Genomic DNA, 144,179 nt, shown 5'->3' on the forward strand with positions numbered 1-144,179 from the left:
CAGACTATGGCAGTAGCGGACCAACGCGAATGTCTTTGCTTACAGGCACCGTCTGCACCGCCTCTCCTGGGCACGTGACCATATCATTTCGACGCTAGACTACTGAGAAACAGTGACTGGTCACATTAATCAGACTTTTAGTAGATAAGAGCTACATCTACACCCACATGATTACTCTGCTTGTCACAATAAAGTGCCTGGCAGAGGGTTCAATGAACCGCTTTCAAGCTGTCTCTCTACCGTTCGTCTCTCGAATAGCGCGCGGGAAAAACAAGCACTTAATTTTTTCTGTGCGAACGTGATTTCTCTTACTTTACCGTAATGATCATTTCTCCCTATGTAGCGGTGTGCCAACAAATGGTTTTTGCAATCGTAAGAGAAAACTGGAGTTTGAAATTTCATGAGAAGACCCTGTCACAACGAAAAATGCCTTAGTTTTAATGATTGCCACTCCACTTGACGTATCATGTCCGTGGCAGTATCTCTCCTACTTTGCTATAATACAAAACGAACTGCCCTTCTTTCTACTTTTTCGATGTTATCCGTCAGTACTATCGGATGCGGATCCTACACCGCACAGCAATACTCCAGAATAGGGCGGACAAGCTTGGTGTAAGCTGTCTCTTTAGTAGACCTGTTGCACCTTCTAAGTGTCTGTCAATGAATCGCAGTCTTTAGTTTGCTCCACCCATAACATTATTTATATGATCGTTGCATTTTAAGTTATTTCTAATTGTAGTTCTTAAGTATTTAGTTGAATTTGCGGCATTCAGATTTGTGTGCTTCATCGCGTAATCGTAATTTTGCGGATTTCTATTAGTAGTCATGTGAATAACTTCACACTTTTCTTTATTCAGGGTCAACTGCCTCTTTTCGCACCATAGATATATCTTATCTAAATCATACTGCGATTCGTTTTGGTCATCTGATGATTTTACAAGACGGTAAATGACAGCACCCTATGCAAACAATCTAAGAGGGCTACTCAGATTGTCTCCTGTGTCGTTAATACAGATCAGGAACAATAGAGGGCCTATAACACTTCCTTGGGGTATGCTGGATTTTACTTCTAATTTACTCGATGACTTTCCGTCTATTACTACGTACTGTGACCATTCTGACACGAAATCATGAATAAAGTCGCACAACTGAGGCGATATTACATAGGCACGCAGTTTGGTTAGAAGACGCTTGTGAAAAACGGTGTGCGAAGCCTTCTGGAAATCTAAAAATATGGAATCAATTTGACATCCCCTGTAGATAGCACTTCATGAGTATAAAGAGCTAGTTGTGTTCCACAAGAACGATATTTTCTGAAACCGTGCTAACTATATGTCAATAAATCGTTTCCTTCGAGGTGATTCATAATGTTGGAACACAACATATGTTCCAAAACCCAGCTGCAAATCGACGTTAGTGATATGGGCCTGTAAATTATCGGACTACTATTATTTCCGTTTTTTGGTATTGATGTGTCCCGAGCAATTTTCCAGTCTTTAGGTACGGATCTTTCTTTGAGCGAACGGTTGTATATAATTGATAAATATGGAGCTATTGTATCAGCGTACTCTGATAGCTGCTGCTAGGTTTCGAGTGTGGCGCTGCCGTCATGAACCATGGTCCCAAGGTGCCAACAAGTCACTGTTCAAGCGGTGGTGACTCCATAATGTTAATGTTTGACCACTTTAATGATCGTATGCAACAGCATTTTAACTGTTGAACAATCGTATTAATAACTATATGGTCGTTCAGTTGCACTTGTAGGCTTGCTTTTAAAATTTTATCGTAGATATCAACTACTTTCCTGATAAACGGTGCGATGTAGCTCAATGTGGCGCGCAGGATGTAGCACATTTCACGACCGTGCGCCTAGTACTCGTATAACAGATGTGGTGGCGCTGGACATACGGTGCTATAAACAGTTTTACTTACGATTGAAACAGGCTTACGTCTGTTGAAGTTATTTTACTTTATTGCTCTTGGCGAAGCCGCTGGTCAAAGACATTTTTCATTTATAAAAGCTCATGTAAGTAATTTGTTATGCCATACGAAATTTTAGGAGTTTATGTATAGATTGTATTAGTGGTCTAGATGTTATTCTGATCTCCTTAGGACTTCTGGAGAAGGTTATATTATTATAGCAGAAACCATGGTCAAGGTTTAGGATGAACATAATTAGTGAAACTGTGGGCTGTTTTTCATTCGAGACGACTCCATAATGCTGTAGGCTGCTTTCATATCTAATGGACTGGGACCTCTGGTCCAACTGAACTGATCATTGGCTGGAAATGACTATGTTCGGACACCTGGAGACCATTTTCACCAATTCATGGGTTTCATGTTCACAAACAACGATAGAATTGTCGTCGTGTCACATTTGTTCACAATTAGTATGAAGAACATTCTGGACACTTCGCAGTTCTGGACAGCTATAGCGGCACTGAAGGTTGAATATTTCTGCAAGGGACTTCCGAGGACTTGTTGAGGACATGCCAGATCGATTTTCTGCACCATGCCGGGCACAAGTAATTGCCACACGATATTAAAAGGGCATGGCATATTTCACCTAATGGTATTTGTAAACTGCTGGCGACTATGATTTGTGTGTTGAATCGAGAACAGGATAAACAGGCAATGTTCCCGCAGAGACGTTGCGTGCTGGCCGGTATATACAGTGTTCCAGTGAAATACCACCCCTCCTCCATTTTGAGACGGTGGGGCAACGGGATTCTACGGGTTCTCATCCAAATGATTAGGTGATGCGATCCGACACCGGCACTGCGTTACCTGTCTTATCTGTACCTGATGTTGCTGGAAGTCGTTCTGAGTTGTGTTCTCCGATTTCCGATGAGTGCAGTGTAGAAGGCTCCTCTCTTAAATCGGAGCTTGACATGCCCCCAACCCTTCCACATCAAGAGTGTGTGTTTTCACGGAGTGGTGTGAAACAGCGTTTTTAACGGACACGTGCAGCGGCGCGTCATAGAAAGAAAAACGAGGATTCGTCGACTCCCGGTTGGGAAGATTAGAATTATATGTTCTTTCCACCGCCTCCTGACGTTGAGGAGAGAAGGGCGTGATGAGTGCATTTTCCTTAGTGTCGTTTCATTGACCTTACATGTGATAACGGATGCAGGCATATACATTTTTCACCTTCAGTATTAATAGGATATGTTCCCAATTAAGGCTTGCTGCATTACCCCGGTTTATTTACGACTCCCAAGCAAATATCGTGTGTTTGCAAGATGTATTATTTGATGTGTTTTGTCTTCCTGGATACTCTATGTTTTTCAGTGTCTCGACTGAAAATTCTACCGCTATGGCTTTGCTTTATCGAGATGGAATCCCGCTGACGGACTTCGAAATGCTAGGTGATGGTCGCGGTACCGGCTGCAGTTTTTCTTTTCTTTACGCTCCGTCTGGATCCGTTCGTTCATCCGACCGCGCGATGTTTTATAAGGAAGAAGTTGTTTATTTACTTCGACGGAACCCACGAAAGGTTTTGTTTGGGCGGAAGGGGGGGGGGGCATTTTAACTGCGTCTTACGTCGTGTAGATCAGACCCCCAATCATACACATTGTCGTGAACTTAATGATACGGTGACGTCTTTGCATCTCCAAGATGCTTGGGCATGCAGATATCCTACATTGGTGCTGTTTACGTTTTTTACAGCTACTTCACGTAGCCGATTGGACCGCTTTTATTTATCTGTCGCCATCTGTAGTCAGGTTCTATCTATTGATGTAATTCCTGCCAGTTTCACTGATCACTGTGCTGTTTCAATTACTTTTAACCACGTCCCGCAGTGGGTCCAACTTTTGCTCCCTTTATGGAAACTAAACACCCTAACATCTTACGGACCCCTCTCTGGAAGGTATCATTGCAAACGTACAGCGGCGGACAATCCAGACCCAGGCGCGTTATCCCTCAAATCTAGAATGGTGGGTTAGCTTTGTTAAACATCGGATTCGAAATACACTCAAACGTTTTAGCGCTGAAAAAGCGGCTGGAATAGGGTTCAAAAGGTTCAAATGGCTCTGAGCACTATGGGACTTAACATCTGAGGTCATCAGTCCCCTAGAACTTAGAACTACTTAAACCTAACTAACCTAAGGACATCACACACTTCCATGCCCGAGGCAGGATTAGAACCTGCGACCGTAGCGTTCGCGCGGTTCCAGACTGAAGCGGAAATAAGGCGAACCAGGGAATTTTATTATGCTGTCCTTCGGGATCTTTACAATAATCCGTGTGATGCCCCCTTGAGAGTCGTAGACGTCCACTGTGTGAAGGCAAAACTTCTACAACTCAAACTTAGACAAATGGATGGTTTCCCCTTGCGTTCACAGCCTCATTCAATCGTACAGGATTAGTTAGCCTCTCTCTATCATTTTCTTCGGCTCCACAAACGATCTCAAAGGACGTGTCTTACTACCATTCGTTCTCTACATGGGCGTGAGTGGTCCTCCCAATCTGCTATCATGCGTGAACTTTACCATTACTTTTCTGACCTTTACAGTGAAGTGGATTCAGACAGTCTACCGTCTGTTGGTTGTGCCTCGTTCTCCCTCCCACAAATCGCCTGACTTCGATGGCCTTCCCTGAGAAATTTATATTCGATTTTGGACCCTGATGGGACATACGATAACTTCTATGGTGAATGAAGCATTCCACGGAGGCCTTATACCGCCCAGCTTTAAGGTTGCTAAAATTGTCCTAATCCCCAAGAAGTCGGAACGTTTGCGTATGGACCAGGTCCGCCCGTTAAGCCGCTTCAACTATTATTATAAGCTTAACGCTATTTTGTCGAAAGTCGACATGTTGAGAAACGTGGCTGTTGTACTTAAGGTTTATAATTTATATTAAAAACAGCTACCAGCCACATGTATAGTTTAAATTAGGTTTATTATCTTCAGACCATGACCGGTTTCGGATTTTTCTTTACAAATCCATGTTCAGATGGCAGATTACAAGCATTCTTAGTTGGACCTAGTTTTGTTTGTGTTATTCGTTTGCTGCACTGGGAAAGAAAAGAAATATTTTTGTTGTCATATCGGTAATGGTATTTATACGAAAGATTTACTTCTTTTACAAAATCTAATTGCTCATGAGATGGTTTTTATAAACATTAGTAAACTTGCAGGTTAGTGTACTTACGAGCTGTGTAGTTCTGCCTGACGAAATATTCGTGCGTTTAGGTTTTCGAACGCAAGCTTAATACACTTTTCAATATGCACTATGTGAGTGCTATTGCAGTCAATGGACGTCACTTCCAACCTCATCATCTTAATTACACACGCAGCACACACGAATAACGTTTACAAAACATGGCCCAGCTTCACATTACAAATGAGAACAATATTTGCAAAGAGAACAGCCGACCAGTTGCAAAGGATAAAGTAATCTTTACCTAGGTTTCAATAGATATAAATCTATCTTCTTCAGAAGACGGCAGTATTATAACAACATGAAGTGATATGTCCTTATCGTTTAGGCAAACATCTGCATAGTTACATTACTCATAAAATATAGCCCTGAAAACAGGGTTTGTCAGACAAATAAAATAGGTACATAGAAGTTGCAGAGCGCCTAAGCTTAGGCGCTCTGCAACTTCTATGTACCTATTTTATTTGTCTGACAAACCCTGTTTTCAGGGCTATATTTTATGAGTAATGTAACTATGCAGATGTTTGCCTAAACGATAAGGACATATCACTTCATGTTGTTATAATACTGCCGTCTTCTGAAGAAGATAGATTTATATCTATTGAAACCTAGGTAAAGATTACTTTATCCTTTGCAACTGGTCGGCTGCTCTTAGTCTGATTTACGTGGAACCGTTGCTGTAGCGCAGCTATGTTTAAAGTACTGATTTGCAAAGAGCTTACAGTCATAACGATGTTAACTTACAGATGCTGTATAGTCGATATGGGTACAGTAAAATATCTCTTTGCTGTTGTATGAAATTAATCTAAAACGGAATAAATAAAATTACATACAAATAAGATTAAACATGATATGTAGTACAGAGTTTCTGTGTGTTACTAATTAGTTGTTGCAATAGAAGGAGATAAATTCTAATATATGACATAATATGCAATGCACATGTTTTCATTATGCAAATTTTCATTGACATACACGCAGTTTTTGGGGCCTGTATACTGAATGTTTAAAAAAAATGGTTCAAATGGCTCTGAGCACCATGCGACTTTACTTCTGAGGTCGTCAGTCACCTAGAACTTAGAACTAATTAAACCTAACTAACCTAAGGACATCACACACATCCATACCCGAGGCAGGATTCGAACCTGCGACCGTAGCAGTCCCGCAGTTCCGGACTGAGCGCCTAGAACCGCTAGACCACCACGGCCGGCTCTGAATGTTTATGATGGAATATTAGGCTTAAGTTATTTTAAAAAAGTGAAAGCTTCTCCAAAGTTATTTAGGAAGGGGGTGTTAACTGACTCTGTCTGTTCATTCAAAATGAGATCAGGGAACCTGTTTTTATGTGTATGAATCTCAATCTCCTCTAGGAGATTCAATGTGAAACCTTTGTCTTGGAGGTGTAATATCTGCAGGTTGTTTTCTATATTCTCAGCTGTATGATTGTTTTCTGCAAGATGGGTGGCAAAAGCAAATTTGCTTGGGTTTTTCAGACGTAGGGCATCAAGGTGTTCTTTGAATCTTGTTTCAAGAGCTCTACGTGTTTCGTCAATGTAGAATTTAGGACAGTTGTTACACTTGAGTTTATATATGCCATATCTTTTATGGGGTATGCTATTGTGTGGGAGTGAGTGTATGACTCTTTGTTGGAGTTGGTTATTGGTAGAGAAACTGATTTTGACATTCTTCTTCTTGAATAAGTTGGAAATTTTATATGAAAGTGGGCCTATATATGGTAGGGCTACATATTTTACTGATTTTTTGCCTTTCATAGTTATTGTGGCTGTTGCTTGTTGCAAAGACTTATTGTTAGCAATTTTTACTTTTGTTTTTTGAGAGAGTGTGTCTATGATTGAAGCATCATAGCCATTATTTTGGGCAATTGATTTCATTATGCTGGTTTCTTTGTGCTGTTCAGTAGGGGTGAGGGAGACTTTATGCATATGATGTAGCATTGACAGGAAATTAGCCATCTTATGTTGGTTCGGGTGGCAGGATGTCTTACTGATGGTAACATCTGTGGTTGTTGGTTGTCGAAAGATACCAAAATGGTGTTTGTTATTTATGTTTGATATTTTGAGATCCAGAAAATTGATGCTATTATTTATTTCATGCTCCACTGTGAATTTGATGTTGTTGTGTAATTTGCTCAGATTTTCAGCTGAGGCATCAATTTCGCTGCTGTTACCATCAAAAAGTAATAGCGTGTCATCTACGTATCTCTTGTTGTAAATTATTTTACTGTTCATTTGGTTATTGGATGAGAAGAACTTTTGCTCAAGATGGTTAATGTAACTGTCGGCTAATAATCAAGAAAGACTTATTTTTATGTAATTTTATTTATTCCGTTTTATATTAATTTCATACAACAGCAAAGAGATATGTTACTGTATCCATATCGACTATACAGCATCTGTAAGTTAACATCGTTATGACTGGAAGCTCTTTGCAAATATTGTTCTCGTTTGTAATGTGAAGCTGGGCCACGTTTTGTAAACGTTATTCGTGTGTGCTGCGTGTGTAATTAAGATGATGAGGTTGGAAGTGACGTCCATTGACTGCAATAGCACTCACATAGTGCATATTGAAAAGTGTATTAAGCTTGCGTTCGAAAACATAAACGCACGAATATTTCGTCAGGCAGAACTACACAGCTCGTAAGTACACTAACCTGCAAGTTTACTAATGTTTATAAAAACCATCTCATGAGCAATTAGATTTTGTAAAAGAAGTAAATCTTTCGTATAAATACCATTACCGATATGACAACAAAAATATTTCTTTTCTTTCCCAGTGCAGCAAACGAATAACACGAACAAAATTAGGTCCAACTAAGAATGCTTGTAATCTGCCATCTGAAGATGGATTTGTAAAGAAAAATCCGAAACCGGTCATGGTCTGAAGATAATAAACCTTTTTTAAACCATACATGTGGCTGGTAGCTGTTTTTTATATAAATTATAAACCTTATTATTATAAGATAGTGGCGCGAGAAGTAAATTGCAGACTGTCGGTGTTGCTGGCTACCATCATCGCGAGCCATATAAGATGTCTTCCGGGTCGTACCCTCCTGAATCCCGTTGCTGAATGTCGTGATCTAATTTCGATTGCTTTCACCATTCCAGTGCCAAGCGCTTTGCTTTTCATTGATTTTCACCATGCGTTCGACCGCGTTTATCATGGATTTCTCAAGCGAGTATTGTCGACCGTTGGTTTTAACGATGCTACGCGACGGTTGTTTAGCTCTCTAATTACTGGTGTTCGGGCGTCCATTGATGTAAATGGCCGTCTTACTTCCCCCATCGCGGTGTGTCGGGGCGTTCTTCAGGGAAGTCCATTATCAATGTCGCTCTACGTTGTGTTTCTGGAATCTTTATGCGATCTATAGCTGCTCATTTGGGTGGCTGGTCGCTGTTGGGAGAAAGGTTGGTTCGTGATTTGTTGGTTGTGGGAAGAGACCAAACAGCGAAGTTATCGGTCTCATAGGATTAGGTAAGGATGGGGAAGGAAGTCGGCCGTGCCCTATCAAAGGAACCATCCCGGCATTTGCCTGGAGCGATATAGGGAAATCACGGGAAACCTAAATCAGGATGGCCGGACGCGGGATTGAACCGTCGTCCTTCCGAATGCGAGTCCAGTGTGCTAACCACTGCGCCACCTTGCTCGGTTGGGAGAAAGGTTTACCGTTCGTGCATATGCTGATGACGTTATGGTTCTTCTCCGTACCCCTGATGATATATCATATATCACTGCTGAAGGAAGTTTTGGATGCTTTTTGTCGTCTTACTGGAGCGCAGGTTAATGACCAGAAATGCCGCTTACTCACTTTTCGAGCATTTGACGCTGTTTAAGTTCCATCGGCTTTGAAGATGACCCGCTGTCCATCGTTAGGTGTTATAATTGACAGTTGTCCGCTAAAGATGGCTACGAAAACTGGAAGTCTGTCACGGATAAGATTCAGGGAGCAATCATTGAACACGAGCGTCACTCTCTCTCACTTCTTCATAAGGTCCGGGCCATGGAAACGTATGTGTTAGGTAAGGCTTATTTTATTGCACAAATCTTTCCACTTCCTGCGATGATGAACCGCAAGTTGCAAAGTTTAACTGGCAGGTTTATCTGGCGCAACTCCATATTTCGCGTACGTTACGGGGTCATGGCACGCCCCCGTATGCTGGGAGGAGTTAAAGCTTCTGCCTTATACACCCGTCGCACCGTTTTAACATGTCTTCGCTCTCCCCAGTCACTTACAGATCGCTTTCATGACTGCATCCGACCGGCGAGTTTAACAGTAGATACTGGTAGGATTAGTTATAAACTAAGGCACGTTAAGGAATTTTTTCTTGAAGTCAGTTTTTAGGAGTAAATATCCTTTCCCAAGCGAATCTCTCCCTAAAACTGCTGTTATGCCGCTCGCCAATTCCTCATAGCATTCCCTCTGTGGAAGTCCTGTCGCCAGAAACGAATTGGAAAATTGTTTGGTCTAACGGTAGCCTCCGGATTTTCCCGATGGAAGTGTCGTCCTTGTGGTACCAAGTTGTTCATGATATTGTACCTACCAACGTGCGACTTTTTCGTATTGGCCTCAGTGTGACGGATCGCAGCACTCGTTGCCATGACACTGATACATGATATCATCGGTTGATCTCCTCCGGCATTGCCGACAGCTGGATTTTCCCCTCAGGTCGTCGGAGGTGGCTATCTCGGGGGAGATCCTCGTGTGTCCCGATTCAACATTCATTCCCCGGTCGAATAACAATGACATCATGTGGCTTGTCGGACATTATGTTCTCTACGTGATGGTGAGTGGATATCACGCAGGTCCGATTGCCTTTTAGCAATATATGGCCACAGCCCATTCGACGGGGCTCAGGATACCACGTTATCGAGAGCTTTTTTTCTGATAATCTTTATCTTGTTTTTCATCGACAAGGAGTTGGAACAGTTGAACCCCCCCCCCCCGTTTTTGTGGACACTCTAGTCACGATGTAGAAGCGACGGAGGAAAAAGGTGAGGGCACGTTAAAATTAACGCCATATTCCTTCATATATGTTTTTTGTGATTGAACACATTTGTTTTTGTTCAAATAACTTGTATTGTTTTATTTTCAATTGATTGCCTTAAATAAGTGATTTGGAGGGAGAAAAAATTGGTCGCGTCTTGTACTACGGATCGAAAATCTCTAGGTGCCATGTTAGACCCCAGCTAAGGCATACATTTTATGTAAAGATCATCAGCACTGACACCGAGTACTTTTCAACAGAATTGTCAATTATACTGGGGGTGTGGACAGAGGTATTGTGCAACCCCTGAATCTTGGTGTGGGAACTATCCGTAATGAGGAATAATCACTAGTGGTCAACGGTATGAATGTGCAAAATGCGTTGCAAAACATAGTATTAACAACACATAACGTGTGTACACATGACACGTGGCCTCTAACTGAGAAAGTGTCTTGATTGTCTCTCCATTGGCAAAAGAGTCATATCTAGCCTATCATTTGTATATCCAGGAAAGGAACTTTCCAAGATTAGGAGGCCATGATAAAAGGATTGAACTTACCATAATACCGTTATATTCTACGACTTCGGATGTGAAACTAAAATAACTGTAAAAGGTCACTCTAAAGGCTCAGTGTAGATATGGTTGTGTAGATGAAGTGAAATCGAAAGAACAACTGGATTTCTGGTCCGAATAATGAAGAATAATATCAACAGGACCAGAAAATAATGTAACAAGGGTGGAACTCATTTCGAGTAGGAGAGTAGGACACAAAGTTCAGTTACTACGAACTGTTCAGTGACATGGATAATCTCAACAGAATCGACAGGAAACTATCACTAACGAATGTAGCTCAGGTTTAGATGTTGAGTGACCAGCAGAAGTTGAAGAGAAGGATACAATGTATGACGACATTCAAAGCAGGATCTAAAGCTAATAACCGTGTGGGATTGGAACATTGTGGTGGAGAAAGGAACAACAGAGTTGTGGGAGAATACGGTGTCGGTATTAGGAATCGAGAGGATAAAGACACCATCAGTTGTGAAATAAATTTCTGTTGGTAAATGCTATGCACAGTTAGAGAATCACAACAGAAAGTGATCTGCTTGGAACAGGCTCGAATGTATGAGAAGATAGCACCTAGACTAAAACTTCCTGACACAGATATATCGAAGTCAGATACTGGAGTATAAGACATACACAAAAGCATTTAGAATCAGATCACAATTTAGCAACGATGAAGAGTAAGCAAAAGTTTAAAGCGAGATACTCGAACTCTGAGGTAGGGGAAGATGTTAGCTGAGGCCGTAGATGCTACGACAGTGAATACCGCAGTAGCCTGTTTGGTTTGGGGAAGCTAGACACAAAAAACATAAATGGTAGCGAGGTATGTTGAAAGCACCAATGGTTGACGTAAGAGATATTTAAGTTCAGGAACAAAAGAAAGAGGAAATTATTAACGACCATCGTAGCATGTCAGTTTATCATGTGAATTTCCTTCATTCCAACATGTATATATTACACATTACCTACCAGTTTCAGCTCTTTGTCATTATCCAAGATAAATCTTACTGGTGATGTGTGTATCACGTTTAAAAATTTCAGCAGTGGTGTGTCCTTTCTCACTCTACTGAATGCTAAACAGTGGCGACTAGCATAGACAACCACTGATCAGTGGCTGGAGGCAACGTGTGGTGTTTGCTAGCATCATTCTGAGGAATTGAACGTTAACATTGAGAGCGATTCTGGAACTTATACAAGTATTTTCAGTTGAAGACTACCTTAATTATCAACAAACTTTTGTGTCATTGCCTGATTATGCTGCTAGTTATTATTTTAGACTCTGAGGGCTGAGATATGAAACTGTGTGATAATAGAGGCAGCAGGAATATAATGGAGCTCCGTGGGAAGTTCACAACATAGAGCTTCGAATCTTGACAGTTCGAGAGTAGTATGTCAGTTAATGGGACATTACTGTAAAGTGTATAAAATTAAATCTGTAAAATTTCCATTGCTTAACTATGATGTAAAATAATTACAAACACGTAATGTCATTTACATCGGTGCTAAGTTGTAGGACACGATTCGTAGCGTGCACTAGTTAGTTACAACACATCGGAATTATGAGCAACCATTACACACATGTAGGTCAGAAAGAGGCAAAACCTCCACTTTGCATAAGATAAACGGAATCTCGATGAAAATCATCTTCAGTCTATGCGAGCGCCTGTGTCGTAAAATTTATAAACTTACAGTTCTGCATGTGCGGTGAAGTGTATTTGATCGACATTCCAATATAAATTATTTTACTATATTTCGCAGACTGAATATTTCACTCCGTAGCGGAATGTGTGCAAGAGCGTGAGAGTGGACTCTCCCTCCCAACCTCACCTACCACATTTTGAAATGTGTGAAATGCGACACACACACACACACACACACACACACACACACACACACACAACGAACGCTACACATTTGAAACGGCCAAGTCCTGAAACTGTCTAGTAATGTGAAACATATACGTGGTGCATTAAACGCACTTTGCATAATAAAACTGTCATCCTACGGTGATTTAAAAATATTTCGTCATTTAGAAGCTACTTTGAAGCTGTGAACCCAACATGAAGCAACTGAAAGGTACAAAAATCTTCAGAAAAGACAGAACCATAGCTATGTAATTGACTTATGAATGAAATGAATAGGAATTCAAGTAATCTAAAGCGATCAGGTGCGAGAACAATGCGAAGGTATCGGAAAGGAAATTGTCTTCGGAATGGCGGGTTCAGCTTGTACATAATTCCGAGGCTACAGAAATGGCCTCAACATTTAGAGCACATACGGAATTCCACCACTGAACCCAGGAGAGAGCTCCACGAGTGGAAAGCGTTTGTTGAATGTGTCCAAATGGGAAGGAGCTGTTTATAGAAGTGATATAAGAAGAAATGGGAGTCAATTTGGGAGACGCAGAGGGTTGATTAACAGTAACTAAAGATTGCACAAGGAATAGATAATATTCATTCAGTACTTCTAGAATCCTCATGTAGGATCTACTCTACTCCTATTTGAACGATGTGTTGTAGTTAGTACTAACTTAAATTTTTAACTAAATTCTTCAAGCCTATCATGCTAATTCTATGAGTGTTCGACAGTTGTATGGAATCATTTCAGAAATAGAGAAACAGGGTATCAGTCAATACTGCGCTATCTGTACTCTTGGGAATTACGTGAACTAACGAGGTATCCCGGTTTTCATTTTCAATGAAACATATAAGTATGATATTATTCAGTACCTCAGTCTTTATTTCGTTAGCTTCTGATCACTCGTTGTCCTCGTCAAAAACAAATCATCAGAAATTCGAGGAAAAGCGCAAATGCAGCTCATAATACGCCCGAGCTGTTTTATACGCCGTCAACATTTGCAGATCATGGTTGGAGACTGATTCACGACTTTTGGAACATAAACTATTCGATCACGGCAGACATTCACCCAGAACGCATTCGGGCACGGTGGACACGCCCTGTGCCTCGTTATGAATATGCGGCCACTAAGTCTTCGATCGTTTCCTTTGAACACTTCACTACGGTCACTGATGTGCCCGTTTCAGTTTCACACGTAACTGGCGGCTGTCACCTTTCAATTATGGGACAATCATGACGCAAACACTTCGTCTCAAGCAAACCCCACGTGACGGAGTGTTCAACATGGTTGAGTGGAGGTAATGGGCACCATTTACTGTAGAAATATTATAGCGTATAGTACTTGACACGGGTCTTCTCTGACGCAGATGTTACGCCGTTTGTGCCCTTGCATCCGCCGGCGTGCCGCTGACCGCGAGGAGCGGAAGAAGCTGAAGAAGAACAAGAAGGCGCAGGTGAGTAGTGGCTCTCTACGTCACACCAATAGCATACAAAACTTACTCTCGGCAGGATATCTCTCCCTGAGTCATACTTAGTTGCTTGATCCAAAAACTTGATATACATCTTTAAATGACGATTTGCGTGTGGCCATCGATGTGGCTATTGCCAATATCAACTTTCGCTTTGCACCCTCGGACAGGCAACGCACTAATTGTGTTTGCAAGATTGACTACCCAGTACATGAGAATTTTTGATGCTGTAGGTGAAGGTAGGTCGGCAATATGGTGGGGCTGCCTTTCATTTGTGGTACACTAAGCGAAACTCGATGTGTAAAAGTGCATTTCGAGATATTTTACCCTTTCACTGCAATGACCTGATTACGGAGTACATCTACGGACGCTGCACACTATTATTCTCTATTACTATACGAAACTATCTCCGATTATTGGAACTAAGTGTCTTCGATAGTTATCTAGTAGGTACGCGAATAAATATCATGCGAACGGCAGAAGAAAAGCATCAGCCTTATTATGTTTGATGAAGACCTAGGGTTTTCAGTCGCCGGCTTGGACTTGCACCCATCTCAGACAAACTACGGGAAAGCAGGTTAAAACGATACGGACACGTCATGCGAATTAAAGCAGACTCGGAGGCAAGAATAGCTATGCACCTGGGCACAAATGGCCGACGACCTCGTGGCAGATCCAAGACACGATGGCTGGACCGTACCAATAAAGATTCGGAATTCATCAATTCCACCTACACAGAAGCACCTGACAGACCCGAATGGACTCAGTTGTACCAACAAGACGACGCTGCTAAGCAATGAAACAAGCCTTCGATTTTTCAAAGGAGTCACCTCACTCACACCACTCATACTACGCTTACACTGCAGTGTTGGCAGTAAATAATTAATACGAACTTCCACTTTGGTTTCCGACAGTTGATTCTCCTTCATAGAAGAGTCAGTGACTTTCTCAAATGCCTACGTGTTCTGCCTGGCGTCAGCATATGCCGAATACGACTGCTTAAAGGATAAATGAACGACTGACATAACCAACAGAAGTAATGGGACCTGTCCTGGTACAGATGTAGAAAGGACAATGCGCCAGTTATAGACGGTGCAGACCAGCTACTGCTAGGATCTCGCTTACTGGACGCTGAGCATTTGCTCGATTTTCGTGACTAGCTGCTACCGTACCCACATTTAGTGCTTGATAACTACAGTTGGTCTCACACTCATTACCGTCGGTCACTCTGTCGTTGACGACGTAAACAGGCACTACACCCTATAGGACCTCGCGAGACGGATCTACAATCTACAGTCGCAGTTACAGCAACGTGCATACATGTTGAAGGAAATGAGTATGAATAAAATAAACTTTCCCCATTTAGGATGGTGATCCTTTACAACACAAACTAATCGTAGTGACACACTTTATTAAAATCTTTCATACCGCAAAAAAAGCTGTCGCTGCATTCGGCAAATCGCCTTACTGTACCGGCACAGATGGCACAATTTTAACAAAGTCAACTCATATCATAGTAAAATGTTCATATTAGGCATGCACGATGATGGCAATGCTTCGATGTTAATTTCTTTTTCAACGCTCACATCTGCGCATCGATGGCAGACAATAACCGACGATAAATATTGAATTTGGAGAATGATGTTAATAGCTGACATTTACTTGTAGAACTCAATGATTCTGTTTTCACTCTCATTCCTAACACTAAGCCCATACACTCCAGTAACCCTTCTACTCGCTCCCCTACAACCGCATTCAAGTCCTCCATTACCAACAGTGTTTCATCCCCTATTACTTACTGAAATATACGTTAACTACATTCATATACTTCATCTCTTCATTGTCAGCTTTCGACGTCGGCATGCGTTCATCTACTATTATTTTCGGTATTTATTGGTGTCTATTCTGATGAGAACAACCCTATCACTGAACTGTTCACGGCAATATACTCTCTGTCCAACGTTCCTATTCACAACGAATCCTACTGCCGTCATACCAATCACTGCTGCTGTTGATATTATCCTATATTCAACTGACTATAAACTGTTGTCTTTCTTCCATTTACGTCATTGACCCCCACTATATCAAGATTAAGCATTTCCATTTCCAGTTTCAGAATTTATAGCTTCTCTACCATGTTCAGACTTCTGACATAATCACATCCGGCTCTCAGAACATTATCCTTTCGTCCGTGTCTTAATCTTTTTCTCACGGTCACCTCCATCTTCGCAGTCTCCGGGGTCTTTTGCCAGTGGGGAGAGCATCATGACACTTTTTAAATTCACAGTCCACAGATCCTGTGGATTCACATAATGCGTCTCTAATGCAGCGGTTTTCATTGCCTTCTGGACCTCAAGCCGTTGATCATTGCTTTTGTTCCACCTTTATGGGCAGCTTTCCGCCCCAAGGGCAAGAGTGTGCCCTGAACGTCAGTCCGCTCCTCCGCCCTCTCTGACAAAGTCGTTTTCAGAATAAGGTTTAGTTCTTTTGCCGGAAGTCTTCTGCCGTAAGAGCTACAAAGGAGGTGCCACAACTGACTATGACAAACTATATGTAGCAACTCAAATCATCCAGCTATCCTATGCAACCCTAAAACGTTACTGATTCATCTTCTGGAGTGGCGTAAAAAGTTGCAACCATGTTAATCGACAGAAAAGACTAGCGGCCCTCATTGGCCGCAGTATTTTGCTGTGTAATATTTCGACTGTGGTTACCTCGCTTTGAAGTAACCCATTTTAACTACACAAATTCAGATGTATAATTTCACCTACACCTTAAAATAGTAAATTGGTGAGCACCCCATACGACCTGATTAACGTAGCATCACCCGCATACACATAAAAAAACCTACAGCCCTAACGAGGAGTTAGATGACATAAACGGTAGTTGGTAGCCGTCTTTCTACATCCGAAACAAGACGACTATTTAAATTTCGCACCTGTCGCCTGAGAGTGGCGTTAGTAGCACCACTACGACTTTTCAATCACGTTTCCTTGAAATACAGTCTGTAACGGTAGTAAATGTTAATTATTTTTGAGACGAGACATGGTTAGTAGACGATAGTAAAGTACGTCGTTATCAACACTTCACTTAGTTAGAATAGTACCATGTGATAGAGCTACGACAAGCTGGATGTTCCTTCTGCAATATTGCAGAGATATTTGGAAAGAATGTAGCTACTGTACTTGATTGCTGGCAGAGATGGTCACGAAACCGTACGGTTCCAAGAAGACTTGGCACCGAATGGGCAAGTGACACGACTGAGTGGGAAGACCATCGTGTACGGCGTATGTCTCTCACATGTAGTACTGACTCAGCAGCACCAATATGAGCAACAATATCGTTTACGTCAAGGATATCACCGAGCCAGACTACCTGTAACGTGCATTCCACTGACCCTTAAACACAGTTATATACCACTTCAGTGGATTTAGGGGAAAGCTCATCGTATGGCACGGTGGAATACTGTAGTGTTTCATGACGAAAGCTGATTCTACCTCCATACTAGTGTTGGTCGTGAGTTGGTTAGAAGGAAGAGCCAGTTGAGGCCCTGCAAGCAGTCTTTATGTGTGCTTGATCCATTAGAGCAACACCTAGAGCTACCGTCTGAGGGGCAATTTCATTTCACAGTTCGAGCACTGTCTTGGTTATCCCCCTCACCCTGACCGTAAATATGTACATCAGTCTGTTGATCTGACGTTTTGTGCTGAATTCATGTACATTATTCAAGGCTTTGTTTCATAAATGATTCATTCTCGCCCACATACCGCTGTTGTAACCCAAAATGATGTTCATACCGCTGTTGTAACCCAAAATGATGTTCAGGGTGTCGACATAATATCTTGGCCTGCTGAAACACCAGATCTGTCTCCAATCGATCATATGGGGCACTATCCATCGACTACTCCAGTGTGATCTACAGCTATCTGTAACGGTCCCCGTATTGACTGACCAGGTGACACAGGTATCGATCTCCATTCCACAAACAGATATGTGGCATCTGTACAACACAATGCACACACCTTTGCATGTATCATTAAAATTTAAGGTGGCCTGTTCACGCTTCCATTAACCTGTGATCTTGTAATATCTGTCAGATAATATTTTACTTAGACAAATGTACTTTGGTATTTTCATTAATCAGCAATAATTATATATTCGTATTTCACTCTGTCTCTTGTCAGTGAATATACAGAAATAGTTATTACAAGTACGTAGTCTGAACCAGTACTACATACAAGAAAGTCAATCCTGATGCAGAATATCCTTCTGCTTCCAGGCTTATGATGTCTCTGACACCACGTGCAGTGGCTACACTGCCCCTGTCGAGCAGCAGCCGCTGCCACCGACGCTGCCACGGCCGCCTTCACCGCCGTCGCCGCCGCCGCCCAGCACCTCAGGCGGCGAGACCACAACTACTGATGAGCTGCTGCCCACCACCAACTTGGGCAGTGGCGATGTCAATGTTGCTGATGACTCTCTGGCCCCCACCAGCTCGCCTAGTGGAGATAATAATGCTGCTGAGTTGCAGCCCCCCAATTCCTTTTGCAGTGGAGACAACACTGCCGACGGTGAACCGTCTCATCCCACTGACTTCGAAGACAGTGACACCAAGTCCACTAATGAACAGCTGACCCCCACTGTCTTGCACAGTGACGATATTATTACTGCTGAATTGCAGCCGCCCACGACACTGGACAGTGGCAACAAGGCTGCCAACAATGAACCACCGCATCCCACCATCTTGGATGTTTGCGATGCCACATCCACTAGTGAGCCGCTGCCTCCCAGCAACGCTGGCAGTGGCGACACTAATAGTTCTGTTTTGCTCAGTAACGATATTACTACTGCTGAACTGCAGCCCCCCACGACAATGGGCAGTGGCAACAAGGCTGCCAACGATGAACAACCGCATCCCACTATCTTGGATGTTCACGATGCCACATCCACTAGTGAGCCGCTGCCTCCCAGAAACCCAGGCAGTTGCGACTCTAATACCGCTGAGTCGCTGCCCCCCACCACCTTGGGCTGCGGCGAACAGTCTGCCGATGTTAAGCCACCATGTCCCCCCATCTTGGATGGTGGCTACTGCACATCCACTAATGATCTCATGCTACCCACCGCCTTGGGCACTGGCAATTCTATTCCTGCTGAGTCACTGCCCCCCACCACCTCGGGCTACTTCAACACATGTGGCAGTGATGAAGTACTGAATCCCACCATCTTCCAAGATGGTGTCACCACCACTGAATTATCTTTATTGCCTCATGTAGCTGATATTGCACCATCAGCCCTCCAAGGTGCACTTCTCACTGGCCCTCCCCCAAAGGAGGCTTTCCCTAAGATTTCCAAAAAAAGAAGTCCATCTGATCAGCTGGTATATCTTCAAGGCCCTCCACCGTTTCCCGCTTTTGGAAATAAAATGTAATGCTATCAGTTTGTCTTGGAACTCAAAATTAATAAAGTTTATGAAAGCATCTTTGTTATTAATGTTGAATTTTATGGCTTGTATTGCAAAATGTTTTGCTGAATCTTTGATGTCAGATATAATCTCATGTATCATCCCATGTACACAATGTGGGATAGTACTGCGCCAGCCTTCAGAAACGACCAAACTCCGAAATGACACGATTAGACACTACAGGAACACAGTGACACAATAAAGTGGAGCAACATCGCACTGCAGAAATCAGTACCTTAGTTTCACTCAGTTGTACTCAAGAAGCGCATGACAAGAATTGCTACGTCGTTTCTATCGTGGAAGTACGTTACTCGACCGTACATGTAAAACTACACCTAAGATAACCAGCTGGTTTAAACTTATGTATTGGGAATATCGTCTGTACAGTTCACAAACGAGACACTCCTCCTGGAAAGTTGACATTCTCTCATTATATCCCACACTACGTACCAGTATACAGACGTTGTGCACTGTAAAATTGCCACAGATACTATTATTCGTTTTAGGGGCTAGTGGTAGCAACCGAAATATGATAATTGCACTACTGGCCATTAAAATTGCTACACCACGAAGATGACGTGCTACAGACGCGAAATTTAACCGACAGGAAGAAGAAGCTGTGATATGCAAATGATTAGCTTTTCAGAGCATTCACACAAGGTTGGCGCCGGTGGCGACACCTACAACGTGCTGACATGAGGAAAGTTCCCAACCGATTTCTCATACAGAATCAGTAGTTCATCGGCGTTGAATGGTGAATCGTTGTTGTGATGCCTCTAAGGACGAGAAATGCGTACCGTCACATTTCCGACTTTGATAAAGGATGGATTGTAGCCTATCGCAATTGCGGTTTATCGTATCGCGATATTGCTGCTCGCGTTGGTCGAGATCCAATGACTGAAAGCAGAATATGGAATCGGTGGGTTCAGAAGGGTAATACGGAACTCCGTGCTGGATCCCAACGGCATCGTATCACTATCAGTCGAAATGACAGGCAACTTATCTGCATGGCTGTAACGGATCGTGCAGCCACGTCTCGATCCCTGAGTCAACAGATGGGGACCTTTGCAAGACATCAACCATCAGCACGAACAGATCGACGACGTTTGCAGCAGCATTGACTATCAGCGCGGAGACCATGGCTGCGGTTACCCTTGACGGTGAATCACAGACAGGAGCGCCTGCGATGATGTACTCAACGACGAACCTGGGTGCACGAATGGCAAAACGTCATTTTTTCGGATAAATACAGGTTCTGTTTACAGCATCATGGTGGTCGCATCCGTGTTTGGCGACATCGTGGTGAACGTACATTGGAAGCGTATTTTCGTCATCGCCTTACTTGCGTATCACCCGGCGTGATGGTATGGCGTGCCATTGGTTACACGTCTCGGTCACCTCTCTTGTCCGCATTGACGGCACTTTGAACAGTGGACGTTACATTTCAGATGTGTTGCGACCCGTGGCTCTACCCTTCACTCGATCCCTGTGAAACCCTACACTTCAGTAGGATAATGGTCGATTGAATGATGCAGGTCCTGTATGGGCGTTTCTGGATATAGAAAATGATCGACTACTGCCCTGGCCAGCACAATCTCCAGATCTCTCACCAATTGCAAATGTCTGATCAATGGTGGCCGAGCAACTGGCTCGTCACAATACGCCAGTCAATACTCTTGGTGAACTGTGGTGTCGTGTTGAAGCTGCATGGGCAGCTGTACTTCTACATCCCATCCAAGCTGAGTTTGGCTCAATACCCAGACTTATCAAGGCCGTTATTATGGCAAGAGGTGGTTGTTCTAGGTATTGATTTCTCAGGATCTATGCACCCAAATTGCGTGAAAATGTAATCACATGACAGTTCTAGTATAATATATTTGTCCAATGAATACCCGTTTATCATCTGCATTTCTTCTTGGTGTAGCAATTTTAATGACCAGTAGTGTATGATATTAATAATGTATCTGACTATCACAACATCTGCAAGGTTTGTACGAATAACTGCCAGCATAGATGACCTCAGCTGCAATGGAAAACGCTATGCACTATAGTATACGTTGGATCGAAAATCAGATACTCGAATTCCCAACTCACAGCGACAAAATATACTATTCCATTGTACTACTCTGCTACATGACAATGCACTCGCTAATCAACGGTGAAACGCAAATGTTCAAGTCTTTTGTTAAAAAAAAAGAAAAGAAAAGGATGAGACGTCGTACTTGATAGTAACGTATAAATATCTTTCCACTCCCAAATCACAACCACGTTGTGTATAACCTGCTAAACGCAGCGTGCTAGACAGCACTTTTAAGTAATATTTATTTTGTGTCACACTTTCAGAGATATGATTCACTCTCTTTCTTTAATTGACGTTATGAACCACACATATCCTCTCTACGTAGCAATCTTGAGGACAAAAAAGAAGGGAGGAGGCACCGCAGATTTATGTTGTACGTTGAATTGAAGCCAGAGATGGTGGGCCTTTCCACTACTTTAAGTAGCCCCAAACATTAGCAGACCACTGTTTACGACTGCTTCATGCTCAGTATTTACGTCGCGAGGCAATTTCGAACTTTTACTGTTCTGGAATACGCATTTGCTCAGGAAAAACAACACATTTGGCCTCGTTAACCTAACTTGCTAATTTTTGTGTGATATATTTCCAATAACAAGAAGAGGAGAATGTAATGTGAAAGGGATGCTTTCGCAATGCATTTTATTCCAGAGGTTTTTATATTAGTATTGATAGTAAATGAAGATGGACCACCAAAACCAATGCTTGTTTGCTACAGGAATTGCTTTATGTTCGTCATATTTTCAGCTTTCAACTCGTATGTAGAACGTTTCTAATGTTCAAGATTGCAAAAAACTTTCATATGCCTCCTTTATTAGCCCATAGCCGTGTGCAGCGAGGAAAGAAGGAATGCATCCCATCGTAACTTGTGCGTGTCAATGAAGCTAACGATTGCCGAAAGGTCAAAGAAACTGAACTGCATAAGGGTATACATCCACGCAGAATTCTGGTTTTATTAGGTAGTCTGATTATTATTAGTAACTACCCTCCAGTCCATAAACCTAATTACAGAAATGCGATCCGACGTATTCCACTCCGTGCCAGCCACGTCTTTGAGATGCCAGCTATGGTCACTTCCCAGCCCTCTGTAGGAACACATCGGTTCGACTTCTTCCTGCTGGTACTGTAAATGAGATTTGGGAACAAGGCAAGGTACGTTGGGCAACTCTGTGATCGACGAATTACTTCCTGGTGTGTACAGAATTAAGCCTCAAAGTTCACTTGATTTTTCCTGTCATTTCCATTGAATAATCTGAGTTATTATCGCTTGAGGTGTAACAAAATTTAGTACATTTACGGTTTTCAGCCCAGGAAAGTCATTGCACGTGGAAATCGCCACTAATCTTGACCTTTAAATAGCGATTTACGACTTCTAGTCACTATTGGCCTTGTAATAGGAACCCCAAACATTTATCTCTTCGCTAGCTCTGTGGTAACATGGTACTCTCTAAAAAAGCGTCAGTCCTGGGTCACGGTGCCAGTCTCGCTGACTGTGACGTTTTTATCCCTTCTGTGAAAGAGCTACAAGCTGTCAGACTAAACATCGATAAGGAAAACGCAAGAAAATACTTCCTGCTCACAGTGCAATGGTGAAAAATTTACAATGCTGCACAACAGGGAATGCCTCTTTCCGTTGCTGACAATCAAATTTTGGGTTTCTAGGAATACATAACTTTCTTTTTCAAATGCTACATTTGCATACCTGTTGAGTATGACACAGCATATCAGTTAAACACAGACCCTATCGAAGTCAAAGTGAGTAGTATTTTACTAGTTCGGTTCGATAGAGGTACGCTTGTGTACAGATACTCAGCTTTATTTAAACAGACTTTCGTCGTAAGGTTATTGTGGAAAGTTTTATTTCATTTCTTATAATACAGTGCACAATTTTCGTAGGATTTCTTTTAGTGTTGTTTAAACAATAGTGAACATGAGGGAGAAATTAATCATCAACGATATATGCGAATTCTATGACGTTATGTCATGCAGTGTGACAATGCATATGCAGTTTATTGATTACATGCATGTAGAAAACTCGTTCTGAGTTAAAGCTGTCCAACAAGGTTTGAAGAAGAATAAAATGCCACTACCACACGACAGCTAATGTAGAAAATAACTTTATGACGTATTTTGGCACGATGCGCTCTCCCCATACATAATACAAAAGTTTCGAGATGCATCTGCTGCCGGAACTACTATTAAACCTGAAAAGAACAAAATGTCGCAATAGTTGGCCCTTTTTCCACATTCGACTATTTTGAGGTGAGGAGTGAAGGGAATTATGTTCAAAGTTCCATTAGACTGATAACTTCAGCAGACCAGCAGACAGCAGAATTGCGGTTTTAATAATGTAGCAGTGAATGTATTTGAACTCCGACGTTTTGTCTACAGTGCACTACACTTACCGTTACATTAGTAGCTGAACCGTAGCTGCACCTGCTCTAGAAGTTAACAACAAATCCTCAAGAACTTCCGCATTCCACAGTGTTGTGAGATAATGGATATAGGCGGATGTAGACTTGTGAGAGATAGACAGTTACATCTTTTCTTTTGCACTGCACGACGTTTTCAACAAACAGAAAGCACAATAGAGTAGCTCAAGTGGAAAGCAACACTTCCTATTTAAATTTCTGCAGCCTGCACTGTTGGCATTTCTGTGTAGGTGGCAGTTACGTGATTTTATTTCGATGATTAAAAAATAGAGTCGAATGCATGCACTGGGTAGCCGAGAGAGCTAGATCATGGCGATTCGATCAACCAAGTTATTGAATGTACTGAACATGCTACAAACCACTACAGGGAGCTTCTGGGTCAGAATTCTCATCCAGTGTGTCGCGAATTACCCTCTCTGTTTATTGACTGGATAGCCACTGAATTGCTATTTATTTATTTAATGGGATAACAATAATTATTAAAAGGTGGCAATTTTATTTAAGCACTGTTTTTACTCTTTCGATTGTTGCCAGTCAGCGATAGTGCAATGCTGCTCGCTTTGGAGAATACACATTTTATAAGAATTATTTGGTCCAGGAAACACTTTTGCGATTACGGTTGCAATTTAGACGGTATTCGCGTAATCGTACTGATTAAAAGTTACCGATACCGAAAGACGCAGGTTCAATTAAAGCTGTGTGCACTTTTGCGCGTATAATGAAAATATTCATAACACGTTGCATAACAAAAAGAAACATGCGAATCACAACCGTGATCAAACGAAGAAAATATATGATAACATAAATGTTCTTCGCTGTTATTCAGGGCAGGCTCAGATTAGACCTTGCAATTTTTAGTTTCAGGAAATCACAAGACGTTACACTTTAGAGATATTTGTTTTGAATAACTAGTATTTACCTTCTCTCTCTCTCCTTTTTACAGCCTTTATACCTTCACATCGACTGAGTAACTTTTCCTTCTCTACCGACCAGTACGAGAACAAAATTCAGACTCAACAAAATGTCTTACATCGAATTATTACATGCTTATCCCTTAGCAATCATTTATAGTTTCGTAGTACGAACAATGCTAATTTATTCCGTGCACTAGAAAGTCTTTAATACACTGAGCGCAAAAATGAAAATAGTAAAATTATAATTACGTTTTTAATATCATGAATACTTCTTTAAATAATGAAAATAAGGTTTGACATCGTCGTAATATTAATTTTCATCGTTGTAGCACTACAGGCGCAACGGCGTTATAATAGGAAAATGAGCTACAGAGAAGCGTATCTGGTGGTCTGATGGACAGCTGAGAGGTTCATATACTCATGGTCTGGGTTCGATTCCAACTTCTGCCGATGATTTTTGATACGGAGAGACAGATTCTACTCTCTCCTGGCTACGCCAAGTGAAGAAGGTATAATGGCATAGTGGTCTGAAATTCACATTAAACATGATATTCCTTCTCTACCAAGTAGACATTAGGTTGAACTACAATAAAGTCAGGAGTGATGACATGTAGAAACTATATCACCAGTAACCTTTCTTATACTAGTTATCTATTTCTAGTCACGAAACAAACGCTTTGTAGGGCCACAGGAAACTTATTCCATCTTTTATTTGAGCTTCTGTATGTCGATAAAATTTGTTCTGAACTGGGAATGCAACTCAGACCGCCCTTAACTCGGAATTTGATCTCTTCGTGCAAATACAGCTCAACTACACTTTGTTGCTTGATCAAAACTGCAGATTCCTCAACATATTGTGCCTGAATGGGTTCGTATCCTGGCCTGGCACTGAAGTTTCCATTATGTATTGTCAAGCTCTAGCATGAGAACACCTATCTGAGGGTGAATAACAATTTTGATTTTTAATGTATTTTCATTCCTTGTCAACACTAACGGTATCTTACATTTTTGACTCCCAGTGAGACACATAACTATTTGCGAGATCACTGTAAGTTCAAGGATTTTATTCTGGCCTGCTGGTGGAGAAAAATTCGGTAGCTGACGTCTCTTTGTGTGTAGTCAATAACGATATGTGTGGGGTTCGATTACGAGTCAGCACTGAACTCTTCGTCATATTATTTCTAGTTCAAACATGTTTACATGTTGCTGCTGGTGTAACAAACCCATATTTAACGTTCACTTTCTCTATAATATAACAGCGATAGATGCCGTGTTGGAATCCCGGGGAAAAAAAAATTAATGTTTTGTCTCGTCATTTCAGTTAAAACATCTTGCTATTGCCGAGAAAATCCGATATGTCATAGTTGATTGTGCTTCGATAACAAACCGATTATGTTCTGGGTTCGAATCCCTATCCAACACAAAGCTTTACCTCACGGCATTTCATGTAAGTTACTAGTGAAGAAGCAATATTTAACATCTCTCGTAGTTCGTTAACAGGGACAATTGATGCTGGGTAAGAATTCGCGTCCGTTAAATGTGTTTACGTTATGTAATTTAAAGTTGATATTGCCTAACTAATACTGTTTAAAATTGAGATATATCACTCTCTGTATGCCTAGTCAGGAATGACTATTTGTTTCCATCAGTCACGAAATCTTTGCTTAGTCAGCATGACCTGGGTTTGAGTCCATATGCAGAACTAGACGGTTCGTCTTGTCATTTGAAGTTCATACATATTCTCAACTAGCAGCTCGTGAAAAACTTAAATTTTTGATGTCATTTTGTGTTAAATAATAATTATAGTATGTTACTTTGGAAATGAAATCATGAATATGACGAACGTATTACGTGCATTATCTATCTGATGTAATAATGAGAATGGTAACATTTCAGGTACGTCATTTATTGTAATAAATGTGAGCTTAACAACCTTGAGGACAGTCTTATCTGTGATAAGGTGTTCCATAATATTTCTAGTATCGTATTTCTACTTTACATCTTGAGTTATTGGTATACAGAGCAGTGTTTTCCAGTGGTGATTTGTTGGAACCATTTTCAATAGTCAAACGACTGTACCGAGGAGCGATTAGTGAACCTGCTAGACAGCTGCGTTATGAGGGTTGTATGCGAATCAGGTGAAATGCAATTCAGGTCGTTCGGATACTTTTCAGCACTACTGTAGATGTACGGTTTCAGCGTCGTCCGCCAACAGATAGCGTGGTGGCATAGCTAGCTGACGACCAGTGTGGTGCACACGTATGAAGCAAGCGGGCAACCATGCCACAGAAGCACTCATGCCTGCTCCCAGTTTGAAAGGGGTCAAATTGTGGCCTTCAGATTGTCTGAAAGGTCCTTTCGGAGAATTGCTACACAAGTTGGACGTCATGCCTCAGTTGCGTGACGATGCTGGTATCAGAGGTAAAGTGAACATTCTCACACCTGTAGACGAGATTCCTGACGTCCACGGAGCGCACACACTTACCCTGATCGTTGTATTGTGAGGACAGCGTAGCAGATCATACAGATACCGCATCACCGATAAGAGGACGTGTGATCCAAGACTTGTCAACATGAACTGTTACTCAGCGGTTATTAGCAATAGGGTTACGAGCATACTCACCAATAGCCCATCTTCCACTCATGCCACAGCGTAGAGCTACACAGCTGGACTGCTGACGTCAGAGAATCATTTGGATGATGGAATGGTCTGCTGTGGTCTCAGGAATGGAAGCCAACTCTACCGTCACGCAAGTAATAGTCTTTGTGCTTACGACGTGGACCTGGTTAGAGATGTCACATAGAGTGTACTCGTCCAAGACACACTTGCCCGACCCAAGCCTAAAGGTCTGTGATGCAGTAAGCAACAGTTCTCTTACAATGCTGGTGTTTCTGGTGGGGAAGCCAACCAGCGCTCGGCACGAAAAGAATGTTGTTTGACAAATTGTTTTGTCGTTCTTGCAACAGGAAGGTGATATATACTAGGCGATAGGTATTAACATTATAATGTTCGCCCATACACTGCCCACGAAACTGCTCTGCAACACATGCAGCAACTTCCCTGACCAGCACGTTCAAATTTTTCTCGAATCGATATCACGTACTGGTGTGGGTGTTCCTAAATTTGTCGATACCTGATACCTCAGAACTGTCTGAACTATTGATCTGTAAATGTAACCGTTTCATGTACTTCATATCCACAGTTGCAACAATAAATCTTTAGCGAACTAGAGACTTCTAAAAGTATGCATTAATTCTTTTCTGCTGTATACATTCATGCATACGTAATTTCATTTCTGTAATATGTATTGATACTGCTTACTTTTACGCAACATAAATTTATTTGCCGAGATCTCTACCTTTTATTACTGAATTAGTGAACATTTTTATCGTAATTTCTCCATTCATGAAATCGTTAGTAATAACAGCACTTCTCATGTTAACTAATTAACTTCATACTATCTGATCAGAAGTATCCGACACCTATTAGTGGACATTTATATGGATAGTTTCTACTCTTCTCCTCTATGACGGCATGAACTCTACTTGCCAGACTTTCTGATTGTCTGTGGAGGTATGGCAGCTCGTACTGTCTCTAGAGCAGGAATCGGGAAAGGTAGTGATGTTCGATCTGGAACGAAGTCTACATTCTAACTCATTTCAAAGGGTTCCATTGGGTTGAGGTCGTGACTGTGGGCAAGCCAATTCATTTCAGGAATGTGTTGACAGCTGCTGGCGTATGAAAGGGTACATTATCATGGCGATGTAAACAAGCATCGTCTTGGAACACTTGTTCTCCTACACACGGCTCACAATTCTGTAAAAATATGTGTTCATATCCTTCCTAATTTAATTTTTCCTTAAGCGCGTTTAGGGGGCCATATCCTAACCACGAGAAACACCCTGATACTACGTCACCACCACCTTAGCAGTTCACGTCTGGCAGTGCATATGAGGGCAGGGAATGTTCACGAGACATTCATCAGGCCCTAAACCTTCCATCAGTACTACAAGTTATTGCGTGGTTCATCTTCGAAACACATGTTTTAGGTCATCTAATATTGAATGGTGTGGCTCTGTGCACCATCTCAGGTGCCGCTTAGCAATGACTACATACATCTGTTGCTTATGAAGAGCTGCTGGACCATTTTACCCCGATTGATTTAACTCCCTAAGCCCCATCATCATTCTAGCAGGACTACTGGTAGCTCTTTCTTTGTAGTCGTTTTGGAACTCACGAGTGATTCCTTCCCGTGATTTCGTGCAATTTTCCACAACCAGTCTCAACAATGTTTGTCATTGTAGGAGGTCTGTCTGGTTTTGGTTTAGCTGCGGCTGTTCCTTCGCGATTCCATTATGCAGTAACATTGCCAACAGTCATCAAATATAGCTTTAGTAGGGTTTAAATGTCCCTCATCGATCTATTGCTCAGGTGATGTCCAGAAGTTAGTGCCAGTTCGAAGTCACTGACCTCTCCTAACCGATCTACTCTGCTGTCGCTGCTCCTCTGCTGAGAATACAATATTCCAAACTTCCTTTTCTAGGGACGGAGATGCCTCTCGTGACATCTATATCAAATTCCATGTTACATGGGGGCATCAGAATATCCTTCATGAGTTAATGTACTTAACAAGCACTGCATATAAAAGAGTCTGATTCATTTGCAATTTCTTTAAGTAACTGAAAAACCACACTCCATTATCTTTGCAGAGCATAAGTAACGAGGATAATCGCAAATATAGAAACATATGTATTCCACATTTGCGTTAGCTGCCGTGAGGATTTAGCCGTATTTCTAAAATAGGCCTTCATTTGTGTTCTTTTTATCTTCTATCTTTACTAAAGTAATCATTCATTGCGATGCATGTAACCTGACGAGCGAATTTCCTTTATTCTGTTTTGTGTACAGACGTACGCAATTATGATATTCACCGTGTCCCTTACCCTTGGACTAACTTACATTGGTTTTCAACAGTCGAATCAAAGGTCTGCAAAGTGGGTAGATAACGTAGTAACGTGTCTCATTGTTATAATTCTGCACGATCGACCCCATCTAGTACCGTGGGCGGCTGTAGGTAGAGCTCATACACACATCAAAAAACTCCTGAATATAACGTTGTCTGTGGATATTGTATCGCAGACAAAGATATAAACAACCTATTACACGGAAGGGGTCCGACAGCCGATCAGTTCCAGTCATTCCACCAGGTAGGAGGTACACGGCGCGTGTAGACGGTCAATACCAGGATTCGATCGCGTCAGTATTGTTACTTTGTGCCAGGAGGGGCTCTCAACAAGTGAAGTGTCCAGGCGTCTCGGAGTGAACCACAGCGATGTTGTTCGGACATGGAGGAGATACAGAGAGACAGGAACTGTCGATGACGTGCCTCGCTCAGGCAGCCCAGTAGTGGATGACAGCTACCAACGGATTGTGGCGCGGAGGAACCCTGACAGCAACGCCACCATGTTGAACAATGCTTTTCGTGCAGCAACAGGACTCCGTCTTACGACTCAAACTATGCGTCATAGGCTGTACGATGCACAACTTCACTCCCGACGTCCCTGGAGAGGTCCGTCATTGCAGCCACGACACCATCCAGCGCGGTGCAAATGGGCCCAACAAGAAGCCGAATGGGCCACTTACGATTGGTATCACATTCTATTCACCCATGAGCGACGCATATGCCTTCAACCATAAAATCGTCGGAGAGACACACTTTCCAGCGAGTGCAGCAAGGTGGAGGTTCCCTGATGTTTTGGGGTGGCATTATGTGGGCTGACGTACGCTGCTGTTGGTCATGGTAGGTGCCGTAAAGGTTGTACGATACGTGAATGCCATCCTCCGACCGATAGTGCAACCATATCGGCAGTATATTGGTGAGGCATTCGTCTTCGCGGACGACAACTCACACCCCCATCGTTCACATCTTGTGAATGAGTTCCTTCAGGACAACGACATCGCTCGACTAGAGTCACCTGCATGTTCTCCAGACATGAATCCTATGGAACATTTCTGGGTGGATTGAAAAAGGCTGTTTATGGACGAGTTACCCAGTAACCACTCTGAGGGATCTACGCCGAATCGCCGTTGAGGATTGGGACAATCTGGACCAACAGTGCCAAGATGACAGAAGTGACGAATACGGGCATGCATCACTGCAAGAAGACGTGCTACTGGGTATTAGATGTACCGGTGTGTATAGCAATCTGGACCTTGAACTCTGAAGGTCTCGCTGTATGGCGGTACAGCCTGCAGTGTGTGCTTATCATGGGCAATGAAAAGGTAGCAAATGATGAATCTTCCTGGCAGATTAAAACTGTGTGCCCGACCGAGACTCGAACTCGGGACCTTTGCCTATCGCGTGCAAGTGCTCTACCGACTGAGCTACCGAAGCACAACTCACGGCCGCTACTCACAGCTTTACTTCTGCCAGTACCACGTCCCCTACCTTCCAAACTTTACAGAAGCTCTCCTGCGAACCTTGCAGAACTAGCACTCCTGAAAGAAAGGATATTGCGGAGACATGGCTTAGCCACAGCCTGGGGGATGATTCCAGAATCTCATTCTGGGTCGCAAATGATGTTTATGTTGATCTCTATTTAAATTTCCTGCACACGCTTCGGAACCCTCGGAACCGATGAGAGGCAAAACTTTTTTTGGTGAGTGTATGTTGAAAGTTGCGTATCGAACGAAGAACGCAACTGGAGCAATATACGTAATTAAGCGGATGCATCCTGTAACCAATAATGTTGGACAGGGATATTTTGTAACTGGAGCTAGAAACCTTCTCTGAAGATAGGTCGTCTCCTTTAGGTTTCCGAGTATCCTGGCGTGCTATTCATGGTAATAAAATCGATTATGGGCAGAAGAAAAAGAAATTCTACAGAACCAGAGGAAGACTGTTATAATGCTTTCGCAGTTTGCGTTCTAAATTCCTGTAAAAGCTTTCTGCTTCCCCTTAATGAAGACTTTCTTTAAATATCTGTGACTCCCAACATCTAGCAAGCTACAGAAGACATCAATGAGAAGGCAAAGGGAAACTGGTCTTTAACGTCCTATGGAGTACGTGAAGCTAAGACAGAACACGAACACTGTTGGATGAGGATGTGGGAGAAAACCGGCCGCAACAGTTCCAAATGAATTATCACGGTATTTGCTTTATGCAGTTTAGGGGATTCATGGGAAACCTAAAACGCCGAATGATAGCTGTAATTTACTAATGCACTAACTCACTATGTTCCAAGAACTTTAAATATGCTCACTATTTTACATACTTGAATTTAGCATATTTCGTGACAGTACTCACGTTTCCATGGATGTTTATAAGATTATATTTGACTTTTTTGTGTTGGCTTCAGTCGTCTAGTGAAAGTATGATTCCATAATGCTGTTTCGTCGGTTGCGGAAATGTCCTGGTTCAATGCGTTTGCTTCATTTTTGGTGCCTCAAATACCATGTTTCCGAATGTGCTTTCTTCTTGATGTTGATATAAAAAAAGTAGTACAATATCCCATTTTTGCTGGTCACTTGCTAATTATTATAGCGGGGACGTGTACATTGTTCCACCGTCACACACCGAGTGCTCACTGCCGACTGACTATGGTCAAAGACGACTCCAGCGTCGAAGACATTTCACACAACACACAAGCTTCCACCTGTAACCAGTCTCTTTGATATTGTTCGTCACATCTACTAATATTAATCAATATGCTGTCACTCTCAAACATATAAGCAAATTAGCATAAAATAAGGCAAATTAAAATTGGCATAAAATATTCTGATAAAAATATAAGAAAACCTCATTAGATTTGGTATCGACAAATAAGGCAGAAAATAACACATCTCCCGGATCCATTACAAACTGAAATAAATCAATAATTATCTAAATGCCCGACAGTAACGGCCGTACATGCGCGATCTAATTTGCCTCTGTAAAGTTATAACGTTAGCTCGATGCAGGATAGATGCCTGTTAAGTGATGGTGGTATTGTATTGCACTGTTTGGAACTGGGGACCTAGAAACGACGTAAAGGCTTCGTCCCCGCCATAGCCCTCAGTGGTTCACAACTCCGCAGTAGGCTACAGAAGTCCACTCACCCCACCCCCGTCCCACACCGAACCCTGGGCTATGAGTGATCGTGGTAGAAGTTCATTGTATTTATTTGGAAAATTGTTCCATTTGGAGTACGAGTCGCAACGCAGTATTTCAATTTGCCAGGGGTTGCAGTAGCTGGTCGGAGAAGGAAGTTTGTGACGGCAATACAGTAATGGCTCGTGTAGCAAAGAAATTGCAGAAGGGTCCACGAGAAGTGTCTAGTAAATAATACGCTAACGCAAGTCGGTTTATATTCATGCCTGAATGGAGTAATACTTTTAGTTGCGCCACGCCTGAAAAATTATTTAATTTGATGTTAACTCGATCCTAGTTGAAAATAAAATAGCTAGATACTACGAGGTGCACTAATTGGAAATGAATCGGTAACTTTAGGAAGGTCATATGTCCACTTTATGCAAAAATGAGCTAGATTAAGTTCATATAAACGTAAGGTAGTGGCATCTTGTCAGCATAGAAACAAATTTTGTCCTTTTTAGAAAACTATTCTCCTTTATTGATTTTATTTTTGAAATATCATATTTGTTAGACATATATGTTCTATAATTATCATAAGCGCGGCCTAGTTGGAGAATCATGAACTACTCGTTTTAAATCAGCAACAGCTGTTCTTCGCCTCGCTAGCATGGCGTCAGCTGCAAGCGGTCATCTCACATCCGACTAACCGCACCGTGCTACTGTTCTGACGTCGTCTTATCAAAAACGTCGTCCGTTAACATTAGCAGACATAGTGTCTTCACAGTCTACTGACAGTCAATCTCCAGCTTTAAGCGATGTTGGGGCGACATTACCCCCTACTCCTCGGGAATTTCCACCATTACCGGTGCGTCCCGGTACGGCCTCTGTCCTTGAGGGGACGACGACTCCAGCAGTGCAAGTCAAACTCCGGGAACAGAGGACGGTAGACATTTAGAGAGCGTCCCTCTCCAGTCGCGCTCTTGTGATACGGCGTTGACAGAGGGTGCACCTTCTGGCGGCACTGAGTTGTCTACTGAAGTTAATTGTGATTCCAGTATTACCAGAGATGATGTAGCTGCTTCTTTTGATGCTGAAATCTGTGTTGTATCTGCGTCCCTCACTTCACGTGAGACGCGACGGTTCCCGTGAGTTCGGATGTTCCCGCAGCGACGTTGCCTGCTGGCCAGTCTTTACATTGTTCCAGTGAAATAGCACCCCTCTTCCACGCTGAGACGGTGGGGCAACGGGATTCTACGGGTTCTCATCCTGATGATCAGGTTATTCAATCCGACACCGGCACTGCGTTACCCGCCTTATCTGTACCTGATGTTGCTGTAAGTCGTTCTGAGTTGTGCTCCCCGACTTCCGATGAGTGCAGTGGAGATGGCTCCTCTATCAAATCGGAGTTTTGCATGCCCCCAACCCTTCCACACCAAGACTGTGTGTTTTCACTGAGTGGTGTGAAACAGCGTTTTCAACCTGCACGTGCAGCGGCGCGTCGTAAAATGAGAAACGAGGATTCCTCGGATTCCGACGGGGAGGATTAGAATTATACCTTCTTTCCACCGCCTACGGACGTTGAGGAGAGAAGGGCGTGATGACTGCATTTTCGTGAGAGTTGTTTCATTGACCTCACATCTGCTGACGGATGCAAGCATATACATTTCTAACGCTCAATGTTAATACGATACGTTCCCAATTACGGTTTTCTACTTTACGGGAGTTTACTTACGATTCCCAAGCTGATATCGTGTGTTTACAAGAGGTGTTATTTGATGTGTTTTGTCTTCCTGGATACACTACGTTTTTCAATGTCGCGGCCGAAAATTGTACCGGTATGGCTTTGCTTTATCGAGATGGAATCCCACTGACGGACTTCAAACAGCTAAATGATGGTCGCGGTATAGGCTGTAGTTTTTATGACCTCACCTTAATTTTTCTTTACTCTCCGTCTGGATCCGGTCGTTCATTCGACCGAGCGCTGTTTTATAAGAAAGAAGTTGTTTAATTACTCCGTCGGAACTGGCGCCAGGTATTGTTAGGGGGCCATTTTAACTTCGTCTTACGTCGTGTCGTAAACTTAATGATATGGTGACTTTCTTTGCATCACCAAGATGCTTGGGTTTGCAGATATCCTACATGGGTGCGGTTTACGTTATTTACAGCTACTTCAAATAGCCTATTGGACCGCTTTTATTTATCTCCCCCATCTGTAGTAAAATCCTATAAATCTATCGATTGATGTAATTCCTGCCAGTTTCACTGATCAATGTGCTGTTTCAATTACTTTTACCCACGGCCCGCAGCGGACTCATCTTTCGTGCCCTTTGTTGAAGCTAAACACTACATCTGACGGACCTCTGTCTGGAAGACATCATCGCAGACGTACGGCGGCGAACAATCCAGTCCCAGGCACGTTCGTTATCCCTCAATTCTAGAATGGTGGGTTACCTTTGCGAAACCTCGGATTCGAAATACACTCAAGCGTTTTAGCGCTGAAAAAGCGGCTGATATTAGGCGAACTAGGAAATTTTATTATGCTGTCCTTCAAGATCTTCACGATAAATCTCGTGATGCCCCCTTGAGAGTCGTAGACGTTTACCGTGTGAAGGAAAAACTTCTACAACTCAAACGTAGGCAAATGGATGGTTTCCCATTGCGTTCACAGCCTCGTTCAATCGTACAGGATTAGTTAGCCTCTCTCTATCATCTTCTTCGGCTGCACCAACGATCTCAAAAGACGTGTCTTACTACCATTTGTTCTCTAGATGGATGTGAGTGGTCCTCCCAATCTGATATCATGTATGAACTTTACCATTACTTTTCTGACCTTTACACTGAAGTGGATTCAGACAGTCTGCCGTCTGTTGACTTTACCTCCCTCCTTGGTAGTGTTGTTACACCAGCTCTCCTGGAAGAGTTTTTCTCTGTATTCCATCGCCATGATATACTTGATATCGTAGCTCGTTCTCCCTCCAACAAATCACCTGGCCCCGATGGCCTTCCAAAAGAATTTTATATTCGATTTTTGCCCTTAATTGGTGATACGCTAACTTCCATGGTGAATGAAATATTCCACGGAGGCCTTCTCCCGCCTAGCTTTAAGGTTGCTGAAATTGTCCTCATCTCCAAGACGTCGGGACGTTTGCTTGTGGACCAGGTTCGCATATAACCCTCTTCAACTATATTTATAATATAGTGGCGCGATCGGTAAATAGCAGACTATCGGTGTTGCTGGCTACCATCATCACAAGCCATCAAAGCTGTCTTCCGGATCGTACTCTCCTGACTCCCGTTGCTGAATGTCCTGATCTAATTTAGATTGCTTCCACCATTCCCATGCCAAGCGCTTTCCTTTTCATTGATTTTCACCATGCGTTCGACCGCATTTATCCTGGATTTGTCACGCGAATATTGACGACTGTTGATTTTAACCATGCTGCACGACTATTGTTCAGCTGTCTAATAACTGGTATTCGGGCGTCCATTGACGTAAATGGCCGACTTACTTCCCCCATCGCTGTGTGTCAGGGCGTCCTTCAAAGGTGTCCATTATCTATGTCGCTCTACATTCTGTTTCTGGAATCCTTATGTGATCTATTAACTGCTCGTTTGGGTGGCTGGTCGCTGTTGGGAGAAAGGTTTATCGTTCGTGGATATGATGCTGACGTTATGGTTTTTCTCCGTACCTCTGATGATATACCACTGCTGAAGGAAGTTTTGGATGCTTTTTGACGTCTTACGGGAGCGCGGGTTAATGACCGGAAATGTCGATTACTCAGTTACCTAGTATTTGACGCTCTTGAAATTCCATAGGCTTTGAAGGTCACCCGCTATCGATCGTTAGGGTTGTAATTGACAGTTGTCCGCTAAAGATGGCTACAATAAACTGGAAGTCTGTCACGTTAAGATTCAGGGAGCAATCATTGAACACGAACGTCGCTCCTACTCACTTCTTCATAAGGTCCGGGCCATGGAAACGTATGTGTTAAGTAAGGCTTATTTTATTGCACAAATCTTCCTGTGATGATGTACCGCAAATTGCAAAGTTTAACTGCCAGGTTTATCTGGCACAACTCTATATTTCGCGTGCGTTATGGGGTAATGGCGCGACCTCGTCTGCTGCGAGGTTTTGGTCTCCCTGACATTCGAATTAAGGCTTCTGCCATATTCATCCGTCGCACCGTTTTCAAATGTCTACGCACTCCCCAGTCACTAATAGCCTGCCTTCATGACTGTATCCGACCGGCGAATTCAACACCTCCAGTAGAAATTGGCAGGATTTGTTATAAACGAAGGCAAGTTAAGGAATTTTTTATTGAAGTCAGTTATTTAGGAGTAAATATCCTTTTTCCAACCGAATCTCTCCCTAAAAATGTTGTTATGCCGCTGGCCAATTTCTCATAGTATTCCCTCTGTGAAAGTCCTATCGCCAGAAACGAACTGAAAGATTGATTGGTCTAACGTTAGCCTCCCGATTTTCCTGATGGAAGTGGCGTCCTCGTGGTACCAAGTTGTTCATGACATTTTACGTACCAACATGCGACTTTTTCGTATTATCCTCAGTGTGACGGATCGCTGTACTCGTTGCCATGAAACTGATACATTATATCAACGGTCGATCTCCTGCGGCTTCGCCCACAACTGGCTTTTCTCCTCAGGACGTCGGAGGCGGCTATCTCGGGGAAGATTCTCGTGCGTACCGAATCTACCTGCATTCCTCAGTCGAAGAACAATGCCATCATGTTGCTTGTTGGACATTATGTCCATTGCGTGATGGCGAGTGGATATGACACAGATCCGAATATATGGCCACAGCCCATTGGATGTGGTTCAGGATGCCACGTTATCGAGAGCGTTTTTCTAATCTGCTGTATCTTGTTTTTCATCGACTAGGAGTTGGATGAGCTGAAATCCCCCCGCCCCATTTTTGTTGACACCCTTGTTTGTATTTAAATTTTACACGCTGGAGAAGTGACGGAGGGAAGACGCTGTGGGCACGTTAAAATGAACGCCATGTTCCTACATTTACGATTTTCTGATTTATCCCTTTTGTTTTTGTCGAGATGACTTCTTTTGTTTTATTTTTAATTGATTCTCTTAAATAAGTGATTTGGAGGAAGAAAAAAAGCGGTAGCGTCTTGTAATATGGATCGAAAAGCTCTAGGTGCCGGCTTAGACCTCAGCTAAGTCATACACTTTATGTAAAGATCATCAGCAATGGCACCGAGGACTTTTCAACAGGATTGCCAATTATACTTGAGATGTGGACAGGGGTTTTGTCCAGCCTCTGGATCTTGGTGTGTGAAACTATCCGTAATGACGAATAATCATTAGTGGTCAACGGTACGAATGAGCAAAACGCAGTGCAAAACATAGTATTATAAACACGTAACATGAGTACACATGACTTGTGTCCTCTAACTGAGAAAGTGTCATGATTGTCCCTCCATTGGCCTAAGTGTCAGGTCTAGCCCATCATTTGTATATCCAGGAAGGGACCTTCCCAAGAGTAAGTGACCATGAGAAAATGATTGAACTTACCACAATACCGATATAGTCTACAACTTCGGATGTGAAGCTAAAAGATATGAAAAAGATAACTGTAAAGGCTTAATATAGATGAAGTTGTGTCGATGAGGTGAAATCGAAAGATCTCCAGGATTTCTGGTCTGACTAATGAAGGATAATATCAACAGGACCAGAAAATAATGTAACGAGTGTGGAACTCATTTCGAGTAGGAGAGTAGGACACAAAGTTCAATTACTACGAACTGTTCAGTGACATGGATAATATCAACAGAATCGACAGGAAATGTATGTAGCTCAGGTATAGATGTTGAGTGACCAGCAGAAGTTGAAGAGATGGATACAGTGTATGACGACTTTTAAAGCAGGATCTAAAGCTAATAACCGTGGGGGATTGGAACACTGTGGTGGAGAAAGGAACAACAGAGTTAGGGAAGAATACGGTGTCGGTATTAGGAATAGAAAGGATAAAGACATCATGAGATGTGAAATAAATTTCTGTTGGTAAATGCTGCGCACAATTACAGAATGACAACAGAAAGAGATCTACTTGGAACAGGCTCGAATGTATGAGAAGATATCACTTGGATTACAACTAATTGACATAGATATTTCGATGTCAGATACTGGAATGTAAGACATACACAAAAGCATTTACAATCAGATCAAAATTTAGCCAAGATGAAGACAAAGTGGGATACTTGAATTCTGAGGTAGGGAAAGATGTTATCTGCGGCTGTAGATGCCACGATAGTGAATACTGCAGTAGCCTGTTCTCTTTAGAGGAATGGACATCTCTTAAAATGACGATAAACGAAGCTATACAGAAAAAACATAAATGGAAGCGAGGTATGTGGGAGGGAACAATGGTTAACGTAAGAGATAATTGATTTCTAGAACAAAAGAAGTAGGACATTATTTACAACCATCGCACGTGTAAGTTTTATCACGCGAATTTCCTTTATTCCAACATGTATATTTTGCACATTACCTACCAGTTTCAGCTCTTTGTCATTATCCAACATAAATCTCATTGGTGATGTGTGTACCACGTTTAAAAATTTCATCATTGGTGTGTCCTTTCTCACACTACTGAATGCTAAACAGTGGCGACTAGCGAATACAACCACTGATCAGTGGCTGGAGGCAACGTGTGCTGTTTGGTAGCATCATTGTGAGGGATTAAACGTTAACGTTGAGAGATATTCTGGAACTTATATAAATTTTTTCGGTTGAAGACTACCTTAATTATCGACTAACTTTTGTGTCATTGCCTGATTATGCTGCTAGTTATTATTTTAGACTCTGAGGGCTGAGATATGAAACTGTGTGATAATAGAGGCAGCAGGCTCATTATGAGAGCTACGTCGGAAGTTCACAACATAGAGCTTCGAATTTTGACAGTTCGAGAATAGTATGTCAGTTAATGGGACATTACTGTAAAGTGTATAAAATTAAATCTGTAACATTTCCGTCACTTAACTATGATGTAAAGTAATAACACACACGTAATTTCATTTACATCGATGCTAAGATGTAGGACACGATTCGTAGCGTGCACCAGGCACGTTAGTTACAACACATCGGAATTATCAGCAAGCATGGTACTCATGTAGACCAGAAAGAGGCGAAACTGCTACTTTGCATAAGATAAACGGAATCTCGATGAAAATCATCTTCACTCTATGCGAGCGCCTGTGTCGTAAAATTTATAAACTTCCATTTCTACATCTGCGGCGAAGAGTATTTCATCGACACTGCAATATAAATTATTTTACTACATTCCTCAGACTGAATATTTCACTCTGTAGTGGAATGTGAGCCAGAGTGTGAGAGTGGACTCTCCCTCCCACCCTCACCAACCTCATTTTGAAATGCGACACCCACACCCACATAACGAACGCTACACATTTGAAAACGGCCAAGGGATGAAACTGGCTAGTAATGTGAAACAGATTCGTGGTTCATTAAACGCACTTTGCACAATAAAACTAACAGCCTACCGTGGTTTAAAAAGGTTTCTTCATTTAGAAGCTACTTTGAAGCTGTGAATCTAAACATGAAGTAACTGAAAGAGGTACAAAAATCTTCAGAAAAAACCATAGCTATGTAATTGACTTATGAATGAAATGAATAGGAATTCAAGTAATCTGAAGCGTTCAGGTGCGGGAACAATGCGAAGATATCGGAAAGGAAATGGCCTTCAGAAGGTCGGGTTCAGCGTGTACATAATTGAGAGGCAAGAGAAATGGTCTCAACATTTAGAGCACATACGAAATTCCACCGTTGAACCTAGGAGAGAGCTCGATAAGTGGAAAGCGTTTGTTGAATCTGTCCAACTGGGAAGGAGCTGTTTACAGAAGTGATATAAGAAAAAATGGATATCGATTTGGAAGACACAGAGGGTTGATTAACAGTGTCAGAGGGTAACAAAGCTACTGAAAAATCGTCGTCAAGAATAAATCATCAGAAATTCAAGGAAAAGTGCAAATGCAGCTCATAAGGCGCCTGAGCTATCGTATACGCCGTCGACATTTGCAGACCATGGTTCGAGAGTTGATTTACGACTTTGAAATATAAGCCATTCGGTCACGCCAGATATTCACCCAGAACGCATTCGGGCACGGTGGACACGCCCTGTGCCTCGTCATGAATATGCGGCCACTAAGTCTTCGATCGTGTCTTTTGAACACTTCACTACGGTCACTGATGTGCCCATTTCAGTTTCACACCTAACTGGCTGCTGTTACCTTTCACTTACGGGACAATCATGACGCAAACACTTCGTCTCTAGTAACCCTCACGTGACGGAGCGTTCTATATGGTTGAGTGGAGGTAATGGACACGATTTACTGTAGAAATGTTATGGCGTATAGTACTTGACACGGGTCTTCTCTGACGCAGATGTTACGCCGTTTGTGCCCTTGCATCCGCCGGCGTGCCGCTGACCGTGACGAACGGAAGAAGCTGAAGAAGAACAAGAAGGCGCAGGTGAGTAGTGGCTCTCTACGTCACACCAATAGCATACAAAACTTACTCTCGGCAGGATATCTCTCCCTGAGTCATACTTAGTTGCTTGATCCAAAAACTTGATATACATCTTTAAATGACGATTTGCGTGTGGCCATCGATGTGGCTATTGCCAATATCGACTTTCGCTTTGCACCCTCGGACAGGCAACACACCAAATGTGTTTGCAAGATTGACTACCCAATAGATGAGAATTTTAGTTGCTAGAGGTGAAGGTAGGTCGGCAATATGGTAGGGCTGCCTTTCATTTGTGGTAAAAAATGTTCAGATGTGTGTGAAAACTTATGGGACTTAACTGCGAGTGTCATCAGTTCCTAAGCTTACCCACTACTTAACCTAAATTATCCTAAGAACAAACACACACGCCCATGCCCGAGGGAGGACTCGAACCTCCGCCAGGACCAGCCGCACATTAGTCGTACACTAGGCGAAACTCGATGTATAAAAGTGCATTTCGAGACATTTTACCCTTTCACTGCAATGGCCTGATTACGGAGTAAATCTAATGATGCTACACACTTTTATTCTCTATTATTATACGACATTATCTCAGGTTGTTGGAGCTAAATGCCTTTGATAATTATTTAGCAGGTATGCCAATAAATATCATGCGAATAGCAGAAGAAAAACAGCAGCCTTATTATGTCGATGAAGACCTAGCGTTTCCAGTCGACGGTTTAGACTTGCACCCATCTCAGACAAACTACGGGAAAGCAGGTTAAGATGATACGGACACATCTTGCGAATTAAAGCAGACTCGGAGGCAAGAATAGCTACGCACCTGGGTACAAATGGCCGACGACCTCGTGGCAGATCCAAGACACGATGGCTGGACCGTATCAATAAAGATACGGAATTTATCAATTCCACCTACACAGAAGCACCTGACAGACCCGAATGGAGTCAGATATACCAACAAGACGACGCTGCTAGCGCGGGATAAACGCTAGAAAGCAGTAAAACAAGCCGTCGATTTTTCAAAGGAGTCACCTCACTCACACCATTGATACTACGCTTACACTACAGCATATTGGCAGAACATAATTAATACGACCTTCCACTTTGGTTTCTGACAGTTGATTCTCCTTCATAAAAGAGTTAGTGACTTTCTCAAATGCCTACGTGTTCTGCCTGGCGTCAGCACAAGCCGAATACGACAGCTTAAAGGATAAATGAACGACTGACATAACCAACAGAAGTAATGGGACCTGTCCTGGTACAGATGTAGAAAGGACAATGCGCCAGCTATAGACGGTGCAGACCAGCTACTGCTAGGATCTCGCGTACTGGACGCTGGGCATTTGCTCACTTTTCGTGACTTGCTGCTTCCATGCCGACATTTAGGGCTGATAACTACAGTTGGTTTCACACTCATTACCGTCGGTCACTCTGTCGTTGACGACGTAAACAGGCACTACTCCCTATAGGACCTCGCGAGACGAATCTACAATCTACAGTCGCAGTTACAACAACGCGCACACATCGCGAAGGAAAAGTGTGTGAATAAAAACTTTGTAAGTAGGCTGCTTAGGTTTTTTTATTGGTAACGCCACCTCTGTATGAAAATCACTGGCTGTGCTGTGTGCAGTCTGCGGCTGCTTTGCATTGTTGTAATACTCGCCATTGTAGTGTTATGCAGCTGGATGTGAACAGCGCGTAGCGTTGCGCAGTTGGAGGTGAGCCGCCAGCAGTGGTGGATGTGGGGAGAGAGATAGCGGAGTTTTGAAATTTGTCATGAACTGCTATATCTATATATGATGATATCAAGGTAAATACATTGTTTGATCTCTATTAATATCTTTCATTTGCTAACTATCCCTATCAGTAGTTAGTGCCTTCCATAGTTTGAATCTTTTATTTAGCTCACAGTAGTGGCGCTCGCTGTATTGCAGTAGCTTGAGTAGCGAAGATTTTTGTGAGGTAAGTGATTTGTGAAAGGTATAGTTTACTGTTAGTCAGGGCCCATTCTTTTGTAGGGATTATTGAAAGTCAGATTGCGTTGCGCTAACAAAATATTGTGTGTCAGTTTAAGCACAGTCATGTATAATCGTTCAAAGGGGACGTTTCATATGTCGACCCTTGGCCTAGGATACCTCACTGGAATCTTCTGATTTTTTTTCTTGTAGTTTGTGTAATTAGTGTAGCCTTTGTTTATTGCTAGCGCGCAATTGTAGAGAAAATCTCCTTTGTAGTTGCAGTCTTTCATTGTTGTACAGTAAAACAGTTGTGGCATGCATGTAGATTTGCACCAAGTATTTCGCAGCTGCAATTAACTAGATATTATTTTCAGTGCTATGTTAATGTGTTCTCCTATTTTTTCTCTTCAAATTGTGCTTTTATGTGTTATTGTGTGAAATATTGTGACAATTATGGCGTGTGAAAAACGTAATACTAGGCTCCAAAGTAAACTGAGAAATGACAGTGAAGACGAAAGCAGTGTGTTAGCGCCACCGAGTAATGAATTAACTGATGTTCAAAGTAGTAATTTGGGAACTGTGCATAGGGAAATGGAGCGGGCTGCAAACAATGGTGTACACAGTGAAAGAATTACTGAACAGGGAAGCATTATCGATCGATCGGTCAGCAACAGCTCGCCTCAGGAATCCGAAATGACAGGACACAATTTCGCAAATACTGTAGATTCAGGTTTTAGGTCATGACCGTTTTCTCAAATAAATCAAGACACATTTTCTGCTTGTCAAAATGTGAATGTTGCCGGTGAGAATGCACTGCCGAAAAGCGTAGAGAAACAGATTCCAGACACTAATACATTGTTATTACAATTAATGCAACAAATGGAACAAAATCAGAGACAAATGGGACTAAATCTTAAAACGTTAGACACAGTGGAACAAAATCTTAAAAAGTTAGACACAATGGAACAACATCAGAGACAAACACAGCAACAGTTAGACACAATGGATCAAAATCAGAGACAAACACAGCAAAAGCTTCAAAAGTTAGACACAATGGAACAAAATCAGAGACAAACACAGCAAAAGCTTCAAAAGTTAGACACAGTGGAACAAAATCTTAAAAAGTTAGACTCATTGGAACAAACACGTGAAGATTTAACTACTGAGTTACATAACATTGTATCGAAATGTCAAAAAGTCTGTAATGACGTAAAAACACAAATTTGTGAGCATTTTCAACCTATTTTTTCACGGCATGAAAATACATTACAGAATCACGAAGCAGCCATAAAAGAACTGCAAACCATTGTTCATGAAAATCATGAGACCTTGTGGTCTAAAATTGACTCAGTTGCATCTACCGATTCGGTTACGCAACTTGCAAAAACTCAGGAAAACTTAAAGGACACAGTAGATTCGATTTCAACACAAATGGACACTCTGAAACTTGGTTCAGAAAAACACACTGAGGAAATGTGTTCACCATCGGAGAAAGTAGCCGAACTTTCGGATCAGGTCACTAACTTATCTACAAAGGTAGATGATGATCTGAATGACACAAGACCTGTAGCCTTCACTGACACAGAAGAGTATGAACAAATTAGAAAATTCAAACACAATCAAAATCAAATCAATACACAGTACAAAAGAGAAATCTGGGAAGTACAAGATCAGCTGACACAGGTAATACAAGAATTACGTATTTCAGAGGATACTCGCGCCCCAATACGGGAAGAGGGACACAGAAATACGGAACAGCCACAAGATAATAACATAGGGCATTTCGGAAGTTATGAAAGAAATTGGCAATGTGCACCGAATTTTGAGATGGAACGGCCGACACTACCTAACAATGACCGATATGCGACTCGGCGACATGATGATTTTGACTATAAGCTGTTCATTACTACACGTAAATTCAAAACATTTAAGAATTCTGGCTACGACATTCATCCACAAGCATGGCTCCATCAATTCTCGCATTGTTTTCCTCCCAACTGGTCGTTAGAACACAGATTAGAATTTATGTGTGGCTACTTGGAGAATGAACCGGCTGTAAGAATGCGATCGGTAATTCACGATTGCCACAGTGAAGGAGAGTTTTACCATGCCTTCTTCTCAGCATATTGGTCTCAAGCCACACAAGACCGAGTAAAACATAGCATCATAATGATGAAACGTTTCGAACAATCTGAATTTTCCAGTCTTATGAAATATTTTGAAGACATGTTGCATAAGAATCAGTATCTTTCAAACCCATACAGCCCCTCAGAAGTCATCCGCATTTGCTTAATCAAACTGCCTGAACATTTACGACATATTATTTTGGCAGGACGTTGCAAAGATGACATTGAAGCATTTCAAGGACTCTTACAAGAATTAGAAATTGACACTGACAATCGCGGAGCGCGAAACCAGGAACACAACAATTGCAGGTCACATCCGTCGCAATTCCGCAATGAAAGAAATAATAACTGGACACGACAAGGCTATTCTCACAACACATATCGTGACCAAAACAGACACCACCCGTATGACAACCGTTGGCAGAGTAGTAATAATTACAGAGAAAGATCGCATTTCCGCGGTAATGACTATCACAGAGACAATCAGAGAAACAGACAATATGGGAACCAAAACAATTATTACCAGGGGAGACAGAATAATTGCAGGCGCAACAGTTCAGCGCGGAGTTACGATTCAGGGTGAAATTCTCCACCACGTGACTGACAAGGAAGGAACTATGGAATCTACCGACATGACGACAGACGATATAATCATAACGACAGACGTCAATTTCATCAGAACTGGCGGGATTCTAACACGGCTGGGCCCTCTCGGCAAGGCGAATTTGTAGAAGTTAGGTCTCCTAATCCCAATAATGACGCGCGCCAACAAAGAGACAGACAATGACTCGCACAGCAGGCAGCCGCGTGCGCCCGCTGGCTCCGAGAAAAATAATATAAGACGCTAGCCTTGAGAAGAATTTTAGCATTCTTTACCGATGTATACCACATTATAATTGCTTTGAAGTTGAAACTCTGTGCACTAGGAAGAGTAAAGGTTTACACCACATTTCATATGTAAAACCGTTTATTGAAAGATAATCTGCTTTTTAACTTTGTCATTGCCATAAAACTTTTCACTTTACATTACTAGTATGCTTGTCAGACTTAGAATCGGTTAACATGCAACAATGTTTGAAGTTAAATATCCAGTCAAGAACCAAGAGAACTTATTGAAACAGAAATTACGAATGCATTGTTATTGTGAACAGATGACACAGTGTTATTGTGTGTGTACATTCTTGCTTGTTAGTTGCACGATTACATAACGACTATAAGGCTCACATACTTAGAACATTTACCAGAAGTGCTAATGAGATTTTAATGCAACATTTTGGTTTACTTGAAAATACATTCTGGGTTTAATGTACTTTCTGTGAGATACCAGACGACACAGTGGTTAGTTTAAGTGACAACTACACGGTTTTATCATGACGCTACTAATGAGTGACAATATACAATGTTGCTTTTGCAGTGTTTCTGTTTTATTTCTACACAGTTTTTCTGTATTATTCTGGAAAGTAAAACATGTTTTAGTAGTAACTTTTGTGGTATAGCTACAAGGAGACAGCCTTTTCCATAGCACAACAATACGTTACAGCACAGTACTTTCATCATCACAATAATAAGTGTAATAACTAAGATATCTCTACGCAAAGCATTTCATTTTTGTTTATCATAAGGTAAGTACATTGGCTTCTGCAGAACTTAGCTTTCGGAGGAAAATAAGTACGACACTTCCACAGAGATGATCTTACAACAAGATGCACATTTATCTCTACAGGACACGCATTTCAGTGATTGATTTTGTACTTCAAACATTTATTTTTAAAGATTTTTGAATTACAAATAAAGTTTTCCGTGATACATTTCATTCCATTGGACCTCTAGCTAATATGGTATTTGCTTATACAACTTTACACATCGGTACCATATTTCTCGAACACATAATTACACAGCTATCTGATCATTTAACTGAGACAGACAAACGTTTTTACTACATCAGTGACAGATGTTTACGTAATTACACAGTTGGATAACTTCACACTTACGAAATTGTATTTTGTCTGTACTTTGAGAAATGCTCACATTTTTCGGAACCATTGTGATACTATGAGAGCTTTCAATGATGTATTTGGTATGAGATCATGATTTTTAATGTACATTTGAGGCATATGACACTATTGAAATGAGCAGAGAATATTTTTTATGGTTTGAAATTATTGCAGAAAGCTACGACCTTTTTGAGATTTGACTGAAGTGTTATGATGTTATTTTTACGACGACGATGTGTATTATGCTGTTGAGGTATGTTTATGTCAATAAGATGATGCTACCATATATGAGGAATGTGATTACGTGTTTATATGTATATGAATAATGAATAGAAGTTAGGGACTCTTGACTTGTGAAACAGGATGTTGGAAACCAAGAATCGTACTTTAAGAGTTATGAAATGTGTGTAAATGCGTGAATGTATCACAATGCCGGCGAAAATTTTTTTTGGACACTGTTATATTCATAGGATTTTGTTTCTACACATTTGCAACTTAAATTCTCGACCTGTGAAATTTTTATGAGACTGTCACTGTAACGGAAACTGCTGTCGTAAATATTTCCGTAAGAAAGTTAAGTGACCACCTGCATGTGCGTCGTTGGCACACCGCTGTGTCAGACACCTGGAGAACAAGCCATTAGGGTGTGCCTTTCCGGAAGCACAGGTAGAAAAAAAAAAAAAAAGGGGAGGCCATCATCTTCGCTATTGACATTTCCTTGTTGAAAGCATACTGTGGAGCTCGTGATTTATGATATTTACTGAAATGCCTAATGAAATGACGAGAAATATTTTTACATCTGCACACCTGATTACGACAAGCGTCTTTCTACGAGAGTTGAGAGAATTTCTACTAACTTATGAAATGTCACATGACTATTGAATGATATTTTTATGCTTTGGTTTGCGTAATTGCTTATTTCATTTGATACCTGTTTTCCAGCTGTGTTACAGTATTAGTTTTATAAAATAAACTTAGATGCATTTGCTAATGTGAACACTTGCTGTCAACAGATCTATTAAATGACAATTTTGTAATCCACATTCTTTAAAAAAAGGAGCACTTGGAAAGGAACGAACAATAAGAAGGGACTAGTAACAGTAACTGGACACATAATATACTTTTCAAGTACTTGGTAATTTCTTTTGTAGAATAATTTGTGGTGCACCATTTTAATTACTTAGACATTAAGATGTGATTATACATTTCCCTTATCTGCATTGTTATCTTTAGTGTACTATTTTTTCTGCATGAGCTATGTCATGTTTAGATATAAGCTGCTGCTTGCCAGGCATAGTTTTACTGAATTTGACTTTGTGTTACTCTGCTAAGCCAGTTTTACTACTCATTTATTTTTCTTGTTGCTGCGCATTGCCTCATATTAGTTGTTATGTTGAATTGCTTGGTAATTTAGATTTACTACAGCTTGCTTTGCAAATTTCCATTTTTTATTGCTGTTTGTATTAATTGTTTTGTGCTGCTGCATTGCCTTGTCCCTTAGTTTAGCATCTGAGCTCAGTAGATTTAAGTTAGCTTAATAGGGGGTAGACTATATAAGAAACTGACTATGGAGAATAGGTAAAGAATGCATTGCGAAGTTATATGAAAAAGATTTGGGCCCAAATGAGTATTGTACAATGAGAAATAATTATTTTGAAAGAAATACGAACAGAATACAGAAAGCAGGCTTATATAGGACTTTTTGGGAATAATGATAAACAAAGGGAGATCTCCATGCAAAATACTGCAGTAAAACAAACCCTGTCCTTTCCCTTTTGTGTTATTCCGCTATATGTTTGTGTACCCTTGGGTATTTATGTTTCTTCTGTATTTATATGTTTATCTGATAAGAGTTATGTTGTAGAATTTTTCTAGTACTAAGCTATATTCACTATGAGGAGGAATACTGTTATCCTCAAATATAAGTTGCATTAATCATATGTTATTTTCTTTGTAAAGTTGTTTACAATTCTATTCTGTTTCAATGTTCATGTGTGAAATTAATGTTTCTAAAACTATTCTTATTATTTTATATATTTACTTATGTCACAATTCCTGTAACTCTGATGGATATGTTATTTCGATTCTTTTGTAAAGCATGTACTACAAATGTTATCTGTATTGTTATGTTCTTTAATGATGTATTTTGTACCTTTGTAATTTTATTTTCATGTTGTAAATTTATAATTGTATAGACACCAGTTCTTCAAATTAAGTTACATTTCACTGCACACGTTTCTGTTGGTCATAGTATATGGACAATGTGTGAGAAGTAGGGACTGTTAGTGTTTGCACGTGTGTTGATAATTCAGCAAGGGACTGGATAACAGCATTGCTCGTTCTAAGGACAATTCCAAAAAACTTTGTGAGTGCACAAGTGGTGGTTATGGACTTGCTATATTAACTGCAAGACTCTTCACTGGTGATTGTGCACCTGCACTATCACAACAGATGGCTGCTGGTCATCTCTACCAGGACTACAGTGGACCTGTCCACACTTTCTACAAGGACTGCAGTGGGTCTGCACCTCTGGTGGCCCACCAATACCATACTCTCTACCAGGACTACAGTGGGTATGCTCTGTGATGACCTACCTACCAATATTCCTCCAAACTACGACTGACTCTGCTGTGGGTTTGCTCTGTTGTGGCCCATTACCTGTCTGCATGTCAAGAGTCAGCACTGTCTTTCCGTTGGAAGGACAACACTACTTCTTCAAGATTGCATAGAAATCCACTACTTCTGTGTGCAATTTCTTTACTAATGAGACTTTGGAAAAAAAACTGTAATTACTATTATGACGAATGATCAGGACTATCTTTATGGACTGTGAGAAAATTTTAGCTTTTGACCAACATTGTATCAATAAGTGTGTACATTTGATTTCTTTGTTATTGTAATTATGAAAAATTTTTTTCAAATCTGTATTGGCCACTGCCCAATCCAATTTGTAAAATTTTTTGTGGGGAGCTTGGGGGCTATGTAAGTAGGCTGTTTCGGTTTTTTTATTGGTAACGCCACCTCTGTATGAAAATCACTGGCTGTGCTGTGTGCAGTCTGCGGCTGCTTTGCATTGTTGTAATACTCGCCATTGTAGTGTTACGCAGCTGGCTGTGAACAGCGCGTAGCGTTGCGCAGTTGGAGGTGAGCCGCCAGCAGTGGTGGATGTGGGGAGAGAGATGGCGGAGTTTTGAAATTTGTCATGAACTGCTATATCTATATATGATGATATCAAGGTAAATACATTGTTTGTTCTCTATTAATATCTTTCATTTGCTAACTATCCCTATCAGTAGTTAGTGCCTTCCATAGTTTGAATCTTTTATTTAGCTCACAGTAGTGGCGCTCGCTGTATTGCAGTAGCTTGAGTAGCGAAGATTTTTGTGAGGTAAGTGATTTGTGAAAGGTATAGTTTACTGTTAGTCAGGGCCCATTCTTTTGTAGGGATTATTGAAAGTCAGATTGCGTTGCGCTAACAAAATATTGTGTGTCAGTTTAAGCACAGTCATGTATAATCGTTCAAAGCGGACGTTTCAACTTTCCCCATTTAGGATGGTGATCCTTTACAACACAGACTAATCGCAGTGACACACAATATTAAAATCTTTCATGCCGCAAAGAAAGCTGTCCTGCATTCAGCGAATCGCCTTACTGTATGGGCACAGATGGCTCAATTCTTCACAAAGTCAACTCATATTATAAGAGAATGTTCAGATTAGGGATGCACGATGATGGCAAAACTTCGATGGTAATTTCGATTTCAACGCTCACGTCTTCGCATCGATGGCAGACAATAACCGACGTTAAATATTGAATTTGGAGAATGATGTTAGTATCTGAATTTACTTGTGGAACTCACTTAGTCTGCCTTCTCTCTCATTCCTAACACCAAGCCCCTATTCTCCAGTAACCCTTTCTTTTACTCGCACCCCTACAACCGCATTCCAGTCATCCATTACTAACAGTGTTTTATCCCCTAATACGTATTGAAGTACCCGTTCCCTATATTCATATAATACATCTCTTCATTGTCAGCTTTCGACATCGGCATGTGTACATCTACTATTATTTTCGGCATTTATTTGCTGCCTATTCTGATGAGAACAACCCTATCAGTGAACTGTTCACGGCAATAAACTCTCTGTCCAACATTCCTATTCACAACGAATCCTACTGCCATCATACCATTCACTGCTGCTGTTGATATTATCCTATATTCAACTGACTATAAATATTTGCCTTCCTTCCATTTACTTCATTGACCCCCACTATACCTAGATTATGCCTTTGCATTTCCAGTTTCAGACTTCTGACATAATCACATCCGGCTCTCAGAACATTATCCTTTCGTCCGTGACTTAATCTTTTTCTCACGGTCACCTCCATGTTCGCAGTCTCCGGTGTCTTTTGCCAGTGGGGAGAGCATCATGACACTTTTTCAATTCACAGTACACAGATCCTGTGGATTCACATAATGCCTCTATAATGCAGCGGTTCCCATTGCCTTCTGCACCCTCAAGCCGTTGATCATTGCTTATGTTCCACTTGTATGGGCAGCTTTTCCGCCCCAAGGGCAAGAGTGTGCCCTGAATGTCAGTCCGCTCCTCCACCCTCTTTGACAAAGTCGTTTTCAGAATAAGGTTTAGTTCTTTTGCCGGAAGTCTTCTGCCGTAAGAGATACAAAAGAGGTCCCACAACTGACTATGATAAACTATATGTAGCAACTCAAATTATCCAGTTATCCTATGCAACCCTAAAACGTTACTGATTCATCTTCTGGAGTGGCGCAACAATTTGCAACCATGTTAATCGACAGAAAAGACTAGCGGCCCTCATTGGCTGCAGTATTTTGCTGTGAAATATTTCGACTGTGGTTACCTCGTTTTGAAGTAACCCAGTTTAACTACACAAATTCAGATGTATAATTTCACGTACACCTTAAAATAGTAAATTGGTGAGCATCCCATACGACCTGATTAACGTAGCATCACAAGAATACACATGAAAAGACCTGCAGCACTAACGAGGCGTTAGTTGACATAAACGGAAGTTGGTAGCCGTCTTTCTACATCTGAAACAAGACGACTATTTAAATTTCGCACCCGTCGCCTGAGAGTGGCGTTAGTAACACCACCATGACTTTTCAATCACGTTTCCTTGAAATACAGGCTGTAACGGCCGTAAATGTTAATTATTTTTGAGACGAGACATGGTTAGTAGACGACAGTAAATTACGTCGTTATCAACAATTCTCTCAGTTAGAATAGGACCATGTGATAGAGCTACGAGAAGCTGAATGTTCCTTCTGCAATATTGCAGAGATATTTGGAAGGAATGTAGCTACTGTACTTGATTGCTGGCAGAGATGGTCACGAAACCGTACGGTCGCAAGACGACCAGGCCCTGAATGGGCAAGTGACACGACTGAGTGGGAAGACCATCCTGTGCGGCGTATGGCTCTCACATGTAGTACTGACTCAGCAGCACAAATATGAGCAACAATATCGTTTACTTCAAGGATATCGCCGAGCCAGACAACCTGTAGCGTGCATTGCACTGAACCCTAAATACAGTTAATTACGACTTCAGTGGTGTTAGGCGAAAGCTCATCGTATGGCACGGTGGAATACTGTAGTGTTTCATGACTAAAGCTGGCTCTACCTCCGTACTAGTGTTGGTCGTGAGTCGGTTAGAAGGAAAAGCCAGTTGAAGTCCTGCAAGCAGACTGTCAGTGTGCTTGATCCATTAGAGCAACACCTAGAGCTACCGTTCGAGGTGCTATTTCATATGACAGTTGGAGCACTGTCATGGTTATCACACACACCCTGACCGCAAAATTTGTACAGCAGACTGTTGATATGACATTTTGTGCTGCCATTCATGTACAGCATTCAAGGCTTTGTTTCATAAATGGTCAATTCTCGCCCACATACCGCTGTTGTAACCCAAAAAATTATATTCAAGGTTTCGACATAATATCTTGGCCTGATCAAACACCAGATCTGTCTGCAATCGATCACATCGACAACTCCAGTGTGATCTACAGCTATCTGTAACGGTCCCTGTATTGACTGACCAGGTGACACAGACATCGATCTCCATTCCACAAACTGATATGTGGCATCTGTATAACACAATGCACACACCTTTGCATGAATCATTAAAATATCTGGTGGCCTGTTCACGCTTCCATTAACCTGTGATCTTGTAATATCTATCAGATAATATTTTACTTAGACAAATGTATTATCGCACTTTCATTAATCAGGAATAATTATATTTTCTTGTTTCACTTTCACTCTTTTCAGTGAAAATACAAAAACAGATATTACAAGCACGTAATCTGAAGCAGTACTACATACAAAAAGTCAATCCTAATACAGAATATAATTCTGCTTCCAGGCTTGTGATGTCTCTGACACCATGTGCAGTGGCTACACTGCCCCTGCCGAGCAGCAGCCGCTGCCACCGACCTGCCACGCCCGCCTTCGCTGACGTCGCCGCCGCATCCCAGCACCTCAGGCGGCGAGACCACAACTACTGATGAGCTACTGCCCACCACCAACCTGGGCAGTGGCGATGTCAATGTTGGTGATGACTCTCTGGCCCCCACCACCTCGCCTAGTGGAGATAGTAATGCTGCTGAGTTGCAGCCCCCCACCTCCTTTTGCAATTGAGACTACACGGCCGACGGTGAACCGCCTCACCCCACTGTCTTCGAAGGCAGTGACACCACATCCACAAATGAACTGCTGACTCCCACTGTCCTGCACAGTGAAGATATTATTACTGCTGAACTGCAGCCCCCCACGACACTGGGCAGTGGCAACAAGACTGACAACGATGAATCACCGCATCCCACCATCTTGGATGCTCTCGATGCCACAGCCACTCATGACCTGATTCTGCTCACCGCCTTGGGCACTGGCAGTACTATCCCTGCTGAGTCACTGCCACCCACCACAACAAGTTCAACAACGCTGCCAATGATGAAGTATTGAATCTCACCATCTTCCAGGATGGTGTCACCACCGCTGAATTATCTTCATTGCTCCATGCAGCTGATGATGCACCATCAGCCCTACAGGGTGCGCTTCTCACTGGCCCTCCCCCAAAGCAGGCATTCCCTAAGATTTCCAAATAGAAAAGTCCATCTGATCAGCTGGTGTATCTTCAAGACCCTCCACCTTTTCCCGCTTTTGCAAATAAAATATGATGTTGTGAGTTTGTCGGTGGAACTCAAAATTAATAAAGTTTATGAAAGCATCTTTGTTATTAATCCTGAATTTTATGGCTTTTATTGCAAAATGTGTTGCTGAATCTTTGATGTCAGTTATAATATGATCTGTCATCCCATGTACACATGTGGGATAGTACTGCGCCAGCCTTCAGAAACGACGAAACTCCGAAATGAAACAATTAGACACTACAGAAGCACGGTGACACAAATAAAGTGAGAGCAACGATGCACTACAGAAATCAATACCTTAGTTTCGCTCAGTTAACTCAAGAAGAGCATGAAAAGAATGTGCTACGTCATTTCTATCGCGGAAGTACGTTACTCGATAGTACATGTAAAATTACGCCTAAGATAACCAGCCGGTTTAAACTTATGTATTGGGAATATCGTCTGTACAGTTCACAAACGAGACACTCTTACTGGGAAGTTGACATTCTCTCATTATATCCCACACTACGTACCAGTATAACGATGTTGTGCGTTGTAAAATTACCACAGATACTATTATTGGTTTCAGGGGCTAGTGGTAGCTACCGGAATATGATAATTACACTACAATCTACATTGTTGTTCTTCCGCTACTTGCCATTAAAATTGGTACACCAAGAAGATCACGTGCTACATACGCGAAATTTAACCGACAGGAAGAGGATTCTGTGATATTCAAATGATTAGCTTTTCAGATCATTCACACAAGGTTGGCGCCGGTGGCGTCACCTACAACGTGCTGACATGAGGAAACTTTTCAACCGATTTCTCATACACAGACCACGGTTGTCCAGCGTTGCCTGGTGAAACGCTGTTGTGATGTCTCGTGTAGGGAGAAGAAATGCGTCCCTTCACGTTTCCGACTTTGATAAAGGACGGATTGTAGCGTATCGCAGATTGCGGTTTATCGTATCGCGACATTGCTGCTCACGTTGGTCGAGATCCAATTACTGTTAGCAGAATATGGAATCGTTGGGTTCAGGAGGGTAAAACGGAACGCCGTGCTGGATCCCTACGGCCTCGTATCACTAGCAGTCGAGACGACAGGGATCTTATCCGCATGGCTGTAACGGATCGTGCAGCCACGTCTCGATCCCTGAGTTAACAGATGGGGACGTTTGCAAGACAACAACCATCTGCACAAATAGTTCGACGACGTTTGCAGCAGCATGGGCTATCAGGTCGCAGACCATGGCTGCGGTTACCCTTGTCGCTGCATCACAGACAGGAGCGCCTGCGATGGTGTACTCAACGACGAACCTGAGTGCACGAATGGCAAAACGTCATTTCTTCCCATGAATCCAGGTTCTGTTTACAGCATCATGATGGTCGCATCCGTGTTTGGCGACAGCGTGGTGAACGCACATTGGAAGCGTGTATTCGTCATCGCCATACTTGCGTATTACCCGGCGTGATGGTATGGGGTGCCATTGGTTACAGGTCTCGGTCGCTTTGAACAGTGGACAAAACTTTTCAGACGTGTTACCATCCGTGGCTCTACCCTTCATTCGATCCCTGCGAAACACTACATTTCAGCAGGATAATGCTCGACCGCATGTTGCAGGTTGTGTACGGGCCTTTCTGGTTACAGAAAATGTTCGACTGCTGTCCTGGCCAGCACAGTCTCCAGATTCTCACCAATTGCAAACGTCTGATCAATGGTGGCCGTGCAACTGGCTCTTCACAATGTCACTACAACTTGATGAACTGTGGTATCGTGTTGAAGCGGCATGGGCAGCTGCACTTCTACACGCCATCCAAGGTCTGTTTGACTCAATGCCCAGACGTATCAAGGCCGTTATTACGGCGAGAGGTGGTGGTTCTCGGTACTCACCCAAACTGAGTGAAAATGTAATCACATGACAATTCTAGTATAATATATTTGTCCAATGAATACCCGTTTACCATCTGCATCTTCTTGGTGTAGTAATTTTAATGGCCAGTAGCGTATGATATTAATAATGCATCTATCACAATATCTGCAAGGTATGTACGAATAACTGCCAGCATAGACGATCTCAGCTTCAATAGAAAATGCTATGCACTATAGTATACGTTGTATAAAAAATCAGATACTCGAACTCACAACTCACAGCAAGAAAATATAGCCTTCCATTGTGCAACTCTGCTACACGACAATGCACTCGCTAATCAACGGTGAAACGGAAATGTTCTAGCCTTTTTTTTTTTAAAAAAAAAAAAGGTGTGAGACATATAACGTATAAATATCTCTCCAGTCAAAAATCACAATCACGTTGTGTATATCCTGCTAAACGCAGAGTGCTAGACAACACTTTTAAGTAACATCTATTTTGTGTCGCACTTTCAGAGATATGATTCACTCTCTTTCTCTAATTGACGTTATGAACCACACATATCCTCTCTACGTAGCAATCATGAGGACTTTTAAGAAGGGAGGAGGCACCGCAGAAGTACGTTGTATTGAAGCCAGAGAGGGTGGGCCCTTCCACTATTTTAAGTAGCCCCAAACATTAGCAGACCACTGTTTACGACTGCTTCATGCCCCGTTTTTACGTCGCAAGCGGCAAGGAAGGCAATTTCGAACTTTTACTGTTCTGGAATACGCATTTGCTAAGGAAAAACAACACGCTTGGCCTCGTTAAAATAACTTGCTACTTTTTATGGGATATATTTCGAATAACAAGAAGAGGAGAATGCAATGCGAAAGGGATGCTTTCGCAATGCATTTTATTCAAGGGGTTTTTACATTTGTATTGATAGTAAATGAAGATGGACCACCGAAACCAGTACTTGTTTGCTACTGGAATTGCTTTTTGTACGTCATATTTTCAGCTTACAACTCATATGTACAACGTTTTTAATGTTAAAGATTGCAAAAAACTTCCATATGTGTCCTTTATTAGCCCATAGCCGTGTGCAGAGGGGGAAGAAGGAATGCATCCCATCGTAACTTGTGCATGTCAATGAAGCTAACGATTGCCGAAAGGTTACAGAAACTGATCTGCATAGCGGTATACCCCCACGTAGAATTCTGGTTTTATTAGGTAGTCACTCCATTAGTGTCACCTTAGGTTGCATCTTCTCACTTGGAAATCTTACCATTGATGCGTCGCTTAATGTGTGTTCGATAGTAGCAATTTACGCGGTCGATAAGAATCATCCATCCTTGCGGAATGCTATAAATATAATTGAGGGAATGGTCCCAAACGCTTACGATCCCGGAAAATGTATGTTTTGCTTTAACATATATGTAAGTTTTTCGTAACGGTAGCCCCTTTCCACGGAATATTTCTTTCCAGTAGCTCACCAAATTTTTACGTTATAACCGTACATGGCACAAATGAAATATGGGTTTACTTTTATTATATGCTTCATTCTACTTTTCATCTATTCAACCTGTATTATTCTATACCATGATTAGTGATGTACCAGTAGTTAGTTACTGTGTTGCCTGTTCCATGTATCTGGCAGAGGTTAATAATTCCTACCCATCGCCGTTTACACATCATGGTTGAAATGGCTCTGAGCACTATGGGACTCAACATCTGAGGTAATTAGTCCCCTACAACTTAGAACTAGTTAAACCTAATTCCGTGTGGATGTTATCCGATTATTTGAAAAATATTTACGCCGGTCTTTGATAAATTCGACGTCACTTCGTGGGACGAAAACTGTCAAGTGGTTTATTTGTTAGGGAGCTTATTATGTCGTGTGAGATAGCAGTAGTGGTTAAGGTATATTGTAGATTGGGATTAGTTTCTCGTGGCTGTTGGTTGTATGCCAAATAAGTTACTGAAGGATATATATGTTAAAAGCCACTCGTTTGTAGACGATGCGTACATCGGTTGGATTGGGGATTTTCCATTTTGTTGTGGCATTTAAGTGGCGTTGTCACATGAAGTCTTTATTTGAATTTAAAGGTAGGGAAAGCATGCACTACGGAAACATTTCATTGTTGTATTAGTCGACTTGAAACTCAAAGCAAACGCTTAGGAAATTGTGTCATTGCGATATTTTGTTAGAGCGTACTTTGGGACTTCAGCGTGTGCGTCGATTTATCTTAGTTAATCTTTGGGAATCTCAGAATAGTTACAAGGACTGTGTTATGTTTGTAATTCTGAGAATGGGCAGTCTACAGTTGTAGTTTATGTAGTGAGATGACTCTAGAGTTAGTAGAAAATTTGCATGTGTGGTCTTACATGTAATAGCTTTTCCTATAAAACCTTATACGAAAAAGCAAGAACCATTATTACTGAGGACATGCTAAGTACCTCTCCCACAGTGCGAGTGCTGTGTTAAATGATTTCAATAGTAATGCGTCCGCAGAAAGTAAGCACCTGAAGTGGAATTCATTTTGTGCCTATTTTTAAGTCCAAGCAGTTCAAAAGTGGAGATGGAAGCCAAGTATTTTATTTAATGTTTTTTTTTCAGGGTGGAGGACTTCTTTCAGATAGTCCAGCACTCGTAAAATCAAAATTGCCTTGTGTCTTCACGTGAAAGTAAACGGGTAATAAAGCTGAACAGTTCATGTTTTAAAAAAATAAAAATAGTGATCCTAGTCTCCTTTGCCAAATATTTCATATTCAATGATATTTTAAAAGTAAATTCCAGTTTTATATCAAACGAATACTAATTTGCAAATATGGCAAAATGGTAAAAGTAAATCAAAGATTTGATAAAGAAATTTCTGGAACATGATTAAAAGAAAAAGAAAATCCTGCAACGTTATGAAAAGTAGAGATATTGATAGCCAAGGAAAGACGACTATCATTTCAGGATGTTAAGTTAAATACCTGTCGGCCATTTAGTTTCCAAATCAATTTTATTTGGCTGTGAGTTTCAGCTTTTTACTACGCCATCTTCAGGCACCTGACCGACCTGTATCGAACAGCCAAGTCCTGCAACCACCTCTAAAGATATGGACATACAAAGAATATTATTTCAAGTTAGTTAATTTCCAAAGAGGGAAATCCCTTCATATTTCTTAAATTGAAAAGGTGAGATATTATCTCAAAGATTTTATTTGAAGGCAAAGATATTATATTTCTTGAAAGAAATATAATTTACTTACTTCTGAGAATGTGAGAACTGTAAAACGAATTAATACATTGGAATACAAGGTATACACTGATGCTGTTGTAGCATGGTTGCTACATGGAAGTAACAAAAGAAGGAAGTGGCACTCCAGACTTAAACGGTACGTGTTTTGCTGCCAGAAAGGGCGCCATTTTAAATACCCCAAAACATTAGCAGACTGCTGTTTATGAGTGCTTCTTGTTCGTTATATCTGTCGTGTGTGTGCAATAACAGTTTCACATACTACAAATCTGCGTGCTTGACGCACCGGGCTTACACCTTGAGCTGTTATCTAGGGTGCGATTTAACAGCAGAAGCACTCTCTTAGCCATCCCGTGCACACTATTGCAAAATTGTACGTCAATACGGTGATTAGACCTGTCTTACTACCATTGATGAACTGGATCACACTCGCGCCGGCCGCTGTGGCCGAGAGGTTCTAGGCGCTTCAGTCTGGAACCTCGCTGCTGCTACGGTCGCAGGTTAGAATCCTGCCTCGCTCATCGTTGTGTATGATGTCGTTAGGTTAATTAGGTTTAAGTAGTTCTAAGTCTAGGGACTGATTACCTAAGATGTTAAGTCCCATAGTGCTCAGAGCCATTTGAACCATTTGACAATGCTCGCCCATATACTGCTGTTGGAACACAACAAACTCTACATGGTGTCAACGTGTTTCCTTTGGCTGTCCGATCACCAGAACTGTCTCTAACCAAGCACATAAGGGACGTCGTCAGATGACAACTCCAGCGTCTTACACAACGTCCTGTGTTGCCCGACCAAGTGCAACAGGCGTGGAAGCCAACCCACATACTGAGTCACGGTACTTGTACAAAACAATTCATACATGTTTGAATTTTGCATTCAACATTGTGATGATTAGAAACGTTATTAATGTACAAGCATTTCACATTTTCAATGGCTTATCTCAAGCTTACAATAACATTCAGTAAACAATGTTAATCACTTAAATACGTTATGTACACAAACGAATTCCCGAAATTTCATTACACTTCATCATTTATTTTTTGTACCAAAATTTTTTTTGGTCAATGTATTTCCTCCACATAGCCCCTAGTGGCTACAAAATAATCTGAGAATTTCGCTGTTATCATTGGTGTATTGTGCCGTTGCGAGGTGCCGGGGCAAGCAGTGTATTTAATACTAAATTCTAGAATCTACATATGTAAATGATGCTCTCAGCCCCCGCCCCCCCTATTCTAACTGCGACTTTTGCTGTTGCACAAGGATTAAAAAATATACGCGAACTGACTGTAATCAACCCTGCAAGTGGAGTAGAAAAGAATTCGGCACCTGCAATAATTTAATTTGATAAATAAGTTAAATAAAGGCAGGTTTCATTAACGTAATGAGAAATGATGGGTTGCTCTACCGATTAACAGAATTAAAGTTCTGTCCAAAATAACAATATGATTTATTAAGACTAAACACAAAATAATAAACAAAAACACATGAAACATTTATAATACATCAAATTGGCTCAAATTGGATACTCAAACAAATGCTGTGAAGGTGAAGTTGTCCCTAAACTAGATTGTGAGGTTTATGATGAAGTAGAGGCATCAAGGGATCACCAATTTAGTATTGGAGGGCAGCGTGGAGGGTAAAAATCGTAGAGGGAGACCAAGAGATGAATACACTAAGCAGATTCAGAAGGATGTAGGTTGCAGTACGTACTGGGAGATGAAAAAGCTTGCACAGGATAGAGTAGCATGGAGAGCTGCATCAAACCAGTCTCAGGACTGAAGACCACAACAACAACAACATGATGAAGTGGTATGTGGAGCCAATTCCTTGCCAACCAAATCTTAAGATAGACACACAGCTAACCCAACATTAATTGCTGCTACTCAAGACAGAACAAAGTTAGAAAAAGACGAACAGGCACGCTCTGCTGAGCTCTGATTATCACCTAGGAAAATCCCTATCTGCCGGTGCTGCGGACATATTACCAAACTGTCTTCTTAACTGCCAGAACACGATCTGGCGTACCGGAGGCGATGGCTGGTTGCTTCGACGTCCTCGACCGAAAGGCGAGAGCCAACTACCCCTGAGCACCCGTACGGGCCGAACACAGAACATTCCCGCCCCCACGACAGTGGCCGTGGTTAAACGTTCCAATCAGCAACTCGAAAACCGGCGGAAAATTCCACTCCATTGCCGGAGCAGTACCATTCCACCAATGGAGATTCTTGGCGCCAATTTCTGCGCTGATTTTGCTACGTCACGGAGCTATGCCCTTAGCAAGCCAATCACAGTTACTATTTGGCAGAAAGCGCGGGAATTTTCCCGCCACAACTGCCTGGGTACACAAGTCATTCCCACGCCTCGCTGGTAGCCCGCCAGAAAGGGTTTTCACTAAGTTTCTGCGAAGTAACGGAACCTCTAGCCCAGCCGCAACTTCAGGCCCCTGCGGGCGTGTCTCTTGACAATGTCGGCGTCTGGAAAGCATTCACTCGACTCCCTCACACTCGTCGGCTTAACCGTCTCGAGATCCGCAGTGCCCCCCTGCACCGGACCACCTGGGTGACGAGAGACGCTGCGTGGGAAGTCCGCGTGTGAAGGAATAGCAACTTTTCACCGCATGCAATTAGAGACGAAAATCGTAAGATGGAAATATGAGAGGGGGCTCATGCCACCTCTCACAGCCCCTACGCCATTTTAGATTGTAATTGGTGAGCGGTTGGCTCACTTAGGAGCAAGGTAGTGAGTCAATCGCCCAAAAACAATCTTACAAACTGACTCCACATGCCGCACTCTATAAAAAAATCATTGCAACTGAAAAATGCAGCTCATAGAGGGAGGATTATTTATGATGTAGCCAACTTCACCATCTTAATACCGAACACTAACACTCACATCACACATCCATACCCAGGGAGCCCCTTCCAAACACCGATTCACACAGACATTCACGCTCTAAATATGGCCCGGGCATGTGAGCCAAATATGGAGCAGTTTATTCTTTACAATCAGAGTTGGAGTGCTCCGCAATTAAATGCCCAAGATTTTACAACAATTAGAATCATGAAACTAACCTGAACTCACTCACACATGATACTATTTAAGTTAACAATCTCTTTGTGAGCTTTCAGAATCTAGCTACAACCTCCGATTCATTCTGTCTCCCTACAGCAAGAATAACCTTTACAAAATGTTCCCTGAACTGATGGTCAATTCACAATGACAGTGATGGTATCTGCTTCAGTTTATGTGGACTTCAGGCACACCGTTTGCATACACACAACAATAAACACAAAATACAAAAAAACATGGTGTGGAGACAATACAGTAATTTGTAATAAGAATTACAGTGTAAAACACAAACACATACAAGGTATAACATACATTACAAAAACAACACTAGAGAAAGAAATTTAAGAAAGAAAACAAGGTTCATGGGGCATCAAGTTGTGCGTGCACGTTGTACAATGTTCATGACTGTGCTTAGAATGAGGCACTAAATCACATTGTTAGAAATATTCGAAGCTCTTCACAAATTCCACAGTACTGACATCACATAGGGCAAAACGTCGGGTGTTGTTGCTACGTAGTTGCAACGGTAATAGGGTGTGCTGGAGCATCTGCAGTACTCTGTTGAGATTGCACCAAGACCCACGCATATGATCACGGCAGTACGGTAGGAAGACACATTGATAGGCTCTCCTCACGTCGATTAATTGTCTCTGAGGTCTACTTGCTGGGATACATCAGTAGTCTAGGTCCTTCTCTCGCTGGACAGTACTTTACGTTTCCCAATATTGCAGTCCGACGAGGGATGATGGCACGTGGAGTGACTCCACAAGTGTGTGAGGTCATCCATACAGGATCGAACTAGGAGCGACGATTGCTACAACTGCTCTCTAATAGAGAGGAGAAGTTAGAAATGAGACCATTCATTTGTTAGTGTGGCACGATACTGCTTTGTGTATGCCGATTGGCCAATGCTAGTGAGTTGTAAAAACCCAAACAAGTGAGTATATAGCGTCCCTTTCTGTCCTGAGGCACATGAGGCACAGGTTCTGACACGATATGTGATCTTCTTCGTGTACTCACGACAACTGGTCTGCCGCAGGGAATCCCTCCAAACGGCTGCCGCGTCCGGAGAGCTAGCAGGCTGTCATGTGTGGGTCGCGTGTCAGTGTCAACGGCCAGCTTCACTTTCGCTTGTGGCCCGGCGAGGGCTGTCTGCCGCCTAATCCCTCAGGTATACGGCCCAGTGACTGTCAGTTTGTAGGACCGGATGCTCTCGCGCCCTTCACGTCAGGTGGCGCACTGACGCTCTCTTCTTGCAGGTAGCCGATGACCTCTTGTTTTTGCTCCGGCTGGCCTCTGCATTGCCACGATCCCTGTCATCTGCACAATTCTTACAAAAATCTTATGCCTAACTTTTCCCCATGACCTTCTATGTTATAATAAATTTACATAACGATACATTGATGGTCTGTCATTTCAGACACTCTAATTTTAATTTTACAGTTATTTATCTGTAACTATCATTATAACAAAATCTTGGTGTATCTAATCTAGACATGGAAATAATTTATTTTGATATTTGTGTAGAGACCGATCTCAGTATTGTACATGGTGTGTGATAACTGATGCTATGTAATGGATGGACAACTAAATGTGCGGGTCCGCACCAGTATTACTATTACTTATACAGATGACAGTAGACATGCTCAAGAATTAACTACCATATGCCAACGTTCTACATTCTATGTCTTCTGAATAAAGTATGTTATTATGCAGGCTGAAGTTTTACTGAGCTATAAAGAACATGCAACTATTCTACGTTTCCTCGCCGGTCGTCCCTCCATCTGGGGTCTGTGATTTGATGACCTGAAAAATAACATCCCAACAGGCGCGCGCCAAACACTTGTGGTAGAAAACCCCCACAATATTAATCTAGTTATTGTTAAATCCTACAGTTTAACTTATCCTAGTATATCGTACCCTTTATTTATTTATTTATTTATTTATTTATTATTTTTTTTTGTTTACCTTATACAATACTCTTACATAATTCCTGTTACGTTGAGATGTCTCGCTGCTCGCCGCTATTGACGACAGTGATGTGCGCGCCGTACGACATGGCCTCCGAGTTCTCACTACGCCTCACTGAAACTCCAGAGACTGGGTTAGCCATGGCTTTACACGACAATAAATTTATAGTTGCAACTTTCTTCTCTATGTGATGCGGTTTTCGCGATCAAAGCACACCTTTCCAGAAGCAATGTAATATGACCAAGGCAGGATTGGTTCCTGTTGCGGATTCAGTCGCCCAACACACGCTAGCTACAGAGTATGTCACGAATCTCCAAGTATAATTCCTTGGTTATGCATCTGTGACAGTCACGAGCAGCACGCTAAATCCCCAACCTGCACATTGGCATGGTAGGCTTTATGCCCGCATTTCTATCGTCTAGGGCACCATTGGAGTCAAACGCTCACAGGTTCACCCTGACTTGCAAGACAACGATGCTGGCGCAGCTCTTCAAAAATTATACTGCCCATATTCGTCCTCGAAATCACGCAATATACCGCAATCTTGCAGTGCACTGACGCGTGACTGCAAGCATTGGTATGAACGTCTCACGAACTGGTTGTGGCCGCTATGGAGCGTGTCACGACTTCTGAGAACGCTTCTAAGAGCACGTTCTTGTATGCGCCCGTTTGTGCGACATCTCATCACTCATCTTTATCCCTTAACATGGACACCAGATAGGAAAGGACAAAAACATTGCTCATGGAAAGGTAGTGCCTCTTATCGCAACGACAGAGGAGATCGCGAATATAGACAAGAAAAGGTTAACAGCAGTAAATTCTTATGCGAGAAAATGCAGCGTGTTAATACTTTAACAATCTTAATCTATTAATGCAACGATTATTGTTACCCGAAGAAAGGTTCAAATATTTGCCTATTCTACTATGTACACCACTAAACTACTACTATTCCACGAACTTCTTTGTGTGAGAGATGTGGTGGAGTCCTATGGACTAGTGCCAATCCCTTGTCAGACTACCCCTCCTCTGACGTGCATTAGGATTTGCAGGTCTAATTTCAATCCCCTGGTTCTCATGATGTCCTTGGTTTCGCTCTCTCCAATTACGGTCGCTTTGCCGTTCGATATTCCTCCTCTCCCAGATTCCTTGTCTAGCATGACCCTGTTCCCTGACGTTCTGGTTTCCGTGTCTCTGGTTTCCATAACCTTGAATAGCGTAACCTTGATTTCCGTAACCCTGGTTTCCTAACTGACCAGTGCGATTATGCGATCTGTAGTCGTCTTTCCTTGCTGGCCGGTGGTATTTGTTATTTTGTGCCTTCTTCCTGTCCTTTAGGTATTGTTTATCAAAGACTACTTCGAATTCGCGCAATAGACTCTTGAATGCTTCTACGTCAGATCCACACTTCCCGATAAGTGTCTGTTGATACCTAACTGGCAATTTGGAAAAGCAAAATTTAATGATTTCTCCGTTGCTATATGGACTATCTAAAAACTGATTCTTCTTGAGTAAATCATCAAAAAATTTGGTTGCGCTCCTATGCCCGGACAATTCCAGTTCAGGACAAAATATTATTTCCTCTTTAATCCTGTCTTGCGTTTCCTTTGACCAGTAGGTCCGAAGGAATGCACCAACAAATTCCTGATAAGTCCGACACGTCGTTGCCACACCCCGCATCTTTTCCGCAGCTTGGCCTTCGATGTGTCCACACATGAATTCTAATTTTGCCTGGGTTGGCCATGACGACGGTAATGAATTTGTAAACTGCATCACCCAGCTCTTCGAATGCATCGACCCTCCATTATCTTTGAACTTCTGGAATATTAGTATCGACAGGAAGTGATTCTGATCAAAATCCTGTCCGATCCTCGCACTGGTGTTGTCACTCGTTTCAGATACTTGCACGTCTGCTGAGTGTCCTGATCTATCTTGCTGATAACTGTGATGTACTACCTCTGTATCACAGTGGAAGTGGCACTCCGAATTCACTCTCCTAAGTGGGCTACAATTATTGGAGCTATTACTAGTTGTTTCTGCGTGTGCCTTGTTAGTTCCGCACTCTGCCACTGGGATAGAGCGCGGCGGGCTTTTCCTTGGAGACACCACTCTGTGTACTCCATCATTGGTATCCGAACGCGCAGTGCTCGTGTGCCCGTTTCGCTCTAGTTTTGCTATCCGACTTTCTACTTCTTTCATTCGTTTCGTGATGTTCGTAACCGCAATATTACCTTGAGTTTTTAAGAACGCTAGGGATTTCGAGTGGGCTTGTGTCGCACGTCGCAAGTGACCTGCGAGTTGAGAAGTTACTTTTGGGATTTTCATTGCCCCTGTTGCTGCCGTTTTGGCTAGGCCTGCTACTTTTTGTGCTACCATTGACATTTGTTTTGCTTCTCCACATTCTTTCTTTATTGTTAGTAATTCCCCACGAATTTCTCCTATATGCGAAATTATAGTCTGAGTGTCCTTCTTACGCTGTTTCTCATCTTCTTCTTTCATTGATCGTAGGAAGCTCAGTATTGGGTTAATGTCATCTTTTTGATTCTCGTCACACATGGGTGATGTAACTCTGGACACCTGGGCGCTAGAGCTATGACGTGACCGAGCTGGCCCCTGCCTGCTCTCGTTCGTTTGATTATAAACTTTTGCTGCCGTCTCGACCTGTGTGTCGGTCTCTGTTTCATCCTCTACCTCACTATCATAATCACGGTCGCGACGTTGCTCTAAGATCGCGTCCAAATCACCTTCCTCATCAATGACCCTGTCGTCCTGTGCTGCTAAAAATGTGCCCATCTCATCTCCGAACCTATCCTCGTCAGTTACCTGCCTCTTATCCATTATGCTATCCTCTTTTGTTTTAGTTTCGCTCGATTATAGTCATGCCGTACTTCTCGTGATCATTCATGAAAAAACAAATTTATCTAAAATTCACAATAAAAATCATCTACTCCCAATGTTTTTTCACATAGACATAAAATTTCAACAACGCCGTTCCAACGCTGTAACTACAAGCACGATTTGTTGTGGTACAGAAACTGCACACAAAACTGACAAAGTGTGATGAGGTATGGACACAACATCAAAGAAACACAAAAAAAATGGACACACAAAAAATATATACACTGAAAACAAAAACTGGTATCATGCGCCGCTAATAAAAACTAATCGCGGAACTACAAGAAAAAGGACTTGGGTACTAATCATAAAAATAGTAGAGAAAAAAAAATTGAATGTTCCTACTAAGGATACTGTTTGTTAATCAGTGATTCAAAGGAGAGATCCGAGGCTAAGGGTCGCCATTTTATGCCAGGTGCCGGGGCAAGCAGTGTATTGAACACTAAATACTAGAATCTACATATGTAAATGATGCTCTAAGCCCCCCCCCCCCCCCCCCCTATTCTAACTCCGACTTTTTCTGTTGCACATGGATTAAAAAATATACGCGAACTGACTGTAATCAACCCTGCAAGTGGAGTAGAAAAGAGTTCGGCACCTGCAATAATTTAATTTGATAAATAAGTTAAATAAAGGAAGGTTTCATTAACGTAGTGAGAAAAGATGGGTTGCACTACCGATTAACAGAATGAAAGTTCTGTCCAAAATAACAATATGATTTATTAAGACTAAACACAAAATAATAAACAAAAACACATGAAACATTTATAATACACCAAATTGGCTCAAATTGGATACTCAAACAAACGCTGGGAAGGTGAAGTTGTCCCTAAACTAGATTGTGAGGTTTATGACGAAGTGGTATGTGGAACCAATTCCTTGCCAACCAAATCTTAAGAGTGACACACAGCTAACCCAACATTAATTGCTGCTACTCAAGACAGAATAAAGTTAGAAAAAGACGAACAGGCGCGCTCTGCTGAGCTCTGATTATCACCTAGGAAAATCCCTATCTGCCGGTGCTGCGGACATACATTACCAAACTGTCTTCTTAACTGCCAGAACACGATATGGCGTACCGGAGGCGATGGCTGGTTGCTTCGACGTCCTCGACCGAAAGGCGAGAGCCGACTACCCCTGAGCACCCGTACAGGCCGAACACAGAACATTCTCGCCCCCACGACAGTGGCTGTGGTTAAACATTCCAATCAGCAACTCGAAAACCGGGGGAAAATTCCACTCCATTGCCGGAGCAGTACCATTCCACCAATGGAGATTCTTGGCGCCAATTTCTGCGCCGATTTTGCTACGTCACGGAGCTATGCCCTGAGCAAGCCAATAACAGTTACTATTTTGCAGAAAGCGCGGGAATTTTCCCGCCACAACTGCCTGGGTACACAAGTCATTCCCACGCCTCGCTGGTAGCCCGCCAGAAAGGGTTTTCGCTAAGTTTCTGCGAATTAACGGAACCTCTAGCCCAGCCGCTAATTCAGGCCCCTTCGGGCGTGTCTCTTGACAATGTCGGCGTCTGGAAAGCATTCACTCGACTCCCTCACACTCGTCGGCTTAACCCTCTCGAGATCCGCAGAGCCCACCTGTCACCGGACCACCTGGGTGATGAGAGACGCTGAGTGGGAAGTCCGCGTGTGAAGGAATAGCAACTTTTCATCGCATGCAATTAGAGAAGAAAATCGTAAGATAGAAATATGAGAGGGGGCTCATGCAACCTCTCACCGTCGCAAAGTGTATAACAACATGGTTGAAAGCCATTTCGGTGGTAGGTATCTAAGGCATCCATGGCACCCACAAGAAGGATTGAATCTCGACTGGGTGTTTCATGAAGTACATCGTGCAACCGCTGATAAGAGGCATCCTCGTCTTCGTCCTTTAAATCCTCTTTTTGTGTATAGATGTGCACAATAGTTGTCTTGTTATGAGTAGAATTAAACAGTGCAATCATGATTTAATATGTTATGCTTAAAGTTTTGCTAGTTCCCGTGAAGAAATGCACGTGTAGTAACCAGTAACGAAGAAAGTGATTTTTATTAAGAATATGAGAAAAACCTGAGAAAACAATTACTAAATACTTGCAGATGAATCTGTTCCTCGACGTTTTGTCGAGGTACTGCTCTCTAGCAAAAGCAAGTAACAATGTAACAACACCTAAAATGATTCCAATGTGGACATATGTGGACAATATTAACGCTCTAGAAGTAGGAAGTTCCATGTAACATTGGAACCTTTTAAGATGTTGTTACATTGTTACATGTGTGTGTTAGAGAGATTTTGAAACTGAGCCAGTGGCGTTATACCTGTGTGCTGAATGCTGTGACCACTGCCAACGGGAAGTAAACGCAAAGGGGTGACCGTCGGCAGTTCTTCAAAACCACAGCAATTAATAGCCGAGACGCAGCATGTAATGCGAAGGATCACCTACTGCATTCTGCCTGCACGCCTGGAGGCCTTATTCGACATTGTGAAGAGGCTGTTCCAGCAGCCGCTGAAGGAACAGGGAGCAAACAACTGGAGATCGTAGTGTATGTAGGAATTTTGGAATGAACTATCTCTGTTGACTAAGGTCTGAGATTAATCCAGCAACTCGCGGAGACGGTGAAAGTTTTTTGCTAATAGTATCTATTTATTGATTTTGCATTGGCAACTGCTCTGCTTGGATGGTCGGAAAGGTTGTTTCAGAAGCTGCGTCTATCACAAACAGTGAATCGCAACAAAAGGCAGATTGACAGGCAGTACACTTTCCGAGAGAGCGTACTGAGTCGCCTAGTAAAGAAAACCACCTTCTACCTTAGCTCCCTTCAAAAATCGTAACACACGGTTTCGTACTTCTTTACTACCCTGACTAAACATTGAATGATTTCTGGTCATATGAAAGGAAAATCCTGTTAAATCTGGAATTTAATTTTAATTTTTGATTTTCTCGTTGGGCTTACTCTGGTGACGAATAACGCACTGACAATTGCTTTCTGGAAACTGCCCTCGATCGACGTTAACACTCATGGTGTCACTCGCCTTCATACATGGCAGTGGACGTTTGAAAATTCGTGACGCTAGCTCAAAGGTCGTCAATTGATTTAAATGTATTTCCAGGCTGTCTCTTAATTCAATTACTGCCTCGGGGGTGAGGAGAAAGAACACAACCTGGTGGTACCAGTATTATGCGTATGTAGATGTTCGATTAATCTGAATGTTTGCAATGTTCCAGCGATTCTATTCGAACTCTATGCTGATGTACTGACAAGGACCATTTTCGCAGATAAACATGCAAGTACGTAATGGATGTTCAATTTCTCAATATAGTTCGTCGCACTCACACATTATACATCCGCTGTAAGAACAATTTCATACATTTACATTTTTGGTGTCCCACAAAATTGGTTGGCTACATATTATGACGATACGTTGCATATAACTTCCACAGATATTATTTATCATATAGTCAAGACTACGTAATGAAGCCAAAATCATGGATAAAATTGAAATGTAGTTTGTTTATAAACACTTTTCTTTTCACTAATTAAATATGAAATATGAATCGGGATTGGAGGTGATGATCCTATCCTTCTTTTTTAGTATTTTAGGTCCCCGTTAATTAATATCTGGTAGTTAACAAGCAAACTATTTTTTTATGCTGGCCGTTGTTTGTATCAGTTACCCCCGCAACCGTCCAAGGATAAGATTCTATTAATGTTCCGCACACACGCATTTCACCATTTTATCAAATGCAGAATTACGAAGTACGTAAACTACAGCTTTCCGTTGCGCACAACTTTCGTGGGTTCCACAACCATAATAGGTTCCCAAGAGTATTTTTCCCACCGAACACAAAGTTCGAATTATGTTGTCGGATTCATTTTCACTCCACCCGACAATAAACGGCTCTGATCACTTCGTCACACGTAATGTATTTTAAACGTGCTTGAAGAGTGTTTAAATAATTTCCTTAACGAATTTCGCAGGCGCGTACCACGTTTTCACCGACTAGCCCAATCACGATAACTGAAGGTAGAGAGCTCAATAATGTGTTACATAATCTTTTAGATGTATTAAAAAACAAACGCGCCCCTATATCTTTCTGTCCCGCTTGGTACTTGCTACTTTGTTTTCTATTACTTTTCATTATATTGCTTCTTAATAATACTGTGCAGTTGTTTAGGTTTCGTATTACTTTCCCCTTTTTAATTCATCCAAAACAAAGTAGATTTATCCCCCATTTTAATTAATATAATGCTAATTGACACCCCTGCCCGCAAAGTACCGTTATAATTTCAATTGCAATTTTGGAATCTTGTCTCCTGAATGATAAAGAGTGCGAAATGGACGATGACGTGGACGATATTCTACGCCCTATTTTGTTGTCCTTCGTAGGAAGTCATCCTGGGCTTACATTTTAGCAAGATAACGTGGCCCGTACACATGGCGAGAGTCTCTATTGCTTGGTTTTTTGCTTGTAAAATCCTAGCTTTGCCAGCTTGGCCAGCAACCAACCGAGACTGTTTGGAGCATTATGGCCGGAGCCCTTAACCCGCATTAAGATTTTTACGATAAAACGCCCCAATTGGACAAATGTTGCCTCGTTGTCCCTCAGGAGGACATCCATTAACCGTATTAAACTTATTCATCAAGGGCAATAACTACTTGCGTCAGCGTTAGAGTGGACCAACTTGTAGTTGATTTGCTCAATTTACGAAGCTCTTTATCTTGAATAAATCTCCCACATTTACTGAAATTTCGATCATTTGTCCGTCTGTAAATGTACATTAAATCTACCGATTTCCGTCATATTCGCTTAATTCCTATGAGCTACGTCGTTTTCTTATTTTTATTTATATTTTTTGTCTTACTTTTTATTAATTACTTCCGAGCACATTTATTTGGATAAATGTGAGCAATTTTTAAGCTATGTGGTAATGTACGATATTGGTAGAACTCAAACTAGTTTCAGCGAAAAGCTTCACATAACGAGAATACTACAGAATACATAGTTAAATACAACACTGCCTTACCTCGTATCTCTAGGACGAAATTGGCAACCAATTTGTTTTGTGAAACTTTAACAAAGGACTGTTTCATTTTTTAGTTTCTAAAACCAAAATGTCAAAGTGTTTGACGTGTTTGTTACATGCATCCGAATTTGGTTAACAGGGGAGTTACACAATACCTATATTACATAAATAATTTTACTGTAGCTGTAGTGATTTCATCAACGGTATCCCAGTCACTCAGTTAACATCTGACGGCCGTAACATCGCTCAGATGTGGAGCCTCCTGCTCTTGCAGTTACATTTTACTTTGACCGGCCGAATGAAAAAGTTACGAAAACATCTGCGTATTTTCCCAGCCAAATATTTCCGCGGTGCGGTAAAATAATTAGACCGACGGAGTTCGAAATTCCGATGGTGGAGGCACGCGCGGAAATTAATTTTCCTTCCTGTTAAAATGAGAACCAACTTTTTCTGGTTACGTTCGCTTTAATTTCCACTGAAATATACCTAAGCTAGGAAGAGTAAATTATACGATTAGGTTTCACTTTCAGATATTTTCTACCGTTTGTTGCCACGAAGAAACGACACTTCATGCTGTTACCTGCAGCGAACACCTATTGCATTCTGAATTCATATCTCCTCAGTGGCTTGCCTATCTCGTGCTGTTGTTGTTGTTGTCTTCAGTCCTGAGACAGGTTTGATGCAGCTCTCCATGCTAGTCTATCCTGTGCAAGTTTCTTCATCTCCTCGTACTTACTGCAACCTACACCCTTCTGAATCTGCTTAATGTATTCATCTCTTGGTCTCCCTCTACGATTTTTACCCTTCACACTGCCCTCCAATGCTAAATTTCTGATCCCTTGATGCCTCAGAACATGCCCTACCAACCGGTCCCTTCTTCTTGTCAAGTTGTGCCACAAATTTCTCTTCTCCCCAATTCTATTCAATACCTTCTCATTAGTTATGTGTTCTACCAATCTAATTTTCAGCATTCTTCTTTGGCACCACATTTCGAAAGCTTCTATTCTCTTCTTGTCTAAACTATTTATCGTCCATGATTCACTTCCATACATGGCTACACACCATACAAATACTTTCAGAAACGACTTCCTGACACTTAAATCTATACTCAATGTTAACAAATTTCTCTTCTTCAGAAACGCTTTCCTTGCCATTGCCAGTCTACATTTTATATCCTCTCTACTTCGACCATCGTCAGTTATTTTGCTCCTTAAAATAGCAAACCTGCTTTACTAGTTTAAGTGTCTCATTTCCTAATCTAATTCCCTCAGCATCACCCGACTTAATTCGACTACATTCCATTATCCTCGTTTTGCTTTTGTTGATGTTCATCTTATATCCTCCTTTCAAGATACTGTCCATTCCCTTCAACAGCTCTTCCAAGTCCTTTGCTGTCTCTGACAGAATTACAATGTCATCGGCGAACCTCAACGTTTTTATTTCTTCTCCGTGGACTTTAATACCTACTCCGAATTTTTCTTTTGTTAGCAAAATAAAATACCACTCCGTATCCTTATTGCTGATCCAGAAAAGGAAATTAAACGGGAAAGCATTTTCTTCAGTGAACCTCACCGTATTTTGGAACTATAGAATATGCTACGATATTGCAGTGCCCGTATTATTCCGAATTACGATGCAATGTTCTCTAGGACATGCATGTATGTCCAAAGAAACATGGCATGGTAATTCGCAATAACACAGGCACTGCCATATGTTTTTATCCTCCGACACCGGCCACGCGATTTTCAAGCAAAGTGTCTCTCCTATATGGGAATATACATAATGGATGTACGAGTACAGGTTCTAGACACATGGCTGACGGCATATGGAAGTTTGAGTGTGGTAGTGTGTCGTGCTCGGATAGCCTATTGGTTAGTCTGCCTTCGGCAGGGCATCAGTGCGGACCGCGCTCGGCCGTCCACGCCGCTGCGCGCGCGGAGTATTTGTTTACTTTCCCGTCACTGCGCTTCTCACTCGAACAAGCTATTATGGCCAACTCTTACAGGAAGAACACTCTTTAGTTCACTTTCGCAAATGAATACGCACGACCCAAAGAACTGGCCGACTAACGCTTCCTACGCGAAGGTGTGAAGATCCCCCCTAACGATCTCATCAGCATACACCTATCGATCATTAGCAGGGTCGTTTATGTTAAGATGACTTCCGACGCTGCATGCAACGAGATTAGTTAACGAACGTGACATTGACTAAAATTTTGACATTCCGACAGCAACGTCGGAGCTGTCCACGTCGGCCATGCAGGACTTGGCCTTCGCACGATCCGTGTATTCGAACTGCATTTCGAAGTGAATGAAGATGAAGTATCGCGGTGCTAAGCTCGTACGGAAAAGTCCAGAGTCACGTAGTCGAGACATGCGCACAGTTAATGACGTGTCCGGTGCTTAGTGGTGTGAGACACGTCCGAATAGATCTCAAACGGCGCGTCCCATCGTACATTTATATCGGCGGCTGCAGTGCGTTCGTCATCTGCGACGGACAACCTCGAACATGTTCCGGTGTTGGCAAAGAAGGCCTCGTCCGTAATGAATGCCTGCAACGGCGCACCACACAACTACGGCACGACGACACCAACACCGACCGAACCACAACCGCCCATCCAATCACCCATGCGGAGACACAGAACGTTCAGCCCTCACAAAACGCAGTTCATCAGCGTCTCTCTGGACCGATACAACCGGGGCGTCCCAGCACCTTGCCACCGGTTGTGCCCCACGCGAACATGACTTACAGCCGGACACACCCAAGCTAGAAGATCAAAATGATACCAGCGAGAGTGTTATGGAGACTGAAGACTGCGCCGTAGAACCCGCGGTTTTCGTATGGGAACGACGTGATTCTCTTCTTTCCTCGGACACCGAAACACATTTCTGCATCAGTAATCGTCCCACCATCCACTGTTGTGCGGCGGAGTGTTTGATTGTTACCCGTCGATCACTTTGAATGGTAGAGTCCACACACAACAACATCGCAGGAGTTAAAGTGTGCTGCTGGCCGGCACACCGGAGATTGGATAGGCTGCGCGACCTTGTTGGATGATGACTGACGCCTCGCCCAAGGACTCGCCGTGCTTTTGTTAGTTTCCAGACGTTCGTAGATACTCTGCAGGGGCTTTAAAACGTTTACGATGAAACTCAATAACAGCCGTTTGGAACACATCTCCATCACAGACTCCATTTTAAAGTCTTCCTGTAGATTGATTGATTAACTGATTGAGGGGACCTGTGGGACTAATCAGGAAGGCAACGTATAGTGCCGCCACTTATCGGAACTTCATGAAACCATAGGGCCAAAGTGGGAATATTCCACGATGCTCCACAACAAATTACGTATAATTCCAACCAAAAGTGGACGAGAAAAAATAGCGTTGCACCTCTTTATGGACGACCCTCGTCTTTCGCCGTGTTTTATGGTCATTGATAAAATTTGTTGCCTCATACTGAAGTGAATGTGCATTCAGAATATCGCAATCTCAGATATGGAACCAAGAATTTATTTACGTAAGTGGTGATTTTATTTTGGCTCAAACGGTTCAAATGGCTCTGAGCACTATGGGACTTAACTTCTAAGGTCATCAGTCCCCTAGAACTCAGAACTACTTAAACCTAACTAACACAAGGACATTACACACATCCTTGCCGGAGGCAGGATTCGAAACTGCGACGGTAGCAGTCGCGCGGTTCCGGACTGAAGTGCCTAGGATCGCTCGGCCACAGCGGCCGGTGATTTTATTTAGTCATCGATCAAGTTACTAAGACAGAACTTACGTCACATTTCAAATTGTATACTTCCAACATTATACGGGGTGTTACAAAAAGGTACGGCCAATCTTTCAGGAAACATTCCTCACACACAAAGAAAGAAAATATGTTATGTGGACATGTGTCCGGAAACGCTTACTTTCCATGTTAGAGCTCATTTTATTACTTCTCTTTAAATCACATTAATCATGGAATGGAAACACACAGCAACAGAACGTACCAGCGTGACTTCAAACAGTTTGTTACAGGAAATGTTCAAAATGCCCTCCGTTAGCGAGGATACATGCAGCCACTCTCCATCGCATGGAATCCCTGATGCGCTGATGCAGCCCTGGAGAATGGCGTATTGTATCACAGCCGTTCACAATACGAGCACGAATAGTCTCTACATTTCGTACCGGGGTTGCGTAGACAAGAGCTTTCAAATGCCCCCATGAATGAAAGTCAAGAGGGTTGAGGTCAGGAGAGCGTGGAGGCCATGGAATTGGTCCGCCCCTACCAATCCATCGGTCACCGAATCTGTTGTTGAGAAGCGTACGAACACTTCGACTGAAATGTGCAGGAGCTCCACCGTGCATGACCACATGTTGTGTCGTACTTGTAAAGGCACATGTTCTAGCAGCACAGGTAGAGTATCCCGTACGAAATCACGTCGGTGAATCGAGGAAGTACAGTACATACTGACGAAACTAAATTGAGACGAAACTAAAATGAGCTCTAACATGGAGATTAAGCGCTTCCGGACACATGTCCACATAACATCTTTTCTTTATTTGTGTGTGAGGAATGTTTCCTGAAAGTTTGGCCGTACCTTTTTGTAGCACCCTGTATTTTCGAGATATTTAAAATGTGTTAGTTTGTTTTAGTACAAGAAAATGCCATCGAAATTGAAGAGAAGAAAAAGTTGCAGTAGAAAAGGCCAGTAACAGAGAGTTAGAGATGAATTGAGAATTCCTTTACTCGGAAATGAGAGCTAATTAATTTATGATGAAAGATTAAAAGACGGCCTTTTGAGTTTATTTTTAGTAATGTTACATTGCTACGAACAATTAAAAAATTGAATATTCACTTCATGTTTCACGCAGTATCTGAGCTCCTCACGATGCAGTGTGCCTAGTCCGAGACCTGATGTTACACTAAAGGCAATCAGTATCCGAAGACACAATGAAACATTGGACTAAGCCGGTTGCTAAACACCATAACTTCCTACGTTCTTATTCGTTTTCCACATCGGCACACAGGGGTACGACTGAAGTTAGTATTTACCGCTTGTTGATCCACTTAATAGTGTAGTGTATTCGAAGTACTGTGAAAGTTTGGATTTGAAAGCTGTTAAACCTGATAAAATTTGGTGCAGATCGTATCTTAAACAGTGAAGTAGCAGAGCTAAACCAATTTCGAGAAAGCTTTATTATTCTGTGAAAAAAACAAAGGGTCTTCCACATGTACATGTGATCAGAACTTACAAACTGAATATATCTGAAAAGTGCAGACCAAGTATACTGTAAATTTGGCTTTGCTAGATAGTAATTGTTATATCTGCTAAGAGATATCAGTTAGTAAAGTAGCATACTGACATGCACTTCCAAGAATCTATGAAGAGATAACTCTTTTAAGATTTCATACACTGTCGTGTCAAATGACGTGGGGTACCTCGTAATATCGTGTCGGACCTCCTTTTGTGCGTCGTCGTGCAGCCACCCGGTGTGACATGGACTCAAGAAGTCATTGGAAGTCCCCTGCATAAATGCTGAACCATGTTGACCTTTAGCCGTCCACAACTGCGAAAGTGTGCCGGTGCAGATTTTTGTGTAGCAACTGTTGATTATATCCCATCAATGTTCGATGGGATCATGTCGGGAGATGTGTATGCCCCCATCGTTCGTTGTCCAGAATGTTCTTCAAAAACAATTTCAAAGGATTCCGTCCCGCCACGTGGAGTGGCCGAGTGGTTTGAGGCGCCATGTCACGGTTTACGCGGTCGCGGCTGCCAGAGGTTCGACTCCTCCATCGTTCATGGATGCGTGTGTTGTTCTTAGCATAATTTATATGAAGTAGTGCGTAAGTCTAGGGACCGATGACCTCAGTAGTTTGGTCCATTAGGAATTCACATACACTTGAACATTTGATTGCGTCCGGTAACACGGCACATTCTCATTCACAATACTTTCATCGGTTTTTGGATATATGAAGTTCTTGATTGGCTAAAAATTGTCTACAGGTATCCGAAAATAGCCATTTCTAGTCAATGACGGTTTCAGTTAGTCCAAAAGAGCCAGTCCATTCCACATAAGGAAGCCAACACTATTACAACAATGTCACTAGCTTGCTGTGCCCTGTTGACAACCTGGGTCCTTATTTACGTGGGGTCCGCGCTACGGTCGAACGCTACCATCAACTCTTATGAACTGTTATCGTCGCTGATCTGACCAGATCACGCTTTTCCAGTCATCTAGGGTCCAGCCGATGTGGTCACGAGCACAGGTAAAACGTTTAAGGCGACGTCGTGCTTCTACCAAAGCCACTTGCGTCGGTCGTTTGATCCCATAGCCCATTAACGCCGAATTTCATCACACTGTAATACCGGATACGTCCGTCGTACTCCCAGCATCTATTTCTGCTCCTGTTTAACGAAGTGGAGTTCGTATTTTAGCACTGACAACTCTACGTTAATGTCGCTGCTCACGATTGTTAAATGAAGGCCAGTGGCCACTGCGTTGACCGTGGTTAGAGCTAATGCCTGAAATGTGATATTTTCGGCATATTGTCGGCGCTGTTGGTCTCGGAATACTGAATTCCTTAATGATCTCTGAAATGGAATGTCTCATGTGTCTAGCTCCATCTACCATTCCGCATTCAAAGTCTGCGGTCGTAATCAGGTCGTCAAATTTTACGCATGGATCACCTGAGTACAAATTACCGCTAAGCCAATGCATTTCCCTTTTATGCCCTGTACACGTGATACCCGCGCCTTCTGTACAGTATATGTGCATTTCGCTAAGCCATGAATTTTGTCACCTCAATATATGTTTCAATAGTAAGGATAAATAAAACACTTCAATATTGTCATCTACAACATATTTTGGAAATACACGCACAGAACATTTGCTTTACAAATTATACTAAGATTGTACGAAATGTAAGGATTGCATGAGCTTTGTAAAAAATTAAGCACCCGTGATTACCATAAAGAATAAAACTGTGACCGTTCGAATATAGTAGCTTTTAACTGTTGCTGCAGAGAGAGCATCTAATGCACCGGTTACCTGAATATAATTCAAATGCAATGGAACAGATACTTCCCTATTTAAGTCATCTAAAAGAACACATAGCAGCATTTGAGGAAAATTTCTATACTTTAGTTCCGCTCCAGGCAATTATCAAGTAGGGGGTTCTTTAATAGCGCTTTGCTTTCCTGCTGTGAAGCAGCTTTCGTAGCCAACCGTATAATTACACCAGTTATCCGTAGTAATTTACGCATACACAATTATTTACTATAAAGGGAATGACGGGCTAGAGGTTTGCTCATTGAAAACCAAAATAAAAGATAGTGATCTGCAACCTTTGAAAATGAAAATTCATATAAAGCTTTGGTCTTGTCTTGGAGGCGAAGTCCACGATGTTTGTTCACATTTAGTGGCTTCTCATCAGTTTGGCTCCAATTTGCACAAACCACGTTCAAATTAGAAATTCTGGTTCTCTAAATATGTTATCATGTGCTACTGACATCGTAATGTTACAGATTTACATTAAATAAAGCAAATAAGGAACAGATATTATAATCATGGCATGACATAAATAACATTTTAACAGGTTTTTAAAAAATAAGAATAATTAAAAAACCACTCAAATATAGATATGGAAATCACATACCCTTTCTGTTGTTTTCCTCTGTATTTAGTGTAGCTACGTTACAAGATCTCTGGCAAAAACGCGTACCTACGCTCTTCCGACATCCAGGAGATGGTATATTGCAGCCCCTTTTACAATGGTTTTAAAATGAGAGTAACTGTAAGACGAATATAATTATCAAAATGTATACTCTGTTGTGAGCTAACGTTACTATAAAAGAAAACAGTCGTTATCCCGTATCGTTAACTAATCTATCCCCTGTCACCGAATGGATAACATGATAAAATATAGTCACTAACTTCATCAGTAAAATTTGAAAAGTCAAGGAACAAAATGAACTTTGGAGCATGGATAGCAACTAATGGGCTACGGAAGATGATTACATTAGGGGACGTACAACACAATGTGTTTGGTTCCGAAGACAGCATGACATTTGAGGACGGATGGCTCTCAATTTGTAACAGTAATGTCGGCAGTTTCTACTAGAGGCAAAGTACAGCACTCGTCCGATGAAACCGGAAGCTCTGTCGGACGTAAGTGAATAAAAGCAGAAAGGCTCTAACGTCGTAGAAGTAAAGAGGGTTCTCTAGAAGCAACACAAATTGGTCGAACGCTGGGAGCGCCGCTCGGAAGTGAGGTAATGTGAGACGCAATGCTCGATCTCGTTAGCGAAGTTTGACGTGGTATCTGGAGCCGAAAGTGAATTGGATGGGAACATAAATGAAACATAGCTACAGTTTCTGTGCGAAATCCATCACGCTGAGTATAAGAAAATGTACAGCAATCGAAAGACCACGGGAACGAGACGAACTGTGTTTCAAGGGATTAGATAACTCTCACGGGTTCTTATTTCGCTTCATGACACTAATAGGCGTGAACGTCAAACGAAAAGTCCATTTAGGTGATCTCCTTAGGTTGATGGTATTGCAGTGATTTTAGAACTCTGTTTTACGATGGAACATGTGATTATTAGATTTATTACCTTCGTTAAAATAGAAACACACTGTTAGAAACTTTGTTGAAATTTTGAAGGCAAATGTCAAAGTGAGGAAAAATGCTAAAAAATTATCTGATTCACACAAAAACATTAAGCTTATTAAAACAGAAGGGTGGTACAGTTAGAAAATAAAACTGCAACTCATTATTATATTCTGAGGCAAACGTAAGGAATTTTTCATACAAAACTAAAATATGTGTGCATCGCTTTGAAGGAGAAAGCTTAGGTGATTTCCTAATATGCAACATGTTCTCTGCCACCTTTAGAGTGAAATTTTCCCGATTTATTTAAAAGTATGTTTTCTACATACAAGTGCATAAAAGAGTGTCAAAAGAAGGTATTAACTGTGGCACTAATTGCAAATGGCCGTACTATTAGGACATTGCATCCCGAAAAATGTACTTATAACGCAGAGATGATTATCGCAAGGGCTATGGAACATGGAAGGCACATCATGCTTACCATGCTAAAATAAAGGATAAAAAATGGTACAAAAGTATTTGAAGAAATATAAATAATTGTGCTTGCACATAACGAAATACGACTATTGAACACTGGAACAGAAAGAATTAACTGCAGAAAAACGTTTAAATATTTCACACTGTCATCAACTGTTAAACGAACACGATTGATTTTATCACAGATGTCGACGAGTATAAATTGGAAAATGTGACGTAAAGTTTGTACTGTCGTGTACATATGTAACGAAGGTAAGAAAATGTCCAGCCTACAATACCGATCATGGGGCAACACGAAACGCGAAACGATTAAAATGTCTATAATTCGGCTTCTGCATTATTACATCACATTCTTTCATCACTACGAGAGTTCTTGTGTGAAATTACGTGGACTGTCTCTCCAACTTTCATTCTAAGGTGCAACAATGCACCATATAAGAAAACGCACTCATGTTGAAGAGCTTCAGCCATTAGAACGGGAATGCATTGTAAGTCTGCGGGCAGCTGGATGGCTGCATCGACGAACATTTTGGGCACAATGAAGCGGTGAAGTGTCTTGGTTTTCATCTGTGAACTCTGAGACATTCCCACACCTGCTGACCATGTGCTAGGCGTCCACGTAGTACAAATACACGTCAAGATCAGCACATTGTGACAGCAGCAGTGGCTGACCAAACGTCATCCAGGGACGAAATTAAGTCATATGTAGCCCCTGCTGTGTTATCACGAGCAAATGGGGATCGTCTGCTAGCGGCAGTATTAAGACAACGTATGCCTCTGACTGTGCTACCGCCGACCTGGACCTGGTAAGTTGCGTAATCCAAAGTGAATTCATCCATGACACACAGGTCTCATCCTAGGCTCCATAGTGTGGGTGGTCATCAGTTACAATCCGCGATCACATTTGGTGTTTCTGCTGTGTAAAGAAACCAGTGGGTTCTACATTGCATAAGCTGTTAGCCCTGTGCTACTGCCATTCCTTCGACATGAGAGTAATGTGCTTTATCAGCAGTACAGTGCACCTTCACAAATACCTGTTGCAATGCAATGTTCACTTTACGACGTACAATAACGGTCCTGGCCAGCAATATCACTAGGTGTCTCACTAAGTGAAGGCTTCACAGGTCAATATATACACACCGATAGCCTCAGTTTAGCCTTTGTTCTCCACAGTAATCTCAATTTTGTGGGCGAAAAGAGATGTCTGATTCGTACACGTAAAGATGCAGTGATTAAAGTCTATGGTTCAAACACATAAACAGTTATGCAATAGTTTCTAAATTCTTTGTATGGGACGGAAGGTAGATCTCATCGAAAACTATTTAACGTTAGTAAGAGGCGTGCTGATTCCATTCACACAGTAAGTAAATGGGAGGCTGGGTTGAGACGTGGACGTAATTCATCTTAAGACGATGAACATAAAAGTGCTTTACAAAACGGCAACCACAGGGAAAGATACCGAAAAGTGCTCTTAGTGGTACTGCACGAATTATAACTGATGTTGTACCAAGATAGATCATGGCAAAGGTTTTTGAGGAGAGGGAGACACTGTAAGTTGGTGCACGAAGAACTAACTCTGAAAAAACTTGGAACAAGTTAGGTGCGTTATCAACTGACTTTGCTAAAACGAACGCGACAATAATTTCTCATGATGAACTCCACTGCTTTAAACGTTAGACAACGTATTTTACATTGTATTTCGTTACTGGGCATTATGTGAGGTTATTATTTCACTTCAGAAAACAAAACGTAAATCGAAGTGGAAGGAAACCGACGGTTGAACACAAGAGAACGCCATGTTGTGACTTTTATATTCATTGGTTCTGGGATGTAACACAAATTCATCATAATGATTACCTTCAGAAATGTAAAATAATGACAGACGAATATGTGAGTCCTCTGTGGGAACTCCGTTAATAAATAAGTAGGACTGGGACCTGAATTGTAAATTGAGGGGAAAAGGATCATCGTACAAGTGGACGTTCACCTGCCCTTGAAGTACTTTGACAACGGGAATGCTGAATGATTATAGGCACAAATAGTTGGTACAGACACTCTATTCATTCATGAGAACCTATGACTCCATAATGTTATCACGTATGAGGACACTTTTCCCTGGAAAACAGTTTAAACATTTTTTTATGACTGACCAAAATCGAACTGCATGGTTGGAAACAAGTCACTGGAAATGCGTCTACATCCTCATCGGTACAATCAAGCAATGTGCAGTTGTGCTTGAGGGTACTTTACGTAACACTGTCAATCGCCCATTTCTCTCTATCGGTTGCAAATTATTTGCGAGAAGAGCGATTGCTGGTAAGTCCCCTGATAGACTCGGATTTAACTTTAGCTCCAGGGTGTTCCACGAGATGCACGTAGGATGAATCAGCACGTTCATATTTCTTCTAGAAACGTACGCTCTCGGAACTTTAACAGGAAACCACCCAGTGATCACAACGCCTCTCTTGTGGCATCTGCCACTGCCGTTGGGTGAACGTCTCCGTGAGACTTTCGTGTTAGCTAAATGAATCTGTCATTCCTATCTCGTACGGATTCCAGGCTGCTGAGTAATGTTCCAGTATCAGCAGAACGAAGGTTTTGTGCTGGACTACATTTCCTGAGGGTTCTTCCAATCTGTCCTTCAACTGCCATATCTTAACTTTGTTTTATGTGGTCTCTCCACTTTAAATAGATCTGTGTCCCCTTCCCGATATTTTACAGAAATAACTCTTTTCACTGATTATTCTGCAGTCGCGTGATAACAATAATGGGTCTCTCTGCCTGTTTGTAAGCAAAGCTACATTTGTTTGTGATGATGATCAACTGCCGCTCCCTGGTCCAAGTATTGGTCCTCTGCAGGTCTTCTTGCATTTCGATACGATTTCCTAGCTCTGCGGCTTTTCTGCATACCGTAGCATCATCCAAGACAAACCGCATGGAACTACCGACGATATGCAGTAGGTCCTTTACATGTACTGTGAAAAATACAGACCATGTAACACTCCTTTGGAGTACCCCTGAAGTTACTCTTACATCTGAAGATTTTTTCCGTCGAGAATTACTTGCTGTGTTTTGTATGCTAGAATATCTTCACTCCAGTTACACAGCTGGTCTGATATTCCGAAATCATTGCGGTAAAAGTGAATCGCCTCAGGAACGTTACTGTTTCTTACCTAAAACACAGCATCCCTTGGTGTGACTTTAGAGCTTCCCGGCAGGTACCTCTTGTGAAAAGCTCTTGCAGCTACAACAAAATGAGTGGAAATACAACGAAATTGCGATGCGTCATAAGATACGTTGTGACAGTTTGTGGGTCATCATATGTGGATCAGCTGGCTTCCACACACTCTGAGAAGTCTAAGCTACCTACAGTACAACATAATTTTACAAACACGTGGATATAGTGAATTCATAAATGAAATGTTGATCACTTCATGGTAGTCTCTCATGTTTCTAACACACGCTGAAAGTTTCTTTAGAAATAAGGTTATTGTTAGTTTTACTTATTGTTTATGTTTATTGATTTTGCATGGACTGTTGCTAGCCTGGATTGTCTGACAGACGGTCTGAGAAGTTCAGCCTATTACAAACAGTTGATCAAAACAGAAGTTAACCTAACTGAGTGATTTCCAAGAATCTTTACTAAGTAGCCTAATAAAGAAAAACAGATTCAACCTAATATTCCTTCAAAAATCGTAAAACTGACTTTTATATTTCTTTTTCTTCTCTGACATCAAATCTGATAACACCGTAAACGCACGGTGTCGCAGATAACATAGCTCGCTGTCTGGCAAACAAAGTATGCGGGACTGCTGTTAGTATATCCTAGTTATAAGGGAAGTTGATAGCGCATAAATACCAATATAACCACATACCAACACTCCTGTCAGGTTTTTTTTTTAAAAAAAAGAAAAAAAAACACCTCGACACACCAATAAGGAATTAACCGAATAGGACAAAAATTGGCAGATGTTATTCTTCACAAATTGAGCATGTCACTAACACGTTGGTCCACCTCTGGCCTTATGCAAGCAGTTCATTTGGATTCCAGAAACAAGACTCATCACTGAAGACATTTCGACTCCAGTCAATGAGACTGCAGGCCGAAGAGACGTCTAGAGACGCCTCGGACAGCGATGGGACACCAACGTAAATGTCGCATAGTAACCTGTAGCCCGCAATATGACCTGACAACCATGCCTTGTCCATCAACCCCTATACCTGCTTGCGTAAGGGCCATTGATGGACCCTTTGATGGACCCATTTGGATTTAGCGTTATTGACTTGCTAAATTTTTGGAGCACTTTATCTTGAATAAATTATTCAATTTTTCTGATATTTCAATCATTTGTCTGTCTGTACATGTATATCACAACTACTGATTTCCGTTATATTCGGATATTGTTATTGGAGCTTCGTACTTTCTATTTTTCATTTTTTGTCCTAGATTTTATTAACCTATTACGAGTGCAGTTATTCCGAAAAAATGAGGATTTTTATAAACTCTGTGGAAATATACGATATTGTTAGAACTCAAATTAGTTTCAGTGGCAAGCTTCGTATCATCAGATTACTACAGAATGCAGAGTCAAATGTAACACTAACCTTCTTTATGTCATTAGGAACAAAAAGGGACGTATATTGGATCATCCGATTTCTCGCTGTCTTTTCTCTTCCAGAATGATAGATGTAAATGTGTAGCGAACTGCTACTACATAATGTATAGTTCATCTTTTATTCCCCACCCCAGAGCTTGTATCAATTTAAAATACTGGTGACATACGAAGCTATCATATGATTTGAGAGATCGGATAAGTAAGACTTTTACTTCCATAATGTCTTGCATTTCTTCACACAGATCAGAAATTGTATTTTATTTAAATATCTCAGTTAAATACAATCTCCATTGCGACAAAATTATGCTTTTATTCTCATCTTACTTCATTTAATAAAGCTCTCGTTTAAAGACTAACAAGCGTGGCTGGAGACAAAGACGATCTGAATGACCAACGATGAAAGCAATACAGAGCTAGATATTTAAATCGAAGGCTCCCAATCACTGTTTTAAAGTATCTCTCTACCGTTCATGGTGTATATTGGAATGATTTAGGATTTATCACTGGAAGCTATACCTCAGAATAATGCATAACACATTCAAAATACTGAATAGGATAGCTACGATATACAAGCACTTATCGCATACCGACTATACGTTATGATTCTGATTTACTTTATCACATAACCGGGTATATTGTTTTAGGAATCTTACTAGTAGACTTGATTTCCTTCTCGAATATTTCTAATTTTTGCAAGGTTTCTTCTGTCTACTATTTTAAAATTTGTCTAGATCATAAGCAATTTATATCTCACCATAAAGTCTCTCAAAAGGGTGTTAACGTGATTTTTATTTGACGTCCTTGGACAAAAGCTACTGGTAGTAGGTAAGACTGTGTCTCTGCTGTCAGTATCAACACAGAGATACGTAAAATACATTCAGCATTATTTTAAAGATGTTACTACAATTTTTCGGCACCTGATGGTCGGTCAAATTTGTTTAATTTTGTTACATACATTTTCGACATTGCTTGTTTCAGCATGTGAAGTGTTTAGCCGAATTGCTAAACAGGATGGAACTATGATCGAAAATAAGAAAAATACGTGATACACAGTGAGCCTGAATGTATGTGAAACCACTGAGTTTGCTATCGAAGGAAAATGCTCTCAAATCTAATGCCATTATAAACGCGATCGTATGCACCACGGCTGAAGTAAATAGTTTGTGTCTGGAGACACAGAAGCTCATTACTCATTGCTAACAACGACGACGAGCAAAGACTTCAACAATAGTAAATGGCTGGAGCTGACGTGAACCGTTGCGTAGCATCAGTCTGAGGAATTCAACAGTCGAGTAAAGAGCCTTTCGGAGCTTTCTGACAGTTGTTTGATCCAGTGAAGACTCTTACCGTCCGAGGTCAGTATCAACTGTCTTTAATTTCATTCTCTACTTGAACTGCCAGTGATTTTTCATAATATGAAGGCTGAGATACAAAAATTGTTCGATAAGAGTCGCAGTCTTTTGTATAGGCCTACTGTGGTGCTCTATGGGAATTTCGGAAGATACAGATTCTCGGCAGTCGGAGGGGTGAACATGCGTTAAGGGGAGGCAGCTATAATGCAGATAAATACGGATCCACAAAATTTTGTGTTATTTACTAATGACGAAAGAACTTGTAGCGATATAATGTCTTTTTCACCTGTATTAGTATATAGGGAATGCGATGTACTGTCGTACGCTTCGGGACGAACAGGGAGCTTAATGTACATTGAGCTGACTAACGTAATGAGACTGAGATATGCACATATACCGATTGTGGCAGTATCGCGTGCGCTAGGTATAAATCTGAAGCGCATTGACGGAGCTGTCATTTGTACTCAGATGATTCATGTGGAAAGATTTCCGATGTAATTGTGTACGCGTAATGGGAATGAACGGACTTAGAACGCATAATGGGGGATGGAACTAGACACATGGAGCATTCCATTTCGGAAATCATTGGAGAAATCAGTGTTGCGAATTCCTCAGGGCCAAGAGTGTGCAGAAATTCCAGATTTCAGGGAATTACCTCTCATCGCGGACAACGCACTTGCCGACAATCTTCACGTAACGAAAGAGAGTGGCGTAATCTGTGTAAAGTTGTCAGTGCTAACAGACAAGCACCAGTGCGTGAAATAACCGTAAAATGGTTCAAATGCCTCTGAGCACTATGGGACTTAACGTCGGAGGTCATCAGTCCCCTGGAACTTAGAACTACTTAAACCTAACTAACCGAAGGACATCACATACATCCATGCCCGAGGCAGAATTCTAGCCTGCGACCGTAACAGTCACGTAGTTCCGGACTGAAGTGTCTAGAACCGCTCGGCCACCGCGGTCGGCCCAAATATCAGTAGAAATCGACGTGGTACGCACGACGAAATATCCGTTAGGATGGTACGACGAAATTTGTCGTTAACAGACTACGGTAGTAGACGACCAACGCGAATGACTTTGCTAACAGGCGCCGTCTACATCGCCTCTCCTGGGCTCATGACCATATCGATTAGACGCGAGGCAACTGAGAAACAGTGACGTGGTCAGATGAGTCCTTATTTCAGTAGATAAGAGCTACACCTACAGCCGTATGATTACTCTGCTGGTCAGAATAAAGTTCATGGCAGAGGGTTCAATGAACTACCTTAAAACTGTCTCACAACCGTTCCACTCTCGAACAGTGCTCGGGAAAAACAAGCACTTAGTTTCTTTGTGTGAGCCCTGATTTCTCTTATTTTATCGTGATAGTTTCTACCTATGTAGCTGGGTGCCAACAAATGGTTTTCGCAATCGTAAGAGAAATTGGTGATGAAAATGTCATGAGAAGACACTGTCGCAACGAAAAATGCCTTAGTTTAAATGATTCCCTTTCCAATTCACGTATCATGTCTGTGGCATTATCTCCCCTACTTGGCTATAATACAAAACGAGTTGCCCTCCTTTGTACTTTTTCGATGTCATCCGTCAGTCCTATCTGATGCGGATCCCACACTTCACAGCAGTACTCCAGAATATGGCGGACAAGCGTGGCGTAAGCAGTCTCTTTAGTAGGTCTGTTGGATTTTCTAAGTGTCTGTCAATGTCTTTAGTTTGCTCCACCCATAACATTATTTATATGATCCTCCAATTTAGGTTATTCTCAATTGTAGTTCTTAAGTATTTAGTTGAATTTGCGGCATTCAGATTTGTGTGCCTCATCGCGCAATCGAAAGTTAGCGGATTTCTATTAGTAGTCATGTGAATAACTTCACACTTTTCTTTATTCAGGGTCAACTGCCTCTTTTAGCAGCATACATATATCCTACCTAAATCATTCTGCAATTCGTTTTGGTCATCTAATGACTTTACAACACGGTAAATGACAGCACCCTCTGCAAACAATGTAAGAGGGCTACTCAGATTGTCTCGTATGTCGTTAATACAGATCAGGAACAATAGAGGGCCTATAACACTTCTTGGGGTATAGTGGATTTTACTTCTATTTTACTCGAAGACTTTCCGTCTATTACTGCGAACTGTGACCTTTCTGACGGGAAATCATAAATCAAGTCACACAACTGAGGCGATATTCCATAGGCACGCAGTTTGGTTAAAAGACGCTTGTGAAAAATGGTGTCGGAAGCCTTCTGGAAATCTAAAAACATGCAATCAATTTGACATCCCATGTCTATAGCACTTCATGAGTATAAAGAGCTAGTTGTGTTCCACAAGAACGATATTTTCTGAAACCGTGCTGACTATGTGTCAATGAATCGTTTCCTTCGAGGTGATTGATAATGTTCGAACGCAACACATGTTCCAAAACCCAACTGCAAATCGGCGTTAGTGATATGGGCCTGTATATTAGCGGACTATTTCCCTTTTTGGGTACTGATGTGTCTTGCGCAATTTTCCAGTTTTTAGGTACGGATCTTTCTGTGAGCAAGCGGTTATATATAATTGTTAAATATGGAGCTATTGTATCAGCATTTTCTGATAGCTGATGCCAGTTTTCGAGTGCGCAGACACCATGAACCTTGGTCCTAAGGCGTCAACAAGGCACCGCTCAAGCTGTTGTGACTCCATAATGTTAATGTTTGCCCATTTTAATGATAGTATGCAGCAGCATTTTAACTGTTGGACAGTCGTATTAATAAGTATGTGGTCCCTCGTTTCACTTGTAGGCTTGTTATTAATATTGTATAGTATATATCAACTAGTTTTCTGATAAACAGTGCGATGTAGCTCAATGTGGGGAGCACCACCTAAGGCCCGCAGGATGTAGCTCATTTCACGACCGGATGTAGTGGCGGAGGACATACGGTGCCATATGCAGTTTTACTTATGATCGAAATAGGCTTATGTCTGTTGAAGTTATTTTACTTTATTGATCTTGACGCAGCCGCTGGTCGAAGACATTTTCCATTTTTAAAACCTCATGTAAGTGATATGTCAACACATACCTAATTTTAGGAATTTATGTATAGATGTTACTTTGATCACTTTTATCATTTCTGAAGAAGGCTATATTAATATAGCAGAAACCATGGCCAAGGTTTAGGATAAACATAATTAGTGCAACTGTGGGCTGTTTTTCATTCGAGACGACTCCGTAATGGTGTGGGCTGTGTTCACATCTAATAGACTGGGACCTCTGGTCCAACTGAACTGATCATTGGCTGGAAATGATTATGTCCGGACACCTGGAGACTGATTCATGCGCTTCATGTTCACAAACAACGATAGAATTGTCGTCGTGTCACGTTTGTTCAGAATTAGTATGAATAGCATTCTGGACACTTCCAGTGAAAAATTTGGTTATCCACTTCGCCAGACGTGATCCTCATCGAACGTTTACGGGACGTAGTCGAGAAGTCAGTTAGTGAATAAAATTCTATACCGGCATCACTTTCTCAGTTCTGGACAGTTATAGAGGCACCTATACTTGAATATTTCTGCATGGGACTTCCAACGACTTTTTGAGGTCATGTCAAATCGATTTCCTGCACTATGCCGGGCACAAGTAATTGCCACACGATATTGAAAGGGCATGACATTTATCACCTCATACTATTTATAAACGGCTGGCGGCCGTGGTTTCTGTGTATAATCGAAAATAGGATAAACAGGCAATTTGGACAAGATGAATGGGACCTCGTCGGACCCCTCTCACGTCTTAGCAAGTGTCTCTCCTCCAAACTTACAGATCTGTCTCTGTTGCAGTGGGTGTTTCATCGGAATATTGTGATTAAAATGATTACGGCAAACGTTCCCTGAACTAATCCCTGTGGGCTAGCGTGTGAGAGAGGGCACTATACCACACCCCTTCCACCCCGCCTCACCGACCCCACTCATCACTCTCCGCTGCCCAAAATCTGGGCTCATGACACACTATTCTGCACTGTAGGCCAAATTCTACGTTAGGTTGGATTATGATAATGTATTTGCGAGATGGAGGAACCAACGGATGTGAATACTATACAAAAGATGTGGTATCAGACCGATGTCTTCCATGCTGACAAAAGCGTTTGCCTGTTGAATATTCGAGCAGGGTATCTTTCTCTTTGCCAACAGACAAATTTTTAACCCTAGAGCACGGCCGTATTGAGCTTCGCCGCATAGTTCAAATTTTTTTGCAGTATGTACGGCCGAAGCACTTCCTTTCTGGTAGTTTTACAGAGGTTTTGTAAAGTCAAATGGTAGTTTGAAGGAGAAAGTTGTGACGTAATTATTTTTAGTGGTTTCTTTTATGTTTTCTGGTGTGCCGAACACGAATCTGGAGATTTCCAACAACAATTTTCCCCTCAGATATGAGAAATCATACAAAAACCACTAAAAGTAACGTTTTTCAGTTGCTTGTCTCATCATAATTTGCAAAGAGACCTGTTTACGTAAAAAGTGCCCCGGCAGTAAAATAAAGAAGAGGAAATTACCTACCGTTTATGACTAGTCGTATGGTTTGCACGCAAAACCGAGTTGAAATGTCGGGAAAATCAGTAATATTTGGAAAACAAAGAAAAATGCCCTTAATATATACTTCATTTCATTTAGGTAAGCTTTATTATTTATGACAATAAAAGAGGATAATTTATGTACAGGTTGTATGTATTTAAATACCAATACGAGCTCTCGTTCTCGGTTTCATACTTACTATAGGGCAGCTTTACAGTAATTCTACGCCAAAAAAAAAAAAAAAAAAAAAAAAAAAAAAAGTGATATAATTCCAAGTGACTGACCATTTACTGAATACATACGAAAGTATAATTATTAATAAGTGTATTTTGAACACGCAAATGAACAGAGAGTGAAGAAATATATGTGAGGTTTAATTATTTCTGCGTAATTACCTATAAGTAATTCAGGCAACTCCGGGGAATCCTCTGCTTCTTCTTCAATTATTGCAGAGAGCATGTTATTGCAGTTGTTCTCGCAGTTCAGTTACGTATTCGAACAGATGAAGCCTGTTTCCTTGCATCCTCAGTTGGGTCTATACCTCTTCAGGCATTTGCAAGAAAGAAGTTTTAAAACTGCGTCTGGTGCTGATACTGGCCACAGGCCACCCTTGCCCTTCCTCCAACCCCATTGTACAGATTCATTTTCATTACTAAAGAATTGTTGCACTTGAAAGTATACTCTCAAGGAAAGTTAATGTGCTGCAGCCTCAGTAGATAGTAAGGAGGCCAAATATGCTGTTGTTCTGTATGGAGAACCAAAATAGCATTTATACCTCAATTTGTTCACGGACGTACTTTCCTTTTTAGTTAGTTTGTACAATGCAGTGAAGAACATAAGGCCATTGTAACAGCGTGAGCAAGTGCCGTAGGATCTTTGAATGTTTCAATGTTCTTGTGTAGAGCGGGATTTTTCTCCAGGGTTTAAAAAAAAATCCTTATTTTCATCGGGGCTAAAGTTATGTCATGTCCTCCCATGGCACACAAAAACAATATGTTGTTACTGACGCTTTGTTCGGATTAGCAAGTGGGACAAAAAACTAGTTGTGAAACCGCTCCTTTGCCCTTCTTCAGAAAATATACATTTCAATATAACCTCGACTTACAGATAATTATTAAAACCAGCTATTCTACAGTTATACTGTTGTGCGAGATCCTTTTCTGTGGTTACGGTAAGACCATCCGAGTCCTCTTGGGCCTGTTTTGTGTGAATAACAACTGCTGCAAAGTTGCTCTTCAGTATTGAGATGAGACGATTTTTGTTTTCCTTATTGCCTAGGATTCTTTCTTGATGAGCTGTCGGGATCACTGTTTCGTCGAACATCCCGACCACTGACATTTGTTTACGTGTTTTCGTGGTCCTCTAGCTCGCTCAGAATAATTGGTTCCTTTCAAGGTAACCATCGAAAACGAATGCAGCACTGTACTTGTACTTAACAAATGAAAGATAACTTTCACAAATTAACGAAAACGGTTGATCCCTGGTCCACATGACTCTGTGCAGCAAATGTCTTCCATCTGTGGCGTATACACACCCCTGCAGATATTCCTGTTCAGTTGGTTTGAATCCTTCGCAAAAAACAGACATGGTACCTTTCCTCATGCCATAGCCGTCAGAAGGAGACAGCGAATAAGGGGATAATTCGTATATTAAGAACTCTTATCTGACTGCTTGGCATTCGTGATTCTTTGAAAAATAATCATAAGATTTTAGGGGATGGTTTAATCATTCATTTTGATTTCATTCTTCATGGCAGGAAGTAGCAAAACTCTGTCACAATACTATTATTGTGGTCACCAGGGCGACGACAAAGAACGAACTTTTACCAAGTTAATATTAAATATAAAAAAACTGGTAGATTCACTCACTTTGCTCGTCAACCATGTGTTCTTCATGGAATATTCGACGGCTTGGAAACGACACTGGAAGCAGTCCCTGTTTCCCGCAAACCCAATAAACTAGATACTTCTCTGGGGAATGTTAAGAGAATCTCGGAAGGCTGAGTTTTTTCTCGCAAGTTGTTCGAGAACAGGTACTGGAAGAGGTTCAGTTCTCTCGTGTTTTAATCGACAATCTGACAGATTTCTCCATGCGTGCTATGTATGGACAGATGGGTCGTCCGAAGAGACTAATTCCATACAATGATTTACAAATTCACGTTGGAATCGTTCTTTCTTCAGGCTGTTTTAGGAGTTGTAGCCGTCTGTTGCAACGTAGGTCGTTGACAAGATTACATGCTTTGTGGGAGACACTAAAATGTTTCATGCTTCTCGAATATAATGGAACTATGAATCACTTCCAGGGTTCTCTTTCAGCGTCTCCGAAGTAATATGTTTTTAGTATAATTTTTTAATGGCCGTCCATTCTTGTATTTCCTGGTGGCAATTTACGATTTGTCCATTTCAACATTACCTTCTGTCGCACCTTCGGCACGCAAGCGCATCGTCATAAGGCATACTAGACAAAGAATTATTCACTAGCAGGAGAGTTCACGCTGACACCGAGCCACACCGCCACTAATTCTGATATCGGCTTCAGCACAGCGAAAAAGAGTTCACATATTTCTCGCTGTATTCTATTTCCAGCTAAACACATTCATTGATCGTTGGATCCCTAAATGCTACCAAATTTCAGGGGTGTTTCGCAGGAAGTTGCAGCCAGTTTCAGAAGTTTTGTTTGTAGTTGAGATCGAATGTTTTAGGTGCCAGTCGTAGTGTAATAGCGAGCCTGAGTATTACTCAAAATAGGAATGAATGGGTCCAGATCCGTGAACACAGCTACTGCCATCTTAGAAGAAGGGAGTGTCCACAGAAAACTCGCCATGAAGGTGTAGAAGAAAGGGTAATACCTGGTCCACGGGAACATTGAAATAAATGATGTCGCTCATGTTTTGGTTGACCATTGGGCCCAAGTCATGGTACGAAGAATACCCAAAATCACCTCCAGCTTTAACTACAGCCTACACACACTACGGGTGAAGCCTAATTTGGCCACAGTTGACTCGACGGATTGCTTCGTTTGAAAAGAGGCAAAATCGTGACTCCTCGGAACACATTACACGCCATTAATGAGCTGATGCCAATATTTTTTCTTCTTTGGTTCACTGAAGATGTGCGCCATTCTGTGTCACTGTAAGTCCAAGTGACCATTTCACTAAGTTTCTTTCGCTATGTTCGATTAGCAAATCTAAAAACAGTAGAAAAAATAGAAGAATATCGGAAAAACTTAAAACTAGCCCTATCGGAGATAGCTTAGGAGATTCTGTGGAAGAAAATTAAATACAGGAAACGTAGTGGAGCAAGGAATTGGACGCCAGAGGTAGAAACAGCTATTACAGAAAAACAAGAAGCCGTCAAGGCGTATGTACTTAATTCCACTAATGAAATGTATAGTGAATATAAAGAGAAGAGAATGAAAGTGAAGTACATAAATCGGAAAGTGAAGTACATAAATCGGAAAGCAGACGCAGAATCGTAGCAATATAGAGCTTCATTTGCATGACACACAATGTGTCACTTATAAAGTGGTGCGATCACTCAGTGCATACTAAAATGATCCTATGTGTTTGTATAATATAGGAGAGAAGGTACGTGTTAATAATTAAGGATGGAAGAAGTGTACAGCTCCATATCAAAAATTTGGTATAATGACACTTTAATTCAGACTTTACCTGAACTAAATGACTTAACACTGATGGTAAAATCCTGAATGCAAGACTTAAGAATATCATCTAAAAGCTAATATCTGAAGAACAATCAGGTTTTGGAAAAGGATTGTGAACTATTGACAATGTTCTTACGCTGCAATACTTTATAGAAAGAAGACGAGAGTTCAGTACGGACACACATCATGCCTTTTCGGATTTTAAGAAAGCACTCGAAAATGTGAGTAGGAAAATGCAATGGAATATCATAACTGAACGACGTTATCTAACTCACCTCATAAATGCTCTTAGGAGCCTACACAAAAAGATCGAAATTGTTATAGGAAATATAACACCAGTCATTTCACACAAACAACGGTACGACAAGATTGTTGTATTTCCTAAACACTCTTCAACACACATACAGATGAAGTTATCAGAAAATCGAATGTTTTCGACATAAATGGAGTCCTTTAACATAGTATCACTAGGCTAAATATAATTTCATACGAGGATGACCTAACACTTATTAAAAATAAGTAAGGTGACCTTGCGATTGTAGTCTATAAATTGTGGCAGATAGCCTCAGACTACTACCTAACACTGTCGGTAGTTAAAACGAAAGTTATGGTTCTTCAGGGCAGTCAACCAGTAAGATCTAAAACAGTTTTCGATTTAAAAAAATCTTAGAGCAGGTCAAACATTTTAAATAGGCTTAGGAATATATAACCTAAACGAAAAAATAAAGGAAAATAGGAGATAATGGAACGAACATGTAAATTGCATCGGTGGCCAAAGTCCCGTTAAGGTCCGTCAGATATAAATAGACTGGAAGAACAAACGTAGGAAAACCATACAGGAGATGAAGTACCGCAACAGGAAATTTGTCTAATACATGAAGCGAAGAAGAAGAGAAAGAAGAAAACTATGTTCGCTTGGAAACTGATTGAGAGGGTCTCGCATTCAATGGCCACAGCAATTACTGACAGCTTTGAAATAAATTATCGATGTGAATGCGTGAGACTCGTCACCATTGCCTGTCATTTACAAAAGTTTTAGACCCGTCGCATTTACTTCGTGTTAGACGTGTGCGCGTGGTACACCATCGTTCGTACACATATGGGACAGTCTACAAGGACAGACCTACAAATCTGGCCGTTTCATGCACAGTGTTGACGTGGTTATCTGAAAACACGTAGCCTCCTTCCTGCCATATGCACATCACTCATATTCCTTGACATTCGTTAGCTGTAGAGGGCCACATTACATCTTTGTGCCCCTTCTACACCGTTAATAGCGCTCTAAAGCGATCAGCGTGATGTTTCAACAGGCGAGCACCACATTCACCGGGGAGATTATCTCGTTATCGACTTATAAAAAAGATAACACGGGACTTGAGACACCTTGAATAGTTTATTTATCCTCCCTCTTCGTCTCATTATCATTCTCCGCAGGCGAAGGATTCAGAGAAGCTATACCACCCAACAGGGGAAGATGAAATGAAAGATGGAAGAGAAGATTAATGATCGTTACAGATACCTATCAAAAGAGTGCAATGCTGCACATACAACGTACATTCAACATATTTGCTGTAGACAAATTTTAAGAACTTGCTTTTTAGCGTTCCGTACCTCATTCGCTAAAAACGAAAATCTTAAAAGCTCACTTGATGTTCATCTGTCTGTCTGTATGTCCTACTGTTAAAACAGCTTTTCCTCACCAACGGGGAGATTTATCAATTGATTTCTGAGTTACCTTCTACGGTCTACCGTCCCTTGGCGTGGTAGAAAGTTCAATCTTGTAAGTCAATTTATATGACATACTTTCATATTCTCATACCCAGGCATCAACACCTATAGCGTACTTCCCGTTGACTTAGAATCACAAAATTTTGAAGTAAGCAAGGTTTCACACTACAGCCAAACAAAAAATTCTCAACACAATTAATCTGTAGGTGTATCACATCAAATTTTTTCGTCATTTATTATCAGACTGTCTCTTTTTCGGGTAGACGCTCACGTTGTAACTTGATATCACATATTAAGTTCTATAGTCTCTTGGTGGTGGAATAATGTGAACTACTAAGCCAAAGCAACTGAAAGACACGGCCATTTACGTCACATATTTCAACTCTCGTAAACCCACTCATGCAAACGTAAGGGATGAATCCCGTTGGTTCAGAATCACGAAATTTGGCAAGAAGCAGGTTTCACATAGAAATTTCGAATGTCTTTGAATCCCTGGCACTGATATTTTACTGGTATAAATGTAGACAATAGGCAAAAATAATTCGTTTCTGTGACGAAGGCTATATGATCCTGGTGCTCACTAGGAAGAAAATACCAGAAAAAGACATCCAGAAAGTAATAATTATTTATTATTTAGTAGTTTCTGCACCAAGATTTTAATTCTGGAGTATCATCAGGGATCAATTATTTATGTATCCTTTATCTGTAGTTCTCAGCACATTCCAGCCAGCAAGATTCTCTTCATTCAGAGCACCGTTGAAGAGTACATTTCGTTCGAAGTGTGTCGTTGATACGGTTTATGAGATACTACCCTGTCGTATTACATCTAGGATATACGTTATTTATCCATGTATGTGCAGCCGCGCTGTCTTGGGCGCCTTGTCATGGCCCGCGCGGTTCGCCCCGTCGGAGGTTCGAGTCCTCCCTCGGGCGTGGGTGTGTGTGTTGTCTTAGCGTAAGTTAGTTTAAGTTAGATTAGGCAGTGCGTAAGCTTAGGGGTCGTTGATGTCAGCAGTTTGGTCCCACAAGACCTTACCGCAAATTTCCAAATTTTTTCAATGTATTTGCAAAGCTAGAACTGGCCTTGTCCTGGAGTTTCAAGCAAAATGTGATAAAATAAATGGAAACATCTAGGAGCAACAGATAATTATGTTTCTAACCGTATCTCTCCAAATTAACTGGTATAAAACTGGCAGTAATGAACGAGTGATATCTCCTGTGACGCAAGACAGCTGCGGCTTCCATAGCGACATCAAATCTACAGCTACACGTTGGAGTGAGCTGTGAACACTCGAAAATCTTTAAGTATGGTTCTCCGTGGTGACAACGCACTTTTTGCAGTGTCACCCATTAATTTTTGTGGAGTTTTGTTACGGCATTAAAAGCGCAGGGATTGCACACTTCTCTGAACATTCTCTAATACCAGCTCTGTAAGAGTCCACAAAGACGTACTTTATTCACGAAATTTTCTGATTAAATTTGTAAGCAATCTGCGTCATATGTGAAATCCGTAAATTCACTTGGACACCTTTCGCTAAATCTCCAACGGCCATCAATGTTTCTCACGGCTAGATACGCGTCATCATTGAAAAATACATTGCCCAGCACAGATCAGTTCTAGCACTGGCGCTTATTATTAACACCAATGGCTGGTCACCGATCGCGTAGTTACACGATCTCGGATCTTCCCGTCTATTTCCACGCAATAATCCATGTCGATAACTGTTGTAGGTGGCAGTGGTGTAGGGGTCAGTGTCGCTTTGCGCGTCGAGCGAAGAGGTCGTGGTTTTCTACGGCCTGTGCCGCAGCACCGCTTATGTCGAAGCTACTTAGTCTTGATGGTGCATCGGCCGGAGTCACATGGTAGTTGCGTAGCGGAGTTTCCCGTCGTTTCTCTCTCGGTGGCGGTGACTTCTGCCCGCGCCATGGAGTCTGTCTAGTCTCCTAAGTCTATTCATCATCGAGCTACTGTTCGTTTCACTTTTGACAAGAGTATGCGTCGTGTTCACAAATGTTTGGCTGATGTTATCCGTGGTACATACTGCTTACTTTGATTCTGATTTGTATGCATTCTTTGTGAAGTTTTATGATCTCGTGCAAATAGAACGGCTTCTCTCTCGGATTGGTTCTAAAGTGTTCTTTACACATCGAGATGATTCCGTTTGTCAAGTCCTCCTTGAAAATGCGGCACTCGAGTATACTCCGGTTACAGTTAATAACCGTCCTCCTGAAGTGGACGATTCATTTCTTAAAACTGCGTTGCTCCCGTTTGGAATCATACGGCATCTCCGATGGGAACGCTGGACAGCACAACATCGCTTACAGTGTTAAATTGTATCCGGTCTGTGGACATGTGCATTAAAAAGAATATTGGTTCCCGCTTAACTGTTTGTGGTTACCAGGTCCATGTTACGTATGCAGGGCAAGAAGAAACCTGTTTTCTCTGTAACGAAAGCGGTCATCTCACATCCGACTAACCGCGCCGTGCTACTGTTCTGACATCGTCTTATCAAAAACGTCGTCCGTTAACATTAGCAGACATAGTGTCTTCGCAGTCTACTGACAGTCAATCTCCAGCTTTAAGCGATGTTGGGAGGACATTAGCCCCTAATCCTCGGGAATTTCCACCATTACCGGTGCGTCCCGGTACGGCCTCTGTCCATGAGGGGACGACGACTCCTGAAGTGCAAGTCCAACTCCAGCGGACTAAGGACGGTAGACATTTCGAGAGCGTCCCTCTCCAGTCTCGCTCTTGTGATACGGCGTTGACAGAGGGTGCACCTTCTGGCGGCACTGAGTTGTCTACTGACGTGAATTGTGATTCAAGTATTACTAGAAATGATGTAGCTGCTTCTGTTGATGCTGAAATCTGTGTTGTATCTGCGTCCCTCATTTCACGTGAGACGCGACGGTTCCCGTGAGTTCGGATGTTCCCGCAGCAACGTTGCCTGCTGGCCAGTCTTTGGGTGACGCAATCTGACACCGCCACTGCATAACCCGTGTTTTTTGTACCTGATGTTGCTGTAAGTCGTTCTGAGTTGTGCTCCCCGACTTCCGATGAGTGCAGTGGAGATGGCTCCTCTATCAAATCGGAGTTTTGCATGCCCCCAACCCTTCGACATCATGAGTGTGTGTTTTCACGGAGTGGTGTGAAACAGCGTTTGCAACCTGCACGTGCAGCGGCGCGTCGTAAAAAGAGAAACGAGGATTTCTCGGATTCCGACGGGGAGGATTAGAATTATACCTTCTTTCCACGGCTTACGGACGTTGGGAGAGATGGGCGTGATGACTGCATTTTCGTGAGCGTTGTTTCATTGACCTTACATGTGCTGAAGGATGCAGGCATATCCATTTCTAACGCTCAATGTTAATACGATACGTTGCCAATTACGGTTTTCTACTTTACGGGAGTTTACTTACGATTCCCAAGCTGATATCGTGTGTTTACAAGAGGTGTTATTTGATGTGTTTTGTCTTCCTGGATACACTACGTTTTCAATGCCGCGGCCGAAAATTCTACCGGTATGGCTTTGCTTTATCGAGATCGAATCCCGCTGACGGACTTCAAAACTCTAAATGATGGTCGCGGTTTAGGCTGTAGTTTTTATGACCTCACCTTAATTTTTCTTTACGCTCCCTCTGGATCCGGTCGTTCATTCGACCGCGCGCTGTTTTATAAGAAAGAAGTTGTTTAATTACTCCGTCGGAACTGGCGCAAGGTTTTGTTAGGGGACCATTTTAATTCGTCTTACGTAGTGTCATAAAATTAATGATATGGTGACTTTCTTTGCATCTCCAAGATGCTTGGGTTTGCAGATATCCTACATGGGTGCGGTTTACGTTATTTACAGCTACTTCAAATAGCCTATTGGACCGCTTTTATTTATCTCCCCCATCTGTAGTAAAATCCTATAAATCTATCGATTGATGTAATTCCTGCCAGTTTCACTGATCTATGTTCTGTTTCAATTACTTTTACCCACGGCCCGCAGCGGGCCCATCTTTCGTGCCCTTTGTTGAAGCTAAACACTACATCTGACGGACCTCTGTCTGGAAGACATCATCGCAGACGTACGGCGGCGAACAATCCAGTCCCAGGCACGTTATCCCTAAATTCTAGAATGGTGGGTTACCTTTGCGAAACCTCGGATTCGAAATACACTTAAGCGTTTTAGCGCTGATAAAGCGGCTGAAATAAGGCGAACGAGGAAACTTTATTATGCTATCCTTCAAGATCTTCACGATAAAGCTCGTGATGCCCCATTGAGAGTCGTAGACGTCCACCGTGTGAAGGAAAAACTTCTACAACTCAAACGTAGGCAAATGGACGGTTTCCCCTTGCGTTCACAGCCTCGTTTAATCGTACAGGATTAGTTAGCCTCTCTCTATCATCTTCTTCGGCTTCACCAACGATCTCAAAAGACGTGTATTACTGCCATTCGTTCTCTAGATGGACGTGAGCGGTCCTCCCACTCTGATATCATGCATGAACTTTACCATTACTTTTCTGACCTTTACACTGAAGTGGATTCAGACAGTCTGCCGTCTGTTGACTTTACCTCCCTCCTTGGTAGTGTTGTTACACCAGCTCTCCTGGAAGAGTTTTTCTCTGTATTCCATCGCCATGATATACTTGATATCGTAGTTCGTTCTCCCTCCCACAAATCACCTGGCCCCGATGGCCTTCCAAAAGAATTTTATATTCGATTTTGGCTCTTAATTGGAGATACGTTAACTTCCATGTTGAATGAAGTACTCCACGGAGGCCTTCCCCGAGCCAGCTTTAAGGTCGCTAAATTGTCCTGATCTCAAAGACGTCGGGACGTTTGCTTGTGGACCAGGTTCGCATATAACCCTCTTCAACTATGATTATAATGCAGTGGCGCGATCGGTAAATAGCAGACTATCGGTGTTGCTGGCTACCATTATCGCGAGCCATCAAAGCTGTCTTCAGGATCGTACTCTCCTGACTCCCGTTGCTGAATGTCGTGATCTAAGTTCGATTGCTTCCACCATTCCCAAGCCAAGCGCTTTCCTTTTCATTGATTTTCACCATGCGTTCGACCGCGTTTATCTTGGATTTCTCACGCGAATATTGACGAATGTTGATTTTAATCATGCTGCACGACTGTTGTTTAGTTCACTAATTGCTGGTATTCGGACGTCCATTGACGTAAATGGCCGACTTACTTCCCCCATCGCTGTGTGTCAGGGCGTCCTTCAAAGGTGTCCATTATCTATGCCGCTCTACGTTCTGTTTCTGGAATCCTTATGTGATCTATAACTGCTCGTTTGGGTGGCTGGTCGCTGTTGGGAGAAAGGTATATCGTTCGTGCATATGATGCTGCTGACGTTGTGGTTTTTCTCCGTACCACTGATGATATACCACTGCTGAAGGAAGTTTTGGATGCTTTTTGTCGTCTTACGGGAGCGCGGGTTAATGACCAGAAATGTCGATTACTCAGTTAGCGAGGATTTGACGATCTTGAAATTCCATGGGCTTTAAAAGTCACCCGCAATCGATCGTTAGGGTTGTAATTGACAGTTGTCCGCTAAAGATGGCTACGATAAACTGGACGTCTGTCACGGATAAGGTTCAGGGAGCAATCATTGAACACGAACGTCGCTCTCTCTTACTTCTTCATAAGGTCCGGGCCATGGAAATGTATGTGTTAGGTAAGGCATATTTTACTGCACAAATCTTTATACTTCCCGCGATGATGTACCGCAAGTTGCAAAGTTTAACTGCCAGGTTTATCTGGCACAACTCTATATTTCTCGTGCGTTATGGGGTAATGGCGCGGCCCCGTCTGCTGCGAGGTTTGGGTCTCCCTGACATTCGAATTAAGGCTTCTGCCTTATTCATCCGTCGCACCGTTTTCACATGTCTTACGCACTCCCCAGTCACTAATAGCTTGCCTTCATGACTGTATCCGACCGGCGAGTTTAACACCTCCAGTTGAAATTGGCAGGATTAGTTATAAACTAAGGCAAGTTAAGGAATTTTTTCTTCAAGTCAGTTATTTAAGAGTAAATATCCTTTCTCAAGTGAATCTCTTCCTAAAAATGCTGTGTGAAAGCCCTGTCGCCAGAAACGAACTGAAAGATTGTTTGGTGTAACGTTAGCGTCCCGACTTTCCTGATGGAAGTGGCGTCCTCTTGGTACCAAGTTGTTCATGATACTGTACCTACCAACATGCGACTTTTTCGTATTGTCCTCAGTGTGACGGATCGCTGTACTCGTTGCCATGAAACTGATACATTATATCATCGGTCGATCTCCTGCGGCTTCGCCCACAACTGACTTTTCTCCTCAGGACGTCGGAGGCGGCTATCTCGGGGAAGATTCTCGTGCGTCCCGACTCAACCTCCATTCCTCGGTCGAAGAAAAATGCCATCATGTTGCTTGTTGGACATTATGTCCACTGCGTGATGGTGAGTGGATATGACGCACATCCGAATATATGGCCACAGCCCATTGGACGTGTCTCAGGATGCCACGTCATCGAGAGCGTTTTTCTAATATGCTGTATCTTGTTTTTCATCGACTAGGAGTTGGATGAGCTGAAGTCCCCCCGCCCCTTTTTTGTTGACACCCTTGTTTGTATTTAAATGTTACACGCTGGAGAAGTGACGGAGGGAAGACGCGGTGGGCACGTTAAAATTAACGACATGTTCCTACATTTACGATTTTCTGATTTAACCCTTTTGTTTTTGTCGAGATGACTTCTTTTGTATTATTTTGAATTGATTCTTTAATTAAGTGATTTGGAGGGAGAAAAAAAGCGGTAGCGTCTTTTAATACGGATCAAAAAGCTCTAGGTGCCGGCTTAGATCCCAGCTAAGGAATACACTTTATGTAAAGATCATCAGCTATGGCACCGAGGACTCTTCAACAGGATTGCCAATTATACTTGAGATGTGGATAGGGATTTTGTCCAGGCTCTGGATCTTGGTGTGTGAAACTATCGGTAATGACGAATAATCAATAGCGGTCAACGGTATGAATGAGCAAAACGCAGTGCAAAACATATTATTAGAAACACGTAACGTGAGTACACATGACTTGTGTCTTCTAACTGAGAAAGTGTCATGATTGTCCCTCAATTGGCCAAAGTGTCAGATCTAGCCTATCATTTGTATATCCAGGAAGGGAACTTTCCAAGTTTAGGAGGCCATGATTAAAGAGATTGACCTTACCATAATACCGTTATATTCTACGACTTCGGATGTGAAACAAAAATATTGGTAAAAGGTCACTCTAAAGGCTCAATGTAGATATAGTTGTGTAGATGAAGTGAAATCGAAAGAACTTCTGGATTTCTGGTCTGACTAATGAAGGATAGTATCAACAGGACCAGAAAATAATGTAACGAGTAGAAGAGTAGGACACAAAGTTCAATTACTACGAACTGTTCAGTGACATGGATAATCTGAACAGAATCGACAGGAAACTATCACTAACAAATGTAGCTCAGGTTTAGATGTTGAGTGACGAGCAGAAGTTGAAGAGATGGATATAGTGTAAGACGACATTTAAAGCAGGATCTAAAGCTAATAACCTTAGGGGATTGGAACACTGTGGTGGAGAAAGGAACAAGAGAGTTAGGGATGAATACGGTGTCGGTATTAGGAATAGAAAGGATAAAGACATCATGAGATGTGAAATAAATTTCTGTTGGGAAATTCTGAGCACAATTACAGAATCACAACAGAAAGAGATCTTCTTGGAACAGGCTCGAATGTATGAGAAGATAGCACCCGGATTACAACTTACTGACACAGATATTTCGATGTCAGATACTGGAATGTAAGACATACACAAAAGCACTTAGAATCAGTGGGGAGGCTTGCGTGCCTCAGCGATACAGATGGCCATACCGCAGGTGCAACCACAACGGAGGGGTATCTGTTGAGAGGCCAGACAAACGTGTAGTTCCTGAAGAGGGGCAGCAGCCTTTTCAGTAGTTACAGGGGCAACAGTCTGGATGATTGACTGATCTGGCCTTGTAACACTAACCAAAACAGCCTTGCTGTGCTGGTACTGCGAACGGTTGAAAGCAAAGGGAAACTACAGCCGTAATTTTTCCCGAGGGCATGCCGCTTTACTTTATGGTTAATGATGATGGCGTCCTCTTGGGTAAAATATTCCGGAAGTAAAATAGTCCCCCATGCGGATCTCCGGGCAGGGACTACTCAAGAGGACTTTGTTATCAGAAGAAAGAAAACTGGCGTTCTACAGATCGGAGCGTGGAAAGTCAGATCCCTTAATCGGGCAGGTAGGTTAGAAAATTTGAAAAGGGAAATGGATAGGTTAAAATTAGATATAGTGGGAATTAGTGAAGTTCGGTGGCAGGAGGAACAAGACTTTTGGTCAGGCGAATACAGGGTTATAAATACAAAGTCAAATAGGGGTAATGCAGGAGTAGGTTTAATAATGAATAAAAAAAATAAGAATTCGGGTAAGCTACCACAAACAGCATAGTGAACAAATTATTGCGGCCAAGATAGACACGAAGCCCACGCCTACTACAGTAGTACAAGTTTATATGCCAACTAGCTCTGCAGATGACGAAGAAGTTGAAGTAATGTATGACGAAATAAAAGAAATTATTCAGATAGTGAAGGGAGACGAAAATTTAATAGTCGTGTGTGATTGGAATTCGGTAGTAGGAAAAGGGAGAGAAGGAAACGTAGTAGGGGAATATGGATTGGGGGTAAGAAATGAAAAAGGAAGCCGTCTGGTAGAATTTTGCGCAGAGCATAACTTAATCATAGCTAACACTTGGTTCAAGCACCATGAAAGAATGTAGTATACATGGAAGAACCCTGGAGATAATAAAAGGTATCAGATAGATTATATAATGGTAAGACAGAGATTTAGGAACCAGGTTTTAAATTGTAAGACATTTCCAGGGGCAGATGTGGACTCCGACCACAATCTATTAGTTATGAACTGTAGATTGAAACTGAAGAAACTGCAAAAAGGTGGGAATTTAAGGAGATGGGACCTAGATAAACTGAAAGAACCAGAGATTGTACAGAGTTTCAGGGAGAGCGTAAGGGAACAATTGACAGGAATGGGGGAAAGAAATACAGTAGAAGAAGAATGGTAGCTTTGAGGGATGAAGTAGTGAAGGCAGCAGAGGATCAAGCAGGTAAAAAGACGAGGGCTAGTAGAAATCCTTGGGTAACAGAAGAAATATTGAATTTAATTGATGAAAGAAGAAAATATAAAAATGCAGTAAATGAAGCAGGTTAAAAGGAATACAAACGTCTCAAAAATGAGATTGACAAGAAGTGCAAAATGGCTAAGCAGGGATGGTTAGAGAATAAATGTAAGGACGTAGAGGCTTATCTCACTAGGGGTAAGATAGATACTGCCTACAGGAAAATTAAAGAGACCTTTGGAGAAAAGAGAACCACTTGTATGAATATTAAGAGCTCAAATGGAAACCCAGTTCTAAGCAAAGAAGGGAAAGCAGAAAGGTGGAAGGAGTATATAGAGGGTCTATACAAGGGCGATGTACTTGAGGACATTATTATGGAAATGGAAGAGGATGTAGATGAAGATGAAATGGGAGATATGATACTGCGTGAAGAGTTTGACAGAGCACTGAGAGACATGAGTCGAAACAAGGCCCCGGGAGTAGACAACATCCCATTAGAACTACTGACGGCCTTGGGAGAGCCACTCCTGACAAAACTCTACCATCTGGTGAGCAATATGTATGAGACAGGCTAAATACCCTCAGACTTAAAGAAGAAATTAATAATTCCGATCCCAAAGAATGCAGGTGTTGACAGATGTGAAAATTACCGAACTATCAGTTTAATAAGTCATAGCTGCAAAATACTAACGCGAATTCTTTACAGACGAATGGAAAAACTAGTAGAAGCCGACCTAGGGGAAAATCAGTTTCGATTCCGTAGAAATATTGGAACACGTGAGGCTATACTGACCCTACGATTTGTCTTAGAAGCTAGATTAAGGAAAGACAAACCTAGGTTTCTAGCATTTGTAGACTTAGAGAAAGCTTTTGACAATGCTGACTGGAATACTCTCTTTCAAACGCTGAAGGTGGCAGGGGTAAAATATAGGGAGCGAAAGGCTATTTACAATTTGTATAGAAACCAAATGGCAGTTATAAGAGTTGAGGGGCATGAAAGGGAAACAGTGGTTGGGAAGGGAGTGAGACAGGGTTGTAGCCTCTCCCCGATGTTACTCAATCTGTATATTGAGCAAGCAGTGAAGAAAACGAAAGAAAAATTCGGAGTAGGTATTAAAATTCATGGAGAAGACATTAAAACGTTGAGGTTCGCCGATGACATTGTAATTCTGTCAGAATCAGCAAAGGACTTGGAAGAGCATTTGAATGGAATGGATAGTGTCTTGAAATGAGGATATAAGATGAACATCAACAAAAGCAAAACGAGGATAATGGAATGTAGTCGAATTAAGTCGGGTGATGCTGAGTGTATTAGATTAGGAAATGAGACACTTAAAGTAGTAAAGGAGTTTTGCTATTTGGGGAGCAAAATAACTGATGATGGTTGAAGTAGAGAGGATATAAAATGTAGTCTGGCAATGGGAAGGAAAGCGTTTCTGAAGAAGAGAAATTTGTTAACATCGAGTATAGAATTAAGTGTCAGGAAGTCGTTTCTGAAAGTATTTGTATGGAGTGTAGCCATGTATGGAAGTGAAACATGGACGATAAATAGTTTAGACAAGAAGAGAATTGAAGCTTTCGAAATGTGGTGCTACAGAAGAATGCTGAAGATTAGATGGGTAGATCACATAACTAATGAGGAGGTGTTGGAGAGGATGGGGGAGAAGAGAAGTTTGTGGCACAACCAGACTAGAAGAAGGGATCGGTTGGTAGGACATGTTCTGAGGCATCAAGGGATCACCAATTTAGTATTGGAGGGCAGCGTGGAGGGTAAAAATCGTAGAGGGAGACCAAGAGATGAATACACCAAGCAGCTTCAGAAGGATGTAGGTTGCAGTAGGTACTGGGAGATGAAGAAGCTTGCACAGGATAGAGTAGCCTGGAGAGCTGCATCAAACCAGTCTCAGGACTGAAGACCACAACAACAACAACAACAGAAAAACCATAAATGGAAGCGAGGTACGTGGGAAGGAGCAATGGTTAACGTAAGAGATAATTGAGTTCAGGAACAAAAGAAGGAGGAAATTATTTACAACGATCGCACGTGCAAGTTTTATCATGTGAATTTCCTTTGTTCCAACATGTATATATTGCACATTACCTACCAGTTTCAGCTCCTTGTCATTATCCAACATAAAGCTCATTGGTGATGTGTGTACCACGTTTAAAAATTTCAGCATTGGTGTGTCCTTTCTCACACAACTGACTGCAAAATAGTGGCGACTAGCGAAGACAACCACTGATGGCTGGAGGCAACGTGTGCTGTTTGGTAGCATCATTCTGAGGGATTAAACGTTAACGTTGAGAGCCATTCTGGAACTTATATAAATTTTTCGGTTGAGGACTACCTTAATTATAGACTTACTTTCGTGTCATTGCCTGATTATGCTGCTAGTTATTATTTTAGTCTCTGAGGGCTGAGATGTGAGACTGTGTGATAATAGAGGCAGCAGGCCTATAATGAGAGCTCCGTGGGAAGTTCACAACATAGAGCTTCGAATCTTGACAGTTCGAGAGTAGTATTTCAGTTAATGGGACATTACTGTAAAGTGTATAAAATTAAATCTGTAACATTTCCGCTACTTAACTATGATTTAAAGTAATAACGCACACGTAATTTCATGTACATCGGTGCTAAGTTGTAGGACACGACTCGTAGCATGCACCAGGCACGTTAGTTACAACACATCGGAATTATCAGCAACCATGATACTCATGTAGGTCAGAAAGAGGCGAAACCGCTACTTTGCATAAGATAAACGGAATCTCGATGAAAATCATCTTCACTCTATGCGAGCGCCGGTGTCGTAAGACTTATGAACTTCCATTCCTACACCTGCGGCGAAGAGTATTTCATCGACACTGAAATATAAATTATTTTACTACATTTTTCAGACTGAATATTTCACTCTGTAGTGGAATGTGAGCCAGAGTGTGAGAGTGGACTCTCCCTCCCACCCTCACCCACCACATTTTGAAATGTGACACCCACACCCACATAACGAACGCTACACATTTGAAAACGGCCAAAGGATGAAACTGGCTAGTAATGTGAAACATATACGTGGTTCATTAAACGCACTCTGAATAATAAAACTGATAGCCTATGGTGGTTTGAACAGGTTTCATCATTTAGAAGCTACTTTGAAGCTGTGAACCCAAACATGAAGTAACTGAAAGAGGTACAAAAATCTTCAGAAAAAACCATAGCTATGTAATTGACTTATGAATGAAATGAATAGAAATTCAGGTAATCTAAAGCGATCAGGTGCGGGAACAATGCGAAGATATCGGAAAGGAACTGGTCTTCAGAAGGTCGGGTTCAGCGTGTACATAATTCAGAGGCAAGAGAAAAGCTCTCAACATTTAGAGCACATACGGAATTCCCCCGTTCAACCCAGGAGAGAGCTCGATAAGTGGAAAGCGTTTGTTGAATGTGTCCAACTGGGAAGGAGCTGTTTACAGAAGTGATATAAGAAGAAATGGAAGTCGATATGGAAGACACAGAGGGTTGATTAACAGTGTCAGAGGGTAACCAAACTACTGAAAAATCGTAACTAAAGATTGAACAAGGAACAGATAATATTCCTTCAGTACTTCTAGAATCTTTATGTAGGATGTACTTTACTCCTATTTTAACGATGTGTTGTAATTAGTATTAACTTAAATTTTTAACTAAATTCTTCAAGCCCATCATGCTAATTCCGATACTGCTAGTCCTCTATGAATGTTCGACACTTGCATGGAATACTTCCAGAAATAGAGAAACAGGGTATCAGGCAACGCTGCGCTACCTGTACTCTTGAGAATTACGTGAGCTAACGAGGTATCCTGGTTGTCATTTCCAATGAAACATATAAGTATGATATTATTCAGTACCTCAGTCTTTATTTCGGTAGCTTCTGATCACTCGTTGTCCTCGTCAAAAACAAATCATCAGAGATTCTAGGAAAAGCGCAAATGCAGCTCATAAGACGCCCGAGCTGTTGTATACGCCGTCGACACTTGCAGATCATGGTTGGCGAGCTGATTCACGACTTTGGAACGTAAGCCATTCGACCACGCCAGACATTCTCCCAGAACGCATTCGGGCACGGTGGACACGACCCGTGCCTCGTCGTGAATATGAGGCCACAAAGTCTTCGATCGTGTCTTTTGTACACCTCGCTACGCTCACTGATGTGCCCATTTCTGTTTCACACACAACTAGCGGCTGTCCCCTTTCATTTACGGGACACTCAAACACTTCGTCTCTAGTAAACCCCACGTGACGGAGCGTTTAATATTGTTGAGTGGAGGTAATGGGCACGATTTACTGTAGAAATGTTATGGCGTATAGGACTTGACACGGGTTTTCTCTGACGCAGATGTTTCGCCGTTTGTGCCCTTGCATCCGCCGGCGTGCCGCTGACCGCGAGGAGCGGAAGAAGCTGAAGAAGAACAAGAAGGCGCAGGTGAGTACAGGCTCTCTACCTCACACCAATAGCATACAAAACATACTCTCGGCAGGATTTCTCTCCATGAGTCATACTTAGTTGCTTGATCCAAAAACTTGATATACATCTTTAAATGACGATTTGCGTGTGGCCGGCCATCGATGTGGCGCCCGCATCTCGTGGTCGTGCGGTAGCGTTCTCGCTTCCCACGCCCGGGTTCCCGGGTTCGATTCCCGGCGGGGTCAGGGATTTTCTCTGCCTCGTGATAGCTGGGTGTTGTGTGCTGTCCTTAGGTTAGTTAGGTTTAAGTAGTTCTAAGTTCTAGGGGACTTCTGACCACAGCAGTTGAGTCCCATAGTGCTCAGAGCCATTTGAACCATCGATGTTGCTATTGCCAATATCAACTTTCGTTTTGCACCCTCGGACAGGCAACACGCCAAATGTGTTTGCAAGAGTTACTACCCAGTAGATGAAAATTTTTCATGATGTAGGTGAAGGTAGGTCAGCATTATGGTAGGGCTGCCTTTCATTTGTGGAAAAAAATGTTCAAATGAGTGTGAAATCTTGTGGAACTTAACTGAGAAGGTCATCAGTCCCTAAGTTATCACACTACTTAACCTAAATTATCCCAAGAACAAACACACACACCCATGCCCGAGGGAGGACTCGAACCTCCGCCAGGACCAGCCGCACATTAGTTTTACACTAAGTGAAACTCGATGTGTAAAAGTGCATTTCGAGATATTTTACCCTTTCACTGCAGTGACCTGATCTACGGATGCTACACGCTTTTATTCTCTATTATTATACGAGATTATCTCCGGTTGTTGGAGCTAAATGCCTTTGATAATTATATAGTAGGTTTGCGAATAAATATCATGTGAAAAGCATAAGAAAAGCACCAGCCTTATTATAATTGATGAAGACCTGGGGTTTCCAGTCGACGTTTTGGACTTGCACCCATCTCAGACAAACTACGGGAAAGCAGGTTAAGATGATACGGACACGTCATGCGAATTAAAGTAGAGTCGGAGGCAAGAATAGATATGCACCTGGGCACAAATGACCGATGACATCGTGGCAGATCCAAGACACGATGACTGGACCGCATCAATAAAGATACGAAATTCATCAATTCCACCGACAGAAAATCACCTGACAGACCCGAATGAAGTCAGATATACCAACAAGACGACGCTGCTAGCGCTGGATACACACTAGAAAGCAGTAAAACAAGCCTTCGATTTTTCAAAGAAGCCACCTCACTCACATCATTCATACTACTCTTACACTACAGTATATTGGAAGTAAATAGTTAATACGACCTTCCACTTTGGTTTCTGACAGTTTCTTCTCCTTCATAAAAGAGTCAGTGACTTTCTCAAATGCCTAAGTGTCCTGCCTGGCGTCAGCATATGCCGAGTACGACTGCTTAATGGATGAATGAACGACTGACATAACCAACAGAAGTAATGGGACCTGTCCTGGTACAGATGTAGAAAGGGCAATGCGCCAGCTATAGACGGTGCAGACCAGCAACTGCTAGGATCTCGCTTACTGGACGCTGAGCATTTACTCACTTTTCGTGTCTGGCTGCTACCATACCCCCATTTAGGGTTGATAATTACAGTTGGTCTCACACTCATTACCACACTGTCGTTGACGACGTAAACAGGCACTACACCCTTAGGACCTCACGAGACGAATCTACAATCTACAGTCGCAGTTAACAGCAACGCGCACACATGTCGAGGGAAATGAGTGTGAATAATATAAACTTTCCCCATTTAGGATGATGATCCTTTACAACACAGACTAATCGTAGTGACAAACATTATTAAAATGTTTCATGCCGCAAAAAAAAAAAAAAAAAAAAAAAAAAAACACTCTCTCTGTATTCAGCGAATCGCCTCTCTGTATCGGCACAGATGGCACAATTCTTCACAAAGTCAACTCATATCATAAGAAAATGTTCACATTAGGGATGCACGATGATGGCAAAGCTTCGATACTAATTTCTATTTCAACGCTCACGTCTGCGCATCGATGGTAGGCAATAACCGACGTTAAATATTGAATTTGGAGAATGATGTTAGTAGCTGATATTTACTTGTAGAACTCACTGAGTCTGTCTTCTCTCTCATTCCTGACAACAAGCCCATATTCCCAGGAACCCTCTCTTCTACTCGTTCCCCTACAACCGCATCCCAGTCCCCCATTACTAACAGTGTTTCATCCCCTATTACTTATTGAAATACCCGTTCACTATATTCATTTACTTCATCTATTCATTGTCAGCTTTCGACGTCGGCATGTATACATCTACTATTATTTTCGGTATTTATTTGCTGCCTATTATGATGAGAACAACCCTATCACTGAACTGTTCACGGCAATAAACTCTCTGTCCAACGTTCCTATTCACAACGAATCCTACTACCATCATACCATTCACTGCTGCTGTTGATATTATCCTATATTCAACTGACTATAAATATTTGTCTTCCTTTCATTTACTTCATTGACCCCCACTATATCTAGATTATGCCTTTGCATTTCCAGTTTCAGAATTTATAGCTTCTCTACGATGTTCAGACTTCGGACATAATCACATCCGGCTCTCAGAACATTATCCTTTCGTCCGTGACTTAATCTTTTTCTCACGGTTACCTCCATCTTCGCAGTCTCCGGTGTCTTTTGCCAGTGGGGAGAGCATCATGACACGTTTTCAATTCACAGTCCACGGATCCTGTGGATTCACGTAATGCGTCTATAATGCACCGGTTTCCATTGCGTTCTGCACCCTTAAGTCGTTGATCATTGCTTATGTTCCACCTTTATGGGCAGCTTTCCGCCCCAAGGGCAAGAGTGTGCCCTGAACGTCAGTCCGCCCCTCTGTCCTCTTTGACAAAGTCGTTTTCAGAATAAGGTTTAGTTCTTTTGCCGGGTGTCTTCTGCCGTAAGAGATACAAAAGAGGTGCCACAACTGACGATGATAAACTATATGTAGCAACTCAAATCATCCAGTTATCCTATGCAACTCTATAACGTTACTGATTCATCTTCTGGAGTGGCGCAAAAAGTTGCAACCAAGTTAATCGACAGAAAATACTAGCGGCCCTCATTGGCTGCAGTATTTTGCTGTGTAATATTTCGACTGTGGTTACCTCGTTTTGAAGTAACCCATTTTAACTACACAAATTCAGATGTATAATTTCACGTACACCTTAAAATACGAGGGCTGTCCAGAAAGCAAGTTACGATTGATCGCGAAATGAAATTCACAGTGAAAGTCAGAAATGTTTCATTTGTTACAGTTAGCTACACCTTTCAGCTACTTCTCTACGTAGTCGCCGTTCTGACTCAGACATTCGTCGTAGCGTTGTACCAACTTTCCAATACCCTCATCATAGAAGCAGCCGCCAGTAGTTTCCGCCAATTCTCTACGCTGGCCTAAAGCTCGTTGTCTGTGCCAAAATGTTGTCTTCACAGCCAGCGGTTCGTTTGAGCAGAGATGAAACTCAGTTGGAGACAATTACGGGCTGTATTGTGGGTAACCAAACATTTCCAATTGAAAGGATGCAGGAACATCTTCATTGCCCATGCAGAATGAGGCTGAGGGTTGTCTTGAAGAAGAAACCGCACGACAGTTATAAAATGTTGGTTGCATAGCTTCAGGGAAAAATTCTCACCAGGTCCTCGTACTTGGCGGCAGACACTATTTTCTATAACGTCTTTACGCGCTCACTAAGAGCTCACGAATGAAAAGAGCGACGTAATTCTACCTAGAGTCATACTAGAGACACTGCCCAACACATCTCTGCAAAGCTTTATCGGATTTTCATAGTCGTTTCCATTTCGCGACCGATCGTAACTTACTTTCTGGACAGCCCTCGTAGTAAATTGGTGAGCACCCCACACGACCTGATTAACGTAGCATCACCAGAATACACATAAAAAAAAACCTGCAGCACTAACGAGGAGTTAGACGACATAAACGGAAGTTGGTAGACGTCTTTCTACATTTGAAACAAGACGACTATTTAAATTTCGCACCCGTCACCTGAGAGTGGCGTTAGTAGCACCACTATGACTTTTCAATCACGTTTCCTTGAAATACAGGCTGTAACGGTCGTAAATGTTAATTGTTTTTGAGACGAGACATGGTTATTAGACGACAGTAAAGTACGTCGTTATCAACACCTCACTTAGTTAGAATAGGACCATGTGATAGAGCTACGAGAAGCTGGATGTTCCTTCTGCAATATTGCAGAGATATTTGGAAAGAATGTAGCTACTGTACTTGATTGCTGGCAGAGATGGTCACGAAACCGTACGGTCGCAAGAAGACCAGGCCCCGAATGGGCAAGTGACACGACTGAGTGGGAAGACCATCGTGTGCGGCGTATGGCTCTCACATGTAGTACTGACTCAGCAGCACCAATATGAGTAACAATATCGTTGACTTCAAGGATATCGCCGAGCCAGACAACCTGTAGCGTGCATTCCACTGAACCTTAAACACAGTTATTCACGACTTCAGTGGTGTTAGGTGAAAGCTCATCGTAAGGCACGGTGGAATACTGTAGTGTTTCATGACGAAAGCTGGTTCTATCTCCATACTAGTGTTGGTCGTGAGTTGGTTAGAAGGAAGAGCCAGTTGAGGCCCTGCAAGCGGTATGTCTGTGTGCTTCATCCATTAGAGCAACACCTGGAGCTACCGTCTGAGGTGCAATTTCATATGACGGTTGGAGCACTGTCATGGTTATCCCACTACCCCTAACCGCACAATTTATACATCAATCTGTTGATATGACATTTTGTGCTGCCATTCATGTACAGCATTCAAGGCTTTGTTTCATAAATGGTTAATTCTCGCCCACATACCGCTGTTGTAACCCAAAAAACTATATTCAGGGTATCGACATAATATCTTGGCCTGATCAAACACCAGAGCTGTCTGCAATCGATCACACGGGGCATTATCCATCTACAACTCCAGTGTGATCTACAACTATCTGTAACGGTCCCTGTATTGACTGACCAGGTGACACAGACATCGATCTCCGTTCCACAAACTGATATGTGGCATCTGTATAACACAATGCACACACCTTTGCATGAATCATTAAAATATCTGGTGGTCTGTTCACGCTTCCATAAACCTGTGATCTTGTAAATACCTATCAGATAATATTTTACTTAGACAAATGTATTATCGCACTTTCATTAATCAGCAATAATTATATTATCGTGTTTCACGTTTTCTCTTTTCAGTGAATATACAAAAACAGATATTACAAGCACGTAATCTGAACCAGTACTACATACAAGAAAGTCAATCCTAATGCAGAATATCCTTCTGCTTCCAGGCTTATGATGTCTCTGACACCATGTGCAGTGGCTACACTGCCCCTGCCGAGCAGCAGCCGCTGCCACCGACGCTGCCACGCCCGCCTTCACCGACGCCGCCGCCGCATCCCAGCACCTCAGGCGGCGAGACCACAACTACTGATGAGCTGCTGCCCACCACCAACTTGGGCAGTGGCGATGTTAATGCTGCTGATGACTCTCTGGCCCCCACCACCTCGCCTAGTGGAGGTAGTAATGCTGCTGAGTTGCAACCCCCCACCTCCTTTTGCAATGGAGACAACACTGCCGCCGATGAACCGTCTCACCCCACTGTCTTCGAAGGCAGTGACACCACATCCACAAATGAACTGCTGATCCCCACTGTCTTGCACAGTGAAGATATTATTACTGCTGAACTGCAGCCCCCCACGACACTTGGCAGTGGCAACAAGGCTGCCAACGATGAACCACCGCATCCCACCATCTTGGATTCTCTCGATGTCACATCCACTAGTGAGCTGCTGCCTCCCAGCAACCCTGGCAGTTGCGACACTAATATTGATGTCTTGCACAGTGACGATATTATTACTGCTGAACTGCAGCCCCCCACGGCACTGGGCAGTGGCAACAAGGCTGCCAACGATGAACCAAAGCATCCCACCATCTTGGATGCTCTCGATGCCACATCCACTCCTGACCTGATTCTGCCTACCGCCTTGGGCACTGGCAATACTATTCCTGCTGAGTCACTGCCACCTACCACCTTGGGCAAGTTCAACAACGCTGCCAATAATGAAGTATTGAATCTCACCATCTTCCAGGATGGTGTCACCACCGCTGAATTATCTTCATTGCTCCATGCAGCTGATGTTGCACCATCAGCCCTACAGGGTGCGATTCTCACTGGCCCTCCCCCAAAGCAGGCGTTCCCTAAGATTTCCAAAAAGAAAAGTCCATCTGGTCAGCTGGTGTATCTTCAAGGCCCTCCACCTTTTCCCGCTTTTGCAAATAAAATGTAATGTTATGAATTTGTCATTGGAACTCAAAATTAATAAAGTTTATGAAAGCATCTTTCTTATTAATCTTGATTTTATGGCTTGTATTGCAAAATGTGTTGCTGAAACTTTGATGTCAGTTATAATATGATCTGTCATCCCATGTACACATGTGGGATAGTACTGCGCCAGCCTTCAGAAACGACCAAACTCCGAAATGAAACAATTAGACACTACAGAAACACAGTGACACAAATAAAGTGAGAGCCACGACGCACTACAGAAATCAATACCTTATTTTCGCTCAGTTGTACTCAAGAAGAGCATGAAAAGTATGAGCTACGTCATTTCTATCGCGGAAGTACGTTACTCGATTGTACATGTAAAATTACGCCTAAGATAACCAGCCGGTTTAAACTTATGTATTGGGAATATCGTCTCTACAGTTCACAAACGAGACATTCTTACTGGGAAGTTGACATTCTCTCATTATATCCCACACTATGTACCAAGTTCACAAACGAGACATTCTTACTGGGAAGTTGACATTCTCTCATTATATCCCACACTACGTACCAGTATAACGATGTTGCGCGTTGTGAAATTACCACAGATACTGTTATTGGTTTCAGGGGCTAGCGGTAGCTACCGGAATATGACAATTACACTACAATCTACATTGTTGTTCTTACACTACTGGCCATTAAAATTGCTGCACCACGAAGATGACGTGCTACACACGCGAAATTTAACCGACAGGAAGAAGATTCTGTGATATGCAAATGATTAGCTTTTCAGAGCATTCACACAAGGTAGGCGCCGGGGGCGTCACCTACAACGTGCTGACATGAGGAAACTTTTCAACCGATTTCTCATACACAATCCACAGTTGTCCGGCGTTGCCTGGTGAAACGCTGTTGTGTTGCCTCGTGTAGGGAGGAGAAATGCGTACCTTCACGATTGTAGCCTATCGCAGATTGCGGTTTATCGTATCGCGACATTGCAGCTCACGTTGGTCGAGATACTATTACTGTTAGCAGAATATGGAATCAGTGGGTTCAGGAGGGCAAAACGGAACGTCGTTCTGGATCCCTACGGCCTCGTATCACTAGCAGTCGAGACGACAGGGATCTTATCCGCATGGCTGTAACGGATCGTGCAGCCACGTCTCGATCCCAGATTCAACAGATGGGGGCGTTTGCAAGACAACAAACATCTGCACAAATAGTTCGACGACGTTTGCAGCAGCATGGGTTATCAGCTCGGAGACCATGGCTGCGGTTGCCCTTGTCGCTGCATCACAGACAGGAGCGCCTGCGATGGTGTACTCAACGACGAACCTTGGTGCACGAATGGCAAAACGTCATTTCTTCCGATGAATCCAGGTTCTGTTTACAGCATCATGATGGTCGCATCCGTGTTTGGCGACAGCGTGGTGAACGCACATTGGAAGCGTGTATTCGTCATCGCCATACTTGCGTATTACCCGGCGTGATGGTATGGGGTGCCATTGGTTACAGGTCTCGGTCGCTTTGAACAGTGGACAAAACTTTTCAGATGTATTACCACCCGTGGCTCTACCGTTCATTCGATCCCTGCGAAACACTACATTTCAGCAGGATAATGCTCGACCGCATGTTGCAGGTCGTGTACGGGCCTTTCTGGTTACAGAAAATGTTCGACTGCTGCCCTGTCCCGCACAGTCTCCAGATTCTCACCAATTGCAAACGTCTGATCAATGGTGGCCGTGCAACTGGCTCTTCACAATGTCACTACAACTTGATGAACTGTGGTATCGTGTTGAAGCTGCATGGGCAGTTGCACTTCTACACGCCATCCAAGGTCTGTTTGACTCAATGCCCAGACGTATCAAGGCCGTTATTACGGCGAGAGGTGGTTGTTCTCGGTACTCACCCACGTTGCGTGAAAACGTAATCACATGACAGTTCTAGTATAATATATTTGTCCAATGAATACCCGTTTATCATCTGCATTTCTTCTTGGTGTAGTAATTTTAATGACCAGTAGCGTATGATATTAATAATGCATCTATCACAATATCTGCAAGGTATGTACGAATAACTGCCAGCCGGCCGCGGTGGTCTAGCGGTTCTGGCGCTGCAGTCCGGAACCGCGGGACTGCCACGGTCGCAGGTTCGAATCCTGCCTCGGGCATGGGTGTGTGTGATGTCCTTAGGTTAGTTAGGTTTAAGTAGTTCTAAGTTCTAGGGGACTTATGACCTAAGATGTTGAGTCCCATAGTGCTCAGAGCCATTTGAACCATTTTTGAATAACTGCCAGCATAGACGATCTCAGCTTCAATGGAAAATGCTATGGAATACGCATTTGAACAGGAAAAACTTTCTACTTTTATGTGATATATTTCGAATAACAAGAAGAGGAGAATGCAATGTGAAAGGGATGCTTTCGCAATGCATTTTATTCAAGGGTTTTTTACATTTGTATTGATAGTAAATGAAGATGGACCACCGAAACCAGTACTTGTTTGCTACTGGAATTGCTTTTTGTTCGTAATATTTTCAGCTTTGAACTCATATGTACAGCGTTTTTGATGTTCAAGATTGCAAAAAACTTTCATATGTGTCCTTTATTAGCCCATAGCCGTGTGCAGAGGGGGAAGAGGGAATGCATCCCATCCTAACTTGTGCATGTCAATGAAGCTAACGATTGCCGAAAGGTCAAAGAAACTGAACTGCATAGCGGTATACCCCCACGTAGAATTCTGGTTTTATTAGGTAGTCACTCCATTAGTCGCACTTAAGGTTGCACATCTTCTCACTTGGAAATCTTACCATTGATGCGTCGCTTAATGTGTGTTCGATAGTAGCAATTTACGCGGTCGATAAGAATCTTCCAGCCTTGCGGAATGCTATAAATATAATTGAGGGAATGGTCCCAAACGCTTACGACCCCGGAAAATGTATGATTTGCTTTAACATATATGTAAGTTTTTCGTAATGGTAGCTTAACCTGTGTAAGGATGCCCCTTTCCACGGAATATTTCTTTCCAGTAGCTCTCCAAATTTTTATGTTATAACCGTACGTGGCACAAATGAAATGTGGGTTTATTTTATGCTTCATTCTACTTTACATGTAGTCAACCTGTATTATTCTATACCATGATTTGTGATATACCAGTAGTTAGTTACTGAGTTGCGTGTTCCATGCATCATTTGCATGAGAAAACGTAGTGATATCGAACGAGTCATTATATATTGACAAATGCCTCCATCCCGATTATTTATTAGTGTTTACGTTTTTTAATCAAAGACTGACAGCGGTTAATAATTCCTACCCATCGCCGTTTACACATCATGGTAATACATAATCTCATACAGGCTAGGAGGAATTATGAATCAGAAACGTTTTCAGTTTAGTTTCCAATTTTACTTTCCTGTGTGTCATGCATTTTATATCATAGGGCAAGTGGTCATAACTTTCGGTTGCACCATTGTGAATCCCTGTTTGTGCTATAGACAACCTTAATGTGACATACTGAATGCCATTTATTTCTTCTAGTGTTATAATTACGTACATCCGCGTTACTGTTGAAGTGCAGGACAACAAACTTCAAGAGGAAGTGACTATATTGTGGAGTGGATAGATTGATACTCACACACCGAGCACAACGCAGTCACGACGAAAAGTGTGCCCACATAAATTTTCAGCCAAAGCCTTCTTCAGAAAGCAAGCGAAGCACATACACACTTTCATACAATCATATGCACAAAACTGACGTACTCGTGACCGCTGTCTGCAGCTGTTCTAGCCACAATCTTTTTTGACGAGTAGGAAATGCGAATAATTATCGGCGAGGGGAATTTAGGGAATTTGGAGCTGCCCCAACAACCGAGTGACAATGTAGCCATGTGTTGTGTGGGGACGACACCGCTGATATAGTGTTGCTCAGATGTCGGAGCGTTTGTGACTTGGAAGACAATTTAATACATGGGACAGAAGGAAAAAGAACAGACGCTGAGGAAATTATTGCAAATCTAAGGTTAAATGACAGAAATAAAACCATCACAATAGAAGTAAACAATACAACAATAATTCACGTATACAAACGAAAATATTGCTTGAATTGCTCCACTTGCAAATGAAATGTGATTTCTTGAAACTGTAGGTTACCATCGGATCGATTAATACACTCACGAACAGCGCAAGCTCGAACTTCAGATGAATCAACTATGTCTCCATACAATCGAAGCACCCTACATAGTCGAGATTGGGCACAGTCACTGTCAGAGTGACGTCACTAGGAAGTATCACCGTGGTAATCCAAGGAAGTGTCAATGCGGTGAACCTAATGTTTTGGACTAGTTAAGATGACCGACCACGGCTTCATGTTTGTGACATAATGACACCTCCCTTCTTTTTCTACCTGCATGTAGCAACCCATGGAGGTAAAAAAGGAGGGGAGGTAGTATTACCCCCAAACTTGAACCCGGTGTCCGCTATCTTATCTAGCCCAAAACATTAGGTTCACCGCATTCACACCTCCATAGTTCACCTCGGTGACAGTTTCCCATGATCATATTGACTGTGTCATGTTACTAGAGCGAATACGCATTCAAGAACTGAATGTCTTTCGAAATTGCCTTCCTGACCCTATGTTATTTATGTAAGCTCTGTGTTTTTTACCATTTATAACAGTTATTCCTCACACACGGCAGATATAATAAACAAGAAGCAGTCGTAAACAGTAGTCCACTAAAGTTTTAGGGTATTGAAAATGGCCCCCTCTCTGCCATCAAAATACGTTCAGCGTAAGTCTGTAGTGCCAACTCCCTTCTTATTTTACGTCCAGGTAGCAATCACCTTATAGCAATATCGCTGTATAAGTTGAATACCAACGTATCAACTCGTTTTAAAACTCTCACACTTTCAGAAAAATAAGTAAATTACCTTTCTTTCAAGATTAATCATCGTTGTCTTTAAGGAAAGTACTGGAGATAATAATTTTAAGAAATATGAAATGATTTCCTCTGTGGAAATTAACATATCTGAAATATTATCCTTCTTCCTTGGCAATCAGTATCTCTGCTTTCTATAATGTTGCACAATTTTCTTTATTTAATCACTTTATGATACTGTAAATTATTATTCGTTTTCCATAACACTGAATTTCGTTTAGGTCAGACGCTGCTGTCGTTTAGGAGAATTCCGTGTGGATGTTATCGGCTTATTTGAAAAGTATTTACGCCGGTCTTTGATAAATTCGACGTTACTTCGTGGGACGAAAACCGTCAAGTGATTATTTGTTAGGGAGCTTAGAATGTTGTGTGAGATAGCAGTAGTGGTTGAGGTATATTGTAGATTAGGATTAGTTTCTCGTGGCTGTTGATTGTATGCCAAATAAGTTACTGAAGGATGTATAGGTTAAAAGCCACTCACTTGTAGACGATGCGTATCTCAGTTGGATTGGAGATTTTCCATTTTGTTGTGGCATTTAAGTGTCGTTGTCACACGAAGTCTTTATTTGAATTTAAAGGTAGGGAAAGCATGCACTACGGAAACATTTCGTTGTTGTATTAGTCGATTTGAAACTCAAAGCAAGCGCTTAGGAAATTGTGTCATTGCGATATTTTGTAAGATATTTTGTAAGAGCTTACTTTGGGACTTCAGCGTGTGCGTCGATTTATCTTAGTTAATCTTTGGAAATCTCAGAATAGTTACAAGGACTGTGTTATGTTTGTAATTCGGAGAACGGACAGTCTATAGTTGTTGTTTATGGAGTGAGATGACTCTAGAGTTAGTAAAAAATTTGCATGTGTGGTCTTACATGTAGTAGCTTTTCCTATAAAACCTTATACGAAAAAGCAAGAACCATTGTTACTGAGGACATGCTAAGTGCCTCTCCTACCGTGCGAGCGCTGTGCTTTAAATGATTTCAATAGTAATGCGGCCGCAGAAAGTAAGCACCTGAAGTGGAATTAATTTTGTGCCTATTTTTAAGTCCAAGCAGTTCAAAAGTGGAGATGGAAGCCAAGTTTTTTATTTAATGTTTTCTTTCAGGATAGAGGACTTCATTCTGATAGTCCAGCACTCGTAACATCAAAACTGCCTTGTATCTTTACGTGAAAGGAAACGGGTAATAAAGCTGAACAATTTATGTTTTAAAAAAATATAAACTGTGACCCGAGACTCCTTTGCCAAATATTTCATATTCAATGATATTTGAAAGGTAAATTTCAGTTTTATATGAAACGAATACTAATTTGCAAATATGGCACAATGGTAAAAGTAAGTCAAAGATTTGATAAAGAAAATTCTGGAACATGATAAAAAGAAAAAGAAAATCCTGCAACGTTATGAAAAGTAGAGATATTGATAGCCAAGGAAAAACGACTATCATTTCAGGATGTTAAGTTAAATACCTGTCGGCCATTTAGTTTCCAAACTAATTTTATTTGGCTGTGAGTTTCAGCTATTTACTACGCCATCTTCAGGCACCTGACCGACCTGTATCGAACAGCCAAGTCCTGCAACCACCTCTAAAGATATGGACATACAAAGAATGTTATTTCAGGTTGGTTAATTTCCAAAGAGGGAAATCATATTTCTTAAATTGAAAAGGTGAGATATTATCTCAAAGATTTTATTTGAAGGCAAAGATATTATATTTCTTGAAAGAAATATAATTTACTTACTTCTGAGAATGTGAGAACTGTAAAACGAATTAATACATTGGTATTCAAGGTATACACTGATGCTGTTGTAGCATGGTTGCTACATGGAGGTAACAAAAGAAGGAAGTGGCACTCCAGACTTAAACGGTACGTGTTTTGCTGCCAGAAAGGGCGCCATTTTAAATACCCCAAAACATTAGCAGACTGCTGTTTATGAGTGCTTCTTGTTCGTTATATGTGTCGTGTGTGTGCAATAACTGTTTTACATAGTAGAAATCCGCGTGCTTGACGCACTGGGCCTACACCTGGAGTTGTAATCTAGGGGTGCGATTTAACAGCAGAAGCACTCTCTTTGCCATCCCGTGCACACTGACTGCAAAATTGTACGTCAGTCCGGCAATTAGACCTGTCTTACTACCATTGATGAACTGGATCACACTCGCGCCGGCCGCTGTGGCCGAGAGGTTCTAGGCGCTTCAGTCCGTAACCTCACTGCTGCTACGGTCGCAGGTTCGAATCCTGCCTCGCGCATCGTTGTGCGTGATGTCGTTAGGTTAATTCGGTTTAAGTAGTACTAAGTCTAGGGGACTAAATACCTAAGATGTTAAGTCCCATAGTGCTCAGAGCCATTTGAACCATTCGACATCGCTGGCCCATACACTGCTGTTGTAACACAACAAACTCTACATGGTGTCAACGTGTTTCCTTTGGCTGTCCGATCACCAGAACTGTCTCTAACCGAGCACATAAGGGACGTCGTCAGATGACAACTCCAGCGTCTTACACAACGTCCTGTGTTGCCCGACCAAGTGCAACAGGCGTGGAAGCCAACCCAGAAACTGAGTTCCGGCACTTGTACAACACAATTCATCCACGTTTGCATTTTGCATTCAACATTGTATTGATTAGAAAGGTTATTAATGTACAAGCATTTCAAATTTTTAATGGCCGCTGTTGCTATTGATGACTCTTAAAAAGGCGCGTCTCGTTTACTGGGTAGCAAACTAAATGCAAATGAACTCAGCGTGCATTGAGTCCATGTAATGTGTCTGCATTTTGTAACCGCTCAATGTCACTCAATACGATCACGACGACACCTCTCGATCAACGTTAACACTCATGGTGTCACTCGCCTTCATACATGGCTGTGGACGTTTGAAAATTTGTGACGCTAGCTCAATGGTCGTCAATTGATTTAAATGTATTTCCAGGCTGTCTCTTAATTCAATTGCTGCCTCGGGGGTGAGGAGAAAGAACACATCCTGGTGGTACCAGCATTATGCGTATTTAGATGTTCGATTAATCTGAATGGTTTGCAATGTTCCAGCGATTCTATTCGAACTCTATGCTGATGTACTGACAAGGACCATTTTCGCAGATAAACATGCAAGTACGTAATGGATGTTCAGTTTCTCAATATAGTTCGTCGCACTCACACATTATACATCCGCTAAAGAACAATTTCATACATTTACATTTTTGGTGTCCCACAAAATTGGTTGGCTACATTTTATGACGATACGTTGCATACAACTTCCACAGATATTATTTATCATATAGTCAAGACAACGTAATGAACCCAAAATCATGGTTAAAATTGAAATGTAGTTTGTTTATCAACACTTTTCTTTTCACTTATTAAATATGAAATATGAATCGGTATTGGAGGTGATGATCCTATCCTTCTTTTTTAGTATTTTAGGTCCCCGTTAATTAATATCTGGTATTTAATAAGCAAATTATTATTTATGCTGGCGCGTTGTTTGTATCAGTTACCCACGCAACCGTCCAAGGATAAGATGCTATTAATGTTCCGCACACACGCGTTTCACCATTTTATAAAATGCAGAATTACTAAGTATGTAAACTATAGCTTTCCGTTGCGCACAACTTTCGTGGGTTCCACAACCATAATAGGTTCCCAAGAGTATTTTTCCCAGTGAACACAAAGTTCGAATATGTTGTCGGATTCATTTTCACTCCACCCGACAATAAACGTCTCTGATCACTTCGTCACATGTAATGTGTTTTAAACGCGCTTGAAGAGTGTTTAAATAATTTCCTTAACAAATTTCGCAGTCGCGTACCACGTTTTCATCGACTAGCCCAATCGCGATAACTGAAGGTAGAGAGCTCAATAATGTGTTACATGATCTTTTAGATGTATTAAAAAACAAACGCACCCCTATATCTTTCTGTCCCGCTTGGTCCTTGCTACTTTGCTTTTTATTACTTTTCATTATATTGCTTATCTTCGCCCGTTCAGAAAATATACATTTCGATGTGACCTCGACTTGCAGGTAATGAAAGTTGCCCTTTAGTATTGAGATGAGACGATTTTTGTTTTACTTATTGCCTAGGATATTTTCTTGATGCGCTGTCGGGATCACTGTTTCGTCGCACTTCCCGACTACTGACATTTGTTTACGTGGTCCTCGAGCTCGCTCAGAATAATTGGTTCCTTTTTCAAGGTAACCATCGAAAACGAATGCAGCACTGTACTTGTACTTAACAAATGAAAGATAACTTTCACAAATTGATGAAAACGGTTGACCCCTGGTCCACATGGGTCTGCGCAGTAAAGATCCTCCATCTGTGGCATATACACACCCCTGCAGATTTTCCTGTTCAGTTGGTTTGAATGCTTTGCAAAAAACAGACATGGTACCATTCCCCATGCCATAGCCGCCAAAAGGAGACAGCGAATAAGGGGATAATTCGTATTTTAAGAACTCTTATCCGACTTGTTGGCAATCGTGATTCTTTGAAAAATAATCATAAGATTTTAGGGGATGGTTTAATCATTCATTTTTATTGCATTCTTCGTGGCAGGAAGTAGCAAAACTCTGTCACAATACTATTATTGTGGTGACCAGGGCGACGACAAAGAACGAACTTTTACCAAGTTAATATTAAATATAAAAAAACTGGTAGATTCACTCACTTTGCTCGTCAACCATGTGTTCTTCATGGAATATCCGGCGGCTTGGAAACGACACTGGAAGCAGTCCTTGTTTCGCGCAAACCCAGTAAACTAGATACTTCTCTGGCGAATGTTAAGAGAATCTCGGAAGGCTGAATTTTTTCTCGCAAGTTGTTCGAGAACTGGTACTGGAAGAGGTACAGTGCGCTTGTGTTTTAATCGACGATCTGACAGATTTCTGCATGCGCGCTATGTATGGACAGATGGGTCGTCCGAAGAGACCAATTCCATAGATGATTTACAAATTCACGTTGGAATCGTTCTTTCTTCAGGCTATTTTAGGAGTTGTAGCCGTCTGTTGCAACGTAGGTCGTTGACAAGATTACATGCTTTGTGGGAGACACTAAAATGTTTCTTGCTTCTCGAATATTATGGAACTATGAATCACTTCCAGGGTTCCTTTTCAGCGTCTCCGAAGTAATACGTTTTTAGTTTAATTTTTTAATGGCCGTCCATTCTTGTATTTGTATTTGTCCATTTCAACATTACCTTCTGTCGCACCTTCGGCACGCATGCGCATCGTCATAAGGCATACTAGACAAAGAATTATTCACTAGCAGGAGAGTTCACGCTGACACCGAGCCACACCGCCACTAATTCTGATAGTGGCTTCAGAACAGGGAAAAAGAGTTCACATATTTCTCGCTGTATTCTATATCCAGCTAAACACATTCATTGATCGTTGGACCCCTAAATGCTACCAAATTTCAGGGATGTTTCGCAGGAAGTTGCAACCAGTTTCAGAAGTTTTGTTTGTAGTTGAGATCGAATGTTTTAGGTGCCAGTCGTAGTGTAATAGCGAGTCTGAGTATTACTCGAAATAGGAATTAATGGGTCCAGATCCGTGAACAGAGGTACTGGCATCTTAGAAGAAGGGAGTGTCCACAGAAAACTCGCCATGAAGGTGTAGAAGAAAGGGTAATACCTGGTCCACGGGAACATTGAAATAAATGATGTCGCTCATGTTTTGGTTGACCATTGGGCCCAAGTCATGGTACGAAGAATACCCAAAGTCACCTCCAGCTTTAACTACAGCCTGCATACTCTACGGGTGAAGCCTAATTTGGCCACAGTTGACTCGACGGATTGCTTCGTTTGAAAAGAGGCAAAATCGTGACTCCTCGGAACACATTACACGCCTTTAATGAGCTGATGCCAATATTATTTCTTCTTTGGTTCACTGAAGATGTGCGCCTTTCTGTGTCACTGTAAGTCCAAGTGACCATTTCACACTTTAATTCAGACTTTACCTGAACTAAATGACTTAACACTGCTGGTAAAATCCTAAATACTAGACTTAAGAATATCATCTAAAAGCTAATATCTGAAGAACAATCATGTTTTAGAAAAGGATTGTGAACTATTGACAATGTTCTTACGCTGCATTACGTTATAGAAAGAAAACGAGAGTTCAGTACGGAAACTCATCATGCTTTTTCGGATTTTGAGAAAGCACTCGAAAATGTGAGTAGGAAAATGCTATGGAATATCATGCATGACTGAACGAGGTTATCTAACTCACCTCATAAATGCTCTTAAGAGCCTACACAAAAATATCGAAACTGTTATAGGAAATATAAAACCAGTCATTTGACACAAACAACGGTATGACAAGAATTTTGTATTTCCTAAACACTCTTCAACACACATACAGATGAAGTTATCAGAAAATGGAATGTTTTCGAAATAAATGGAGTCCTTTAGCATAGTATCACTAGACTAAATATAATTACATACGAGGATGACCTAACACTTACTAAAAATAAGTAAGATGACCTTGCGATTGTAGTCTATCTACATCTACATCTACATCTACATTTATACTCCGCAAGCCACCCAACGCTGTGTGGCGGAGGGCAATTTACGTGCCACTGTCATTACCTCCCTTTCCTGTTACAGTCGCGTATGGTTCGCGGGAAGAACGACTGTCTGAAAGCGTCCGTGCGCGCTCTAATCTCTCTAATTTTACATTCGTGATCTCCTCGGGAGGTATAAGTAGGGGGAAGCAATATATTCCATACCTCATCCAGAAACGCACCCTCTCGAAACCTGGCGAGCAAGCTACAGCGCGATGCAGAGCGCCTCTCTTGCAGAGTCTGCCACGTGAGTTTATTAAACATCTCCGTAACGCTATCACGGTTACCAAATAACCCTGTGACGAAACGCGCCGCTCTTCTTTGGATCTTCTCTATCTCCTCCGTCAGACCGATCTGGTACGGATCCCACACTGATGAGCAATACTCAAGTATAGGTCGAACGAGTGTTTTGTAAGCCACCTCCTTTGTTGATGGACTACATTTTCTAAGCACTCTCCCAATGAATCTCAACCTGGTACCCGCCTTACCAACAATTAATTTTATATGATCATTCCACTTCAAATCGTTCCGCACGCATACTCCCAGATATTTTACAGAAGTAACTGCTACCAGTGTTTGTACCGCCATCATATAATCATACAATAAAGGATCCTTCTTTCTATGTATTCGCAATACATTACATTTGTCTATGTTAAGGGTCAGTTGCCTCTCCCTGCACCAAGTGCCTATCCGCTGCAGATCTTCCTGCATTTCGCTACAATTTTCTAATGCTGCAACTTCTCTGTATACTACAGCATCATCCGCGAAAAGCCGCATGGAACTTCCGACACTATCTACTAGGTCATTTATATATATTGTGAAAAGCAATGGTCCCATAACACTCCCCTGTGGCACGCCAGTGGTTACTTTAACGTCTGTAGACGTCTCTCCATTGATAACAACATGCTGTGTTCAGTTTGCTAAAAACTCTCAATCCAGCCACACAGCTGGTCTGATATTCCGTAGGCTCTTACTTTGTTTATCAGGCGACAGTTCGAAACTGTATTGAACGCCTTCCGGAAGTCAAGAAAAATAGCATCTACCTGGGAGCCTGTATCTAATATTTTATGGGTCTCATGAACAAATAAAGCGAGTTGGGTCTCACACGATCGCTGTTTCCGGAATCCATATTGATTCCTACATAGTAGATTCTGGGTTTCCAAAAACGACATGATACTCGAGCAAAAAACATGTTCTAAAATTCTACAACAGATCGACGTCAGAGATATAGGTCTATAGTTTTGCGCATCTGCTCGACGACCCTTCTTGAAGACTGGGACTATCTATGCTCTTTTCCAATCATTTGGAACCCTCCGTTCCTCTAGAGACTTGCGGTACACGGCTGTTAGAAGGGGGGCAAGTTCTTTCGCGTACTCTGTGTCGAATCGAATTGGTATCCCGTCAGGTCCAGTGGACTTTCCTCTATTGAGTGATTCCAGTTGCTTTTCTATTCCTTGGACACTTATTTCGATGTCAGCCATTTTTTCGTTTGTGCGAGGATTTAGAGAAGGAACTGCAGTGCGGTCTTCCTCTGTGAAACAGCTTTGGAAAAAGGTGTTTAGTATTTCAGCTTTACGCGTGTCATCCTCTGTTTCAATGCCATCATCATCCCGTAGTGTCTGGATATGCTGTTTCGAGCCACTTACTGATTTAACGTAACACCAGAACTTCCTAGGATTTTCTGTCAAGTCGGTACATAGAATTTTACTTTCGAATTCACTGAACGCTTCACGCATAGCCCTCCTTACGCTAACTTTGACATCGTTTAGCTTCTGTTTGTCTGAGAGGTTTTGGCTGCGTTTAAACTTGAAGTGGAGCTCTCTTTGCTTTCGCAGTAGTTTCCTAACTTTGTTGTTGTACCACGGTGGGTTTTTCCCGTCCCTCACAGTTCTACTCGGCACGTACCTGTCTAAAACGCATTTTACGATTGCCTTGAACTTTTTCCATAAACACTCAACATTGTCAGTGTCGGAACAGAAATTTTCGTTTTGATCTGTTAGGTAGTCTGAAATCTGCCTTCTATTACTCTTGCTAAACAGATAAACCTTCCTCCCTTTTTTTATATTCCTATTAACTTCCATATTCAGGGATGCTGCAACGGCCTTATGATCACTGATTCCCTGTTCTGTACATACAGAGTCGAAAAGTTCGGGTCTGTTTGTTATCAGTAGGTCCAAGATGTTATCTCCACGAGTCGGTTCTCTGTTTAATTGCTCGAGGTAATTTTCGGATAGTGCACTCACTATAATAAGTTGTAGCAGATAGCCTCAGACTACTACCTAACACTGTCGGTAGTTAAAACGAAAGTTATGGTTTTTCAGGGCAGACAACCAGTAAGATCTAAAACAGTTTTCGATTAAAAAAAAATCTTAGAGCTGATTAAACATTTTAAACATCGAGGATTCTACATCATATACGAATATAACCATGGCGTGGACCAAAATTAAATAATTTTTTTCCGTATGTGGAACCATCGTAAGACGTTTACACAATAAAGCCAGAAAAGAACCCTCCTGGAGTTTTGCAAAAAGTAGCAATACTAGCCCTTACTTATGGAAGTGTAGCATGAGTAAAATTACACCAAGAAAGTAGAATACAAGCTCAAGGAATGAGATACTTAGGAGACTGGAAGAATGGACAAGGAAAAATCGAAAATGAAATGAAGCTGCCTGGAAAGGCTTAGGAATATATAACCTAAACGAAAAAATAAAGGATAATAGGAGATAATGGAACGAACATGTAAATAGCATCGGTGGCCAAAGTCCCGTTAAGGTCTGTCTGATATAAATAAACTGGAAGAACAAACGTAGGAAAACCATACAGGAGATGAAGTACCGCAACAGGAAATTTGTCTAATACATGAAGCGAAGAAGAAGAGAAAGAAGAAAACTATGTTCGCTTGGAAACTGATTGAGAGGGTCTCGCATTCAATGGCCACAGCAATTACTGACTGGTTTGAAATAAATTATCGATGTGAATGCGTGACACTCGTCACCATTGCCTGTCATTTACAAGAGTTTTAGACCCGTCGCATTTACTTCGTGTAAGACGTGTGCGCGTGGTACACCATCGTTCGTACACATATGGGACAGTCTACAAGGACAGACCTACAAATCTGGCCGTTTCATGCACAGTGTTGACGTGGTTATCTGAAAACACGTAGCCTCCTTCCTGCCATATGCACATCACTCATATTCCTTGACATTCGTTAGCTGTAGAGGGTCACATTACATCATTGTGCCACTTCTACACCGTTAATAGCGCTCTAAAGCGATCAGCGTGATGTTTCAACAGGCGAGCAGCACACTCACCGGGAGATTATTTCGTGATCGACTTATAAAAAAGATAACACGGGACTTGAGACACCTAGAATAGTTTATTTATCTTCCCTCTTCGTCTCATTATCATTCTCCACAGGCGAAGGATTCAGTGAAGCTATACCACCCAACAGGGGAAGATGAAATGAAAGATGGAAGAGAAGATTAATGATCGTTACAGATACCTATCAAAAGAGTGCAATGCTGCACATAGAATGTACATTCAACATATTTGCTGTAGACAAATTTTAAGAACTTGCTTTTTAGCGTTCCGTACCTCATTCGCTAAAAACGAAAATCTTAAAGGCTCACTTGATGTTCATCTGTCTGTCTGTATGTCCTACTGTTAAAACAGCTTCCCCTCACCAACGGGGAGATTTATCAATTGATTTCTGAGTTATCTTCTACGGTGTACGGTCCCTTGGCGTCGTAGCAAGTTCAATCTTGTAAGTCAATTTATATGACATACTTTCATATTCTCATACCCAGGCATCAACACCTATAGCGTACTTCCCGTTGACTTAGAATCACAAAATTTTGAAGTAAGCAAGGTTTCACACTACAGAAAAACAAAAAATTCTCAACACTATTAATCTGTAGGTGTATCACATCAAACTTTTTTCGTCATTTATTATCAGACTGTCTCTTTTTCTATGGAACGGGTAGACGCTCACGTTGTAACTTGATATCACATATTAAGGTCTATAGTTTCTTGGTGGTGGAATAATGTGAACTTCTAAGCCAATGCAACTGAAAGACACGGCCATTTACGTCACATATTTCGATTCTCGTAAACCCACTCATGCAAACGTAAGGGATGAATCCCGTTGGTCCAGAATCACGAAATTTGGCAAGAAACAGGTTTCACATTGAAATTTCGAATGTCTTTGAATCCCTGACACTGATATTTTACGGGTATAAATGAAGACAATAGGCAAAAATAATTGAGAATCTCGAGTTTCTACGGAACTCCCAACGCGCCTAATATCGCCTGGCCAGTTTTTTTAAGTAACATCCGTGTGGGAAGATAATATCCAAATTGAATCACATTAATTTATGTACTATTAAAGCAGAGAAAATGTGCCTTCCGTTTAATTGCAGAGGAAAAAAAAACTTTCTATCCCCTCATTACAATATTTAATAGGTATTTTTCAGAAGATTCTATACCCCAAAAAATTCGTTTCTACGACGAAGGCTATATGATCCTGGTGCTCACTAGGAAGAAAATACCAGAAAAAGACATCCAAAAAGAAATAATTATTTATTATCTAGTAGTTTCTGCACCAAGATTTTAATTCTGGAGTATCACCAGGGATCAATTATTTAAGTATCCTTTATCTGTAGTTCTCAGCACATTCCAGCCAGCAAGATTCTCTTCATTCAGAGCGCCGTTGAAGAGTACATTTCGTTCGAAGTGTGTCGTTGATACGGTTTATGAGATACTACCCTGTCGTATTACATCTAGGATATACGTTATTTATCCATGTATGTGCAGCCGCGCTGTCTTGGGCGCCTTGTCATGGCCCGCGCGGTTCGCCCCGTCGGAGGTTCGAGTCCTCCATCGGGCGTGGGTGTGTGTGTTGTCTTAGCGTAAGTTAGTTTAAGTTAGATTAGGCAGTGCGTAAGCTTAGGCACCGATGATGTCAGCAGTTTGGTCCCATAAGACCTTACCGTAAATTTCCAAATTATTTCAATGTATGTGCAAAGCTAGAACTGGCCTTGTCCTGGAGTTTCACGTAAAATGTGGTAAAATAAATGGAAACCGCTAGGAGCAACAGAAAATTATGTTTCTAACCATATCTCTCCAAATTAACTGGTATAAAACTGGCAATAATGAACGAGTGATATCTCCTGTGACGCAAGACAGCTGCGGCTTCCATAGTGACATCAAATCTACAGCTACACGTCGGAGTGAGCTGTGAACACTCGAAAATCTGGAATTATGGTTCTCCGTGGTGACAACGCACTTTTTGCAGTGTCACCCATTAATTTTTGTGGAGTTTTGTTACGGCATTAAAAGCGCAGGGATTGCACACTTCTCTGAATAGTCTCTAATACCAGCTCTGTAAGAGTCCACAAAGACGAACTTTATTCACGAAATTTTCTGATTAAATTTGTAAGCAATCTGCGTCATATGTGAAATCCGTAAATTCACTTGGACACCTTTCGCTAAATCTCCAACGGCCATCAATGTTTCTCACGGCTAGATACGCGTCATCATTGAAAAATACATTGCCCAGCACAGATCAGTTCTAGCACTGGCGCTTATTATTAACACCAATGGCTAGTCACCCATCGCGTAGTTACACGATCTCGGATCTTCCCGTCTATTTCCGCGAAATAATCCATGTCAATAACTGTTGTAGGTCGCAGTGGTGTAGGGGTCAGTGTCGCTTTGCGCGTCGAGCGAAGAGGTCGTGGTTTTCTACGGCCAGTGCCGCAGCGCCGCTTGTGTCGAAGCTATTCAGTCTTGATGGTGCATCGGCTGGAGTCACATGGTAGTTGCGTAGCGGAGTTGGTCGTCGTTTCTCTCTCGGTGGCGGTGACTTCCGCCCTCGCCATGGAGTCTGTCTAGTCTGCTAAGTCTATTCCTCATCGAGCTACTGTTCGTTTCACTTTTGACAAGAGTATGCGTCGTGTTCACGATTGTTTGGCTGATGTTATCCGTGGTACATACTGAAGTGGACTGACAAGGCAGGCAGTCCACAGTGACGGGTAGCCGAAAGAAAGGAAGGCACGCGTACACACACACGCCGACGGGCGTCAATTCTGGAACAGGATAACTATTGAATGGTAGCAAGAAAAGTACGTAACTGCTTTATACTTAACTTTATTATTTGATGACTACAGCATTCTTCTTGAGACATTTATACTATAACTCTCAAAGTAGGTAAGGCTAATGGCGCCTTGCTAGGTCGTAGCCATGGATTTAGCAGAAGGCTATTGTAACTGGCTCTCGGCAAATGAGAGGAAGTCTTCGTCCGTATGGTCGCTAGCAATCTCCTCGTACAACTGGGGCGAGTGCTATATCGTCTCTCGAGACCTGCCTTGTGGTGGCGCTAGGTCTGCGATCACACAGTGGCGACACGCGGGTCCGACATGTACTAAATGGACCGCGGCAAATTTAAGCTACCACCTAGCAAGTGTGGTGTCTGGCGGTGACACCACACATACTGCTTACTTTGATTCTGATTTGTATGCATTCTTTGTGAAGATTTACGATCTCGTGCAAGTAGAAAGGCTTCTCTCTCGGATTGGTTCTAAAGTGTTCTTTACACATCGAGATGATTCCGTTAGTCAAGTCCTCCTTGAAAATGCGGCACTCGAGTATACTCCGGTTAGAGTTAATAACCTTCCTCCTGAAGTGGACGACTCATTTCTTAAAACAGCGTTGCTCCCTTTTGGAATCATACGGCATATCTGATGGGATCGCTGGACAGCACAAGATCGCTTACAGTGTAATAATGGTATCCGGTCTGTGGACATGTGCATTAAAAAGAATATTGCTTCCCGATTAACTGTTTGTGGTTACCAGGTCCATGTTACGTATGCAGGGCAAGAAGAAACCTGTTTTCTCTGTAACGAAAGCGGTCATCTCACATCCGACTAACCGCGCCGTGCTACTGTTCTGACGTCGTCTTATGAAAAACGTCGTCCGTTAACATTAGCAGACATAGTGTCTTCGCATGAAAGAAGGTTGTATACATGGAAGAACCCTGGAGATACTAAAAGGTATCAGATAGATTATATAATGGTAAGACAGAGATTTAGGAACCAGGTTTTAAATTGTAAGACATTTCCAGGGGCAGATGTGGACTCTGACCACAATCTATTGGTTATGACCTGTAGATTAAAACTGAAGAAACTGCAAAAAGGTGGGAATTTAAGGAGATGGGACCTGGATAAACTAAAAGAACCAGAGGATGTACAGAGATTCAGGGAGAGCATAAGGGAGCAATTGACAGGAATGGGGGAAATAAATACAGTAGAAGAAGAATGGGTAGCTTTGAGGGATGAAGTAGTGAAGGCAGCAGAGGATCAAGTAAGTAAAAAGACGAGGGCTAGTAGAAATCCTTGGGTAACAGAAGAAATATTGAATTTAACTGATCAAAGGAGAAAATATAAAAATGCAGTAAGTGAAACAGGCAAAAAGGAATACAAACGTCTCAAAAATGAGATTGACAGGAAGTGCAAAATGGCTAAGCAGGGATGGCTAGAGGACAAATGTAAGGATGTAGAGGCCTATCTCACTAGGGGTAAGATAGATACCGCCTACAGGAAAATTAAGGAGACCTTTGGAGATAAGAGAACGACTTGTATGAATATCAAGAGCTCAGATGGAAACCCAGTTCTAAGCAAAGAAGGGAAAGCAGAAAGGTGGAAGGAGTATATAGAGGGTCTATACAAGGGCGATGTACTTGAGGACAATATTATGGAAATAGAAGAGGATGTAGATGAAGATGAAATGGGAGATATGATACTGCGTGAAGAGTTTGACAGAGCACTGAAAGACCTGAGTCGAAACAAAGCCCCCGGAGTAGACAATATTCCATTGGAACTACTGACGGCCGTGGGAGAGCCAGTCCTGACAAAACTCTACCATCTGGTGAGGATGATATATGAGACAGGCGAAATACCCTCAGACTTCAAGAAGAATATAATAATTCCAATCCCAAAGAAAGCAGGTGTTGACAGATGTGAAAATTACCGAACTATCAGCTTAATAAGTCACAGCTGCAAAATACTAACACGAATTCTTTACAGACGAATGGAAAAACTAGTAGAAGCCAACCTCGGGGAAGATCAGTTTGGATTCCGTAGAAACACTGGAACACGTGAGGCAATACTGACCTTACGACTTATCTTAGAAGAAAGATTAAGGAAAGGCAAACCTACGTTTCTAGCATTTGTAGACTTAGAGAAAGCTTTTGACAATGTTGACTGGAATACTTTCTTACAAATTCTAAAGATGGCAGGGGTAAAATACAGGGAGCGAAAGGCTATTTACAATTTGTACAGAAACCAGATGGCAGTTATAAGAGTCGAGGGACATGAAAGGGAAGCAGTGGTTGGGAAGGGAGTAAGACAGGGTTGTAGCCTCTCCCCGATGTTGTTCAATCTGTATATTGAGCAAGCAGTAAAGGAAACAAAAGAAAAATTCGGAGTAGGTATTAAAATTCATGGAGAAGAAATAAAAACGTTGAGGTTCGCCGATGACATTGTAATTCTGTCAGAGACAGCAAAGGACTTGGAAGAGCAGTTGAATGGAATGGACAGTGTCTTGAAAGGAGGATATAAGATGAACATCAACAAAAGCAAAACAAGGATAATGGAATGTAGTCTAATTAAGTCGGGTGATGCTGAGGGAATTAGATTAGGAAATGAGGCACTTAAAGTAGTAATGGAGTTTTGCTATTTGGGGAGCAAAATAACTGATGATGGTCGAAGTAGAGAGGATATAAAATGTAGGCTGGCAATGGCAAGGAAAGCGTTTCTGAAGAAGAGAAATTTGTTAACATCGAGTATAGAATTAAGTGTCAGGAAGTCATTTCTGAAAATATTCGTATGGAGTGTAGTCATATATGGAAGTGAAACATGGACGATAAATAGTTTGGACAAGAAGAGAATAGAAGCTTTCGAAATGTGGTGCTACAGAAGAATGCTGAAGATTAGATGGGTAGATCACATAACTAATGAGGAAGTATTGAATAGGATTGGGGAGAAGAGAAGTTTGTGGCACAACTTGACCAGAAGAAGGGATCGGTTGGTAGGACATGTTCTGAGGCATCAAGGGATCACCAATTTAGTATTGGAGGGCAGCGTGGAGGGTAAAAATCGTAGAGGGAGACCAAGAGATGAATACACTAAGCAGATTCAGAAGGATGTAGGTTGCAGTAGGTACTGGGAGATGAAAAAGCTTGCACAGGATAGAGTAGCATGGAGAGCTGCATCAAACCAGTCTCAGGACTGAAGACCACAACAACAACAACAACAACAGTATCTTCGCAGTCTACTGACAGTCAGTCTCCAGCTTTAAGCGATGTTGGGGCGACATTAACCCCTACTCCTCGGGAATTTCCACCATTACCGGTGCGTCCCGGTACGGCCTCTGTCCATGAGGGGACGACGACTCCAGCAGTGCAAGTCAAACTCCGGGAACAGAGGACAGTAGACATTTCGAGAGCGTCCCTCTCCAGTTGCGCTCTTGTGATACGGCGTTGACAGAGGGTGCACCTTCTGGCGGCACTTAATTGTCTACTGACGTTAATTGTGATTCCAGTATTACCAGAGATGATGTAGCTGCTTCTGTTGATGCTGAAATCTGTGTTGTATCTGCGTCCCTCACTTCACGTGAGACGCGACGGTTCCCGTGAGTTCGGATGTTCCCGCAGCGACGTTGCCTGCTGGCCAGTCTTTACATTGTTCCAGTGAAATAGCACCCCTCTTCCACGCTGAGACGGTGGGGCAACGGGATTCTACGGGTTCTCATCCTGATGATCTGGTGACGCAATCCGACACCGCCACTTCATAACCTGTCTCTACTGTACCTGATGTTGCTGTAAGTCGTTGTGAGTTGTGCTCCCCGACTTCCGATGAGCGCAGTGGGATGGCTCCTCTATCAAATCGGAGTTTTGCATGCCCCCCACCCTTCGACACCAAGAGTGTGTGTTTTCACGGAGTGGTGTGAAACAGCGTTTTCAACCTGCACGTGCAGCGGCGCGTCGTAAAATGAGAAACGAGGATTCCTCGGATTCCGACGGGGAGGATTGGAATTATACCTTCTTTCCACCGCCTACGGACGTTGAGGAGAGAAGGGCGTGATGACTGCATTTTCGTGAGAGTTGTTTCATTGACCTTACATGTGCTGACGGATGCAGGCATATACATTTCTAACGCTCAATGTTAATACGATACGTTCCCAATTACGGTTTTCTACTTTACGGGAGTTTACTTACGATTCCCAAGCTGATATCGTGTGTTTACAAGAGGTGTTATTTGATGTGTTTAGTCTTCCTGGATACACTACGTCTTTCAATGTCGCAGCCGAAAATTGTACCGCTATGGCTTTGCTTTATCGAGATGGAATCCCGCTGACGGACTTCAAACAGCTAAATGATGGTCGCGGTATAGGCTGTAGTTTTTATGACCTCACCTTAATTTTTCTTTACGCTCCGTCTGGATCCGGTCGTTCGTTCGACCGCGCGCTGTTTTATAAGAAAGAAGTTTAATTACTCCGTCGGAACTGGCGCAAGGTATTGTTAGGGGGCCATTTTAACTTCGTCTTACGTCGTGTCGTAAACTTAATGATATGGTGACTTTCTTTGCATCTCCAAGATGCTTGGGTTTGCAGATATCCTACATGGGTGCGGTTTACGTTATTTACAGCTACTTCAAATAGCCTATTGGACCGCTTTTATTTATCTCCCCCATCTGTAGTAAAATCCTATAAATCTATCGATTGATGTAATTCCTGCCAGTTTCACTGATCAATGTGCTGTTTCAATTACTTTTACCCACGGCCCGCAGCGGACCCATCTTTCGTGCCCTTTGTTGAAGCTAAACACTACATCTGACGGACCTCTGTCTGGAAGACATCATCGCAGACGTACGGCGGCGAACAATCCAGTCCCAGGCGCGTTATCCCTAAATTCTAGAATGGTGGGTTACCTTTGCGAAACCTCGGATTCGAAATACACTCAAGCGTTTTAGCGCTGAAAAAGCGGCTGATATTAGGCGAACTAGGAAATTTTATTATGCTGTCCTTCAAGATCTTCACAATAAAGCTCGTGATGTCCCCTTGAGAGTCGTAGATGTTTACCGTGTGAAGGAAAAACTTCTACAACTCAAACGTAGGCAAATGGATGGTTTCCCATTGCGTTCACTGCCTCGTTCAATCGTACAGGATTAGTTAGCCACTCTCTATCATCTTCTTCGGCTTCACCAACGATCTCAAAAGACGTGTCTTACTACCATTCGTTCTCTAGATGGATGTGAGTGGTCCTCCCAATCTGATATCATGCATGAACTTTACCATTACTTTTCTGACCTTTACAATGAAGTGGATTCAGACAGTCTGCCGTCTGTTGACTTTACCTCCCTCCTTGGTAGTGTTGTTACACCAGCTCTCCTGGAAGAGTTTTTCTCTGTATTCCATCGCCATGATATACTTGATATCGTAGCTCGTTCTCCCTCCCACAAGTCACCTGGCCCCGATGGCCTTCCAAAAGAATTTTATATTCGATTTTGGCCCTTAATTGGTGATACGTTAACTTCCATGGTGAATGAAATATTCCACGGAGGCCTTCTCCCGCCTAGCTTTAAGGTTGCTAAAATTGTCCTGATCTCCAAGACGTCGGGACGTTTGCTTGTGGACCAGGTACGCATATAACCCTCTTCAACTATATTTATAATATAGTGGCACGATCGGTAAATAGCAGACTATCGGTGTTACTGGCTACTATCATCGCGAGCCATCAAAGCTCTCTTCCGGATCGTACTCACCTGACTCCCGTTGCTGAATGTCGTGATCTAATTTCGATTGCTTCCACCATTCCCATGCCAAGCGCTTTCCTTTTCATTGATTTTCACCATGCGTTCGACCGCGTTTATCATGGATTTCTCATGCGAATATTCACGACTGTTGATTTTAACCATACAGCACGACTGTTGTTTAGCTCTCTAATAACTGGTATTCGGGCGTCCATTGACGTAAAGGGCCGACTTACTTTCCCCATCGCTGTGTGTCAGGGCGTACTTCAAGGGTGTCCATTATCTATGTCGCTCTACATTCTGTTTCTGGAATCCTTATGTGGTCTATAACTGCTCGTTTGGGTGGCTGGTCGCTGTTGGGAAAAACGTTTATCGTTCGTGGATATGATGCTGCTGACGTTGTGGTTTTTCTCCTTACCTCTGATGATATACCACTGCTGAAGGAAGTTTTGGATGCTTTTGTCGTCTTACGGGAGCGCGGGTTAATGACCGGAAATGTCGATTACTCAGTTACCGAGAAATTGACACTCTTGAAATTACATAGGCTTTGAAGGTCACCCGCTATCGATCGTTAGGGCTGTAATTGACAGTTGTCCGCTAAAGATGGCTACGATAAACTGAAAGTCTGTCACGTATAAGATTCAGGGTGCAATCATTGAACACGCACGTCGCTCCTTCTCACTTCTTCATAAGGTCCGGGCCATGGAAACGTATGTGTTAAGTAAGGCTTATTTTATTGCACAAAACTTCCTGTGATGATGTACCGCAAGTTGCAAAGTTTAACTGCCAGGTTTATCTGGCACAACTCTATATTTCGCGTGCGTTATGGGGTAATGGCGCGACCTCGTCTGCTGCGAGGTTTGGGTCTCCCTGACATTCGAATTAAGGCTTCTGCCTTATTTATCCGTCGCACCGTTTTTGCATGTCTACGCACTCCCCAGTCACTAATAGCCTGCCTTCATGACTGTATCCGACTGGCGAGTTCAACACCTCCAGTAGAAATTGGCAGGATTAGTTATAAACTAAGGCAAGTTAAGGAATTTTTTCTTGAAGTCAGTTATTTAGGAGTAAATATCCTTTTTCCAACCGAATCTCTCCCTAAAAATGCTGTTATGCCGCTGGCCAATTTCTCATAGTATTCCCTCTGTGAAAGCCCTGTCGCCAGAAACGAACTGAAATATTGATTGGTCTAACGTTAAACTCCCGAATTTCCTGATGGAAGTGGCGTCCTCGTGGTACCAAGTTGTTCATGACATTTTACGTACCAACATGCGACTTTTTCGTATTGTCCTCAGTGTGACGGATCGCTGTACTCGTTGCCATGAAACTGATACATTATTTCAACGGTCGATCTCCTGCGGCTTCGCCCACAACTGACTTTTCTCCTCAGGACGTCGGAGGCGGCTATCTCGGGGAAGAATCTCGTGCGTCCCGACTCAACCTCCATTCCTCAGTCCAAGAACAATGCCATCATGTTGCTTGTTGGACATTATGTCCACTGCGTGATGGTGAGTGGATATGACGCAGATCCGAATATATGGCCACAGCCCATTGGACGTGTCTCAGGATGCCACGTCATCGAGAGCGTTTTTCTAATATGCTGTATCTTGTTTTTCATCGACTAGGAGTTGGATGAGCTGAAGTCCCCCCGCCCCTTTTTTGTTGACAGCCTTGTTTGTATTTAAATGTTACACGCTGGAGAAGTGACGGAGGGAAGACGCTGTGGGCATTTTAAAATTAACGCCATGTTCCTAAATTTACGATTTTCTGATTTATCCCTTTTGTTTTTGTCGAGATGACTTCTTTTGTTTTATTTTTAATTGATTCTCTTAAATAGGTGATTTGGAGGGAGAAAAAAAGCGGTAGCGTCTTGTAATATGGATCGAAAAGCTCTAGGTGCCGGCTGAGACCTCAGCTGAGGCATACACTTTATGTAAAGATCATCAGCAATGGCACCGAGGACTTTTCAACAGGATTGCCAATTATACTTGAGATGTGGACAGGGGTTTTGTCCAGCCTCTGGATCTTGGTGTGTGAAACTATCCGTAATGACGAATAATCGTTAGTGGTCAACGGTACGAATGAGCAAAACGCAGTGCAAAACATAGTATTATAAACACGTAACATGAGTACACATGACTTGTGTCCTCTAACTGAGAAAGTGTCATAATTGTCCCTCCATTGGCCTAAGTGTCAGGTCTAGCCTATCATTTGTATATCCAGGAAGGGGCCTTTCCAAGAGTAGGTGACCATGAGAAAATGATTGAACTTACCACAATACCGTTATAGTCTACAACTTCGGATGTGAAGCTAAAAGATATGAAAAAGATAACTGTAAAGGCTTACTGTAGATGTAGTTGTGTCGATGAGGTGAAATCGAAAGAACTCCAGGATTTCTGGTCTGACTAATGAAGGATAATATCAACAGGACCAGAAAATAATGTAACGAGGGTGGAACTCATTTCGAGTAGGAGAGTAGGACACAAAGTTCAATTACTACGAACTGTTCAATGACTTGGATAATCTCAACAGAATCGACAGGAAACGTATGTAGCTCAGGTTTATATGTTGAGTGACCAGCAGAAGTTGAAGAGATGGATACAGTGTATGACGACATTTAAAGCAGGATCTAAAGCTAATAACCGTGGGGGATTGGAACACTGTGGTGGAGAAAGGAACAACAGAGTTAGGGAAGAATACGGTGTCGGTATTAGGAATAGAAAGGATAAAGACATCATGGGATGTGAAATAAATTTCTGTTGGTAAATGCTGAAAACAATTACAGAATGACAACAGAAAGAGATCTACTTGGAACAGGCTCGAATGTATGAGAAGATATCACCTGGATTACAACTTATTGACATAGATATTTCGATGTCAGATACTGGAATGTAAGACATACACAAAAGCATTTACAAACAGATCAAAATTTAGCCAAGGTGAAGACAAAGTGAGATACTGGAATTATTAGGTAGGGAAAGATGTTATCTGCGGCTGTAGATGCCACTATAGTGAATACCGCAGTAGCCTGTTTTCTTTAGAGGAATGGACATCTCTTAAAATGACGGTAAACGAAGCTATACAGAAAAAACATAAATGGAA

At 41.9% G+C, this 144,179-nt stretch overlaps 1 protein-coding gene across 1 annotated transcript; it reads left to right on the forward strand.

The window, feature by feature from the left end:
* Positions 1 to 13,949: 13,949 nt before the first annotated feature.
* Positions 13,950 to 117,802, forward strand: LOC126412935 (uncharacterized). Its single transcript, XM_050082826.1, has 6 exons — positions 13,950 to 14,036; positions 18,733 to 19,428; positions 41,441 to 41,527; positions 111,363 to 111,449; positions 116,804 to 116,826; positions 116,917 to 117,802. Exons 1-6 carry the CDS (start codon positions 13,950 to 13,952, stop codon positions 117,800 to 117,802), a joined length of 1,866 nt encoding a protein of 621 aa, XP_049938783.1.
* The last annotated feature ends 26,377 nt before the right edge of the window (positions 117,803 to 144,179 follow it).

Source organism: Schistocerca serialis, chromosome 7 (genome assembly GCF_023864345.2).
Source record: "Schistocerca serialis cubense isolate TAMUIC-IGC-003099 chromosome 7, iqSchSeri2.2, whole genome shotgun sequence".
NCBI classification, from domain to species: domain Eukaryota; kingdom Metazoa; phylum Arthropoda; class Insecta; order Orthoptera; family Acrididae; genus Schistocerca; species Schistocerca serialis.

Excerpts from the sequence above, each read along its gene's own strand:
- LOC126412935 (XM_050082826.1), top strand. The coding sequence starts at position 13,950 with ATGTTACGCCGTTTGTGCCCTTGCATCCGCCGGCGTGCCGCTGACCGC. Across the intron at positions 19,429-41,440 it reads GAAGTCCATCTGATCAGCTG|ATGTTACGCCGTTTGTGCCC; the intron begins GTATATCTTCAA and ends TCTCTGACGCAG. Across the intron at positions 111,450-116,803 it reads AGAAGAACAAGAAGGCGCAG|GCTTATGATGTCTCTGACAC; the intron begins GTGAGTACAGGC and ends TTCTGCTTCCAG.